This window comes from Amphibalanus amphitrite, unplaced genomic scaffold (genome assembly GCF_019059575.1).
Source record: "Amphibalanus amphitrite isolate SeventyFive unplaced genomic scaffold, NRLGWU_Aamphi_draft 001353F_arrow, whole genome shotgun sequence".
Taxonomy (NCBI): Eukaryota; Metazoa; Arthropoda; class Thecostraca; order Balanomorpha; family Balanidae; genus Amphibalanus; species Amphibalanus amphitrite.
The window spans coordinates 2,291-146,469 of NW_024882846.1; the positions used below are offsets into that span (position 1 = coordinate 2,291).

General features: G+C 53.4%; 2 protein-coding genes across 4 annotated transcripts; one reads left to right on the top strand and one right to left on the bottom strand.

Moving 5' to 3' along the window:
• The first annotated feature begins 8,030 nt into the window (after positions 1-8,030).
• Positions 8,031-13,232, top strand: LOC122372376 (glia maturation factor beta-like). Of its 2 annotated transcripts, none has more exons than XM_043349499.1 (5): positions 8,031-8,080; positions 8,467-8,679; positions 8,961-9,057; positions 9,439-9,624; positions 10,041-13,232. In XM_043349499.1, exons 2-5 carry the CDS (start codon positions 8,677-8,679, stop codon positions 10,178-10,180), a joined length of 426 nt encoding a protein of 141 aa, XP_043205434.1. In that variant the 5' UTR covers positions 8,031-8,080; positions 8,467-8,676; the 3' UTR covers positions 10,181-13,232. The 2 variants fall into 2 exon arrangements, with proteins under 2 accessions (XP_043205434.1, XP_043205432.1); XM_043349497.1 differs by lacking the exon at positions 8,031-8,080 and adding an exon at positions 8,094-8,114.
• Positions 13,233-25,156: 11,924 nt separating this feature from the next.
• On the bottom strand, positions 25,157-98,168 carry LOC122372373 (Krueppel-like factor 8). 2 transcript variants are annotated; one of them, XM_043349495.1, is made up of 6 exons: positions 97,894-98,168; positions 61,090-61,335; positions 55,158-55,311; positions 35,740-35,908; positions 27,700-27,911; positions 25,157-26,467 (listed from the first exon to the last, which is right to left on the bottom strand). In XM_043349495.1, exons 2-6 carry the CDS (start codon positions 61,114-61,116, stop codon positions 26,292-26,294), a joined length of 738 nt encoding a protein of 245 aa, XP_043205430.1. In that variant the 5' UTR covers positions 61,117-61,335; positions 97,894-98,168; the 3' UTR covers positions 25,157-26,291. The 2 variants fall into 2 exon arrangements, with proteins under 2 accessions (XP_043205430.1, XP_043205429.1); XM_043349494.1 differs by lacking the exon at positions 97,894-98,168 and adding an exon at positions 74,021-74,354.
• Between the last annotated feature and the right edge of the window lie 46,011 nt (positions 98,169-144,179).

Sequence of the window (144,179 nt, forward strand, 5' to 3'; positions counted from 1 at the left end):
GTACCCATTTTCGGGAACGCATTTTCGTTCCCATGTTTGGGAACGATAAACCCAAATATGGGAACGCCATGTAGGCATTATTTAAAACAAGAAAAAGAACCGTTAAATGACGTCCAAAAAATATAAAACGATCGTGAACCGCCTGATATTTGTCTCAATATTGTTGGGAAAGAGTTTGATATTGTAAGGCCCATCGTAGTTTCAAATCGTTCCCCTATTTCTAAAGCAGTCCATCATCCGGGCCGCGAGCCCAAATTTGGGAACGCTCTCGTACACTGGCGCTGCAAGCGTTCCTTATTATGGGAACGGCGTACCCAAAATTGGGAACGATTTCACCGACGCCTTTCAGGGGCTCTTTTCATTAACAAGCATCACGTCCAACGCCGCAAATTATTGTTAACGCAACAATCATCAGATGACCTTTCCGGCAAGACCGTCGCATGTTTCGCCCGGTCTTCTGCGCTTTTATTCCCGTCGATCTCGCAGCGGGCACGCCCCCCTCTGCAGGATACGTAATTCACAACGCTCAGCGATGTTCAACAAGGTCTTCCATACCTATATCCACCGTCCGCGCCGAGGGTGGAGACATGTCAAGCATCTGTCTGTTTATCACCGATAGTTGACGAGCACAAGGAAGTATCCAAAAATGGGAACGCTGAATATGTTACACCCTCAAAACACCTAGTCCCAATGAAAATCTAGTTTTTTCCTTTCTTGATGAGTGTAAGTGGCAAAAGGCCTGGTAGGATGGGCACGAGGAATGATCGAAATCAGCATAAAAACTATAAATAAGCCACACAGAGCGACCTATATAAGAGAAATTCCCCCAAAACGATCACGCTTAGAAACACGGAAGACAAAAACCACGCTCATGACGCTCCTTATAAAACAACTCTAAACAGCTAGCATCCAAAAAAAATATATCTTTCTGGGATGATAAAATACAGCTGAATAATTTTAAACCACTGAAACTGAGTTTACAACAGTAGTTCGGTAAAATCACTGACGTTCCATGCGGTCGTGCGCCCCGACACCAAATGTCACCAATATTACCCCCGGACTGTCCGCGTGTTCGCTTGCATATGTCAGCATCTGGTGTCGCTAGTATGAAACTTCATAACCAGGCGAAAATTATTATACTTGACCTCAAAATGTAAAAAACGCTTCATTTTCCTTAAAATTGCAAGTTAAATGTAGTATAACCCATGTTTTCACCATTCCGTCATTTCAAAAAATCATTAAAAATATCATTCGACGGTCAATTTCCTTGTGCAACGGTCAGATTAAAGATAATTTTATAGAGACTTAGTAGATACTTAAATTAGCGTGCACTTTTTTGAGACGTGATGCACTAATGAGTTTTAGTGGGCGAACGGCCGAAAAATTACCTTCCGTTCCCATAAATGGGAACGCCCGTTCCCATATTTGGGAACTCCGTTCCCAAAAATGGGAACGTTCCTATATTTGGGTACTCATGACCATAGTTCCACCTACTGATGTGCTTTATATAAAAAGTGCTTAATTTTTGCACACATGGACACCTAACTTTTGGCGCAAATCACACAGAAATTTCAGCGCAAAATCGTTTGCGCCGAATTTCGGCGCAAGAGGGTCACACGGGCGTCCGGCGTAGTGTACGGATGTTTCCCAGTCTGGCTTACTACTGACATGAAACTGGCATAAGTAAGCCATTACAAGGCATTAGTAAGCAATAATGCCAAAAATGAGCATTCTATTGCTTTACAAATTCCGATTCAAAGATGGATCATGGAAGGACCCTCACCGTAACCGGACAAATCTTCGTATGGAAATTCTTCGTCGCGCAATTCCTCGTCCGCATTTCTTCGTCCGCAAATCTTCGTCGGCGCATTTATTCGTGTCGCATAACTTCGTCTCGCATTTCTTCGTAAGCGCAAATATTCGTAGCGCATTTTTTCGTATCCGCATTTCTTCGTACGCGCATTTCTTCGTCAAGCATTTTTTCGTCCACGCATTTCTTCGTCTACGCAAATCTTCGTCCGCATTTCTTCGTCCACGCAAATCTTCGTCTGCGCATATCTTCGTCCGCAAATCTTCGTCCCCGCAAATCTTCGTCCGCAAATCTTCGTCCGCATTTTTTCGTCCACGCATTTCTTCGTCTACGCAAATCTTCGTCCGCATTTCTTCGTCCAGCAAATCTTCGTCCCGGCAAATCTTCGTCCGCAAATCTTCGTCCGCCAAACTTCGTCCGCAAATCTTCGTCCGCAAATCTTCGTCCGCATTTTTCGTCCATGCATTTCTTCGTCCACGCAAATCTTCGTCCGCAAATCTTTGTCTGCGCATATTTTCGTCCGCAAACCTTTGTCTCCGCTATCTTCGTCTCCGCAAACATTCGTCCACAAATGTGGTTCAATAAAACCATGAAGAAATATCAGACCATCAAGTGATTGACGAATTTAATGCATGGAATGGATGATCGAAACTTTTGAAGTCAGGTAGATGAGGTCTGTCCGGTGAAGCTATTGTATTTGGGAGCCGAGAATTGAAACATTCCATATCATTTGTGTCCCGGACATTCTTTTTTCGCGGTCGATGAATGACAATACAATCTCTTGTACCCTCGCCGGCATAGGCGGCGGAACGGGGAGGGCACCGGGGCACCGTTCCCCTCTTTAATTTTGGCCTTTTAACAGTAGCCCTATGGGCGTTGCATGGAAAGAATGGGACTAAAAGTCGGCAGTGCCGTGCCCCCCCCCCTAATTGAATGTGTTCCGCCGCTACTGCTCGCCGGACCTATTTGTTTTCTACATATACGCCGGCCGAGGGGGCGGGTACGACCCCCCCCCATCGCCGTTTCGCCACTGGTGGAGCTAGCGCGTCGCGGAAAAAAACGAGCGTGTGCGCCGTTACGAGACGCAGAGGTTAATATCCGATTTTAAGGCCTTCTAGGTCAGGGGTCGGCTTACAGCCCGCGGGCCGGATCCGGCCAGGAGGGTGACGGTTGGATCCGGCCCGCGACCATCTGACGTCCGGCCCGCGCAAGTTTTGTCTAGAAGTAGAATTAGACAAAAACACCCGCAAATGGTGTTTATAAACTCATGAAGTGTGCGAAGGAAGAACTATTGTGCCAAAGCACATTTAAGTCACTTTTATATCGGAGTCGATTTCTGAAGGAACCGCGGGCCGGAACACGATGTAAGTTGATGATACCAGCCGCGGGCCGGACGTCAGATGGTCGCGGGCCGGATCCAACCGTCACGTCACCCTCCTGGCCGGATCCGGCCCGCGGGCCGTAAGCCGACCCCTGACCTAGAAGGCCTTAAAATCGGGTATTAACCCGCGCGGGGCTGGGGTCTCCAGCCGAACGCGCGGGGCTGCACACTGGTCGGAAACGCCCTCACGAGAGGCCACGGGCGATTCCGGAGTTTCGGATTTTTTTTTATGTAGATCGATTTGAAATTGATCAAATTATTATAATTAGGCCAAAAAAACTAATCCGGGTGACCAAAAATAACTGTAATCAGCCCCCGAAGATGGGGTATCCCAGAACTCGGAAACTGACGCGGAGCAAGAGGTTTCTTGAGCCGGATATTCAGAGTCTTATTGCTGATAGACACCAAATTGAAATCCCACATATTATGCATCAAAATGTTTGTTATGAAGTTTCCGACTGGTCAGTGCAAATTTTTTGGTATACTTTTTCCCCAACTACGATCTACTGTAGCTTTTTTATGAGGGCTCTCTTAGAGTGATTCTGGAATATAACTGCAAAGTTTAGGTAAGGAAACAACAGGTAGTCCCATCTAGTCCCACTCTGATTTTTTGTGAGATGAAGCAGGATTTAAATTTACACCAGGGTAACATAAAAGCTAACTGCGCATATTTGCGCAAAATTTGCAGGAGCCGCTATTCCTACCCAACTACCGCCCGCCCCGCCCCAGTTTCGGCTCGGCCGCCGCGCCCGGCTTACGCTGACCTGTGTGGCCTGCGGCCCTGCACGCATCCATGCGTAGTTGACTGGTCATTAAAAACAGACGCGCTTGAGTTTATGAATTTTGTGGAAAGCGCATACAATATGGTTTTATTATTGCATTTATGTATGTATTGACATCAAAAGCCTTCTACGTATTGCGTGGCGATTACGGCTTGCATTTAGAGAACCTTGCTATTAGTAACCATCACTCGGCTGAAGAAAGTGGAAATTGAGACCTTCGTGAATATAAGACGCTGCGAATATAGGACACCTGTCACTGGCGTCAGGTTACCTTGGGCCGTCTTTTTACATTAGATCACAATTCCGGTATTTAGCCCTGGCCGGACCGATTGGTTTTCTTTATTGACCGGGGAGGGTTGATACAACTCCCTCGCCGTTTCGCCTCTAATTGAGCTAGAGCCTCGCGGAAAAAACGAGCTTGTGTGCCGTTATAAGACGCAGCAAGTACTACCCGATTTAAGGTCTTAGGTCAGCCAGTGACCTCTTAGGTCAGGTAAGTGCCACAAGGCACGGGCTCGGTTTTTGGTTAATTACTTTGCCAAAAATGGTCGCACTGCCGCGATTTTGGCATCATCGTGCTTGTCTAGCTCAGGAGCGTCGAATGCTATACTTGGTGTTCGGGTGAAGTCAACTTAAGGCGTTAACCTCGGGTCAAGGTCAGGTCGGAGCCCCTCAGGTCACGAAAATGGTTGAAGGAGGACATATCGCATATCACTCGATTCGGCAGGTCTTCTCGAGTCCAATGGTGGCTTTCCCGACTCTCTAGCTCCATCTGATCAGGAGTTATTGACGAAAAACTTGTATGGCCTTACTGACGTCATAAATGACGTCACGCAAAGTCAACAATGCTAAATTGAAGCACCGGACCTTGCAAGGAGTGCATGAAACCATTCCCGGTGCCCGAATAGCAGCTTCCAATTTCCCTTGTTCACTTAAAGTGGTGCTAAATCCTGTATTATACTCAATTATGACGTCATAACTTAACAGATTCACGTCATATATTTAGTGCTTGACATCCAAATGATAGCTTACATATGACAGAGAAGGTATGCAAAGTTTTATGAAGTTTGCTTCACTAGTTGTGGAATAACAAGCAAAAAACTTTTGCGGAAAGGCCGCTGGCCTCTCGCTGGAGCGTTTCCGACCAGTGTGGGCTGGGGGGGGGTAAATTTTACCCCCCCTGTTATCTCCCGAACTAATGGTCCGATTTGGAAAATTCAAACGCCAATCGAAAGCTCTCATCACGAACTACTAAAAACATGTACTTAATTTTAAGTTTGAGGTCAAGGTCAAGGTCAGGTCAAGGGTACAAATTGCAAGTTCCTACAGTATCGGCCTTGCACCGTAGTTGCCGAAGAATGGAGTCATGGACTGAGACTGATCACCCAAAACGTGTTCTTAGGCTACCAAGACAATATTCGTTGCATACAATATCATTCAGAGGTCAAGGTCAAGGTCAGGTCAGGTCAGGTCAGGTCACCAAAAAACAAAATATAGAAAAGGGCATGTGCGACACTTGTTTTATGGGTCGTTTTACTCATAGAATTCAATAGGCACACTCAATAAGTGATATGGGCCACCTCTGGATGAATTTCAGGTCGAGGTCAGGTCAAGGTCAGGTCAAGTGAGGTCAAATTTTGAAGTTGGTTGTTAAGGCCTAAAAAGGTGTCTATCTGATGCAGTTTTTCACGGCGAATCGAATGGTGCTATTTTTGTTTCCGTACGAGATCTAGAACTTCCAAAAAAGTCATTTTTCAAAAAAATTGTGTGTCGTGACGTCATAAAATTTTGAATAACTCCCACATTTTTGAACCGATTCTTCTAAAATTTGGTATGTAGGTGCACATAGACCACTTCTCTGACATATATTCCGGTTTTTTCGTTAGACTCAAAATTTTGGATTTTATAATGATTTTCCCAAAAAGGTCAGTTTTTTGAAAAAATTTAGGCCAAAATCCAAAATTTTCAAAAACCGAGATAGCCATTTGATAGACAAAGTAGAATTACGTATAACCTTTTTTGTTACGTCTTGATTCCTTTAAAAATGAAGATGTTAGCGGCGTTTGAACTTTTGCCGTTTTTGAGGCGAAAATGGCGAACATGACGTCACTAAAACGTCAATTTCTCAAAAATTTTCCGACGGATTTCGCTCAAATTTTCAGGGAAGGTGTCAAATTGATGTAAGAAAAGGTACTGAAAGCCGCCGTTTTTGAGATATCGCAAAAATTCGCGAGGGGGGGTAAAATTTACCCCCCCCCCCAGCCCCGCGCGGGTTAATCTCTGCGTCTCGTAACGGCGCACACGCTCGTTTTTTTCCGCGACGCGCTAGCTCCACCAGTGGCGAAACGGCGATGGGGGGGGAAGGGGGGGGGGTCGTGCCCGCCCCCCCCCTCGGCCGGCGTATATGTAGAAAACAAATAGGTCCGGCGAGCAGTAGCGGCGGAACACATTCAATTAGGGGGGGGGGGGCTTGGCACTGCCGACTTTTAGTCCCATTCTTTCCATGCAACGCCCATAGGGCTACTGTTAAAAGGCCAAATTAAAGAGGGGAACGGTGCCCCGGTGCCCTCCCCGTTCCGCCGCCTATGCCGGCGAGGGTACAAGAGATTGTATTGTCATTCATCGACCGCGAAAAAAGAATGTCCGGGGCCCTGTTCGCTCGCTGTTTTTATATCAGCGTGCTGTCGGTTTTCACCATATAAGGAAGTTATTGCTGGCGCGGCTTGGCCTTTCATTGGTCTAACGAATAGACCACTTGAATTCGACCAATGAGGAGCCAAGAAGTAGCAGCATGGTCGCAGCCGGCTGATAGATAAACGGGGTGCGAACAGAGCTCTGGACACAAATGATATGGAATGTTTCAATTCTCGGCTCCCAAATACAATAGCTTCACCTGACAGACCTCATCTACCTGACTTCAAAAGTTTCGATCATCCATTCCATGCATTAAATTCGTCAATCACTTGATGGTCTGATATTTCTTCATGGTTTTATTGAACCACATTTGTGGACGAATGTTTGCGGAGACGAAGATAGCGGAGACAAAGGTTTGCGGACGAAAATATGCGCAGACAAAGATTTGCGGACGAAGATTTGCGTGGACGAAGAAATGCGTGGACGAAAAATGCGGACGAAGATTTGCGGACGAAGATTTGCGGACGAAGTTTTGCGGACGAAGATTTGCCGGGACGAAGATTTGCGTGGACGAAGAAATGCGGACGAAGATTTGCGTAGACGAAGAAATGCGTGGACGAAAAAATGTGGACGAAGATTTGCGGACGAAGATTTGCGGGGACGAAGATTTGCGGACGAAGATATGCGCAGACGAAGATTTGCGTGGACGAAGAAATGCGGACGAAGATTTGCGTAGACGAAGAAATGCGTGGACGAAAAAATGCTTGACGAAGAAATGCGCGTACGAAGAAATGCGGATACGAAAAAATGCGCTACGAATATTTGCGCTTACGAAGAAATGCGAGACGAAGTTATGCGACACGAATAAATGCGCCGACGAAGATTTGCGGACGAAGAAATGCGGACGAAGAATTGCGCGACGAAGAAATGCCATACGAAGATTTGTCCTGGAATCACCCTCACCAATTTTTCAACAGGTATAGAAGTAGATGAAAAAAGTATTTCTCGTATAGTATGTTCTCTCAGCCAGGCCTCTTCGGAAATGCGGACCAAGATGTAGACAAAAGTAACAAAATTACAACCAAGCACACACCCCACACACCACACTACAATCTGAAATGAAAGTAAACAAAACGCGGGAATTTAACAAATGTAGCATAACACTGCGCAGCTGTTACAAATGTAGCAGTATGGATTTTGGATAAATATGACACAGCATATTACTTTTAGGAAATAAATGCAACAAATTTACATTATTTACAGTTTTGTGATATTATCGTAATAAATTGATTAGTTTTTTGTAACTAATAATTAATGTAAATCACAAAATTTAGACATTTTATGAAGATTTATTTTATATGACGCAATTCATTAAATATTATTATCGTTTTCCTTTTTTAGAATAGATCCCCGCGTGATCCCCGCATACCACCTAGCTCATCGCTTTGGCTCACATTTAGCTCACGGGTCTTTGTGTGTTTTGGGTTGGGCTTTGGGATATTATGCTGTCTATTTTTTGCGTTTTTGTTACTTATTTTGCCATTGCGGTTCTATTGATTGGTTTTGACTGCCGGAACCTGGACAGCTGCTGTTTTGCTGTTGCGGTTTATATAGCCTTGGCCTGAGCCCTGAACCCTGAAAAAGCTGTTTCTTGTTTCTAAAGATGCTTTTTACTTGGTTTTGAGGTACCTACACCTTTCTAACTCAAATATCCAAATATTCAAGCTCAAATATTTACATACACTGTGCAAATGTCTACTTTGACTCACATCAGCTAATTGTCATCAAAATGTGTACTACTAACTACACTTTTCTAATTGAATGTGAATTACTTATTTATGTGCTTTTCTCTTTTCCAGCTCAGCTCAATGGTACTTTAGTCAACGTCTTAAAGTCAAAGTTATTGAATCAAATTTAACTGTGGGCCTTGCTAAAGGTCATTAAAAATTGAGTGTTGAGATTCTGAGGCTTAGTGAAGAGTGTTGCTGTTGTACCTAGCTAGTACACGCACTCGTCCATGCTCATAGTCCATATATCTTGATCAATTCATACTACGATTGTTCAAAGAAATGGTGAGTAGGTACTTTTCTGTTTTAAGCGAAGAAGTTTACCTGTCAGTTGTTACTTGTGTATTCACTATTCCCAGGTGTTTGTGTGCTTGTTTCATGTTCCAAACTTTTTTTTAGCAACATAGCAAGTATCATAGCTTTTCAAATCCTGAGACTGTGATTTATAACCAAGAACATTAAATCTCATAACCATGTAGGCCTCAGATCTCAGCCCTTAGGGCTCAGGTGGACCAGAAAAGGCAATTTTCACATGACACTTATTTACTTGAGAAATAATGTTTCAGGCTCAGAATGTGCAAATCTGTGAAATATCAAATGAAGCCAAAGAGAGCATCAGGAAATTCCGGTTTAGAAAGGAAACCACCAATGCCGCATTGATTTGTAAGTAAAACATCTGACTTCATATCTTTTTGTGCATGCTTGCTTTTTATAGCCACCAAACTGCCTTACTCACACCAGCTAGCCATCTTTATCATTCAGTAATGTCGGCCAGGTAGTTCTATAGATACAACTGTATAACTGTATCCTGTCAGCCAAACTGGTCAAGTGTTATAACACTGTGGACTGCAACCACAGTATGTGTGAACTGTGAACATCTTCATGGCAACCCACACATCATATTCATTCTGTACCATTCCACAGTGAAGGTGGACAGCAAGAGCCACACAGTGTTTGTATCCACATTCCACCCCACTCCACACTGTGAAGGTGGACAGCGAGAGCCACACTGTGTTTGTATCCACATTCCACTTCATTTCACAGTGAAGGTGGACAGCGAGAGCCACACCGTGTTTGTGGACGAGGAGCTGGACGACCTCGCCGGGCTGGAAGAGCTGCGGGCTGAGCTGCCCGAGCACCAGCCGCGCTTCGTCATCTACTCGTGTCGCCTGGAGCATACGGACGGACGAGTCAGCTATCCCATGATCTTCATATTCTCAACGCCAAAAGGTGTGTAGGGGTGAGCGGTGAGCGGGCGGAGAGCGCGATTAAGGTAGGGTAGGGGGGGGGGGGGCTCCAGAGAAATCAGTTGTGGGGATGCAATACGGGGCAGGTTGGCGACCACAGTTACCAGGCCATGAGTGGATTAGAAAGGCGAATGGGTAAGGAGAATGCGTCAGCGGTGAATCATGTAGCAACTGAGTCACGGACATTCGTAGCTGGGTGTGACCAAAGAGCATTATGACTAACCAATGTGCCTGCTCATTCAAAGCATTTATACGTGAGCACGTCCCAGGTACCATGCATGTTTTCGTAAATCGATGAAGAAATGTTCATTGCCATACGCAATACGCAACCGCAATATGCATTTCTCGTCATGCGTCGTCATTTTACGTCATTTTAACGACATCTGTGTGTGTTCGCAGACGCCAAGCCGCAGCTCCAGATGATGTACGCGGGCAGTAAGCTCTCGCTGGTCAAGGAGGCCGACCTGACCAAAGTCTACGAAGTTCGTGAACTGGAGGAGCTCACAGACGACTGGATCGTGGAGAAGCTCCAAAAATGAGCTGTCACCGCCGCCGCCGCTGCTGCCACCTACCGGTCGGTCGGCGACAACTGAGGGCGGGGTGGAGTGCGGGCATTCGTCGCTGGCGCCGGGGTGGCCGGAAGGAGATTAAACAGATCAAAAGCAGGAAAATTCGGTGCCATCACCTGTGCGGGTTGGTGGGCAGGAATTTCCGTAATGTAATGTAAACACGCTATCCCTGGTTGGTAACGTCCTGTGCGATTCATGGGTCATTTACCACATTAGATCACAATATTTTATTTTGTCGCAATTTGTTTGTGACATAGATTCATGTAGTGCCTTTTCAAGCTCTCTCCCTATAAATGCACAATGCATATGTTTATGGGGAAATTTTTATTCGCTCTAGGTTTTTGTTTTGTTTTATGGTACGTATTACGTAACATTTAAAGAAAAATTGTAGTTAGTTAACACGAATCACATTTAAATTCCTTCACAAATTGCGCTGAATTATTTGCGATAGTAGCCTTACATATTCCATTTGGTAGGGTCACGGACGAATGTCATTCACGCTGATCTGACTAGGCAGGAAAAAGTATACGTCTTTTTATGACCAATTTTATTCCCTATTCAAAGCTGTGCTCGTCTACTTAGCCCGACATCCCTTGTAAGACGCTATCCAAGATAGCGGTACATACCTGTAAAAGACTGATCTAACAAGTTGGAGCGTTACATACTAACGTATCGTTACTGATAACCATTTTTCTCGCAAACTCTCCGTCGAGGACCAGGCGTGACACTTTCCAACCATTTGACCATATCTTCCGACACTTTACACAAGTTTGTCTGTGGTTTTCTGGAGTTAATGCATTATGACCTAAATCATATGTTCATTGTCAGATCGCATGTAGGTATGTAAATTCCCACATGTTTCCTGCACTGTGAGTCCGTTCTTTCTTTCCGTTTGCGCTGTGTTGGAGCTCTGTGGCTTTGTCGTAGCTCTATCCTTCCTGGATATGAACCAAATAAGACCGTATGACACTCATATAATCGGAAAGACATTAGACATTCCTTGTTTTATCGTTCTGACTAACAACTTTGCATCTTATGTTTTGTTCAAATACTGATCAAATGATTTTGATTGTGTTGAGCTACATTACGTGGGCTCCTTTTTATGCTGCAGTGTCCGCACCGGTCCTGCCTCATCAGCCTTCTTGCCATACATAGATTAGCTTTACTTTGTTGCCTTACGTTTCCGATTTTTTATCAACATCTTGCAACCAATTAATAGACACACTGTTGCTCAATTTTATCCAAACCTATTGATATCTTGTGAATAGTAAGCGAATGGCTTTTTCTTTATATGTCTTTGGGTGGATCTTATTGTTTCCTTATGTCTCTACTCTTGGTAACTGTGGCTATGTTACCATTATCAATCGGCAAGTCAATGTCCCCCGATTCGTACGAAAGCACATTTTAGCTACAGGTAATGCCAGGAATGCACCACGATCTATTTTGATATACGTTGTGCCAAGAAAGCTTCCATTCATCGTGCATTTATCGAATAATGTATCTTACAAATTGTGGGTTGTGGAACGTTGAAGGATGTAAAAAAAGTACTTGTCTCACAAACATCATTTATGCCTTGGTCATGCTTTTTTCACAAATGCTGCGTGGGTGTTTGGTCGTACACGGATGTTTTAATCGCTATGCATATGATTGTGTCGCATTGGGTTTGAATTTGTTGAAATTTTGTATATTCTGGTGGCAATTGCACCAGAAAAGGTCTCCCCCGCGAGTATTCTGTGGACTTTTCTATGAACTCTTGGGCAAAATGTTAACATCTGCTTAAATATTGATAGTAAAAAGTATATACAACATGCCATGTGATTCAAACGCGCTGCCGGCACCGTTGGTTTTCGCACGCAAACACAATGCTCTACTACTCGCGCGGTACGAATGCACCTAAGCAGTGGCACCGTATCCGTCTGTACCCTTTGTATCGGTCTCTATCTGTACCGAGGTCCAGCGTCTGTGCTTCACCGGGCGGGCTGGAGGGTCGTACATTCGGGGGCAGATTGATGTTCCACCACTCCCTACCTATCGGGCTCCCATGGCTCAGCACTGGCTGCTGCCAGTGGCAGCACTGGCAGCACTGGCACTGGCAGGCAGCATGGGTGGAGCCTTTCCGAGGAAGTTGGTGGGGCAAAAAGTCGTCAAACTTTCAATGTCAGATTCAACTTGAATAAAATGTCTAACTAAAACTATTCCTATCATTCCGGAGATAATCTTTGAATTAAACAGACATTCAAAAGTTCGTCAATGCGATAAAATGATTGATTTGTAAAGCAACAAAGTCCTACAAATGGGCTGAAGTTGGTTGGGCAAAGTGCTTATTGGTGGGGCAAAATGGCAAGTTTGTGGGGCAGCTGCCCCACCAACTGTATAGGAAGCTCCACCCCTGCCAGGCAGTGCTAAGCAGTACTGAGGGCAGGCAACACTGGCTGCTGCCAGTGCTGAGCCATGGGAGCCCGATGGGTAGGGAGTGGTGGAACATCAATCTGCCCCCGAGTGTACCACTCGGTCTGTCCTTGTAACCGGCATGTCAGACTCCGTGTGTGCGCGTGCCGGCCGCCTGTGCCTTCTGTTTAGCCTCGCGTATGCTGGCGTGTTTGTGTGCGTGTTTGTCTACGCACGCGGGGGTGGGGGGCGTGTGCCGTGAGGGGTTTGAATTGTAGCGAGGCGCGCGTGATCTGTATTATGCAAGGTCATGTTTTTGCTATTCAGTAGCTGAGTGCCAGGCGGCGCTGCCGCGTTAGAGACCCGCAGTCTGTTTGGATTAGTTAGTTCGGTTAATTAATATATGCGTTGCGTAGGAGTAGACTAAACACAGGTTCCGAGGCTCGTGGTCGTGGTGAGTTGCCGGTTTTTGTCCACGATACCCGCAAGGTTAACATGTGTACCAATACCATGACCTGTGGACCAAAGATTTGTGATTCATTTTAGTCAACGCTGAATTGGATATTTCATATATACTCGTGCTTTTTGGTCATGTTGTTTTTGTGCACAAATACATACGATCAAATGCAGCGAATTGACGACTTTTGTGTGACTGGTCTGTAACTGTGCGACATTACCGAATACTGGTTAAGTTCCGCTACATACGAGTATTGTATGAGAATTGGCGTCATATGCTTCAGTCTAGTCGTACGTGAGACCGTTGAGCAGCTCAGACCTGACACTTGAATAAGAAAATCTGCGGATTTCCCCAATAACTATTAAACACCGGAATTAACCAGCGAATGGTTTGATATGTATCCTTCGAGCCTGACTTTCCGTGCCGTGGAGTGAGTTAGTCATATTTAATCGCGGCGTTGCACGTAGTCATCGATGCACCTTGCAGAGGACATAATGTATGGTCTTATGCAGGCGGCGCGAAGGTGAATTTAGCAGAAATTACGTCACCCTACCTTGACACCATTGAAAGCAGCCGCAATGTATGCCGTATGCGACGCATGTAATGTATGTATGCGGGCAACCTCAGTTCCCTGATGTGTTGACCGTGCATTTGTGTTACAATCGGCATGGAGAAGGCGTCTGCATTATTTACACTGCATACAACTCAGCGAGGAAGGTCATGAGTCACTGTGTGCTGCTGTATTCCGACTCGGCAAACCGTGGGTTGGTGGTCAATATTGATGTCAACTGGTAACCCGAATGTCGTGTCCTTTGCGAATCGCCTAATCGCTCAGGTATAGGAGATGGCACCGCCGCTCTGCCGCTGTTCGAATTATGCTGCATTTCCCCTTCCTTGCCTCGTTCTGTCTGCCTATCGGGTGTCGATCGCATTGGTCTGGCTCCTGCGACTACCAACTTGTCCAACCGGCCAACCGACTACTGCATATCGTCCGGCATCTTGTCTATGTCGTCCTGACCGACGGTCCATGTCGTCCAACTGTCCAAGTCAAACAGTCCGACAGTTCACCTGTTCGATCGTCGGACGGACTGACAGTTCATCCATCCGACAGCCTGACAGTTAATTTTTTTTTGACGATCCGGCAGAAATGCGTTCTATCCATCCGACCGTCCGGCCGGAATACGTTCTATCCATTTGACCGTCCGGTAGAAATACGTTCTATCCATCTGACTATCCGACAGAAATACGTTTTATCCATCCGCCGTTCCGGCAGTCCGACGTTCTATCCAATCGACTTTGGTTCCGTGTGGACTCTGGAGTTCCGGCACCGTGGTCACCCGGCTGGGTCACGGCCGCTGTTACAAGTCGCCTGCAATGAGCGTGGTCGTTCCAGTGACGTCATTTATACCCTAATGCCAGCCTCACCTGAAACCTCACCTGAGAGGGTCGTGCACTCTGTGACGTCACTACTGTCACCATGACGTCATCACGGAGTATACGGGACTGGGAATACCGACTAACCCGGCTACCCCAGGCCCAGAGAGCGAGAGAACATTCTACTCTAGGTGTTGAAGGAGAGTCGATTGGTCTGGGAGTTTTGTCCGGCCACGCGCCTCGGTGAATCTAACAGCGTGACGCGTCCGCGACCCGTTACTGTGCTGTGGAGCGTGACTGTCCTCCTCTCACCTTAGTCACGTGATGACACCCACGGGCTGACGCTGTTAGGCGTGCTAACGTGCTGACTGCTGATGTGTGCTGACGTGCTGGCGTGCTGATGTGTGGGCACTGGGCAAGCTGACAGACTTGTGTGCTGACGTGAAGTACTGACCTGCCGCTGATGTCGTCTGACGTGCTGATGTGTGGGCGTACTGATGTGTGCTGACATGCTGACGTAAAGGGTTGACGTGCTGACGTGGGCTGACGTGCTGATGTGTGGGCATGCTGGCATTGGCATACTGGAATACTGACATGTGAACGTACTGACATTAAATATAACTGACGTGCTGATGTATGGGCGTGCTGACGTGGAGTGATGACATGCTGATGTGTGGTGTACTGACGTGCTCATGTGTGCCGACGTGTGGGCGTGGTGTTTGGATGCCGTGTCTGTATGGTGTTCAGGAACGCGGCCCCAGCCTCTATGGTCATGGCGCGCCCAGATTATCCCCTAGCTCGAACGGGGCTCACGACTCAGCGCAGCGTGTGACCAGGGCTCTCTGGGTCAGTCGCGTGCGTGAAAGCTCGCCAGATTTTCGCGTCTCTGGGCGTGACACTTTCTTTTGCAGCCTGGGCTTTGTCTGGCCGGAGGAGCCTTCGTGATCAGCTGTGAAAAGAATGATATTGAATAATGGCCATGTCTGAGGGATTATGTACCTAATTCGGGATTTTCTGTGTGTTCTGAGGATTTGCCAGTTTCCTCGCTGCTCATTTGGGTAGCCACTAGCCGCACAAATATTTCCACGCATCCAACGTTTGGGAAGAATGTTAAACGTAGTACGTTCCTATACACCACGGAAGGTAAGCCCACGCCAAGGCTCTGGTGAGTGCAGAACACATCAAAGTGAAGTGAGACTTTTTATGCCGCTCCAACTTGGCTCCCGTGCTGCGAAGCGGCAAGTATCATTTTGACAGGTCTCAAAAATGATGACGGAAGTATTTCGTATCTTTTTGAGTTGAGCAAAATGTGTGGTCGTAAGACTTGATCGACAGAAATAGACACAACACAGAACTACTTCACATTATGCCATAAATTAATCTCGTGAGGCACATATTTAGCCCTATGATGTTGATGAAAGAAAATTTAAATAGGAGCGAGAGTTGCATACAGATGGCGAATTCGCATACGACAGGTACTCAAGTATTCCTTTGTAATGTTTATTTCATGGGATGGTGGGAAATAGGTACGCTTAGGGGTCGATGTATTGGTTTGACCTACAAGCTGCAAACCAAAGCTCATAGTGCAGTTACTCTTGAAAGGTTCATGACCTAATGTTGAAGACGAAGACAGCACATGTCAGTTCAGAATGTCGTCTAACCTTTTCAACTGTCATTTCTTCTCGCCATTCCTGTCCATTCGTCCCGTTTGAACCCCGCAGGACCGGTCACCTGCACCAAATGTGGTAAGTTTGTCTGAACATCGGTTACCATTTGTGGTATATTCTACCGCACAGAACGTCGAGCTCGCCCAGCTGCCTCACCGCAGTCAACTACAGAGCTTATTTGCCAAGCTACGCGGAACCGCTTCCGTGGACGGAATTCCCAGCCGGTGTAGGAAGGACGAGTGGGAAGTGAGATACGGTGACCGGTGACCGACAGACCAGGGTCACCGCTGCCGCCGGCTGGTCGCTGCACGGCGCTGCAGGCTGGGTCTGACCGCTCAGAGAGATCGGTAGCTACATAAGCAGCGCGTCGGCCGACGGCGGCCAGTTGTATCCGCGGCCCCACGACGTCCGGCTGTGTCTGCCGCGCTCGGCCCGTCCGCGTTTCCCGTCCGCTTTCGCTCTCTATCCGGGTCTTGAAGGTCGCCGACCGCCTGTGCCACTCTCTCTGCGCAGCGCGCGGCTCGACTCGGTCAGTTTTCCGGCGACATGTCTCAAGTGCGCTTCTCTCTGCTGGCGGCAGCTCTGTGCGGGCTGGTGGCCGGCCAGCGCTCTGCTCACGTGGCACCCACTTTGGAGGAGCGTGCCGCGCTGCGCCGCGGTCCCTGTGAGGTCGGCTGGACGCTCTCTGAGGAGCGATGCTTCCGTCTGTCTCCAGTAGCCGCCGCCTGGGACGAAGCACGTCAGCTGTGCTCCCAGCAGCGGCCGTCAGCTCGGCTCGCCTACGCCGTCACTCCGTCCGACCAACTGCTCGTGCAGGCGCTCTGGAGGGAGGCGGTGCGTACGCAGCCGGCCGTGCGCCGTCAGGAGGCCGCCCTCTGGATCGACCCGGCCGCCGGCCTGGAGCGCACCAGTGCCGCCCTGAGGGACGGCTACGGCGCTCTGGGGTCCAGCCAGGTGGCCGTTCCGGTGCCAGAGGCGGTCTCTGACGAGTCGGCGGTGATCGTGGACGCCGGAGGCGAGTCGGCGGTCCCGCCGGAGCCGCTGTGTCCCTCGCTGACGGCCGATGTGACGGCCGCTCGCGAGACGGGACACACCTGCGACCAGAAGCTGCTCTACGTCTGCGAACTGGATACCGTCGACCTGAACATGATGGATGTGTGAGCGACTGAACCTGCGGAAGATGTGAGACGACGCGGGAACCCTGATAGCGGAAGGCAAGGGCATCCATAACTTATTCCAGGGAAGAGATGAATCCTTGTTGAGCCACCGCGGGAACAACAGTGCGCTTGTGGGCACGGTTGGAGATTGAGGTCTCGTTGGAAGCGTGTTTTACTATGTGTAAAGGTGTTTCCACTATTGTAATTGTATTGCGATGAGGTAGTTGGTTGCTTGAGTGATGGTCGCACATTGATGAAGAGCTTTATTTAACTGGGCGAGTCTCGTTGATTGTGAAGCATTCGATGACTGGTTATGCTTGATATTGTTGCCTTACAAAACAATAAATAATGTGTCTCTTGGATGTGTTTTATGACGATTAGTTGCCTTACATGTGTGACGTTTGTGCTTGCTCACATATCGTTACGAGCGAGCGAAGTCTTGCGTACAACCGCGGATCCACTGCCATTTTCAAAGGGAGGGACCAAAACCAGCTACTTTTGGACCTTCCATAATGTTTTCAAGGATGTAGCGATTACTCCCCCCTCCCCCCCCCCTCAAAGAAACGCCCCGGTGTTAGTTGAATCCGTGCCAAGCCAATGCAGTGGTTCGACGTTAATACATCGAGGCTCGCGACGGCGAGGCGTTGTCGCCTGGATGTCTGGAGTGAAGTATGAGACAAATCAATAATAACTACAGACAACCGTCGTCTCAACCATCTGACTCTTCCTTCTTGCAAAAACTTTCACCTTCCATACATTCCAGAGTCAAGGAAGAAGTGATGCAAAAAGGAACCGGAACTAGCTATGCAATCTCATTCGCTCATTAGGATGACAAGATCCGTAGGATATCCGGTTTCTAATTATTCGACCGGACGATTGAAGATCATGCTCGCAGTAACAACCAATGTCTTTTGGAAACATAAAATATCATAGGTATGTATCTGAAGCTAACATTGCGTGACCTCGTGTCTCGTGATCTCATGTGAGATGCGGAGTTTTGGTAGTAGCAGGTTTGTAATTGTTTGGATCTCTGCATCAGCAGGCAGGTCAGTCTCCTTGCGCATGACATTCACGTTTATCGCAATCAGACGCTCGTGTACCATAGGCGTCGCCAGAGATTTTCGGTTGGGGGACAAAACCAACTTGTGTGTTAAAACTTGCCTTTCCCCAGTCTTTGCTCCCTCGTTTTAGGGGAGAGTGGGGCAAAGCGGCCACCCTAACGCTTCTCACGATGCCAACGCTTGATTTTTAAACTTGGAAAGATTCTTTCTATACCAATGTGATCCCTATTAAGTTGCCTTTTATTTCAACTGCGTTTTATTTCTAAAGGCGTTCACATATGAAAGATATTGACAAAGCTTTAAACCTATGCATATTGGCCACTTTGCCCCATACCCTGGGGCAAAGCGGCCACCGGCGTCTTCTCAAGTCCCGATATGAGAAACAAAATAGTCGCCTCGTGTACGACTAGGGTATTTGATGGTGACAAGGTTAAGCGAGAATGGATGTTTACTTTATCATCTTCCACCTGTAGGTAAACAAAGAAAGGATTTTCATGAAAATAAATATTTAATTGCATTATTTGGTAACTCATGCAACTGAAAAGTGGCCAAGATGAATGCATGACGACACATTTGAATATAAATAATGTTTCTTATCCAGATGGAAGCAACTTATGGCCAATTGGGGGGTGGCCACTTTGCCCCGGCCACTTTGCCCCGCGCATACCGTCCGAGACAAAAATATTCCAGCTTAGCTATTAGTGGGGTAAAAAACATTAAAATTGGTAGAATACATGTACGATAACCATGCAATGCATGGACAAGCACGCTTATAAAAATTCCAAACGGTTATGGAATAACATAACATTTAAAAATTGTAAACATAGTTGGTAACCTGGCAAAAAATGCTTTTCCGTGTTTCACAGAAGAATGGTGATGGGCCTGAAACCCCAGTCTGGCTCATTCGAACGACCGTGAAGAGAAGTATAATTGGAAACCATAAATTGGAACTGACGCCAGCTATGAAGGGCTAAAACGATGGGTGGCCGCTTTGCCCCGGGTGGCCGCTTTGCCCCACTCTCCCCTACATATCATTCGACGCGCAATGGTGCGAGGAATCCGATGGTGACAAAAGTTTCCTTCTAGCTATGACATGTAATTTTTTTACAGAAAAATTCGAAATTTTGAAATTTCATGACAAAAACGACTGGTAGAATTATAGTGGCTGCGATTGCCGACGCACTGCAGGAGTGCAGAGGGCCCCTGTGCAGACGCTCGACCTTCATGATCATTACCCAGAAAAGGGTGAAAAACGCTCCATTTAATCGGATCACCCTGCTAAAACCTCCATTCACGCATGCATGCAGATGTTTTACGTGAAATGCATAGGACTTATCCCAGCCGCCGATCGTAGCTAAGTTGGGCATTCGGCGGAGAGTGAATGCCTGAAGTGTGAATCGGAAGTAATTCATCTTTGCTCCAGTGAGAGGAAGTGTTTTGTTCACTCGAGTGTGAACAAAAGTTTTTCGTTTTTCGTGTGAAGGGAAGCGCTGCAAACGCGAACAAAAACTGTTAAACGGAACCAAAAGTTACGCACGGCATAGCGGCAAGGGATCCCTTAGAAATAGGTTTGGGACTTCCAGGTCATTTCAGGCCACTGGGTCAGTGCTGACTCTCAGAAGCATGCTTAGGATCCCGGAGATCGGCGTTGGTCACCTCAAATATTAACGTGTACGTGGTGCTTTAGGGCTTTCCGAGCCCAAGGTGGGGCCCTCAGAAGCCAGTGTGGGCGGCGGGCGCTAAGAGACTATAGGCCCAGGGTGAGCCTGGAGCCCTCGGATTACAGTGTGAACCCTCGGGGTCTGTGTCGAATCCCTAAGGACCCTGCGTGGGGACATAATAAACATTTGTTGCGGGCCTCAGAGGGACACGTGAGCTGTGACCCCTCAGATGCCGGCTTGGGGTTAGCAAAGTCTGTCGCCTCAAAAGTTTGGCTGAACGATCAGAAGCCAGTTAAGGTTCTCAGAAATGTTCGAAGGCTCAAAGATCCCTATATGGGCCCTCAGCGAACATGGACACCAGTGGGACTTTTAGAGGCCGGTTTGGGCCCTCTGAAAGTTTCTTTAGGGCTCAGTGGAGCTCCTTAGGAGCTTTTGTTTAAAGCAAGCTCATGAGCCCTGCAACACTTGTACGGTACTTGAGCCTGTCGCAGACATTTGACGAGAGTTGAGAAAGGCCCCGAAGATTTCGTTTCACGCTTTGAACGAAAATTGTGTCAGCACTCCAAAACTTACTTATATGAAAATCAGCTGTAAAATGTAATAAAGAACGAACTAGGAACATGGAATGAGTCACAGCATTGACATTTCCGAGTCTGGACTCGGAGTCTTGAAAATTTTGGCGACTGCGAGTCAGACTCTGGTTTGAACTGCACGCTCCAACCGAGTCTGACCTCACAGGCATTCTCAGAAAGGTACCCCCATTTTCCCGACTCCAAAATCTCATCGGATCTGTATCGATCTCAGGGGGTGCCCGGTCCGAGGTTTGGGGGGGGGGCAAGCTGCCCCGCTTGCCCCCCCCCCCGTGGCGACGCTAATGTCGTGTACCCATGCATCATGCATACGATATTCCTTTCGAATACGATATTACGTGTCCCGGTGTATTTGCGAGGAAAATGTGAGCATGGTTAGAGCCAAGCGCTTACCTACTTTTTGCATGTTTGTGATTGACTGGCATTGAAAGACTCAGAAATGATGTTGTGTTGTCATATGCATTGTTATATCCCAAAACATTGATATAACTAATTCAGGTTCCGAGTATCTCTCTCAAATGATCTCCGGCGTATTTTGTTGAGTTTTGTTCTTTGAGTCTCTTTGAGATCATTTCAGCACCGTGAACATACCTACAAGGCACCCTTCTAACCGGTCGCTAGCGGTGTGCCAAATTTGAACGCAATCGGCCCAGCCGTTCCTGAGATCTGGAAGCGGCATTCTGCACGTGCGCACGTGCAAACGGGGTCCAAACTGACTTTTGCACGGCACCCTACTAACCAGTCCCCAACCGTGTACCAAATTTGAGCGCAATCGGCCCAGCCGTTCTCGAGATCTGGAAACGCCCCCTGCACGTGCGCACGTGCAGTAGCACCCTAACCGTAACACATGGGAATGCATTGCCTGGTGGCTGCCTACCTGTATGCCAAGTTTCAGCGAAATCGCCCTAGTAATTACCGAGTTACTGAAATGGGAACAAATTTGGCACCTCTTATTGTTGTATTTTGCACGTGCACTGGGGGTCACTCACATAGATCAATTAAGAGTATCCGACCTTTGGTAGAAGGGATGCAGCTACCCTATAAAATTTACCGTAAGTCAATCGTTCAAGCCGCGGCTGAGATATGCGCCTCTCAAAATCACTGCTATTGCAAAACTGCTTGAACACCCTTGACTTTTCACGTGGCACGTGCCACGACGGTCACTGAGATGTATCAAAAGTAGTCAATTACGGGGTAGAAGGGATGGGGCTACCCAGCAAAAAAGACCGCAGGCCAATCGGTCCAGCGGTTGCTGAGATATAAGCCTCTCAAAAGCGTTACAGGCCGGGCCGGGCCGGGCCGGGCCGGGCCGGGCCGCTCATCCTGAGATTTTTCCGTTAGGTATATTGAAATGACTTCGCTTCGCTCGCTGCGCTCGCTCGCTCGTAATAAAAGAAGAGAAGGGGCAGCTATTTGAAGTAACTATGTATTAGACTAGATTTCTGGCTGTAGCGCCGCTTCGGCTGAGCCCGTTTCCTGGGGTTTGGTGTGCCCATTGGGACAAGCTCCTCCATCCAGCCATTCAAACGGTCACCTCAATAGGGTATGCTCCTGAAGCTTCCCTTTTCCGCGGCCGCTTGGGTAGGGTGACTGTCAGCCCAGAACAGGAAAACATGATCAGAGATTGGGATGGGCTGGTCCTGAGGAATCGTGGGAGGGATAAGGTAGTCACACATAGGTATCTCGGCATTCATAGCTGGGCCGTATATTTACCTAATTCAAGGGTAAGCATTCCTGTAGATGTCCATTCCTGTAGATGTCCCTTAACATTCCAGGTGGTGGGGAGGGGGGGGGCGTTTTTTGCCCCCTTTAGTTTTTTCTCGATATATCTCCAGAACTGCTGCGTCGATCGTCACCAAACTTCTTTACCTTCCCGTGAATAGCTTTTACACATTGTAACCAAAAACTTTCCAAAGGCTCTGATAGGCTGGCCGCTAATGACGTCGGAGTGACGTATTTTCTGCCATGTTTGACAAAAAAGGTTTCGCGGGATGAGCTGGCAGACCTACAGCTTTAGAGATATAGAAAAATATTATAGGCTCAAAAGGTGTAGGTAGAATTAACAGGGCTATACAACTTTTATCTCGGATTTTTTTTATTTTGACCCCAAAAATCAAAATATAGGTATATTTTTGAACATAATAGCCGAAAAATCCAAAAAGTTTTTTGAGTTCCGAAAAACGGAATATAAGTGATAGTCCCTACCGCCTTCTAGATCCACATACCAAATTTTAGATCGATAACTTTTTTGGCCAAGTTATAGCAAAAAAAACTGTTCAAAATTGATGACGTCCAATTTTCAAACTCAATTTTTAGCAATTCTAGACCACGTAGCGCAAAACAAAGACACCATTACATAGACTCGCCGTGACGAGCTGCATCGAAGCAATACCCATTTTATGCAAAACTATCAACTTTGAAATTTGACCGGGCGCCCAAACCACAAAATTCATCATTGAAATTTGACCTTTTTTTACCTGACCTTGACCTATGGTCTTACAACCTACACCATTGAGTTGGAAATGAAAAATTGGCCATCAACATGCATCGCACAACGCTAGTAAAGTTGGGTTCATGTGCTGACACTTGGTGAACTGACCTGTGACCTGACCTGGTATTATCAGTGACCTCTATAATAGCAACATATGTACTAGGCAACTGAAGCCCTATTGCTGATTTTCGACAAAATGCGTTTTACAGTTTACTCGATGTTATAGCGCATTCCCTAGAAGACCTGTGAACGCGGTGCAACATTTTATCTTTGACCTGACCTCAGACCTGTTACGTCATCGGTGACCCTGAGGTAAATGAAATTGGAATTCCTTCGACTTATTTGACAGGGTTATCGAACGCCGTTTGAATTTTACGAATCCGTCCAGTAGTTTCGGAGGTACGGGGCAAGATTACTTTACTACTCGTACGGGGGGGGGGGGGCAAAAAATGCCCCCCCCCCCCCCTTCACCGCGCGGAAAGTGGCCGGGAGTCCCACCGCCTGCCGGGTTACCTTATCTTTATTCGTGATGAGAAGTCGTTTATTCGCGAATGCCTCATCAGTTTTCAATTGTGGTTTTTATGACCACGTTTCCATGGCTGATCCGGATCAGTGAAAATGGATTAGCTAATCCAGTATAGTTAGACACTTTATGAAAATTAAAATAAGGGATTAACTGTTTGTATAAACTTAATCCACTTTGAATTAATTCCTGTAAAGAAGAATTAAAAAGATATACACGATTTAAATTTGCTGATCCGGATCAGTGATGCCCATGGAAACGGGGTCTATATCTGCTATTTGTTATTTCTTGTGAACTTCACCGCATAACCAATCGCAAAGAAAAGCAGCTCGCTGCGCGCAGTTGGCAGGAGGGAGAAACCCGCTGGTGGCGCTTTCTGGTGGCCGTATGAAAAAACTAATGGTGATAGTGCCTAGATGTCGCTGCTGCAGCAATGTTCTGCCGTTTTACGGCTCTGAGCTGGTTCGTGGGCCGGCGCTCACCCGCAGCCTGCTTACCGTAGTCCAATTCATACATCTTCAATATGTGCATTGGGTCTGAGCTGAATAGCACAGCTATAAAATATGTAGGTAATGCTTCCTCTGCCTCGTCTCGATAAAATAAATCATTTATGATTACTGAATTCAATTCAGACATGACATGATTATTCAGCTCCAATTCCTTCGTTTGCCTACACTTGATAATCAACATCCTCCAAACACCATTGCTGGCCTTGAAGAGACCTGACCCTGTAGACTTTGACTCTGGGAACTTGGGAAACTCACACTGAATCCGTGAAGCGTTCATAAACCGCAACCATCTGCCCTCATTGATGACCCATCGGTTTAGCAACACGGCTGCTTCTGAATCAATGGTGGCCTGCAATAATTGCAATAATTCACTGCATAACGGAGTCATGTTCTCTGCCGACCATCACCCGTTCGCGGTGGTCAGAGCGCTAGCTCGTGGTTACGTCATCGTCTTCATGTCCGTGACGGGTGCTGCCCACTCGGCGGGGCGCGCGTGGGTGATAAATCCGTGAGCCGAGGGATGGTGCGACGGCGGGCGTCTGGCGCAGATCGCCCCGTAATGGCTCAACGGCACGGAGCAGGGCGATACATAGACACCTACAGTAATGGGCAGTCACGCAGCAGTGAAGGCCGAGTGTTATGTTGAGTTATGCCTAACTCGTGCATCATTTGCCCTTTAGTGGCAATGGGACTTGCGAGCCTAATTCACAAAATGTAGGTGCTTATGTTGATGTGTCACTCTTGTCCCAGAAACCTACAGCTTGGTTACGTTTCTATTTTCGGTGTCGTTTTCGTTTATTCTCCAAGCCTTTCGTGTGTCTCAGAAATGGGAGCCTATGCAGTGTTTCAATTGGTGATGTCTTCTGTGTGCTACCTAAGAATGGAACAATGGTTCCATTAGCTTCCCATGTTTCTTCCCATGACTAAAGGCTCATTGTGATGTGTCATATTATGCACTATACCTTTTCTCAAAATGTGTGCGGAGCTAAGAGCTTGACTCGTTTCCACTGGATTATACGAGTATCTTCTGTGTCCCTGGGCAGATGAGATATTTTCTTATCCAAACACTCTTGTTTGATACAATATATAGTTTATATATTTTGCACTATACAATATGGAATGTACAGAGTAGGCCCTCGAACAAGGCACAGTCATCTACGCATACAAAAATATAACAATTATGACTTGGCACGGGATTGGTCTCGAGTTGTTCAGGGAATAAGCCATCTTCAGGTACCGCTAAGGCGTCACTCCTGTCTGGGGCGGGCGCGGACTGACGAGAGACTCCACTGGGACACACACGCTCTCTCCATCCCCCTCTCCCTCTCTCTCTCTCTCTCTCTCTCTCTCTCTCTTCACTCTCACTCTCTGTCCCTCTCTCTCCCATCTCGCTCTTTCCGCGGACAGTCACAGACAGGGGTGATAAGGCACGCGCAGGCGGCACTGGTGGCCACTGCAGCTCGAAAGACAGCAGGCTTTTCACGGGACGCAGCCCGTAGGCCCGGCGAGGGGCCGGATTTCGGGTCCGGAGGCCCCGTGCCACTCTTAACAGCGGTCTGACGCTAAAAGGTCGACTTAGGACTGGTCGAAGGCGTTCGAATTGACAAGATGTAGAAGCGCGATACAAGATGGAGACAGGTCGATCCCAGAACACTGTCATTCATAAGGCCGGCTGATTTTAAAGTGATATCCAACTACACAGAGTAGATTCCGAATCTGGCTGGCTAGGCTGTGGACTGCGCCACCTATCGAGGGCTTAGAAACCGTCTCCAGCTAGCACTCCTTTTTCGGGGGGAATTCATCTTGAGACCATCGTGTTCACAACCCTGTAAGAATGCTTTAAGCACCTGACGAGCACCGGTAGGCACACATGTATAAATTAGTAATGTACATCATATTTCCTACTTTGTGTGCGTGCGCCCATGCCTCGATGGGCGGAGACCGGTGGTGTCACAGTATGAACTCGGGCCTTTCGCGGCCGGACAAGGCGTGGGGACCGCGCCCGAACCCGCTCCCAATCAGCACGGTATCTTTGTACCATTTGCAAAATCAAATGACGTCACCCACTCATTCGCGAGCACGTGACCCGCGGCGCGGGGGCGTCCGATCACCGGTCACAGGGCGTCCATGCGCTCGGTGGCGCCATTCGGCGGCGGGCGGCAACACTAGAGTTTCGTTTGTCCTTGCCCAGCTGTCACTAGCGTCACACATGCCTCCGCGCGTGCAGGGACAGGTGGTCACTGCGCGAGAACGAGCGGTTGCACTGCGTACACCGGAACGGCTTCTGGCCAGTGTGCTTCCGATAGTGTCGTGTCAGCTCGTCGGAGCGCGCAAACTTCCAGTTGCAGCCCTCCCACGTGCATTCGTACGGCTTTTCACCTGGAAACGGACAAAACAGAACGTCAGCGGGCTCGAACACAGCGTCAGAGTACACAGCTGCTTCTGCCGGCGCGGAGCTCACCACCCAGCAGCCAATCATAATAAAACCCATGCTCGGCCGGTTTGCACTGCACCGAGCAATTGCCCTGGGTAAAACAATCGCGCGCGGCGCGGGACAATGCAGGCACCGCTCATAAAAGCTGTTAGTCCGACCGGCGCATCGTGACGGTCCCAAGTCATTCGGGGGCGTATCGTCGACGATCCGAGCGTCTCGGCATCACACGGACCAGTTTACGAGTCGGCCGGCCGGCTTCCGAGAACGCCATGGACGAGAGCGAAATCGGCTCCATTACGCGGTGCCTCCCACAATTGGCACGGCCAATAAAATCGCCAGTGCCGCAGCGGTCTAATTGCGGCCGATGCGTGCAATGGCGGCGTTTTAGCGGCCGGCTGCAGTGCGATCAGTTACAGCTGATTGGCGGCCGTCCAGCAATGGCAGCCGAATTAGCGCAGCTCCATAAAGCAGACGGTCCGCTGATTTAATTTGGTCACGGCTTTTCCCGGCCAAAGGTCAGGTCAGCTTGCAACATAGCTCGGCATCGTATGTGAGCTGCTTGGCGCACCGGCTTACACAGATGATCCTGAGCCCGTGCTTACGATATAAACACATCCTTGGACCATAGCTCACGTTGAACTTCGCTCAGAGTTATCTAGGTCGTTACTCGAATTCATGAAGTCACGACTTCTTTCACAACATTTTCTATGAATGCGAGATGAGACTTGGGTAAACTACGAGCGGTTTAGCCAAGCGCAACGGTTTACTGAATCGCTCCGCTCGCCATACAGTAGAGCCATTCGTAACAACAATGCCACCCATTTTACGGTTTAAACACCTCATTTGCAAGTGTCATATTTGACACTCGAAAATAACTAGCTCCGAGCCGTTGGCAACCTTTCCCACCGTTTGTTCCTGCTCAACAGACTCAACTCGCTACAGTGCCGTAATAAAGCGTGACTGCCCCCAACTCACGAGTAACGCCCCCGCTTCCACGCCCTCTCTCCCTCTCACCCCTTCCTCCCTCTCTTCCACTCTGCCTTCACTCCCTGCCTCCCTTTTACCCTCCTCCCTTCTACACTTTCCCTCCATTTCATACCCCATTCCTTCCCTCCCTCCCTCTCTCTATCTTTCATCCCCTCCACACCATTCCACACCTTCCCTTCATCGTCCTTACCTGTGTGGGTGCGCTTGTGCGCCTTGAGGTGCGAGCTCTTGGTGTAGACCTTTCCACAGCCGGTGTAGTCGCAGCGGTGCGACTTTTTCCGGCGCGCCTCGGCGGCTGCCTTGCTGGAGGGCTGCTGGCCGTCTGAGGCGGGTAGGTTGGAGAAGACGCTGTGGTGCACGTCCGCAGACCCGGAGAGGGACACTGAAGAGGGCAGCCGGGCGCTGAGGGAAACAGAGAGGGCTGCGGTCAGATTTGGTGAAGATACAGGGAAGAGAGTGGCAGGTATAACGCGAGCATAACCAGTCAACACTGGGATGAAAGAGATCACAATCTTCTGACAGACGGACTGAGAGCGAAAGGCTGAGACTGAACAGAAATCAGCTACATTTTCAGACAGACACGAGCTTGGGTGTTGTTACAGGGAGGGAAAGGTCAGTGTAGCAATACACAATCAAAGGATCATTGATAGACGGTCGATACAGGAATTAAAGTGAACATCAGTGACAATTCGACCCGTTATTGATTCGCTGACGACGATATGTATAATACATATTGAAAGCGCTCCGACCCATTCGATCTCCTTGTGGAGTAAGTCCTAGTATTTCATCAATTTAATTCCATCTCCACATCATGTCATTACGTTAATCCAAGAATAATATCCACAATCGCATTTTAACACGCATCACAACCGCCGTAATTTGGTGTTTCTCTTCCCCTTTATGCTGTCAGTCGGTGACAGGCAAATGGCCGATTGTTTCGGCCACTCGCGGCTCAGAAGCTACGGGCGTGACGCGCCGGCGGCATAAGTGACGCGGCGGTGGCGTAAGTGGCGCAGCGGCGCTAATGACGGACGCGGCGCGGGCGCCCGGTCGCTAACGAAGAGGCGGTATATTCGGCGGCGGTCGGTGCGACCCGTCCCGAACAATACCGGCTCGCAGCGGTGACTGGTGCGATCGGTCACCCCCATAGCGCTGCTACTGGTGGATTATCCGCGCAAATTGGCAGACTGGACCCGTCTGACGAGCTGTCACAAGGTCGTCCCGAGTCGCGCCGACGCGAAACCCAGCCCCGACTGACGACTGACCAGTGACCAGCGATGAGTGCGCTCAACATCGCACCCGTTCTTACTCATATAATTTCTATGCTACATTCGATAGGTACTTGGGTATGATGGTCTCTCAGTCATACATTCGTGTTTTAAAAATACTCATTTTGTGTCTCATGTTTAAATTTGTCAAACAAACAATGTAGGTATGTAGTCGTAGTGACATGAAGATAGCCTCACCCAATTTGCCAAGAGTCCAAAGCTGGTTGGGCGAGCGATCCCGGCGGCGCGGTTGCATGTCTCTATCGCGCTCTGCAATGCCCGTCACGAGTGTTGTACTGATCTGGGAACGGGATTAATTGCCGCCAGCTCGTGTGCCGTACGAGTGTTAGGCCTGCTTGGTATTCCACCCAAGCCCGCGGCTGTGCGGAGGCCACCGCGGCAATAGGAAACACTAAAACTCAAACGTGATCGCCGCGGAAGGCCGCGGATTTGAGAATTCGCGTCGTTAGTGGAGAGTTTAGGTCATCAGCGGTGATAGATATCATCAAACCGGGGCCATCCGGGCAGGGGCGGGGCCGCCGAATCGATCATTCACTTAGAATTAGTTATCTCATATTGACCTGCATGTTGGGTATTGCAGTGAAAGCGAAGGACGTCTATCAAGGACGGGTTCTGAATTGGCATTTTATGCTTCACCGGTCCATATCGTACTCGAGAGGTTTTTCCGGTATGCGGTGCTAGAGTGAAAAGCGCCGGTGTATTGGCGAGCTGTGTTTGGCTGATTGCAAATAATCCGTACGGTGTACTAAAATATAATTAGGCACGCCTTTCCTTTCGCCCTTTTCTGCAGTCGATTCGAACATGGTTAAGTTCCGGTGATTAAGTTTGCATCGTGATTTGAAGTCATCAGAGTTGACATGTATTTAAACAAATTAACACACTGACCTTAACTCAAAGTGCCTGGGAAGGCAATTTCAATGCTCAGGTGCGGACCACACCTACGATTTCTCTCTAAAACGTGACCCTGCACGCCCACGCCCCAGCTCATTTATTATCAGTTACGGGGAAGGAAGCCAGCCTGATTAAACAAACATTATTCGGAATATTGGTCAGTCACGCCGCCCTTTGCTGGCTTCTAATTCAAAACCCAGATAGGCCTCATCAATCCTCTATGCAACGGACACTAATGACGAGGTAGATGCGCCCAACAGACGTTAGAACTCACGCGGCCGATAGTCTCCCGCCCGGCGATCGTGTCCGCACGTGAGAGCCGACGGGCCGCTCCGCCCTGAGGAGACGCACAGCGCGGCCGGCCGGCGCCGGTCGCCGGTCGCCAGGGCGGGGCCTCCCATTCCGTGGGCGTTTCGCCACGGCGAGCGCATAACGGGCCAGGGAGGAGCGGCGGGCCGTGCAGCCGAGTGGGCCGGCGCGCGGCCGACGACCGATTCTGTGCGGCCGACCCTTTTTCGGCGGAGTCCGCCTTTGTTGGCGCGGTTCGCCGAGCGAGACGGCGTCGGCTCGGCCGTGCCCGTGAAATGGCCGGCCGGGTCGGCGGGCCAGCGGAACGTCCCCGCGGCGTGGCCGGCACGGCGGCGCGTGCAGCGGCTCCGGCCACGCGCGCCGGCCGGCCGACCGCCGCCGGCGGCAGAGGCCGGCCGGTCGGCGGGGCGGTGGCCGTGCGCCCTTACAGGGCAGCAGGGTCCGCAGCGGACCCGCCGGCCGTGTGAGGCAACCGGCCGCCGGTGGCGCCGTGCAGTGCGTGCTGACCGCGAAGGTTTACGACCTCACCACGCCACCGGCGGGCGGCGGTCCGGTTCCGCCGCGGCCGCCGGCCCACCGGACAGGTCCTCGGATTTGCCGGAGAGGCGGCGTGCTGACGTAAAGATCCGCCGAGCGGCCGCCGCGGGCCAAGGCTGCCGGGCGGAGAGGGCCGCCGCGCCGCCGCCGGCTCGGCCCTGAGCGCAGAACCGTGGATCGCGGACCGGCCGACCAAGAGCGGGCCAACTATCGGGGTCACCCACCGGCTCCAGAGGTGTGGCAAGTCCACGGGGTGGTGTCAGCGCGCGCGCGCCGCGGTAAAAAGATCGCGCTTCGGCTGCTTTCGCAACGCTCATAAAGAACTAACTCCATTACACGCATGCAATAATTGAGGCGGCGAATTTTCCCGGGCGTGATCGGGCCGGCCCATCTTGGCTCCGTTTTCCCGGCCCCATTAGTGCTGCAGCGGCAAACCGTTCAGTTTCCCAACCTCTCATCCCGGCCGCTACCGTCGCCACCCTTCCTGTTCATCCCTCGGCAAGATCTCTCGCATACAAACGACGCCCTGGCCCGCTCCCTCTCCGACACTATTCTCCTCTCCTCTTCTCTCTCCCGGTCGGAGCTAACGAGGTTTTTACGGCGCATCGGCAGCGGCGCGTCGGGCGGGGCTTTGCCGGCGATGACGGGCACAAATGCGACAAAAACGGCTCCTGTTCAGTGCCGCCACCACCGGTTCGTGTTCGGTTCTCCGCAGGTGCGACTGCCTGGACGCAGACCGAACGAGTCATGTGAAGGGACCCAGTAACATCGGCAGCTTGAAACCGAGGACAGTAGTGCTTTCAACTAAAAACACTAAATATATCCTCCCGGAGACTGCAACGCGCTCAATGATAGCAACACGAGTGACTGCATTAGCACACAAGTAGCTAGCACTAGAGATTCCATCGCTGTTTTAGACAATAAAGACTGCATCGCTGCATGGGCTGCTAGCACCGGATTCCATTGGGCAACTGCAACGCCTACAGGGTGGAAAGTAATTACGCGAACATGTATTTTCTTACAATTTCGCCCGTCAGTGGAGATTTTGTATGAGCGCGGGCTGTTATGGAACATGACTGGTCGTGTTTGTTGTCGCCTCATCTAACAAAAGTGACCTTACTTTGAAAAATGACTTGGAAGGTCTACAACACCTCTCGGCTTCGAATGGTTCTGACGCCATACGCTGCTCAAGACCAAAATGGGCAAAGAGCTCAATTTGAAGTTGCCAGGGAAAGCGTTTGTGATTATTTTGGCTGGATTGGTGCGGAAGGGACTCGGAACGGTCTCGGCACCAGCATTACTCAATTACACCTTTGGTTGAAGCATAATAAAACTTAAGAGGACTTAAAAAGCAAAGCCGTTGGCGGCAGTAAAACCTCGGCGAATTCAGGCGCCGAATGGGTGGTCACCATTTCCGCAACCAAACGACAACAGTCGACCCGAAAACAGGCGAAATGGTTTACTTTGGCCGGGTACCCGATCTAAGATATCACGATTCATGCATAAATCCGTGAAAATTCGAAAATCAAGCCGTACAAACAATCGAGATGGCCAAAATTCATGAATTAACAGCAGGATTGTCAATTTAAGTTTTCTAAAGACCGCCAAACCTAAACAGAGGAGGACAGGCAGCTGGCTTTGTGGTTGGGTGAGACATCTTCGAAGCTATTTCATCCGTCAAACCTGCAGAACAACGCGTTGGGGGCTGCTGATGCGTCCGACGTCCCGCCCGTCCCAACCTTCAAACATCCGGCAAAGGAACACACATCAGCGTGTTATGAGTGCCCGGATGGTGTCAGAATTGCATGTAGTGACCAACAAGGCCACCAAAAATAAAGTATACAACTAGTGGAACATCCTTCCAGACGAGTCTCTTTATCTAATCCATCAATGCACCAAAAGGGGCAAAATGATTGAGCGCACTTTTGTGCCCGACGCAAAGAAACTCTTCTTCATGATTGATAAAGTCCTTCCTCTCACGGCCAAAAAGACGCAAGACTGGTGCTTTGAGAACCCGTTCTTCTTCTGGGCATATAATGGTCAATCTGGGAATAGCCCAGGCCTCAATTTGATCAAAAATATCCAGGCGACTCTTCAGGAGAGCGTCTAAGAGCTGCTAGTAGCCACCAACATCGATTGCCTCACCAGACAGCTCCAGGAGGCGTGGACTAAGCTTTGGCCAACAGTGCTTGACATGCTCATGTCAATTATGCCTGAACGCCTTTGTCAGTGTATCGCACATAAATAGGAATATATGAAAAGATGAAATTTTCATGTTACCGCCGCTTTTTCCATTGCTATAAGACGAAAAAGTATGTTCGCGTAATTACTTTCCACCCTGTAACACGACAGTATCCAGGTAACCGCAACGCCGACACAGTAACCAGTAGCTGAAGTGCTTATGAGTGATGAACTTAGTGGTAACTCGGGCGCCATGCCCCTCCGTGGCCACCGTGACGCCTTTAAGTGGACCGTAACGTCACTACAAACGTAACGGCGTGACGCAGCGGGCAGACCACAGAGAGACATCAGTGCCAGACCCGCGGACATTAGCGGTGTAATCCGCGCTTACACCAAAACCGTTCGGATAATCCACCCGGCCCGGCCGAGGCTCGAGTGTCCTGTCGCCTGTCGGCGGGGTCGATCTAGCAACATATCTTGGTCGAGCTGTACTGATGCCCGTGCCGAGCTCTGCCGTCGGCAGCGTGCCTCTGTCGGCCTGCCGGACCTGAGCGGCAGCTCGGGCCGCCGTATCAGATCAGAGTCCGACCGCTAGCGCCGCCGTGTGTTAGCCGTCAGTTTATAGCGGGTGGCGGTGGCGGAGGTCGCCGGGCCCGGCCCATGGCGCGACGCGGCTCCGTAATCCTGACGGAGGGCGGCCGTGGCGGCTCGCCCCGCCCGGCACCCTCGCCGAGCGGCCGGCTACTGTGAATCGGTCCCTCGGCGCTGCCCGGCGCGGCGCCACCGGGCGTGGGTCGGCCGGCCGATCTCCGAGCAGATACCGCCGCCCGCCGCCGCCACAAAAGGCTAACGCCCGCCGCCGATAGCATTCATCCGGTCAGCGAGCTGTGTGCTGACGATTTGTCAGCAAAGAACTGAGGGCGGCGCCCCGGCGGGACGCTCTGTCATGGAGAAGATCGTTCTCCACGCCCGACCGAGTCACCAACGGGTGAATCCGTCACCTCACCACGCCATCACTCTACACCGCCATCCAGCCTGCTAATTAATATCACCCCCGCCGCTCAGATCGACCCAGATAACGGCCGCTATTTTACGATACAACTCATAGGTAAGGTCACGTTGACGTCTCAATTTGCGACATGTCTCGGCGGCGGCCGCTCGTCGAGGCCGTCGGTGACGTGCAGACTGGACCCGTAGCCGGCGGCGTCATCACCAGCGTCGTTGTCGACAGGTTTACTCTCTGGTGGCTGGTTTATCGCCGCCGAGCGCTGCTCCGATGCCGTAACGACCTCATAACGTGGATGTGTGTCGCTGGTCGCGCCGATAGGACGGCCCAGGTGCCGCGCCCGTCACTGGACCGATGGTGACCGACAGTGGGGACGGGTCAATCACGGCGACTGCGGTCAACGGCGAGGACGGGGCGCAGGAGGTCAGGTCAGGTCAGACGAAAAGAACTCCCGCTCTAGGAGAGGCGTGCGAGGATGTTCGGCACCGGGATTCTTTCTTTGCAGTTCCAGACCCAAGCTCAAGGAAGAGACAGGAGGAGGATCCCCTGCCTACAAGTCACCCCTTTGGATTGGCGGAGCAATTGCCATCGTGTGTCATTTCGGAAGCGGTCGGTGTCGTATAGGTATCGTTTTATCTCTCACGCGGCGTTAGCTGCCAACCTCCAGCGGTTCAGAGTCTGAATCGTGTGCAGGACATATTGATATGGTACACACATGACGTGAGAGGTCGGCAGAAACGCTAACCGATTTAGCTCCGATCGACTGCCGGTTTCCTTCCCTAGACGCCGTTTCCCAGAAGAAACCTCTGCGTCAAGGTAGCGCGCTGACATATCACTACCTATGTTGAGTCTAACAATGTCATATGGATTAGCTGACGTCATTGATTTTTGTAAGGTTTAATCGTGATCGCTTCAGCTTGTTTTCAGCCTTCACGTCAGATACTCGTCGAGTTTCACGAGCCTGTAAATGTCTGTGTTTTGAAAGAACAAACTGATTGAGCTGGTACTGCCGAAACGGGGAGCAGCGTTCCCGTCGAAGGAATTTCTCGAGAACCAAACGCTAGCGGCATTGTGTACTATCATGTTTAACATGTCGGGGCTGTCTGACCTCGGCGCCGCAGTGTCTACACCCAGTTTCTCTGGCTCCTCTCAGCAGGGGGCGGAGCATATCATCGACAGCACATCCAGTGATCCCGGAGAAACCCAGACGAGGGTCAGGGCGGCGCCGGCCCTCCGAACCCGCTCTACAAGATAAACAAAACCATAAATGAGATGAATCCGTCGCAGCGCCCGGTGGCGCCGGGCTCCCACATCCGTAGATCAACTGCAATTATGAGCTGTCTTGTTGCTGGTCCGACGCAGGGGCTCGTACGGAGCTGGACGTGCTGTAACGCATACGAACGAGTCCCATCCACCCCTCCACGCGCCGCCGCCGCTGGTCTGCTGCTGGGCCGGGCAGGCTGCCGGCCGCCCTTCAGTCGACTATAAATCCGGCAGAGTGTTGTGTAAAAGGGTGTGAACCCAAACCGATAAATCTGGACTAATCGCCGGCCACAGCGCCGACGGTTCGGCCGCATCCCGCCCAGATTACAAGCCTCTGACGCGGGCGGAGGCGGCGCGGCGGCGGCCCGCGCGAGCCGACCACCTACCCCGCCGGCCGACCACGACCCGGCCGGGATTAATTTCTCGAAATGGAGCGGAATTAATATGCTGAAATAGCCGACGCCTCTCTGCTGTAGGCGAGGTCGTGCAGCGCACATGCGCGCGCGCCGCGGGCTGATATTTCATACAACTCACTCGAATATCCCGCAGATTGAACTCAACCCAAGAGCTCTAATCGGATCGTCCGCGGATGGGTAAGAATTTACACCATGATGGATTCAGAACGGCCGGCTTCCCAGCGGAAATACCTTCTCCGTTCGCCGAGGCTGGTTTCATCTACTATGCATAGTCCCGCATCTGTAGCGCCCCCGGCGCGGCGGTCGCATTACGAGACCAGACCAGTCTCAGTACTCACTGGTTGTAGCCCTGGATTTTCTCCAGCGCTAGCAGCGTCGGGAAGCAGGAGTGGAAGTCGAACGGCGAGCTGTACCGGCCCGGCAGCAGGTCCGACGGGGGCGACCTCGGCGAGGGCGAGTCAGACGGGGACGTCGAGCCCGACTTGTCGTTATCGCTGATGGGTGACTCTGCCGGAGAGAGAGAGAGAACAGAGGTCAGGTCAGGCTGGGTCACGGGGCAGGTCAGGTCGTTCCAAGGGGCAGACAGACGCGGTTTTGCATGGGTCATCACATCACTCTAGGCACGTCCAACACTGTAATGTTTTGTTTAACAATGCTAAGTTCCATCAAGGCGGTTCACTAGTGTCAGGTCAGTTGAGGTCATGCCACAGAGCCCCGCCCAGTAGGTCAGTCAGCGGGTGCAGACTGCAGATTCTCCCGATACACACACGCCCGCGGCTCCCGTAGGCGGTCCCGTAACGATCGATTACGCTACTCAGCGCACTGCATTACACTACATCGCATTACGCTACATTACGCTACATGATACTACACTATCGGAGCGCTGGCTGCCGGCGCTGCCGCTGCTGACGCGCTGCCCCACCGACCAGCACAAATCATTAATTTCGCCTAATGTGTTTTAAATCACGGGGTTGGCTGCCATGAGGCTGGTCGCTGGCGCACAGAGCCGACATAATTGAACAACGCTGACGCAATGCAATGCTATCGAGAACAGAACGAGTCCATTAGGCGTCAGAGACCCGGCTGCGTTCACGATTTTTGCTCTTTTAAGAACCATTCACCCATACGGCTCACGGTTTCGGCACAAAGCCATTACAAACCCCACGAACAAGCACCGCAGTTCATAATCCGGTATATACTGTTTAGAATAAACCTTCGGAAAGTCCAATTCTAACGGTTCTTTATGAGTCGGTTAAGGTTTCTCACGAGTCCAACTGCAATAACCCATCATTAGTGGTGCGAGGCCCGTTCGTAGAATACTGAAAGAGGTGCCGACAGGGCGAGCCGCACTCCTCGCGGGCACGCGAAATGTAGCAGGCGGGGTCGCCGGGCCAGGAGAGGCACACACAGACATAGCACAGCAGCACGGCACATAACACATCACGACAAAACATTAAAATTAACGGGCGCAACGATTCAGACCGCCGCTGTGACACAGGGTGTGATAGGCTTGACACAGGTTGTGGCTGTGACACAGGTGTCAGTCCGTCAAAGACACGGGCCCCGCGTTGTCTCCCCCTCGCGCCGCCGTGGGTGCTATCAATGCCATCCGCAATTAGCAGCGACTGCGGCAACGGACGGATGCCGCCGTCCGAGTCACGCAGGTCGTTCATTACACGGGGTGCGCGCTGGTCAAAGTTACAGCGCCATTTACGGAGTGTGATCCAACCGCAGTGCGCGCCGCACAAATCAACCCGCGTCCGCCGACCGCTGCCGCGCCGCGCACAGCACTGGAGACCTGTGATTATTTCACGAAACCGTTGTGAAATTGATAACCGCATGATACGTGCCGTTCCACGCATCTGCATCGTTTCAGTGTGCAATCTCTGCGCACACAAAGCGCTCTCTGTCTTGGCTGTTGGTTCTGACGGCTGCGGATCGCTGCCGGTCGCCGCGGGCCGCTGCTCCTCGCGGGTCGACCGGGCTCCGTTGGGTAACCAGGCTGATCCGTGACGGGGCGTCCCGCCCCGGCCCGGCCGCCGCGGGACCGGGTAAACGGGCGCCGCCTTCCCCGGCGGCCACCGAGGAAACTGTGCGCCGATCAGAGCCGATATGGAAGACGAGTCCGCCGAGGGGCTTCGTTCCCACGGCCGTGCTCCGTATCGGGCCGGGGTCAGCCGCGCCGGCCCGCCGCGCCGCCGCCGGCGTAATGGCTACCCTGAGGAGCGTCGGTGAACCTCAAAACCAGACAGCCGCAGCGCACAGTTGGGCAATGTCCGGTAAGGGCAGGCCCCACTGCTGGGACACGTGTGGGAGGAGACGCATAGGTTACGCACGAGCGAGGATGTGCGCGGGTTGAAATGTGAAAGTGCGCGTTAAACGACCATCTTCTCCAAGGATGAGTGGGTGCAAGAGTCGTAAAGCACGCTGACCGTCCTCTCGCGGCGCGTGGAGGGCCTCAGTGGATAGATATCGACTCTGCTAACACTTAAACTCCGCTGAAACCATTCAAGCCTTGTCACCGGGGCCGTCCAATGGCTTCAGTAAATACGAGAAACGGCGTGCAGCCACGCTCTGAAGGCTGCAAGACCACTCAGCCGTCCGACCTCACAGGAGAGCCACACCCAGCGCGGCAGCGAGTTACGGCGATCGAAATTGAGGCCGTCCTTCCTGGTGATTAAATACAAATCATTAGGGGAGCCAAGAGGCTAATTGTGCGGTCCATTAGACGGCGATGGATGTGACTGCGGCGAGTTGTGCAGCGCCGGCCGACCAGAGCCGGCAGATAGCCAGCCACGGAGACCGCACCCCCGCACAGACTTCGAGACAGGCCCGCGCAACTCTGCGACCGCCGGCTCATCGTCCCTAATTACAACAGCGGCGTCTTCAAAACACCCAATCGGAACAACACAAACCGAACAACACATTCGGAGAACGTGGCCATTGTGAGCTAATTATACCATTGAATGCTAATGCTATTATTTTGATAACAGATCCCGGAGGTTTTCGACCGGGCTTATTAATGAGACCACTTAATGGTGAGTCGGCGCGGCTGCCAATTGGCTCGTTATATTCTCCCATTATGAGCTATCCAAATAGCGCATCCGTGACCACCACGTTAATCACGCCATTAGGTGGCTACCGCTAGTCATTGCCGGACCCGGCGGGACGCACCGACGCTCTCAGGGAGGTGCGGCGCTGTGGCGCGGGTCAGTGCGGGGAGGGGAGGAGATGCGCCCCTCACTGCGGCCGGTGGTGACCTGGTCAGGGGCGGCTCCGCTCCGTTCGGGCCGGCCGGGTCAGCGCCGGGGGCCGCCGGGTGACGGCCAACCAGCCGTGGGAACGCCGTCCGAACGGCCCGGTCACCAGGTCAATGCGGCCCCGCCCAGCCGCTCCCCGAGCATCCCTGGCGCGCCGACATGCCGGCGACGGGCCGCCCGGGCGCCGGCGGCTCCGCGGGCGGGGGCGAATCACACGCGCACGACCGTGATCTATGGGCGCCGATCCGGGTGGAGTGTCGGCCGCCCCGCCCGGCCTGTCGCCGCCGCCCGGTGCCGGATCGGCCGGCGGCGTCCCGGCGGCTCCCACGGCCGATCCGGCTATAAAGCCGGGCGCCCCGCCGCCGCCAGCGTCACGCTGCACCAACAGAGACGGCGTTAGGCCGGCCGATCAGATAGCGCTGGCCGCCGATGGCTTAGTAAAGTAAGCTGCTCGGCGGTGGCAGCCGCTGACGAGCGCCGCACGGTGGCAGACGGCAGAGGTCAGCCGCGCGGCGCGCGTGCACCGAGTGGGCGCGGCTCACGGCTGGGAACCGGCCCGACCCGGCCCAGCCCACCGGCACACACTGATATCTGATCCGGCCGGTGCCGTATCTGAACTCGTTAACCTGTTAGTCGGGCCGATACGAGCGCAACGTGACAGAAATAAACGTGCACGGCCGCATATTTTCCCATAGCCGGACTGTTTCCGATGGGCGCCACTATTTGCACCCGAGGACGCGGCTGTGTCACAGTTTACCGTCCCAATGTCCGTCATCATAGCTGGAGTGCTGGAAGGTCGCGGGTGGGGCATATTGTCGCCGCTCTCGCCAACCGCGTGAGGTCCCAGTGACGTGACCTGCACGCACTAGGAAGGTGCGGCCGTCACCACCGCGACCCCAGAGGGTCACGCGCTGCGCCAGAAAGCCGCGTGGGCAGCGCCATTGCGAAATGACCTGAGAACGGCCCAGTGACGAACAAAAGGCGCGCGGACCTTTTTACGAGTCAATGAAATTATCTTTACAGTCGGGCATATAAGCAATTAGGATGGCAATGGTTGTCGCTGAGCCGTAACGAAGTCGTCCTCGGCGGCAGCGATTGCGGTGCCTGCGGTGCAGCGGTGCCGTCACCAGCACGCAATGGCCGTCGCGCCTGGAGACCAAGCAGTTTGCACCGGTTTCTATGGCACCCCCCGCGGCGGTCGACGGCCGCGCGGCGCGCTTCACAGCCGTGTTTCCGTCGATTAGGCCAGCTCAAGTGGTGACTACGAGCGGCCGCGCCCGCGATCATTCCCAGTTACCGGCCAAGTGCCCGATGTGAGCTGCATCTAATCAGGGCTGGCCGCGCGGGGAGCATGCGGCCGACCGCCTATCGGTCCGGCCGGCCCACCGGCCCCGGCAGACGCCCACACGACCCACTCCCCGGCCTGCCAGAGTCGCGCAACGCCGCACGCCGCGCATTAGCGGCCAATTTCTCAGGCGACAAAAACAAATCAGGTGTCGAAACGGTCACGGCGAATCTGTGCTGTCGCAACAGCTTGCGCAGAATCGAACCGGGCGCCGTGTCGACGAGCGGCGGCTCCCGCAGCTCGAGCAGCACGAGATCTGCGCCAGCAGCTGCAAAAACGGCGACGTTCGTGACACGCGCGCCGCCGGCTGGACGTTTTAATCAGTGGCGGCGCCCGGCGATGAGAGCCGACAGATCCGTCCGATCAGCTGGATCAGTGATCGACTTCGGTCGGACGGTAGCTGCTGGAGAGTTTGGACCAGCCTTCACGCAGCGGGAGAGCGGCGGGCACCGCGCAGTCAGCACAAGGACGCGCCGGACCCGGTGACAACCTCTGTCCTCCCGCTGTCCACGTGATGGTGACGGTGCGGTTTGGACGGCCGTGGGACGTCGAACGTGCCACGCCCATCGAGACCGAGTGGACGAACGAAACCTCGACGGAATAAGAAAATACCTACTGCTTTGAAGGTACTACCTCCACATTCAGGCTTCGGCCGTATGACTGATTTTGCTGGTTTCCTGTAGCATCCTCTTGCGTCATGCGAATCATTGCCATCAAACTAGGTGGAGCAGCAGAGATCAAAACTCAAGCAGCTCCGCCGGCCGTGACATTCACTATTTCTCCGGAAGAGCCGGGTGCTCCAGCGAAGGTCCCCTCTTCACCAAACAGGGACACAGGGTGGGGCGGCCACGGCGCCGCCGGCGGCTCTTCCACGAGTTCTGTCTGCGGTACTGAAGTGCCGGTCTGGAGTGATTAAGGGAGACCCCGCCCTACTGCGGAGCGAAGACCCCGCCCCTGTCGGCAATCAGACGGACCGGTAGGCAGTCCGGGCCAGACTTGTAAGCGATTCAACTCTGATTGAATCGATTCTCATGAATCGCTTGAAAATGCCGACTCACTGTGATTGAGTCAGTTGAATCACCTCTTGTCACCATATGAATCCTGATTGAATCGGTCACACATGGCAACTGCAAGTGATTGAATCGGCAACTCATCGATTCAAGTTGATTGAATTAACAAAATGATTCAATCACCATGTGCTTGAAATTGAAGCTATGACCATATTTAGTACTACATTATGTAGAAATATATGTGGTATTTGCATCATAGTCACACACAATGCACTGCAAATTTTTTAGGTATTTTGTCAGTATTATAAATGCGCACAGCTATCATAATTGAAAAAAACAAAATTTTGTTTTAAGTTTTTAATCAAACTGTAAACACCAAATTATACATAAATGTCAACGCATGAAGATGAAAAATGCATGTAAAGTTTCTTTTCATTGCCCTAAAATGAGTATAGTAATCAAGTTAACAGTAGCAGTAAGCAGGCGCACATTGCTCAACAGTCAACACACATGTTTTAGATATCATGTTAATCTTTATATTTTCAATACCCTGTTTCATCAGGACATTTGTGAGCAAGCAAAACATATTGATGAATACACAATTCATGTTCACATTATAATTTGGTAACCTTAGTTACTGATTTGATTTTGGGCTAAGGGTCATAAATTGCTTGATCTAATCCATGGTCTTCTCACTCACTTTACATTTCCCAGCAGAATCAGCGTTTACCTATCAACGTAAATATTGGAATACCTTGGCTTATGAGCATTGATAGATCTGTCACATATTGCCGTGGTGGCTCCCAATTACATAAAAGTAAAGATACAATGGCAAAAAGTAGATACATACCCTACTAGGTATTAAAAAACAACCACCTTCCCATCACCTCCACCATCACCCAAAAACTATTGTTTTCATAGCTCAACAAACAATCTTTATCTGTTTGGTGTTCTTCAGCTTCCAGTTTTGAGGACCGCTAACAGTTTTGCATTCGATGCTAAATTCGGATTAGAGATTTGCTAGACTGCTCGCAATATTTGCCACATGGAAACCACGCAAAATACGCTTTTATGTCGCAGCCGCGTCAATATACGCTGCAACTACCTAGTGCTGGGCTAATGTTCTGTGCAATTTTGCATGTTTCCTTTTGCAAGCGCCAAGCTAATAAATGAATTTTTATAAGTCCTCTGGTAGCTTCATTTGTAACATAACTTGTGTTTTCTGTACTTAAATTATCATCTTTACACCGTATTTATATAAATAGCTACAACTTTGTTAAGTTCAGTATAGATTTAGTACTTTTCTATGTTTTTTTGGTATTGTCCTAGTGTATTTGGTTGGTATCTGTTTGGTATCAGTTTTCAAAAATGTTTTAAATTGATATCACATATGTATATATTTTATATAACATCTTGATTGAATCGCGTTGAGTTAAATCATGAGTTGAGTCATTCCCTGAATCACTGATAATGGGGTGAGTCGTGATTGAGTTGAATCACAAGGTCCATGAGTCGTGATTGAATCGCTTGGAAAATCAAACTGTTTGACTGAGTTATGATTGAATCGGTCATTTCATCAAGTGAGTCGTGATTGAATTGATTTATTTTTTTTTGAATCGTTTACAAGTCTGGCCGGGCCGTAGCTCGTTAGGAACGGTATTCGGTGATGACAGTGGCTCGGCCGCTATCAGACGACATCTCATCTGAGCCGCATTGCTCGGAGTGAATCAGCAGGCGGCGAGTGCCTCTGCGGGGGTCGGCCGGCCGCCACCCGGCAGATGGTCTTCCTGTTCCGGAGATCGCCACCGCAGACTTTACCGACTAACGGCACAGTTACCGTGAGAAAAGACGCCCATCTGAGGCGCGAGTCACGCTGGATCTGCCCACCGCGATGGCCGTTGATAGCACGGCTCAGCCATAAATTGGCAATGTATCATTCTGAAGCTAAACGTGTAGATTATGTGAAGTCAATGACAGTCATCCAGCGGAGCAGCAAGTCCACCGCGTGTGATGCATGATAGTTGCACTTTGTTCTGCTTTATCAACGTCATCATCACTGGACCAAACCTGTGGGAGCAGAGATAGCCTCTTTGTTTTGGTGAGACAAACTAACACGATGACGAATGCCGCCGCTGATAATTCCGAATTACAAAATGATCGTGGAACCTCAAAACCGCCGACCGGGTCGGTAACGGTCCGCTCCGGTCTGGTCCGGTGCATTCACCTCCTTGGAGGGCAGATGAGCGGCCCACCCTGATCTGCCAGTGTGGCTGCGGACGGCGCCGTGACAGACCAATCTGTGTCCGTCCGGAGCCGGGCCGGCCAGATCCGGGAGCAGACGGTGATAGGTCGGCGGAGGGTCGACGAAGGGATGGCGGAGGGTTGATGAAGGGATGGTGGAGGGCTGATGAAGGGTCGGCGAAGGACTGGGGATGATCAGATAGCGGCAGGTGGGCGCCGCAGGAGCTTCAGATGGCCGACTACTGTCTCCTTCCCATACAACGTCCGCTTTGCCTCCAGCGCGATGTAGGTATTTGTGATCGCATCTTCAGGAGTCTTTTTAGTTCTTCGACTCTTCTTCGACTTCGACAAGAGTCAAGACTGTCTTCGGTGGAGAGGTGGGCACATAACGCGACGGAGCAGAACGGCGATCAAAAGCGGCACTCCGGCTACCGGTGATCGGCTGAATACCAACCTGTTTCTCTTTCATCCCCAGCGACCTCCTTGACCTACCCTGACCTGTCTGATCCGTCCCGACCCCTCTGACCCGTCGCGGCCCACTGACCGGCCCACCGCACCCCACTCCAGCCCACTCCGGCCAGCGCCAACACGTAACGCACGTGATCGGACGTTAAACGATCTGCTCGGCTTCGCTTTCACCGTCGACGGACGACGTTGTACAGGTGGCTACGGTCGCCGCCATCGCTCGACGTCGCTCTATACCAACGACGAGTAAGCCACGTCGCACCCGACCCAGGTCGGCAGTGGACGGCACGTCGACTTGTTTTTCTCCAGGGCGACCTCGCATTCACCTCCTGAAGAAGAGAGTGTCTCAACGTCCACTCACTGCCTTCCGACGACATTCCGTCTGTCAGCGGTCTAGTGACATCGCCCCGTGTCGCGCTGTCCCTATCCCGATGTCATCAACTCCAGTGTTTACTTCCGAGGCACCTAACGATGTGGTGACTCTCTGCTCATTTGCGGCCGGCCTCAGCCCATCAGCGTGTTACGGCTTTGATCAGGCGGCTCCATAGCCGCTTCCCCGCGGCGGCAGTAAGTACGTGACCGAAATCGGCGACCAGAGGAGCCACGCCGCCGCCGTGGGCGTCCGCGGAATCGGGAGCGCCGCTACCGGTCCGGCCCGGCGCCGGCGGGAGGCGGCCGGGACCCGCTACCGGCTGATTTACTCAGAGCAGACGAGCGAGCCGCCAGCCGCGCCTAATTGCACCGTACGTAATGATATCGAGCGAACCGCACCGACTGCAGCCAATAACGAATAGGCGTAATTAGAGCGGCTGGCCACTGGGACACGCCCAGGGCCACCGGTCGGCGCCTTGCGGAAGGCTCGGAGTGGTCCGGCAGGTCGGGGAGACGGTGGACAGTCGCAGGGGAGAGGCGGCGCCACGCCCTGTGGACAGTGGATAGTGTAGTGCGGCAGGCTGAAAGTGGTCTGGTCGGGTGGGGAAACATTGGGCAGTTAGATGGGAGGGGTGCGGTGACGGCACGGTCTAAAGAGAGTGGACAGTGTGGTAGGACTGGTGGCTCATGGCTCTATGCTGATGGTGGGTCCGTGGCTTGACCTCCGACGACAGTAGAAATCCGTGGTCAACAATCTCTACTCTGAGTCTCTGGTGAGTACCATAACAGTAACTAAAGCGGTGATAGAGACGGAGAGTCGACATCACTGTCACCCTCCGACTGTCATGGAACCACGAGTGTCACGACTGTCAGACTGACGGCTCACGGAGTGCCTGGAGCGCCGGTGGTACCGGTGGTTACCCTGATCTCCACCCTGCTCTCCACCCTGTCCGGTTGTCGGCAGCGGCGGCAGCAGGCTGCACCAACAACAGAGTCAGAATCGGCAGCACAAGAAGGAGAGAATAGAGGGCGGAGCGACAACGCGCCAGTGAAAAACGGCCACCAAGATTAAGCTGTGCTTTGGACAGTCTGAATGGGAATGAATTAATTTTTATGCAAGTAACTCCCGGTCACGGATGTAGTGATGCCAGAGGCAAAGGCACTGCTGCCTTATCCATATATCTATAATGAGTGCTATTAGCATAGGCGAAAGACAATGAACATATCAACGCAGGGGCAGGGCTGCAGCGCCGGACAAATGAGCCTGGACGTACCAGCAGGGAGTGTCGTGCAAAAGAAGGGTAGGCGCACGCTTCAATGACTTGATTAAGTGTCGTCGTGGCTGTCCCCAACATTTTCAATACATCTAATGACGTCAGCATAACACTCGGTCTCTGACTAAGCTGCAGCATCAGCTAATGCAAAGTGAGCACGTACCATTCGCATTTGAAACAAGGCATGATAGAACGGTAACAATGTATAAAAATGACATGCTGCTATTTTCGTATTTAAAAGCTTTAAACGATCCAATATATCGCTCGAAATTCTTAAGCAATGATCATATTTCAAACAATATCCCTATCAATCTTGCTCATATATCATCTCATGTGGTGATGCTGCGACAATAAATATGATTACAAAACATTACTTGGAATACATGCCACCATGCCTCACGTTCCTCTCCAATCCACCTCCATTCTTCAAGAGACTGTTGGGTGCTCACGAAGTTATTACGTTAGTGTTCTACTGCCGTCCGTGAACACGAGGCCCCATCAGTGGGCCAATCAGGGCCGCCGCTGCCGTCGGGGCTACCTCCCGGAGAAACCGTGACCAAGCGGCCCTCCCACACCGGAGGCGCTCGCCGACATTTAGATGGCGTTCGATAGCCCGCCGGTGCGCCGCTCCCCGGCGCACAGTGATGGCGCGATTGCGGCGTTTTTGCCGCGGCGGCGACTAACACTGACGGCAGCGCAGATAGACCAGCCACCGTCTGTGTCAGTGCGGCGCCGCCCCGCTGCGGGCCTGGCGGGATACATCAGGGTAGCGGCCTGTGACCTGTCTTCTTTGCATCGCCTCCCATCGCACGTCTAGAACAGAGGCTGATCCCAGGGGAGTGTCTTGTGATCTGTTTTTTTTTTCATCCCACTTTTCATCGCAGGTTTCAGGCAGGGGCGACTTCAAAAAAGTTCCTAGTGGCCTGTCCTTTTTACAACATTTCGCTCGTCTTAAGAGGTTACCTCAGGGGAGTGTTCTGTGACCTGTCTTTTTTACATCACGCACACACCGAGCGCTGTGGGCCACCGTCGCAGAGTTTGCACAAGGCGACCGCAGTACGAGGATGAAACAGGATCCATTCATTACAACTAACAACCGCGGCTGGCAGTGTAGGTGACTCCGGTTTCTAGGCGATGGGAGCGGCGTGCGCGCGTGGCTCGGCTCGCCCCGAGGGTCCGCCACGCGTCGTCACGAGCGTTGATACACGGCCGTGAGTGTACACATCCGCCCTGCGGCCGGCCTGGCTCGACCGTACCGTGACTAACGGCCGCACGGATCCGGTCCGGTCCGGGTCACGGAACACGGGCCACGGAACGCGAGCCATGGGACACGGGACACAGACTAGAGGCAGCCGGGGTGTCACCGTCATCAGCTGGGTCGTTTGTAGGTGAGCGGGCGCACACACAGAACGGCGGCTCTTTGCTGACGCGGTCAGCAGAGAGTGAACAAGACCGTGGCTCCGTGACGGTGTATGCGTGACGCTGCTGGTGTAAAGCCGAAGATAATTAGCGTTATCAGGGCACTCATTATAAAACCGAATTGGTTCTCCAAAGTATGTTTTAATGGTGCAAATAAGGGATGTTTTATTGTCTGGTAGATAATTACATGTCACTACTCTATTGAGCTGTTTGCTTGGATCACCTGCGAAGGCCGTAAAAAGAATAATACGAGCGATACCTCTGCACAGACCAATGCCAGATCGCCGCGAGGATTCCATCAATAGCAATGACTGCCTCGCAATTGCCAAATTGCAAAATTTACACCTGGCTATACGCGTTACTTTAGACAAGCCAATTTTCCATCTGTGACTTTACAGATCTGTAAAGTCACCGATACAATACGAGCCGCGGCGGCGGCCACTACTGAGCGTGGCGAGTCGGTGGGCGCGCTGCCGTAATGGCCCGCTCTCGACGGGTGTTTACTATTGGAGCGGCATCGATAGCTCCTCTCTGGACCAACGTTACAGCCGAGCCGGCCCGACCGCGAGGGCGTACCCCCTCCCCGCAAAGACCACACATAAACATAAAAACCACGTAAAACAGGCCATGAAAATCGGGACCCAAGCGTGCCCAGCATTTAAGTGTAGCGCACCGGGTTTCCACACGAGCTAGAGTGCCAGTTAAGATGGCACCGTTATAAATCATTGTTATGGATGCTGGGCTAAATGAAGGGCACAAACGGTGCTCCCAGCCCAGAGTCTAATCGCCGGATCGGGGCTTTACCGGCGCCGCTTTTACCAAGCTATCGATCAGCGTCAGTGTGGAAGTCCGTCCAGATTTAAATTCATATTTAGTTTATTTCCAGTCCAGTTCATATTCGGTGTTTCGTCCGGACCGGTGCCGGGCGGGCTGAGCCCCGCACACCGCTCGGCGATTTTCCGTGCGGCAGAGCGCCTGATTAGGCCAATCCCAGAGCCACGGCGGAGGCCGTGGGCCGGCGGCTCAGTGCAGCGGCCGGCAGACGGTCACCGGGCCGGCCGTCGGCAGCTAATCACTACCCCTGGCCGGCGGCGGCAGCGCGGCACGGCAGTTTGAACCGGCGGGCCGGCACAGCGCAGCTATTTCAGCAATGCGCACGGTAATCACGGATCGGCGCTGGAGTGATGCAACAAGTGGGTCATCCGACCCTATCGGGGGCGGTGCGTGTCTTCTGCGGCTTGTTCGCGGCGCCATTCCACTGATTTATTTCATTTCTGGTCACCGAGCGCGTCCAACGCAGCGCGATATACCCACTAACGACCGGAAGGAGGGCTCCATAGCGCCCCACTTCGCACTGCGCTCCGCTCACGAGTGCTGGACACTCACGACCCGAGCTTTCACGGTTTCTCTGTGTGTATGTGACCATCCACCCTCGGAATACAAAAGAGCGCCAGCTTTTTAACGAAGTGAATTTCGGTGAACGTTGCCTGGGAGCGCCGACCCTGCGGATAAAAACACAGTGAAAGTGCTCGGACCATTCCAACCGTGGACACACGTTGTGTGCCTTGACTGAGTAGGATGCCGCGAACGAGCACTCGCCCGGTCGGCACGTCACTGAGCGTCATCAAACGTCATTGGACGTCATCAAACGTCATCGGACGCCATCGGAGGTCCTCAAACGTCATCAAAATCTGCTTAGAAACTTATGAAAAACTTGTCTCTAGAGATGACATCACAAACTATCACAAAACATCAATGATTCGACGATGCGGGGGCGACACAGCAGATTACGTGGCGGTTATATCGCAAGGCGCATCAACCACCGTTCCCTTATCTATGCTTTATCATAAGTACCTATTCGTCCAATCATCGACTTATGGATTTGGCTGGTAGTCGGTGGACTATGATTTCAGCTGAGCCGATTTCCAGTACTAGGGGTGATTGTTTGGGAGCGGCGTGGAGTCAGTCCGATCAGCCAGTTCTCAAACCCTGCCGATAATCGGCTGTGCTGGCGCCGCACAGACGGAGATGCCGATCGGACGATCGAACGATAGAGACCATCGGACAAGTGGGAGATTGAGCGATAACCAGGCAGAGCAGCGAAGAGAGTGTCCCAGCGCAGTGATAGATCACAACCGTCCACTGGTGACTGACGCACCTGGTTTACCCACCGCCGCCTTTGCTACTGTCTCCCCAGCCACCCTGACTGCCACCGCAGCGGCCTCGGCAGCTGCAGCTGGTTTAAATATATTTATTGTTATCGCTCTTTGTCGTGTGTCGTTCTCAGTCGGGCGTGTAATGGAGAAAACCACCTGGGCTGTTGTGGGCGGCAGCTACCGGGAGAGAACTGCGCCGTAACTGGCTTCAAACAGAGCTCAAAAAAGCTAAAAAAGAGCTCGAAAGGAACAACCACCTCAGCGCAACTGTGTTGTATCGCGCAACGAACGTGAAATAAGTAACCACATATAACATTGTGGTTCCAACTGCGCTTTATATCCGCTTTATATCCAGTTTTATTCCGCTTTATATCCAGTCGTCCGTAAGTCCTTTTCCAGTCTTGTCTCTAGTCCTCAGCGCCAGTGGAGCCCTGGCTCGGCTCGGCCCGATTATGTAGGTCCGATTCGGCTCAGCTCGGCGGCTCGCGTTGCGCGGCCGCATACATCACCGCTCGGTCGCCATGAAGCACCAGTGCAAATGGTGCGCCGACGCCCGGTACCGCCGCACTCCCGGCTCCCACTGATTTATACTCCGCCCAACGAGCCGCCCTCTCAATTACAATTAGTCGAACGGCCTGCGGGACTCTGCGTGCGACCCGAGCGGCCGCTGATCTCACGTCACTCTGGGCTGTACATCAGTGGCGTCGGTGATAATTAGGATTGATAATGTATTGCCCGGTGGTTGGGTCATAACTCTGCGCCATGGACGCAGCGCACCGGTTTGAGTGACGTCTCATGGACGACGGCGCAACGCGGGCGCGCCCCAGAGAGGCAGGCGACCGGGCACGTCACACGCGTGTGTGGAGAGAGACTCGGGCGGCCGGCAGCTCCCATCATCTAGGTTCCCCATCCGATGACGGTTGCCTTTCCACTGATGGATGCCGTGGTGACTGTTGAGAATCGTCACCGACGCGAGCCAAGACAAATCGGTGCCGGTCGCGCCGGCTGCGCGCTTCCTCGTCCGTTTCCGTCCCCAGCGGTACATGGGCCGGTAACGACGCCTGTGCGTGTGTAATGTATTCACAGCAGCGCGGCAGAAGGCTTGTTTCACCCACGCTGGCCTCGTTTCTACATGACAGCCCGCCAGCCGGTGGCGGCCGTCCAGTGATGGCTTAATAACACACGGTGCCTACTGGACTGCACTCGCTCGCTACGGTTGAAGTCGCTGGTGGTACACTGCTGTGCGGAGTTGCAGTCACTCCAGTGTTAGCCGACGACCGTGCGTTGCAGTCTCTCACGAGAATTTCCAAACAGGTGACGCGCGAGCGACCGCGGAGGCGGGTTTCCGGGATTACTGCTTCGGCGTGCACAGGTCTAAAACTGTGACACCTAAATGTGGCAGGATCGTGCTAAGATCTGCTTCAAGAGGAGATTGTTTTACAGCGAAAGTTCATCACTCAGGATCATAACTGCAGCCTGCAGCCGAGAATCACGACAAAGACGGAGGCAACATTGTGAAGGTTACCACAAAACAATATTGTGATTCTTATCTTGAGAAAACCCCAGCAAAGAAAACGCTTCTAAATCTGCAAAGACGGCTGATTTTCGTGGTGGGAAAGTGAGCATGTGACCTTCCTTGGTATTTTCAATCGGATTCCTTACAACAAAAAACAACAATTCTCAGAACACCACCTGAAACTGCCTGCCCCACGGTGGCTCGTGTCGCGGTTTGAGCACAACAGAAGCCATAAACGTTCACTAACGGGCCGACGGACGCTCACGATCTGAGACAGACTGACGAGCGGCGCGCGCGGCGCTGCCGACTGACACCTCAGTTGTCTGCGAGCTGTCGGAGGCCGTGATCGCCACTTCACGCCTCGGCTTGGCACAATGCGCGCCGCTCAAAATAATGATGTAGCCATCGGAGCGAGATCGATCGCATTCGGGAGAACAATGCGGCTGCGGCGCGGCGTGCGCCGACCGCTGACAACAGATAACCGCCCTAATGCTGCCGGCTTTCTTTGGACGTCAGCGCTCTGGCCGGGTGCGCCGGGGCGGGGCGCGGTTCCGCTCGGCAAAAACTGCGCCGTGCTCCTCAGTATCTGCCGACTCGTCGAGCGCTAATCAGCAGCGGGCTGCTGAGTTCACGGCGGCTCCCGCTGCTGCCGACAGATTCAGAGTGCTTCATGGTAGCGGAGCGAGTAGCTGCTGAAAGATGACATGAATCTCTGATGTCTGATCTCTGACTGCTGGCCGTCAGAGCCGCTCCCATGTATAGAATATATACCATGGAACGCGATCTAGCTAATAGCTACTCCTTCTGTCCGGCGAGGGTCAATAAAGTTCGTCTGCGAGCGCAGCAGCGTGGCAGCCGTCGATCTGGGCACCCTGACGGCGCACTGAGAGTCATCGTGCCGACTCATGAGGCAGTCGGCTCCTGTGTCGGCGGCGGCGGCGGCGCGGCGGGCGGCGTCACGTCTCCGAGCCAACCTGGCCATTAGGGCGGCGTGACCGGTCAATTAACACCGACCACCGCCGTCATCGCCCGGCCCCCGCCCGTGGCCTAGCCGGGGACAGAGCCAGTCCGGTCCGCGGCCGCGCCCAGCGCCAGCAAACCCCACCAACCGTCCACTGCACCGCTAGCCGGCCGCACCGAATCAGCAGACTAGCGTGAAGAGGAGCCGCGCGGAGATGGCCGACCGAGGCGCGGCGATGACGGTGCGGGGTGCGGCTCTCCTTGACACCAACACAGCAGCCTGCCGGTCGGAGTCATTTGCATTTGCGCTAACGAGCCATTTAGACGTCCCGGCCCCGCGGCCAGCTACATCCGGGAGCGTCCTGTGCAGGTCGCGCGCGCCGCGGGTGCGTCTCTGCACGACGGCGGGTGTGTCTCGACGGCGGCAGTCGAGGGGAACGGCTCTCCCCTTCTTCAAGCTGACAGGCGGCGCCGCAGTCAGCAGAATACTGAACAGCTCGCCGGCTGCGGCGACCGGAGGGCGGCGGCGCGGCCGGCGGCTTCTCGAGCCGGCTTTCCCAGCCTCCTCGGCGGCCACACCCGACGCCGCGGCCGTCCCGACCGCGGCCAATTAACCGCGCCGCCGCGGCTCCACCCGGCATGAGTCGATGACCTGTTCCTTTCCTCTCATCCAGGCGGGGCGGGGAGCGGGCGAGGGACCGGCCGAGGGCGGGCGGACCGAGACGCTCGGGCGGGACTCCGAGCGGCCGCCGCTGCCGCTCGCTCTCTCTTCGGCCGCCAATCTGCGGGGTGGATCTTCGCCCGGCGGCTGACAGACGGTCGCGGTGGCCGGGCGAAAGTCGGACGCAGCAGCCGCCGCTGACCGAACCAGGGCCAGGGCGGGGCCCGGCCGGACCGGCCCAAATCGATGACATTTATCTGACGCTACTGTCTAGCTTGGAGCCTCCCTGCAGTCTGTTTTGGTCTGTACTGAATTGTTCCATACGGTTTCTTAGGTGTGGTTTCATTTCTATGTAAGCTATGCTCGCCTGTCTCTGTCTCTGTTTTCTTTCCCTGTGCTGAGACCACTCCTGTTCCTCCGCCTCTCCTCGATCCTTCCTCGGCGATCGATCCGCGGTGTGGGCGGCGCGGCGACAGCACACCATCACAGGGCGGGTCGCCGCCGCCAGCACCGATCATATCTGACCGACGAGGTCCGGCCAGAGAGCCGCCGAGGGGCGGCACAGGAAGGAGACTGCTGCCACCGGGCGATGACGAATAGCACCCAGACGGGGACCAACATTCGGAGCGTGGCTGGCATGCCACCACCCGGACGGCATCAATAAATAATCACGGCCGCCGGGAAGGGGAGGGGACGGCAGTGGCGGCGGGGGCGCGCTCATCTGCACTGCAATGCGTCTTCATCAGAGGTCGACCGGGCAGACTGGGTGGCCGCCGCGGCCTCCGGTGTCCACAGGGAGACAGCGACAGACAGGGGAGAGACAGAGACATGCAGCGGTACTACCGCCTCCGAGACATCGACCGACAGAACAGGCCGGGAAAGACCGACAGCGGACGGCAGAGACCGAGCATGGACCGACAGCGGCGACAACCGACAACGATTAACGTCCCGGGCGACGGAGCACCTCACAAACAGTTCCACCCGCTCGGCGGCACGACCTCCGACCGACAGCGGGCCATGCATCTCACAGGGGTGCGGCCGGCACGCAGCGTCCGACACGCTCGCCGAGACCGCGCCCTAAATCAGATCTATCTTCGGCCGACGTGCACACTGAGTTACACGGCCAATCCGCAGTGAGACAAGTGCGATTACATGCGGCGCCATAGATGTTCGTTGCCGGAGCGTCTAATAAAGTCCGGCATCGCTGTCGCCGCCGGACACCTTCTGTATTATGGCACCGATTGATGACGTTATCGGCCGCATACGTCATCTTCATTGCCGGCTGCCGATGGCGGTGCCGATACGATGACGGCAGCGCGGCCCGAGCCCGGTGACGGACGCCCGCCTGAAGGCTCATTAGCGGTCGGTGGGGACGTGATCGACCGGTGCAGGAGGAAAGGACTGGCAGGCCGGATATTGACAGGGGAACGCCACCACAACAGGCACTGTCAGTACAGACGGTAGAAGCTTTAGCCGCAACAGCAGCAGCCTCAGCGACAGCAGCAGCAGCGGCAGCCGCCGCGCCGGCCGTGGCGACGTCAGCGGGAACATTAAAAACCACTCTCCTACCCTGGCCGCCGCCCGCCGCGGGAGGTCAACTAAGACACCGACACAGCCCGATAAAAAGACGCATTAGCAATGCTAACTAAAGCACATGACCAGCGCCGATGAAGTCGCGCCGGCCGCCGGTAACCCTGACCTTGTGCGGCTCGGCGCCGCGCCGCGCCCAAAGCGCCTCGCCCGACGATGGCGGAAAGCGAGGAGCGCCGCCTCGGAAAACATGCGTAATCACACGAAGCGAGGGTAATTTAATTCCTCCTCGCCACCCGCCCGGGCCCTGACGTCGGCGCAGCCAAGGTCAGCGGAAAACTCGTCGGCGGCGGCGCGGCGGCGGTGGAGGGTGAGGGCGGGTACAGGGCGCGGCGTCCGGTCGGAGGGCCGACTACTGAAGGCGGACGGCCGATACAACACTTCCAACCGGACGGGATAGCCAGTAGTCGGCGGCGGCGGCCGTCGATGGGGCGACAAGCGCGCCATTGACCGCACGACTCGATCGGCGTCCCGCTGAGGAGCACCGCCGGCGGTGCGCTGCCACCCGGCCACCATTGAGTTACAGCGGCCAGCTCCGGCGGCGAGTTACGAGCCTCGCGCGCCGCCAGGGCCGACCGAGTGGGTCGACACGACGCCCGCCGGCGGCGGCGCTATGGCCGAGACACGGCACTGCCGTCAGCTCGGCGGCACTCCCGGGCCGCCGGCGGCGCCGTCCTGCCGACCGCGCCCTGCCGCCCCCGCCCCCGCCCCCGCCCCCGCCGCCGCCCGGCGATGGTCGCTTACCACGCTCCGACACGCGTGCCCCGTATAAAAGTAATTACAATTACGATCGATGTCTGCCTGGGGAGCGATAAATTTGGCCGCCAAGGCTGCCATTACTGGTTGTGTTTTGGCACGATTCTTGTGTAATGAGACTGCACAGTGGGTCGGCCGCCGAGGGAGGGTGTGGGAACCCCGGGCCGGCCCGCTACAGGTCAGGGGTCACCAGTTAGAGACCCGGCTGAGCTCGCAGCCCGGCGCCGGCGGGCAGAGCGGCCCGGGCCACACTCCCCGAACCGCCCATCGTACTGGGACGTGCAGGTCGGGTCAGCAAGCAGTGATCTGGCCAGGTCACCTCTAGGAAATACCTGGAGGTGTTAGAGTGGCTCGCCAGTATGCAATACTGCAGATACCAACATAATTCAGAGAGACCCGGGGTACGACAGGACCAGTTGCGTGTGCCCCCCCCCCCCCGCAGCGTGTCGCCCGCACCCCATCGGCCTCCCCGCCCCTACCCGTGCGATTGTGATGGCGGAACAGGCGGCGGCAACCAGGTCAATGTCGCCCCACCCTATCTGCGCTCCATCTGCACCATTGACACTGGCAACGGCACACGACCGGGCCGCCGCACTGTCCGTATCGCCCCGAACGCATTCCGAAACCGCCGGCGGCTAGCACGCCCGCCGCCCGCTTCCCACAGCCGTCGCCCCGCCCGCCGGGACCGCCCCGCCCAGGACCGTGCCGCGCAGTCCCCGCGCTGTTCTCACCTGTCTTGATGACGGTGAGCTCGCTGGAGGTGAAGTGGGGGATGTTCAGCACGACGTCCGGCCGGGTGGCCTCCTTGAGTCGCGCGTGGCCGGCAGCCGTCAACTTGTTGATGCTGAGGTCCACCGGCTCCATCTGCTCTGGGGCGCAGTCGGCCTGCCGGGCAACGTCACAGACGTCAGTTATGGCAGTTGTTACATCAGACAGCACAACTGTGTAGCACAGGAGGCAGCTAGTGAATTTCATGTGCAAAGCAGTGGTAAACGAGACGACAAGCATGCGGAACGAGGACGACAGGATAAATAATAAAATCTAGCTTTCAAAACAACAACACAAAAATAACATCTTACACATCTATCACAAAATGTAAGTCACAAACATTAACAGATGGCACGTCAGCCAGAGGGCAGACATCACACATCAGACACAGCCTGGACGTCACAGTAGACGTCACACAGCCGTCGGTGGGCGGATATCGCACGTCACAAGCCGCCAATCACTGTGTAATTAATGCACGGTGGCCGGATACCGGTGGGTCCGCCGCACATCTGTCGGCTCTGACTCGCCACCGCGGCGAGGGAAGAGAGATTCAGAGAGCCGTGTGTTTTACATGGTCTGAACACCGGTACAGGTGTTAGAGAAGTGGTTCAGTTTTTTTGTGGGTCGTTTTTTAGGTAGGTGGTCTGAGATGAATTACCGATCAGGTCCGGTGTTGTTTAACTATCTCGTTTGTTTTTGGTCAGACGGTTGGTGGAGTTTCTATCTGGTGGTTAGGAGACTCCACTATCACGAGTGGGGTGGATATCGGTCGATGATATATCACGATATCACTGGGTGTCCGGTTTCTCACCAAGGAACATCGCTTCACCTCACTGATTCCTCCACCACCTCGGCGCACCGCAGAGCACAGCACAGCGTGCCAGACCAGCTGCCGAGCGGGCCAACCCCACCGGGTGGCTGCCGATGTCTCATAACTCACAGCCTGGCGTACCGTCGGCAGGGCAGCGCTCCCGGAGCTGTGGCAGCTCCCGGCCCGGGCTGTAGCAGCTCGGCAGCCGACCGGCGCCGCCCGACCTCCACAGGAGGGGTCCGCGCCGCAGGAAAAACCGAGCCGGCGATAGATCCGACCGCGCGCCGAACACGCCCAGAATATCGCCACGAAACATCAGCGCATTCACGAAACTGATATGTTTTTATTGCCACAAATAAGTTCCGTTCAAACAACACCATTTCAAGAAACGTTCTTTGCGAAACATTTCCAAGGAAGATCTCAACAGAACCCCACGCGAAATCTCTGCACAACGCGATAAGATCTGAAGCCTCTCAGTCGCTTCGAGTGCTTGTCGCTAAAACTGCGTCGAGTGGCCGCTGGGCCGGCCCTGGCCCTCTCTGCCAGAAAGTCCCGCCCGCCGACCATCGCTAAGCTCCGCAACCCAAAACAGCCGCGGGATGCCGACACTGAGGGGAAATTTAATCAGAGGAAGCGACCCGCTTATAGCTCGATTGATGATGTCTAATGGAACTCTATATTGCAGGCTGTTTGAAACCATGAACATCGAATAAACGAGTGCCTACAGCGGGCAGGGCGTGGCCCGGCAACCTGTTTCGGTTCTGTACTCCAGTTCCAACGTCTACGCCCCGCTATGATAACGCACCACCCGAGCAATGTCGTGAGAGTTTCAAGCCTCAGTACCCACTATAGCGGCGTTCAACCGCAGACCACCGCGCCTGAAGTTGTTTAATTGGCCCAAACTGGTACCATGGGCCATTCTGGGCCATAGTGTGTTCGCAATGACCCGGTCGGGGGCGGATGTGGCCCCAAACTGGCCGCCGAAACGGCCGGGCGCCGCGCTGTCACCCGGGGCCGCGCGGTCGGGAAAGCCCGTGCCACGCTCGGCGCCGCTGCACGGAGCTAGACCGGCCCGGCGAGGGTCGGCACGGTAGGCCAGCAATGCCACCCACCCGGGCCGCGGGGCGGCACAGCGCAGTTCTGAGGGCCGGCCGGAGCTGCCGCAGGGAGCCCCCGCCCCCGCCGCGGGGCACGTGTCACCGCCAGCCCGCTGCACCTGAGCAAATGACTGTATTTGGGACGATCTCCAGCTGAGCAGCAGTCACGGCGCCCGACCGCCGCTCCCAGCGCGCGGCCAAGGAAAACCCGCGTAAAACGAGCGCCGGCTCGGGTGGTGGCCGTAGAGGCCGTTGGGCGGTGCGGTTATGTCAGCTCGGCGCGATAACAGCCCGGCTCGATGGCGCCTGATGTGGGATAACCACAGAGCTGAGGTGTTGCTGATGACACGCTGCGGCCGGCAGCGGCAGTGCCACCCGCCGGCCCACCGGCCAACGGTTTAGGACCGGAGGGAGAAGGGTTGAGATCCGCCGCGCGGTCCGCAGAGTCGTGACCGGAGATGGTGCGGCCGGCGGCATTCTCCGTACCAAGACGGATGGGGATTCGCCGTATCGGGGCGTCATCTGGGTGCTCTCCGCGCGCGGAGTAGCGGCGGAGACAGGGCGGAGTCCGGGAGCGGGTTGGTTCGTCCTGACCCCATCCGTAGACCACCGGGGTGGCCGGAGAGCGACCTGCCGGGTCGGAGCGCAGTAAACCCACTAAACGCGCCCGTCCTACGAGCGAGACGCCCCGACCGCTCGGTCACAAAATCGATACTAAACGCCAATGAGACGCAAACAGAGAATTTAGGGCCGCTTAAAATCAGGCTAACAAGCAGTAAAGCCCGCCGAGGGACCACATGCATTGTTACGAGCTCGTCTCTCTGATGTGTTTGCGCCCAACCACAGCTGGTACGATTAGTGATGTACCAATAACGATGCCGATTTAATGCATGATAGTGAACTAGGATGATAAACAGGTATTTATCAGGTCGTCACGCCCGGGAGTAAAATGTAAAATAACCTTCTGCCGGTTTCTCCCATCAAAGAAGGCGCCGGCCGCTGCTTTGCCGCTGCCATGAGTGGTTCGAGCTCAGCACTTGAGTCCGGCACGACGCTGGACAACCCAACATTAGTGTGTCGTGTACAGTGAGCATCATAAATTCAATCGGCCCCCACCGGAGACATCGTTAAATGTGCTACCGTCATTACAGTAATTATAATTGCTGTGTAATGCCGACGAGATTCTAAATGATCGGATCGGCTGGATGTTCTCATGTAATTGAGGCTTCATGCTCGGGCATTGTTCACGAGTCGGTACGAGACATTTCTCAGAGTGTGCCGACTCTAATTGGCGCTGCACTGCGCGTGAAAGCCTCTACCAGAGGTGACATAATGGCACGCTTCATCATCATTCGGCTGTGATAGTGGGTAGTTTTTCGAGCGGCGTACGACACCCGTTGAATGATGGTCAAACTATTACACCCGGCCATTGTCCGTCTCGGGAGCGGCGCCGCCTTACCGCCGCCTCCTCGACCACACAGACGAATTGGATTTAATTATATCTAATGGTTTACGACTGATGCGACCTCTGGTAACGAGCCAAGTGATAGAGGTCTTTTTTCAATCGTACAGCGCTGCAGATGGCCCCTATGACGGCGGCACAGTCGTCTCCGCTGCAATGGCTTCGAGCCGGCTGTGGGGGCCGATTTGTGGCAAGGACACGCAACGCGGATGGGATATGCTAATGGCCATTGGATGCCGAGTTTTATTATGCCAAGTAACGGGGTCGGCCCCGGAGGTCGGCCACTTGCCGACGGTAGGTCCGGCGACAGCCACCCGACTGACCGACCGACCGGCCAGCCGGCCAGCCTTGAAAATGTGCGCTTTGCGATGCGCCGGCGACGAGCCTTTTAACCTGGAATCGGTTAGTTATGGCGTTATAACACCGCGGTAAGCAGTTCGTAAACATGCCACCGGCGTCAGTTGAAGAAACATTACCGCCGCGGCATTTGCATGAACGTTTTGACGGCCGTCCGCTCGATGGCGAGAGGAGAAACTCATGGTACAGACAGGCCGCAGGGAAATCAGCAACAGATGAGCTCACAAACGAAAGTTTAATTGGTCCGGCCCATTAAAAATATCCACGCTACGGCGAAAAATGATCGAACGTTGACCAGCTTGTTTCGGTTAATGATGGTAATGGAAAATACGCCGTAAAAGAATGACTACGCATGCACCATCCATTTCAAACTGACAGACGTGGGTCCTTTTCTCAAACTGTCTAGGCAAACTACTGTGACTAACGGGGACGAACGCATCATAAAATCATGTGACATCGATCAATCACACCTATTCTGTCATTTATCAGCGGCGTCGAAAATGAGCACAAAACACCGGCATTGCTAGGAATTACGGTAATCCAGGCCCGGAGAAAGTAGGGGAGACGGCCACCTAAAACGCTATGCGCAGCGCCCTGGAAAATGACCGCTGGCATCATATGGGTGGGTGGGAGCCGGCGGTGTCCCATCCGGCCCGGTGAGCAGCCGGCGGCGGTAGTAGCGACACTGGGGTGGGGCGCCCCGCGCTCACCTTTTCCCAAGAAACGCATCTGGAGCGGAAATCGCCGCGTCATGGGTGTCCCAACTGGCGACCGGCGGCTCGCTCACCAGGCGACTCCATTCTAATTCCGATTCTACTCCAAATCCCACTGAAATTCCACTGGGATTCCGAGTCCGTCTGTGTTCCTAACAAAGCGCAGGTTGTCGCTGCGCCGTACGCGGTTCAACGTTCCTTGCGTTCCCCAGGTGGGAGCGACGGGCCACGCCCTAATCAGCTCGCTCCATCGAAGATCAGAAACTGGTTCTTCGCGGGCGGGCCCGCCCATTTACGCGCATTTTCAGTTAAAAATACGAAATCTAGTCGGGAGTTTTAGTGGTCGGTGTAGCTAGCGTGCGCAGCTGAGCTGGTGACTGGCCGGGGTCGTGATTACTCAGAAGTACCGACGCTATCGGGACGGTGGCGCTATGGGCGGCGGGACGATGACGAAGCGGTGACGGGTACGGGTGGTGACCGGCGGCACGGACTTCAGCTCCACTTGGCAACTGGAGCGGCGGCGGCGCGGACGGGGGCGGGGCGGCGCGGCCGGCACCGCCCTACGAACCTGATCCGCGACCAGTCGCGGCGCATACCATAGCCGAGGGACCCACTGCGCCCGGCGTCCCGAGGCGACCACTTTGTTCGGCGTCCTCCCTCGGCCGTTCCGCCCCACCCCGTCCAAACCGGCCCGGGTCGAGCGGCGCGCCGCCGCACCAAAACGCGAACAATGGTGCGACAGATAGAAATATCGCGCCGCGCCGCACCCCACGCGACCGCCGCCACACGGGCGCTGCCTACAGATCAAGGATACGATAGCGGCCGCCAGATTTATAGTCCAACGTTCCTGCACGATTATTGAACGGATAAAAAACGGATGGCCCTGCCGTTCGATATGTTTTGCCCTGTGGGTGCAATTCAAAAGCGTCCAGCCACGCTCAGAGGCAGATTGTGTGTTCCGCATGGAAACGAACCACGATGCACCCAGCGGCGATTTGCCAGTGATACGCTCTCACTTAAACCTCGTGGCGACCTTTTGAAACGAGCCCGTATGTCGTCAAGCGCTCAAACCATTGACAAATTAAACAGAGACAGTTTTGTCAGTAAACATTTTACAGACTACGAATCAATCACACTGATCATTTGTCTGATCTGTGAGTCATGCCACACATGTTGTAGGTCATCGAAGCGTGCATGGTAACAATACGCCGGTGCATCCCCCTTTGCAGCTATTTTACCGCCATTAACTCGCTCAGTGTGTTGCATTCTTCAGTTCATTGTGCACCGGCCAAATTTGGACTCATGCTGCCGCAGCTTCCAATTTTATCGCATGCTCATTCAAATATTGCGTGTGCAGGAATATATTCTTCTATTAGTACAACGAATCTCCTTGCGTTTTTGTCACTAAGCTGGCTAGAGTTAACATTAGCTCTCCGCCGAGGGCGTTTGACCCACCTCTTTGGACGTCATTTCTGCGTGCATCGATGCAGGCTTCAGCTGACCGCCGCAGTACGGCGCTGTGGAAAACAACGCGGCCGGAATGGTGACCGTGGGCCGGAACCGGTGACCAGCGGTGACCTCGGTTACCTCGGTGACCTCTGGTGACCTCGGGTGACCTCAGGGGGCGAGGTGGCTCGGGGCGGCTAGTGCAGCCCGGCGGCGGCTGCCACCGTCACCATTGAACAGGAAAGCAGGCGAGACCTGGAACAAAAATACAGACCCGGTCAGTCACACCCAGTCACTCACGGACACAGACACGGATATAGGTACACGGGTCACGGTCACGGTCACGAATTGTCACGAACGAACCGCTCATTGTCACGAAGAGACGGCCAGTCACGAAGAGACGGCCAGTGGTCAGTTTAACACTGACCTTTGTAACTGAGGTCAGTGGTCAGTTCGGCGGGATTTACAGTCCATGGGTGCCTCGTGACCGTATGAAAGGACCGGTCACGGGTCGCGGGTCGTTGGTCACGGTCAGTTCACGGGCGTCGCCGACCAGTCACGGATCACTGACTTGTCCGGGCGGCCAGGCTCGTGGCAAGCGCGAGCCTGGAGTAACGGCCTGACACACCTGATGCATGGCTCAATTAATCGCGGCCAGTGGACGGATGACGGCGGCTGGCGACGGGCCGACGTACGTCACACGGCGGACGAGGGAAGACTTGTGGGTGGAGTGAGGGACCGATAAGGAAAATAGGTGGGCGAGGGAATGGGAAAGGTCTGGGACTATATCAATAAATCAATATGGTTGTCAACTGTGTGTTTTAGCTCAGGCGCCGGCGGTGGATAGCGACACTTCACCGCTGTTTCTGACGCCGTCAACTGCAGCCTATGAGCTCCGTCACCGGCCGGCGGTGGTGGGGTCGGAACATCAACGGGCCCATCTCCCCTCCTCCCTCCCGCCCGCTTCGCCAACCGCACAGCCTTGTGCCAGTTTCGCGGCGCGCGCGCAGGATTCGCCGCCGACCGGCGATGTTCGGGGCGGCGCTGGTCGGCGCGTTTTTACGGGGCCAGTCGGGACGTGAGGCGATTTGTGTGCGTTTGTGTGTGTGTCTGCCTGTGAGTGTGTGTGTGCAGTGGCGAGGTTTGGCCCGCCCCTCCGGCCCGGCCCGGCTGGGCTGGGATCGGCTGGAAGGGCACGGCACTCGACAAATGGTGGCCCTGACAGCGACAAACGGGCCTGGACCTTGAGCCAGCCATATCTCGAGGTCAAACAGTGCAACGGACAGATTTTACGGTCGGAATCACTAGTTTTTCCGGCATCATCTCTCACTCTCTCAACATTCACTTTTTTCTCTTTACAAATGCTGATTGCATAGTCAGTTGAGAAACAACCGTTACTCCCAACACAGAGCCATTAGTCTGATATGCCCGGACAAAAATTGGAGTCGGCGATTCCACGCGTCGGTAACACGAAACAGTGGTGCCGCGGCACACTGAGGCAATCATCCTCGCTACCTGGGACGGGTTCTCCAGAGTTGTCACTGCGTCACCGACTCACCGTCACGGCATCACAATCCCCATCACTATCACTGATAACGGCCCGGTCCCCGTCACCGGCCGGCAATATGACTGCGTTTTACCTCCCGCTGCTGACTGGCCCACGTTTTAGCCAGACCTGCAGGCCCCACTACGTTGTCCCGGGAAAGGGCGGTCTGTGCGACTGACACAGTGGCCCGGAAGGTGACACGGCCCCACCCGACCCCCTCCCGACCCCTCCCGGCCCCCTCTGACCCCGCCCGATTCCGCCGCCCCCCGGCGCACTGCCACGCACCGGGAGCCGCCCTCTGACGCCACAGCCCCGGGCACGCCCCGGCTACGGCCGGCACGCCCCGGGTGCACCCCCTCCCCTCCCCCTACCCCGGGGCACGCCCTCTGCACCCCCGGGCACGCCCCGGCCACGTCCCGCGCCGTGCACGAAACGACCGGCCAATGTAAACTCGCGCCGAGAGAGAGGCAAACCAACGCGAGTTCCCAGCGACACACGACTTGACGGTGGGCACAGCTAAGTGGCACGCCAACAACGCTTTCGTAAGGTTTGCTCAGTCCATTTGATAATGACTGGGCGCTAACTGGGAGCCAGTTTCACCCGCTTATTTCGTCGTCAGTAATGGCATGGACCGCCGGCGCACTGCACGGCTTTGGTCACCGGTTGGAGGCAGTCACTGGCGCCATGGCTCCTCCTGCCTCATGTTTTAATGTGCGTGCACTGATTGATCGCCCTCAGGACTCAGTCAGCTAGACCTGGCGCCACCGTTGCTGCCGGCAGTGGTCCAGCGCCGCTCACTGGAAAATGTTACCGGGACAGGACGTGAGCGTACCGATCCCGAGTCGCGTAGGGAATTGACGAATGATGGTCAACGTCACACATTTAGCGTGCATTTTCGTCTTTTGCACAAACGCTTACATAAGTCCGAAGATAAAGAGTGGTTACATGAAGGCTTTATGACATTGAAGTTCTAACTAGCCCCTCCCGTTTGACCGTCAGCCGCGCCCGTACGGAGACTGGCTGTGACGGCCGCGGTGACCGATTCGCGAGCCGCACTGGCGTGGCGTGCTTTCGCCGACTCTCTGCGACCATTAGATGCGCCGCGCCGCGACATCAAAGGCGCTCGGCGCCGGCGCAAATAAGCAATTCGTCATGCATCCGGTTATGCCCAATAACCGCCGCGCCATTGTCTTGGAGTCGCTCAAACGAGGCGAGCCGCTAGTCGTGACCGCCACTGGACCTGTATCGACCCACGCGAGGGGCTCGAATCTCCAACAGCGCGTACGGACACCGAAATCCCACCAAAGTATCCCCCAAACACGGGCTGAGCAGCGCCCGGCAGGTGCGGCGGCCGCAGTATCGTATCTCACCGGCCCGTAACGCAACACGGCGGATAGATCAGCGAGCCAGCGACTTATCCCGGGACATCCCGGCTGGCGGCGCCTACCATGTGGTTGCACAGGCGGCGCCACAGCTTAGTGCGACATTTATGGCGCTGCTTAGCGCGTTGCAAATCAGCACGGATTCAATCTGTGCCAGCTTTGATATGTATCGGGCGCGTCGAGCGAGGTGTAAGCGGTCGGCGAGAGGCGCATCGGTTCTTAACGGTCCCCGGTGGTCCGCCAGTTGGTCCCAGGTGGTCCCCGGTGGTCTCTTGGGGTTAGACGAGCCGAGCTAAGACCATAGGTCGTGCATTACCTGACACCATATCCATAAGGCAGCGCGCGAACCGGTCATATGTATGAAGTGCCGGCCACGTCTGCGGATGGGTGCGGCGCGAGAGACCGTGACACACATTCACAGCCGAGAGGAGCGGACATCCGCCCGGAGGGCGTAGAGGGGGGCCGGCCTCGCCCCCCCCCCCCCGGACGGGAGAGGGAGAGGGAGAGGCAGCTCTGTCGGGAGCGGATGATCAGCAGACCTCGGTCTGAGTGGAGACAGACGGTAGAGCTGATAGAAAACAGACGGCCAGGCGGGAACTCTGAAGGTTGCACTGCGGTTCTGCACCCTGGCCAGATACGCTGGCTCCACCCTCTTCATACACTACTCGGGGGTCGTGTGGGACCACAGACGGCCGCCCCCGCCCCCGCTGCGGCCGCCCTCCGTACACAATCTCACACGGCCCGCCCGTACCGTGTTTACCGCCTGCGGCGTGGGACGTAGGCACGCCGCGGCTACGCCCGTCCGTCCGGCGGGCCGAGAAGGACGGCGCTGGGCTGAGGCACCACCCCGGGTGGGTTAAAACCGATGACGGATCACCCACTCCAGGCCCCTCTGGCTCTGCCACTTTGGTCGGTTTGTGGGGACCCTCCGCGGCGGCCCTGCTGTCAGCAGCCGACTCCCACGGCCGCTGCTGTTCCCCACCCCGCTCCCACCCACGGTCCTTTGTTAATCAGGCGTGCGCCGACCGAGGGTGACGGGGTACAGAGCGCCCGCGGCACCCCACCGCCCCCGCCCGACCGCCGCCGCTGACCTACAAACTTATCGACATGACAACAGAGCGTGGTCGGTGCGGCCGCCCGAGCGACCGACCGACCGAGCGAGCGGGCGCCGCCGCCAGGCAGTCGGGCAAATATTTGCGCAGGGCGGTCCGTGGGCCCCGGCCGGTCGGCCGGGCGCCGCCCTCGCTATCCGAATCAGTCCGCGCGACTGCAGCTGTGAGCTCATTGCTGGTCGGCCAGGCCGCTGACGAAACCCGTGATAGACAGACGCAGTTGAAGCGGGTAATTAAAATCAAATCAGGCTCAATCTACGCCACGGCGCGGTACAATGGTCCTTTTAAACACGCCGTCGGCGCGGCACAGCGGAGGAAAATGACGGTCACTTCGGCGACAGCTGCATTGGTAAGGAAGTGGCCGTAGTGTGACCGCTGTGAGACCGCACGGACCAATAGACACCGCAGTGGTGCTCGGGCCAATCGACCCAACCGACCCGTACCGCCTCAAAAACGGTCACCGAACAGCGGTGTTCGATCGTGTCTGGAGACGGCACGGCCTGCCGCCACCGGCGCCACGAGCGCAGCCGACGAGCCGTTTTTCGCCGCCTGCTGCAAAAAGGCCAGCGCGGCAGATGGCGCGGGAAACGCGGCTCGGCGCGACCCCGCCAGCTGGCTGAAGTGACCACACTCGGACTGTCGTGACCCGACTCCCGCCCTCCGCTCTCCCTCCCTCTCCTCTCTCCCTCCTCCCCAGTCGCGGCGTCCTCTTCCCGCAGACCGGTGCGGCCGCGTATCGTCTTCCGCCCGGGGCGGTCCCAACGGGCCGCAGCCGGGCGCGGGGCGTCATCTGACGCGGGTCCGCACACGCCGGGCCGAATTCCAACCAGCCGGGCATTCGTCAACAGGACCAGCGGCCGGCGGAGAGCAGTCGGGAGGGACCGCGCTGGGAGGGTTCTGTCCTGCGACCGTGCGCAGCTCTGCGGCCCGCCCCTCCCTGACCGAGCAGCACCTGCCCCTCCCCTCCCCTGACGCGGCGCTGGCCGCCGCCCCGCGCGCGCAGGAAGGGTTGGCATAATACAATGAAGAATGCGAGGGAGGGACCATCTGTCCTTGTTCCCCTTCCCGAAAGGGCGCTTCTCCACGCCCCTGCCGACGCCCCGAGCGGTGCGGCGCGGCGGCCGCGTCCGGCCGGCGTTTTTGCACGTTCCAGCGGGGCCGCTGGGTTCTGAGTTCTGACCGATGTGGGTCAAACAGTGACACTGGCGCCGTGCGTGTGCCATTGTGTCCTGGGGCGGTGTGGGGTGGATTGCACCGCCCTGGGTCACGGAGGCGCCGCCACGACCCGGCGCCGACACGGCAGTCGAGTCACAATGCCACGCCGCGCAGCCTTGTCCTTGATATCGCACGCGAAACAGCCACCGGGCTGCCACCGTCCGCCACCCGTCGCCCGTCGCCCGTCGCTCCGGCGTTTATCAATCGTGTTTCACAACGGCTGCAAATCGAAACACAAAAATGACAAGTTTGCACAACTCCACGTGCAAATCTGATCCGGAGAGCGACGACCACCGGCGCCGGCGGTGACGGTAGCGGAGCGGGCTCGCATCGTCGACTGTGCGCACACCGAAACGCTGCCAGCCCTCTGAAATCGGCGCCGGTGACTGGCCGAAAACAAAGCCGTCCATGGGACTGCCGACACGCTGCAGGGCTGACGGGCGCCCGTCATCAGCGACGCCGGCGTCATCGGCTGAACGTCAGTGTGTCCGGTACGCGCTATGTCAGCGGCGTGCGGACGCGTGGCCGTCGGCAATCACTCAGAGCTAATTGAGCCGTCGTGACGGAGCAAATTCGAAAATCGTCAAACCCTACACGCCCCAATTTGGCCATTCTTCGCGGCGTCTCCTGCTGGTAGCCGGCGGCTATGGCTGTCAGATGCCCTCGGGCGTCGCAACGAGGCGGTACGGTCGGCCAGCCAGGCAGGCGTGGCCACGGCACTGAAACATCCTTTGCCGGCGGGCAGAGGGCAGACGGTGACTCAGTCGAGAGTCGAGACCCAGACTTCCCAGAGCAGTAAAGTCACCACTGAGGTCTGGGGGAACTGCGAGTGTGCGACCGCTTTGTTTTGCACGGCGCAGGCTTGGAAAACGGGGCCCTCGGGTGTGTGGAATATTCCGAGCAGCGGTGCGTGGTGCACCGCCCGCCGCAGGCTTCCTTCCCGTGTCTCATCCTCTGCTCCTCCTCTCCCTCCCTCTCTCCCCCCCCCCCGCTGCTGACGTCACGAGGCACGCGCGGACGGTCAGTCTGTCCGCCACGCCTGGCGCTGATAAGGATACCGCGCCGGTCCATCTCGGGCGGGTGGTTCGCCGCGGGCACGAGCCTCTACCCCGCCGTCGGTACATCGGCGTGACATGTGTACTGACAGCTGATCTGGTGACCGACCGCCGCCCCCGCCCCGCCCCCGCCCACGCCCGTGCCGAGCGGCGGCCGGCACGGTGCATCGGCGCGACCTTTGCCCTCGCCCCTCTCGTGCGCCGCCGTCGCCCGGCCGTCTCTGTTCGCCGCAGACGCGCATCGCCCGTCCGCCGTCCGCCCCCGCCCGCGGGTTCCTGGAAGACCACTCCCGGCGGGGAGATGGCACCGCCTGCCACCGAGTCGGGAACCCTCCCAACCCCCCCCCCCTCCTCCCGCCCCCTTTCCCCGGATGGTCACCGTTTCCGGCGCGCGGGGAGGGGTCACATCACGACAGGATGGGCGGCCAGCGAGTGGCCTCAGAACTGGTTTGAACCGATATCGCGCAGGCAGGCAGAGACGCTCAAGTCCGCCAACTGGTTTGGATTCATGTGGCGTAAAGTCACGGCGTTTGGACAGCCTCGGCCAGGATTGCCTCAGACACATTGCGCATCACAGTGCATTGGAAGCGATCCACGCTGAGGGATGACAGGCTCTGATTACAACACCGTGCATGGAAAATGTCATTGGCGTGCAGTAACGGGAGAAAAACTCAATTAGGCCTTGGGAGTATACAAACTTCGTCCCAGTTTCCTTACAGAATACCACAGTGCTATTCGCTTTTCAAAAGTGTGGCCCAGGGACTATGACGTGATAATTTTCGTAGAAATAAATGACCTTTCTAATCGTAAATATTGTTGAATGAATGGCGAACGAAGTAGCGACACGAATCCCCAGTCGGTGGCATTGAAGGTTTAAAACTGCACACATTTAGCTACTTTAACAATGGATGTAGAAATAATTGTAGCAAAAGTCGGCAAACAAGGTCGCATGGCTAACCCGCCATGCCAAAAGTAAGTAATTAGGAGCACGAAAATATAAGCTACCAAATGGCATAGTACCTTATAAGGGAGGTAAAAATGTTGACTTAATTCCGTCCTGCACATTGTCCTGTCATTTATTTTCCACAACGGTAAGCGATACCCGTTACCGGGCACGAAGCTCGTAAATTTCGGGACAACAGCGGTGCATTGCCGAATAAAAGGCATAAAACCGCACTTGATATAGGCGACAAATCACTGGTGAAACATGAATCTAATCTACATCGTGAGTGTATTTATGCTTCATACGGTAACATATGGCCCAGCCCACAGGACACACTTCCTTGCCTCGCAAAATGACTAGAAAACCATCCCGCACACCGCATGTCTGATTTATCACTTATAGCCGGTCTTTCTCTTTGTCATTGGCTAGTTCCCGCTGCTAGTAAATGGTAAAAACTGACTGTATCATCGATCAAAATGCGTCCAATTTTCACTTAATTGCCACATACATTAAGTCTGTACGGGGAACCGTCCGTTTGGGGACAGTGGTCGGTGAGTGATCTGCCGTATTTGTCACCATCGAGACAGCCACGTCGGCGGCGGCGACGGAGGGGGCGGAAGCAGGGGCGGCCTAAAATTGACGACAGGGAACGGACAGAGTTTTCTGGCCGCACCTGCCAAATGCCTTGAGAGTTGAGACCGAGGATACGTAGGATCGACTGAGCTCAATGGACACACATGAGGGGGACGATGGAGACACGCCTTGTGGGTGGTGTCAAACTTTCTTGCACGGGGCGGGGGTCCACAGTGCCCTGACGCCATCCAAACGATGACACCACCGTCCCACACAGGCGGCCCGTCTAAAACAGGCGCGGGGCGCGCCGCGGGTTCCCAGGCTAAACAGCTTCCATTTAACGTTATCTGGGAACGGAACAAATGACATCCGGCACTTGGTCACAGGAGCTGGCGGCAGCAGGCCGCCCTGGGACTGCCTCTGGGACGATAGGGCCGCGGGTAGGGGTGTGTCAGCCGGCGGGCGGGCCTCGCCGAGCCGCTTCCAGGAAGTGGGCTCATTGGCCACTCCTGGCCGGCGCACAGAGTCGACCTCTGAATAAAATAGCGATTAAGGCGCGATGGGCCATCTGTTACAGAGGCGTGGTCGGCGGGCCGTGCCGCGACGTGCATATGAATGCGGCCGCCGCGTGTCGGTGACTGGCGCCGCGCGAGGCGACTCGATGGCCCCTCCTCAGACGACGTGCCCCGGGGGGAGAGAGTCGCCGCGCCCGTCTGTCTCTCAGCGATGGCGGACCGAACACGCCCTGGCAGAGCCGAGTCCTCGAGTGAAGAGGCGTGCGGTGAGGGCGGCGGGGTGCCGCAGAGACGGATGGTGCAAATGACAGGGAGGGGCCGGCGACGGGCGGTCGCGACGGTCGATCACACCCCGTGAGAGGTGAAAAGGTCTCTGCGGGGCGTGTTGAGCGCTGTCAGAAACAACTCAGCGTCAATCCCTTCTGGTGGTGAACGTTTTGCCTCCGGAACTTCTTGCACTATTGAAGTCTTGAACTCTCGAATTAATTTCAATCCAACATAGATTAGTGATGACGCGGGGTTGGGCCCTGACGGCAGCCCCTGTCCGTGCATTTTCGTATCCGTAAGTGTGTGCGTTTTCTTGTGTAGGTATTTCTTGTGTTATCTTCAACCAGCTCGGACTCGGAGTGTAATCGCCACGCCGATTGTGGATTGCTCTTGATCGTCAATACATACATACATAGTACATACATACATACATACATACGGTTGGTGTGAGAGTCCAGCTCACCATGTCAGCTCACCACGGGCACTGCCATCAGCTCAGATTAGTTCATAATGAGCCGACAGCCAGCCCGTTACAAATCATCGCATTGTGAAACGGCCAGCCGGTGAGCAGAGCCGGTCAAACTCAGCGTGAGAGATGCAGAACAAGGCAGCTTAATAACGAGCAGCTCTCAGCGCATTGACAACTCAGACGGCGCGGATTATCGGCGCTAAGGGCCGGTCGATACATCACGAGGGCTCTCAGAAGTCCAGCGATGGGCCAGAAGGCTCGTCCGACAGCTGTCTAGCTGGTCCACTCGCGGAGAGACGCGGCCGGACGAGCTGTCGAGACGCTGCCTCAATTTATCATCGCGCCACATTAGCACACAATTACAGCACGATCAGCATTCATAATCACGCAGTGAAAACATAATTGAGCCAAATAAGGCAAAAGCCGGCCGGTGCGGCCATCGGCTGGTCTGGCAGCGTCTCCACCGCACAGATGTGCCTCCCTCCCTTCGCCCCCCCCCCCCCACCCCCAGACGGCCTCGTGCCCCGCTTTGCTACGACCGCAGCCGAGGTCAGGTGGGGTGGGCGGAGCCTCTGAATCCCCGGCCCATGATTGGTGGATCGGAGCAGCGGGGCCGCCGGCAGTCAGCTAACTTTTCAGGGAGCCGGAGGCCGTTCCATGTAGAGCGTTCCAGGAGCAGCCTCGGCCTTATCACGCCCTGCTGCCTTCATTACATGTGTCCGTACTGATTATTGATAATTTATCACTTTCTGGGCGGCGGGAGGCGGGTGCGTGTATGTATGTGCCGCTTTGGTGCCGCTCCCGGCGGCTTCGCTAACAAAGCACCGGCTTTATCGGCATCAGCTGGCCGCGAAATCGTTTCAGCGGCCGCGAAGTGGGCGGGTTCTCCGGTGTCGACTGGTCGGCAACTGTTTAGCTGAGGGGTGGAAGCAGCCCGTCGGCCACCAAACGGCCGCTGCCGCACCTGCCCTGCATGGGAACGACGAGCCGGGAGGCGCGAAAGGAGCTCACAGCTCGGAGATCCGATAGAGCTGGATTCCCGGCGCCTGCCATTATCAAGAGCCATAGGCGGCCAGCCACTGGGCGGACAGGCTGCTCACCGACAAAATACGAGCCGAGCAGTGCGCCCCGACAGAAACGCATCCCACGCTGAATGAATGACTAATTGTTCACTGACGTCAACCGCGCGGTACTCTAATTACAGGTTTGGGCCGGTGGTAAATCCTCGCAAAGCATTTCTATACCAACAGTGCGGTCGTATATGCATGGCCTTGGGCTACATGTGTTTTACTGGTAGCATTTTATTTATAATGGCCGTAAAATTGTGCACGCAGATAACGGGTTTGCATGCCCATGGAAAATACCAGCCGTGCTTGAGAAAATGGTCGACTGGTGTGCTCCAAAAACATGGAAACACGTCGCAATAATGAAGTGTTTGAGGCTGCGATAATGGGCGAAACACACAGTGACAACATTCAACTCCCGGTTATTTAAAGCCGAACATTCCTGTCCAAGTTAAAGCAACAGCCAGGAATGAGCCCATAGTGAACGTGCAAGAGAAATACCGCCGACTTTTAGTGTCTAATGAAATTACAATGCGTACTAAAGTGACGATAACCATGAGTTATTGAGAACATGGAATGAACAGACTGGACTGCGCTGCGAGGTTTTAAAACCACCGCAACTGCGGACTTATTACCAACCTGTTAACAGCCGTGCAATTTGATAGCGCACACAACCGATATTTTAATTGACTTATGCAAAATAAAATCAAGGCGAGTATGCATGCAACTCTCCTCTATAAAGCAAACTGCCATGAAATACCATCGCCAATACAATTTGATTGTTCATAAACACGGGTCAATGACCAGGTTTGTGTCACGTGGAGACGTTGCCTGGATACGCTAGTTTTCCTTGATGCCAAACAAGTCCCTGGAGCCATGTAGCGATCATTTATTCGATGAATTGCTCCACATTAACCTGTGCACGCTAGTGAATGAGGACAGCAATAAATCACCTGAAAACGGCGGCCGACGATCAAAGTTGTTCTTTTACCGGGGACGGTGGCCGACTTTTGGAAGACCGACCTCGGCACATTAGCTGATTGAACATACAGTTGACACTGTCTATGGGTGCATGATCAAAGCAAGGCGTTCAACAACATATTGCTCATCTGGTTCCTCAGTGCGATGTCATGGAATAAAATAGGCGCTTTATGCTGTCCGGTGCATCGCATTTACCTAAGCTTGGCAAATTTGTATGTCATATAAAAGGGCACATGTTTAAATCAAGAACCAAAAATATATTAAACGGGATGGCAGAAATAAGGGGATATTTACCTTGCTTTTAATTTAGAACTTCGAGGCTAAATTATTTGAATTGTGACATATTTTCTTGTTAGCCTAAGCCAGCTGTTTATTTTATGTTGTTTTTGTTTATGTTGGGACATCAAACTAAACGGAACGTAGTTAGTAATGCGTTAAAACAGCATTCACCAGACCCCCTTTTAAAACAAACGTTTTCCTTTGCCACAAATGTGCTGTTCAAGTTTGTACTAACAACTAGCCCGAACATCCCGTGACATGACGAGTGCTTGACGACACCGCAGTGGACACTAATTACCAGTAGTGAAGACGGCTTTTCACGACACGGTCGCCACACAATCATGAATAGGGAAGGACGACCAATTACCACGAACGCAACCAGCGCGGTATTGGAAAACCCGTGCAGCACAACCACAGAGGGCCCGGCCGGGTTTGAGTTGAACTCATGAGTCATGATACGGCGCCAGCCACAATAGATTGGCGAGGAAAACAACATCGTCAGGCGTGGCAAGGGCGGACGGCGGGGCAGCAGCACCTTCCGCTGACTGACCAGGAGGCAAACATCCTCACTGACTCCTCCCCCCCCCCTGGACGGACGGGCGGACACCCCCTCAGGGCTCTGTGGGGAGCGTCTGGCCCATCCGGCCGGTCACAGCTGCTCGTCGAGAGGGGATAAAGGGGTCGGGAGGGGCCGGGAGGGGCCGGGAGGGCCAGCGGGCGTCCGGACGGCGGAGGGGGGCCGTCTGGTCTGGTCGGGAGGGGTCAGAGGGGGTCCGCCCCCGCGCGGGGCCGCCGCGGGCGCTGTCAGGCCACACTTGAATCGCTGCCCAGCAACAAGCCTGCTCCGCCAGCCAACCGACGGGGAAACATAAATAAACAAGCTCCGGCGGCGGCGCGGTGGCGCGGCCCGGCCCGGCCCGGGGGCCGGTCAGCTCAGGTGCTCTCTGGAGACGGATGGGCCGCCGCCAGCCACCGTGTTTATCGGAACCCGATGAGGCCCGCTGCCCTTCTCGGGTCACCACACAAGGCACAGACGCCCCGAGACGGAGGTATGTGCTGTTTGTGAGGTCAGCGACGGAAAGGCCTCTTCTGTTGTATGACGATTTGACAGCACCGTCGGGATAATACAAAGGGGTGGTTCCGTCGGGCGCAGGTGGGTAAATATGGGATTTAGGATGAACGAGGTCCGTTAGTTTTCAAAATGGCGCTATAAAAGTGTTTGCGGCAAACGACTGGGAAGTTGTTTTCAGAGTTTTATGGAATGCTTTTAGTGTGCGTGATAAGCCAAGGATAAACATGCTGCAACGTCCTTGGGTAAAATTTTCATTTTTCATTTTTTGGAACGAAATGACGGATCGTTACGTTCCCTGTCAGCATAATTCAGCAATTACAACGAAGTCATTAAATCAAGGTATCACATTTCCTCGCACGCCACCCGGGCCACATAAATCGTCACAGATCGCAGCGATTTGGTCGCTACTGACGGGTACACGTGTCCGCACCCCGTCACGCACGCAGCCCGCGCAGCGGCGCACTCACCTCAACGCGTCTCTCCAATGTAGTCGGTAGGGACTCCGTGGTCTGTCTCAGCGTCTCAGGTGACCAAACCTCTCAGAGACACACACCAGAGCCAGACAAAGCGTCACTGACCGTCCGCGACCGGCAGACCGACTGAGCACTACTCGCCAATTCACCAAAACCGGGCGGCAGCGAGCGCTTTCTGATGCAAATTCGCTCAGCACCGCCCCTCCGACCGCTCCGACGAAGAGCTGCGAACGGACTGGCGGTGGCGCAGACGCCGGGCGCGGGCGGGCCGCCGCTCCGCCCAGAGCTCTGCACGGCCGCAAACCCGCCCGGCGTTAGAGATGTGCCCGGCGGAGGGCGGGGCGGGACGGACCGTGTCCGCTGGCAGCCGACGATTTCTGAGTGCTGATAGGGGAGATTGAGGATGTTCGAGCAATGGAAATTGCGTTGGGAAAATAGGGAATGGTTTTTAGGTCGGCTAATGTAGTTATAACAAAATGACGAAGAAACAGTTAAAAAAGATAACTTTATCGAACCAACCAATGACTTTTTATTTTAAACATGTGGCACATTCCGTTCCCAAGGTATGCGATATACAAAGGATTTTACAGCACGTTGCATCAGACAGCCTTGGAAGGTCGAGTAGTCACAGCAATCGCTGCATCACCCACACCGGACGACAGATACGGATGATGCATGCAATTATCAGTCCCGACAACATATCGGTGAAATACCATACCGCGATAGCTAAGCATCAGGATCTCGTCACAAAGACAGTCGGCGCCGCACCTGTATCTGAGCCACTTCGGTTGAGGCCTACCGTACATCTGAATCCACTACAAATTACTGACCGACGGCGGAGCAGGTTTTGGCAGCTCCGTCTGCACTGATGACACGCCATGGGGCCTATCAGCGGCGGCGTGCAGTGCCTACAATCGGAGCACGCGGCCGAGAGGGTCGGCCGGCCGGCCGCTGCCCACCGCCGCCGGGGGCCCTACACCAGGGCACTTCATTAGGCCCAACAAGCCCATCAGAGCGCCGGCGGCTGGCGCTGTATCGGCACCTCATCACCAGCGATCCGGCACCGGCAAGTGGCAATAACGGCATCTGATAACCGGCGACCGGCCGTAATCAGGTCTGTGCAGTCGTCCGGCGGCTGCGCAGACCCGCAGTTGCAGAGGGTAATGTAATTTACCGGGGCGCCAATAAGGGACGCGGCGCCGGTCATCCGCGCCCGTGTCGGTATGTCCAGGAAGGCCGTGATACTTCACCGTCAGTTAGAACATCTCGAGGCGCGGGCTAGAGCGATGCGCGCTCACTATCACTGTACCCAGAGGCAGACCGTTCGCCTTAAAAGGACTCCAGCAGCTGCACTATTTCACGCTATACTCATAGCATGATACGATAGCCTACCGTGATAATAAAGGTGCTCATTAAATTTGTGCCACGGCCGCCGGCGCCCGTATTAGAGTGTGGGCGGAACGCCGTGCGCCGTGCCGATGGAAGCGGAAAGATCGAGCTGGAGATATACCACCCAGGGTGATATCTACTCCCATACTGAGAGCTCTGATAGAGTGGCATCATATCGGCCGGCATCGCTCCCGTGAGCTGCCACGCCCGACTTGAGGCAGACCGCCGCGAGGGGAGGGTGGGCCCATACAGACGGTGCTTCCCGGCTGAGCTTATTTAGTTACTTTATTCAGCGGAACTGGCTCATTTCACACTAATTAATGTTGCTATTCACGAGCATCATTTCGTGGAATGTTTCAGTGGAGTTAGCGAAGAGCTTGACGGGAGGCGTCCCGCCACAGTTTGACCAGCGGAGCTTCATCCACCGGGCAGCATGATTGTAACATTTTGTGTTTCGTTATACCGCCCAGTATCGTGCGACGCCGTACCGGCCTGTGCCGTGCCGTGCCGTGCCCTCCATGCGCCGTGCCGCGATGGGCTGTGCCGTGACGCCTCGAGGAAAACAGACGCTCACTAGCCGGGCGTGTCGGCTCACGGCTGGACAATGCCGCCGCCGCCGGGCCCACACCCCGGCGGGCCCCCGCCCTGGTTTTCCTGATGGCCCGACGAGCACAAAAAGCGGCTACTTTTAGCGATGCGCACGTTAAGCCTTATGAGTGGCGTCGCGTTCGAAGTCCGGCAGTAAAAGATGGCGTGGCTGGCCCGCACCGTCTCCGGGCGCTTTGTTCAGACTGCAGTCAGCCGGCAGCCCGGGTGAGCATTTTCCTGGCGGCGACACGACCAACACAGACGTCCTGGCGCTGCGACAACAATCGATCCAACACCAAAAATCCAGCCGCCCTTTTTGCGCGAGACAATTCGACGCAGGCGCGCTAATTTCGTTGGCGCCGACCGTCTCCATTCATGAGTCACTTCGCTACACGGTGTCGGGGCTACCGGTCGACATAAGTCGGTCAGTCGGGGCTTTGGAAGACCCGCTGCCTACAGGACTTGAGCCTCCCTCCACTCTCCGGTGTGGGCAAGGGGTACCGTCGGGTGGTGCTGATGCCAGCCAGCCGGCGTTGCTAGGGTGTGGTACACGGGGAAGGAAGCCGACAATGCGGAGATGCGGTACATGACGTGACTGTCCTTCACCATGTGATTTCCCACTGTCCAGCGGGCGGGCTGCGGAAGTTTCCTTAAATCCAATTATAGTTTGAGCCATGAGCGTACCGCGTGGGTGTCTGCCCGGAGTAGGTCGGTTACCTGGTGCCATGTTTTATGTTTACGCAGGGCTGTCTCATCCCTATCTCCGTAACGTGTCGTGTGCGACCAATGACGTCACGGCATTGCGGCGTTCTGATTGGGCGGCAGCTTTGAATCGCCCGACTGGTGGTCCCCGACCCGCTCGACAAGCGCACGTGCGCCGACTAGACATTTGTAAAGGCATACGGCAGAAAAAGTGAGGTAATGCAGAGCTCTGAATATACTTGAATAGAGTCTAAGCCGTTAGTAATACGTAAAAACGTCAGATATGTTTCTTGTTCGTCTTGATTTGAGCTTTTATGTGATATAACTTTTACCTTAGTGTCGAGGTTGGCAGCTATGTGGGAGAGCCCTAAAGTTGGGTCATTTTCCATAGGATTGCATTACAGCCGTCCGACCCTTCGTACCAGTGACGTCACGGAAATCGCTGCTTCGGCCTAATGAGCATACCTTCTAGGGCCTTGATGTTTACGTTAGTAGGCATATTGAATGTTTTGATCATGTTTACCACACGGATGAAAAAGAATTGCCTTTCGAAGTTGACCTTAAAGGTCGGTACGTAAGTGCTGCCGTCTTTAGATCTGAAGCCGTGAGAGGGATTGTCCGATAGTCGCGGTGAGTTCTGAGACTACATATGAGGCGATCGTATGAATTTAAGTGATTTGTATGTGGTGCAATGCATACATTATACTTGCATGCACATCACATTTTACGTGACGTGTGCAATATGAATTAAAACAGCTGGTAAATGACCTTTAAATCCGTTGATATTTTCAGATTTACACATAAGCATGATCTCAGCGCGCACACGAACGATCATATATTTCACGATGTTTCATGTAACTCATAATTTTAAATGTTGAATTTCATATCAAAATACTGTGTACACAATTTTACGAGATGTCGAGAGCTAATCCTCATGAGAATGCTCCCTTTGAAAAAAAGAAAATATTTCAGGGTTTTGGGTGTTGCAAGGCCACCATATACATTTCGTCACGAACACGTATGACGTTCCCCGCGCTCGATAAACACCAACTGAACTTTGTACTTGCACGTGACTTGGCCAGCAAATGTCCCCATCACCACACTAACCCATTCCCATTTACCATCACACACAAACAAGCAATTCAATATTTTCCAGCAACGGTCCTCATCTCTGATGAATTATCAATTTACTGTGCAAAAACGGTCATAAGTGGGAGCTCCATCAGCGGTGCGGTGAAAAACGTCGACCAGGGCCGTCTCCTATATCGCGCTTATACGCTGTGCTTCGCTCACGGACGGGTGGCTCTGCCCTCCTCTGATGGATGGGGCGTTCTGACTCGCTTCTGTACCGACCTCGGCGAGTAGCGGTACGGCGCACAGAACCCCGGGAGTCTGACGGTGGAACTGTGAAATATGTTACATGTAGGCAAGGCAGTAGATGAGCACAACACACACCGCTTCTGCTCTTTTCAGAAGAAACGCAGTGCCCATATGTGTGTCCATGTGTCCATATGCTTCCATATGCATTGATGTATGGGTGAAGTGAGCTAGGAAGATACCAGACCACGCCCATTGGCAGCAGGTGCGACCCAGGAGGTAAGTACAGCACTGTATCACGCCCCTGCTCTCAGCGCGGCCAACACAGGTGTGATAGGAGTGGTCTAACCACACCCCTGGACCTCTCCACATAGCCGATACCATCTCGCGTCACGCCGATGGTCCCTACCCTAACACACGACCACCACCCGGCCGGGGCGGGCCGATCGTAGGCGGTTCAAAGCCGATCATGTGCCGTATCTGCCTGCTCAGCGCGGCCCGGGGACGTACCGCCACGGTGGGCGCGGTCACGCCGCTGGCAGAGACACTCACTCAGGATCACACTTCTGCGTGTCGCGGTTCGACCGGCGATCGCTGCCGAGCGGACAGCGATGGTTGGCGTGGCCCCACGCGCGTCCACTTTCCGTGATACATGGCCGCGTTCGGGACGGCCGCGGCGGCGGCGGGGCGGTCTCCGCCGCGGGGTCGTCTCTCGCAGTGGGACATGCTTTATGGCTTAGATAACGAGTTTAACACGATGGACTGTTATGCTCCAAAACGGCGACGGAAACAGGCCTGTCCGACCGGTGTTGGACAGTGTCGGACCAGAACCGGCGCCACTAGATGAGATCCTGGAGTCGGTGGGGGCGGGTTTGTACACATTTCTGCTCGTTTAGTCACCCACGAAATGCGGAAGTGATGTGGTAAAACGGGAAAGTCACAGTTATTATTAAAACTAATGACAATAAATGGTAAATCATTCAGTCATACAATCCATAAATGACGTCATGAAGAATATGGGCGATTCCACGGTTTACTGTTGAAACAAGTCAATTTTCTTTTTACCGTCATCGCCCCTGAATAATGTTCCATACACATTGTTTCATTTTGTTCGTTCAGTGCGCATGTCACGAAGAAAAGTTTAAAATTGTAATGAATTTTAATATCATCATTGGTTTTATACCACTGCATAGCAACACAAAAATGATAAAAACTTGTAAGAATTATGAAATAATGGGAGATGACTTGCAGTATAATGGAAATCGGTGCTGATTCAACCAAAGCGAAAGCCAAGTAGGCTATGATTTATGACACTTGTAGCGGGTAGCAGCCAGAGTTCAGGAAGCGTTTCGGCTACACGCCTTGCATACGGCCTTACACCGAATAACAGTCGGCTTCTCCTAGTTAATTTGGCTCATGGTTGTTTAATATTCTTCACGCCCTGCCAAGATTATGTTTTGTCACGGAATTAATCTCGGTAGTGAGTTAGTGGTACGCTTTATCTGTGCCGCCACCCAGCGTAAATCAATGAATGGTACAGAGTGCTCCCCGTCAACAGCCCGTTTTCCATTGCCCGGTAGCTGCTGGATTAAATTGTTCGCCAGCAGCATAATATGAAAATCCATCAGAACCGACCAAAGTCGTTAATCACGAGCGCGACAACCGTGCGCAATGCCTCATTCCGAGCTGCCGGCCACGCCGGAAACGCAACCGCGTGCTGGATTTCTGCGGTATGAGACGGACGGTCCGTCTCCCCTCCCCCTCCCCCACACCCCATCCAAGCAGCAGCGGTGACGGCTTCAGTAGTCGACCCACTCATAACCCTCCGAAGGCAACAGAAGGCAGCCGGGCATATCGGCCAGCCGCGCCGCGGAAAACCCGACTTTCCATTCCGCGGTGCCACATAGCGCGTCGACTCTCTGGCGTTGTATGCGCGAGCCCGATTGAAACCCTTCTATACTAAAGCCGCTCAGGCGTGCATGGCTGGGTCGGCCAGGTCACAGTGGCAGACGGAGTCGGTGAGAAGCGGGGTGATTGGCCAGTTCAGATGGGTGTCGTGGCACGATAACATAGGATCTCAGACTCTCGCTATACCGACATCAGGTATTCAACGTAGAGCCCGCTCCAGGCTTTGCCCCCAGGATGCCTCACGGGCTATCAGCCCCGTCTAATTTTGGTCAGGTGTTCTTCCTTTGCGGTGAGTCCGTTAACGGTTGAAGCTGCTTACGCTCGGGTTTGATTGCGCGCTCCTGTCAGCCGGTTGAAAGGACAATCGATCTCGTCTTGATGGTTCCAATGATATCCCCTTTTCAACGCCTTCAAAGAAAAGATACGACTTCGACCACCGGATGGCCTATGGCTCATCTTATAACCGTGAGCCACACACTCATCTTTTCCATGCACCTCTGGCTGAAGGTCTCCCCATGGTTCTACCTGCATGCTTTGGGCGGGGCCCGTCTCTGCACCCTCCGGCGCTCCCCGCCGACCCAGTCTACCGAGCCGACTTGTCAGCAGGTACACACGTCTCTCCAACACGTCATTACCCGCCATCTATTTCTATTTGACGCCAACAACAGCCTCGGATGGAGGTAATTTATCAGCAGCACGCCGGCACGCCGGATTTTGCCAAGGTTGGCTGATTAACAATTATGTAAACTACTCGGTCAGCCGGTGGTAAATGATGTTCTGGAAACAAGAGATATGCTTATGATGGTCGATCTCGCCAAGGTTGAGCGATTAGCAATCATGTAAAAAGTGGTCTGCTTCGGGGAAGTGTTACGGCCGCTAAACAAGCTTATCCCACGGAACTGTATGCAATGCCAAATGGCAGGAATTTAGCCGTCAGTTCTGAGCCGCAAGGACGTACAAAATCATATCCAACAATACTGGGAGCCTTACTTTAGCTGGTTCCAGATCGCTACACAAACGAGTAATGCAGCCCTTGCGGATGAAACTGGGTTGGATCGATATGCTGTAAATGGTGCCTTGAATCACAGTAAACCACTGTAAAATATTGAAGTGTAGCGTAGCGAAATATACAAGGCACTGGGCGCCGCTTAACGATCGCACGGCACTATCAGCCATTTTCGGTGCGGGTGTGCATTCTATTATACATAAACTACAACCTAATTGAATAGTCGATCATCGATCTGACCTGCACTAAGTGATCATCATGTTTCCTGCAGAAAGGCCGGGCATTAATTAGCGACTGAAATGAGCCGTTGGGCTCAGCACGGCGCCTGGAGCCGACTCTCTGTTTCGTATCGGACTGAGATCGCAGAGGGCGGAGCTGATCGCCACGGCCGGGGGCTGCCAGCCGATACAGATCGGCCGCCGTCCTATACCACCACGGCGATCGGAACGTGCTCAGGCGGTCCTCAGAGGGCCGTGCTGGCGTGGCCTGGAGAACGGCGGGCCACGGCCACGGAGCACGGCGAGGCTGGGGTCAGGGTGGGGCTGGTGTCCGACGGGGCCGGGTCAGCTCAGCGACTCCTGCCGAGGACGAGTGGGCCCACCGCAGCGTCCTTCATTTAAATGACCTACTCCGTCGGCACTCCCAGTCCCAGTACCACTTCGCCGAAACATCGCCACTCCCTCTCCCTCTGCCAAAGTCCCACTCCCTTTCTTCCACTCTCTCTCCCCCCCTCTCTCTCTCTCTCTCTCTCTTTCTCTCCCGCTCGCGCTCTCACTCCCACTCCAGCAACCCCATCACCCGGTCTGTCTATGCCGCGGAGACCAGTACGGTGTTCGCCGGCACAGTATTCAGCGCGGAGCAGGCGGCAGTGTTCGGCCGGCGGAGCAAGGCAAGTCTAACAGGTGAGATCTGTGAATAAAAAAAAATCTTACAATTATCTTTATAATATGCCACTGTTCATGGGTCTGCTGGTTTCTTTGCTTTTTTCTTCTTCGCGTCATTTCTATTATTGCAACAATGTCCAATCGTTGCCGTTGTAGGCCTCTACAGTTCAAAGTTCTCCTCGGCTCGGTCCATCTCCTCCTGTCTCCTCCCGTCTCCGTTCCTCTCTGTCTCCGTGTCTCCGCGTCTCTGTCTCCTCTGCTCTCCAAACCCAGCGGATGTCGTCCGATACGGGGCAGAGGGCGGCGCCCGACCGCGCCGGGATGCGGTCGGCTGCACACGAGATAGCGGCACAGACGCGACCGGCAGACGCCAGAAGCGGATGAGCGGGCCGCGGCCTGCGTGACCCTGGTGGTGCGTCGCGTCCGTCCCGATTCGCCCATCCCGTCGCGTCCTGACTCGTCCCGTTTCGTTTCGCCAAGGCTCGTGGCGGCCCGTCCTCGTCCCAGTCGGCTTGGCCCGTCGGCTCGGCACAGTCTGCCGACAGCTGAGCAAACTAACCGTGTGTGCCGCCTGGTGGGTGGGGTGGGGGGCGGGGTGGTCCGCGCCGTCACCTGACCCGGCGGCTGTGATGTCATCAGCACACGCCAGGGGCGGGTCGCCGATCATGGCCGACATGGCAGCTGCTGGCACCGTCGGCGGCGGCGCGGTCCCGCCCACCGCCCATCAAGGTGACCCCTTTCCGGCCCCTCCTGGCCCGCTGAAATCCCTCGGCCCCTCCAGAGCCCCTCCTGGTCCGCTGAGATCCTTCGGTTCCTCCAGAGCCACTCCTGGTCCTCTCCTGGCCTGCTGATATCCCTCCAAGACTCCTCGTGACCCCTCGACCCCTCTCAGCTCCTTCACAGTACCTCCATGAGCCCCTCCTAACCCATCGAGACCCCCTGGCTCCTCTAGGATCTTCTCCTGACCTATCGACCCCTCCCAGTCCCCCATGACCCCTCCTGACGTGCAGGGACCCCTTCAGTCCCCTCCCAGTCCCTCGCGGCCGCTCTGACCGCCGCGCCGATCCGGTCCTGTATCTAGAACCGCGTACCGTTCTCCAGACAGGACGGGCCGGGGCGCTGCACGCCCTCCACCGGACACGGTCCGGTCGGCTGACCCGCCTATGGTGATGAGGTCGTGTCATTGGTGCCGCTCAGCCACGGTCTCCGACATCCCTGAATGCTGAGTGACGCCCGAACCGGACAGGGCCGCCGTCTGGAACCGCCCTTCGGAGCGATCGACCGATACAGCGGGATAGTCTCCAGCCGCTGCGGAGGAGACGCTTATGGTTTTTATTCGATTCCGTACGATAGAAATGGTGTAGTTAAGTACGTGATGAAATGGCTATAATGATTATCCGGTTTGCAGATCGCAGCTGTGTGCAAAATGAGACTATCGTAAGAAGAATTGGTAAAAGTTGCACCAATTAGCGATAACAAGCGTTAGGAATGAGGCTTGTTAGCACACCTAGTTAGCACGCGAAGAGAAAAATTAACGGATGGAATCTGACTGGTCATCAGCGATAGACTCGTCTCCTGCTAAACTGCATTTCTCTTATCCAAAACCTAGTGTATTTTTTATGGTGTCTGTGACACCGTTCGCACCACTATATCTACCAGTTTCAGCGTATCATTACCGCCTGTAGGCGCGGTCATTCGTTGTGTTGGTGCTGGCAGGTCACAAATCACCTTCACGGCCACGCCCCCCAGCCGAGCGTCGCCAGTGGGCAGGGCGGGGCTGGAGGGAGGGGTCACGTGGCACGTGCCCCCCCCCGTGACGGGTCATCACTGGGACGAGGTCCCCCCCCCCCCCGCCGTCGTCAGGAACACGCCTGGGGCCGGCGCCAGCGCCGTGGGCGGGGGCGGGGGCGCGGGCTGCCGGTGACGGACTGCAGCCGGCCCGCACTGATGACGCCGCCGGTCGATGACGGCGCGCGGTCGTCATCGGCGGCGCCCCGCCCCGAGCGGCGTGATTTACCGTCGAAGACGACGATAAATCGCGCTCGATCGGCGCGGCGCCGGCGGCGACTGAGCGGGGACGCGGCCGCCCACCGGGCGGGGGTGACCGCGGACCCAGATACAGACCGGAAGGCGCCCGCACAAGATGAACCTCGCGACGACACGCAAAGCCAGCCGCCCCCAGCCTGGGTGGCCCGATCCGATATACGTTACACAATACTTCGCTCGTTTATACATTCAGTGATCGCGAATTTATCGGCCCAAGTATCTGATCTCAGATAAACGACGGATGAATGCGGATAATGGCCGTTTATCGCACTTTATGAGAGCTAAACATGCACAATAGCATGGCAGTATTGGAAATTGATGACCAAGAAGAGGATCTTTAGTATAACCTACGATGGGCAATGCTAATCCAAAGTATACAATGCAGCCCTGAAGTACCCCAAGGGGCGCGAGGTTCACTGCGTGCTGCATTTATGCCTTACAAAACAGTGTCGGCGGCGCGGCCGTCTGTCGGCGGACAGGTGTGTTTCGATACCATCGGGTCATGTCGTCAGCGGTCACTGAGGCTCCGCCCGTTCACGTGCCAAGTGCCAAGTGGCACACACTGTGGCGCGACATCGCCCAACCCACCCGGGGATTCTGCCGTCCTCTGGTGTGAGATATGAATCGCACTGTAGCGACACCCACAAGCGGTGAGGAGGGATGCCACCTGTATGCACAGGTGATTTTTTAGAGTTGTTGATAAAACGGATATGGTTTGACACTTGTGTAGGTGGCACATGAGGCCAGGATCGCACAGAACCTCAGCTGCGCCCTACCGCTACACCAGTGAGACCACGGGACTCCCTCTGCATGAGGATGCGATGCCGAGTCTCACAACTCACTCCCGAGACTATAGTTGCCTTCATCAGCTGCTGAGTGCTGACTACACCTTGCCAGCCATAGGTCGACACCGAGACAGCTGGTGCGCCGTGAGCCGTGGGTTGGCGCCTAGACAGCTTGTAAGCCGTGGGCCGAACCCCAGGACCATCAGGACGAGGCACGACAAGGCCACAGTTGACCGAGGGTGTATCGGTGTCATCCTCGGGTGGAGCTCACTGGCGCCGCCCCGCCGGCTCGCCTGACGACATCGCATTCCTGATGGGCTCGGAAACGGGCCGGGCCGTCACCGCGGCGGCGGCACGCCGGCCACTCCCGCGCCGCGCCGTTCCTGTGGCTCTGCCCTCCGCTCAGCGATGTCGCGCCACTCCCTGCTAGGTGACGAGGTCGAGAGGTAACTCCCCTATGTCGACACTCCCTGCTAGCTCAGCGGCAGGCGGCCCAGGATTTGCTCCACTGGGACGCGCTACAGTGCGCTGTTGGACCTCATTTGTGTGACATTACAGATGGCATGTTGTGTGACAGAGTAAAGATACCAAGTTACGCTCTCTTATATTGTATAAATTTTTGGAAACGCGCATGCCTGAACTCCTAAATAGTCTGTTGCCTGCATGATACGATATACGTCATCCAGCAGCAACCGAAATTCTTAAGTTTATTTAAACATTAACTTCGGCATTTCTTCAGTCGCTAAATATTTATACGTGCATAAAATATTTGCAGACCAGACGCATAGAACGGTCCGAAATGGAGGATAGCCTCAGAGCATAGAGATAGTCAGTGCGAGACGGGGTCCTGCGTGGGGCAGCGGGTCTCAGAGTGCGAAGGCCCCAGTTCGAAAACAGGGCCCCAGAGAGGAACGTGTCTTGGGTTGGGGAGGGGTCCAGCTTGAGAACAGGGCCTCTGAAAGGGAGGGGCCCAGGTCGAGGTCTCGGATTTCGGAGCGGGCGGGCCGGGCGGCGGGCGGAGCGGTGCCGATGACACGACTGACATCCCACCGTCCCCTCGGCTGGCTGGTGTCGACAGCGGCGCTATCACCCTGCCGCCGAGACGCCCACGACCCGTCCGGCCCAGTTGGCGCTGCCGTATATATTTGCATCGTATATACGGTCCGCGGCGAGCATTGACACGTCAGCCGTCCCGCCTGGCTGCCGAGAGCCGACCCGGCGCGGCCCGAACCGGACTGGCGATCGCTGGATCGCCCGAGCTGCGCTCCTGGATATGGGTGCCCGGATAGCCGCGCCGGCCGCGCCGCAGCCGTCACATTACGTGCACTATCGTCGACAGGCGGCAAATCTGACGCGCGTCACGAACATTTCAACAGCGCCGCGCGGCCGAGGCGGCGGCGGGCGGCATTAACGACGCGGCGACCGGCCGGATTTCGGCGAACCGGCTGCGATCTATGCTGATGGGCCGTGCGGCGTGCTCGCGGAGGCGGCGGCCGACGCTCCACACCTCAGCTCCGCCCTCGTGCCGACCGGCCGGGCGGCGGCGGGAGCGGCGCAGTGTGTGGGCGACGCGGGCGTGCCGACCAAATTCCGCGGACACGTAAGCCACCGCCCGAGCGGCGATCTGCGACTCCGCCCAGCCTCCACCGGCTCCGCCGCCTAGCTGCGCAGCTGCACCGAGTAAATACGCCCGGTCTCGGGTCTATGCCGGTCTGGGACGGCACGGGATTTCCAGCGGCGCAGCGCGGCCACCCGTCACCCCGCGCTCACTGGCTCTGTTTACGGGCGCCGCCACGACCCAAAAGTGCCGTGTCGCGACGCTGTTTGGAGCGCGCCGGTTATGAACGGCCGTGCCGCTTCTGCCGCCGCTTGCCGCGCCGCTTGCGCCGTCGCTAGGTGGCAGGAGGCGGCACCGACTTCGGTCGGCGACGGCAATCTACCAGCCCAAAAATATAGGGTTCTCCCCACTATACGAACACTTTCTCGGCGCTATCCACCCCCGGCCATCATTCGACATCCCCAGCGCCGGCGCTCCGCCCATAGCCGCCGGCGGGGGCGAGGCGCATCCTCGTCAGATCTGGGTCGCACGCGCAGTCGGCGCCGCGCCGCGCCGCTGCCCTCTGATTCACGGCGCGAGAGGGCCGGACACGCCCGGGCGGCCGGCGCGCGCCCGAGCGCCGAGGCACACCGCAGCGCCGCCGTCCCGGCTCCGCCCGCTGTCGTTACCGGCGACGTTTCGAAATGCCGCGCGTCATCTATTACCATAATGGTTCCAATAATTATCCGCCGCGGTGGTCCTGAGTAGGAAACAAATTTGTAAACGCGGCCACTATGCATCAGAAGACGATCAGGGCGGTGCGGGCGGCCGCGGCCGCCGCTGAGCCTATACACCCGCGGGCCGACGCCCTTGTCCTGGCTGGAGGACAGGTGCGGCACAGGACGAGGTACAAAGAGGTCCATTAGACCCCGTAGAAGGTGGAAAACTCGGATAAAAGTTTCGAGAATTGACGCTGACTAGTGACTAGGCCGAGCCTTCACTGTTTAGGCTTGGGGATCGAGTAGCAAGTTGAATTCACCTTTCAGGCAGACGTCGCTGATGTATGATGTCTGAGTAAAGTGTCTGTTGGTATAGCCTTCCAGTTCCTGAAATCGTTCCTCGTCCCACGGTGTCTTTCGTTACCGATCTCTGAGCCAGGACCGGCCGACTGGCCCGGCAGACTACCCGAGGTGCGGCCGGCTGCTACCGGCTGCTCCCCGCCCCCACCCCCGCCCGGGCTGCACCGCCGCCGCCCCAGGCCAGATCCGGGAGCCGCTGAGCCGGTGCTGTTTGTTTTCGCTAGTAAAGCGCACTCGCCATGACACGGGCATCACGCTCGTACGATGTGAGGTCTCGGCAGGCGTGGCGGTCAACCGGACCCGCCTCGGGCGCCCCCGGAGAGACACGACCTCCACCGGCGGACGGTCGGAGCCGGATCACTGGTCCGCGCCGATACTGACCGACCCCGGGGCCCGCTGTGACCGCGGACGGTGCGCCGACCCTCCCCGATCCGCTCCGCTGGACAGGTATTGCCTCAGACGGGCGGTGTAGTCACTGTCGCGGGCCGGAGCTCACCGCGGTGCTGCAGCGGCGCGCAGCACGGGCGATGTCCATCGCCTGTCCATTAAGTTGCAGAAGTCCACCCGGGCTGAAATCGGCTCCGTGGGGACGCGGCTCTGCGCTGCACGAGCGGCGCCCGGTGGGCGGGGGCGGCGGCCGCCGCGGGCGGCAGATGTCCGCTGCAGCGGCACGACCGGCGACCGCTGAGCGGGCCGCTGAGGGCGGAGGAGCCGCCGCCGGCCCGCGGCAGATGCCGCCGAACCGCGCGCCGGAAGTCTCCGCCCTGCGCGGCGCCGCGCCCTCGCCGCCGCCGGGGTCGGTGCGCCGTAATGGTCACCGCGCCGTAATAGCGGAGGGCAAAAACGGCGCCCCGCCCCGCTTTCTGGCGCGCTGGGCCGGATCGGAGCGTCTTTGGGCCGGCGGCACCGTCCTCCCCACCGGCGGCCCGAGACGCCGCCACCGCCACAATGGACAATGACGGCGGCGGAGGTGCGGGCGGAGCTCGGGGTGCGGCGGCGGCGGCGGGGGCGGCGCGCGGCGCGGCTTTTTGCGAGGCGGCGCCCGCCGACGCCCTCACAACGACAGATGACGCGCCGGGAGGACTGTGCGCCACCCTGAGGTGACGCCCTCTGATGACGCCCTGAGGTGACGCCCTGAGGTGCCGCTCCTCCCTCCGAACGCGCTGCGGAGGGCGGCACCTCGGAGCTGAGGATGTTTGAGCCACCCGCCCCAGTAGCTTACAGGCACCGTACGTCACGGTTGTGCGTCAACCCGTCCCTTTGATCTTGAACGTAAGGAGGAGTGACCAAGAATGTCACTAGCGCCACCAAGCGTTCTCCATCCTCTACGGGCCACACGGATTGTAGCCGGGGCCACTCATTCCACCGCCGCCACATGCACCGATTTCACTTTCCCGAGTGCTGACGGGAAGATGGGCACACTGACACACACGGTGCCTCGGTGGTGATAAGGGTAATGAAGAGCAATGAGAGCGGTGGCAGCGGCGCGGCGCGGGCGGGCACGCCAGCGGGGCGCCCGGCGCGGGCGGCGGCCGTGCCGGGACCATCTCTCGCCCCAAGACCGTCGGCGGTCGCCGGACGGCTGCAGTATAAACACCCAGAGCTTGTTTGTCGCCGCGTTACGAGCGAGCGTCACGTAGTTAAAGGGTGATATACAGCGGTCACGGCCGGTGGCGTGATGAGAGTCGCGATCGGCGAGCCGCCGACGGAGCGGCGATGGAGCGTGCCTCGCCGACGCGTCGGCATCTGATCAGAACGACGCTAGAGACCCGTCGTCGTGCTCGCGGCGTGGTGTATGACGACGCTTGGATCTGCCCCGATGTGATGAGGCAATTTCTGCAGGTGGGGAGTGGTAACCTACTGAGTCCACAGTGACCAGACCGGCTCTCGGTCGCTGAGGGCCGTGTTTGCGGTGGGGAGGTCCCATGGGTCGGGCGCGGTCGGGGAGGAGATGGAGAGGCGCTGTGGCCGGCCGGACAGCCGACCGGACCATCGAGGTCACCGCGTGCCGGTGACCCGAGGTCAGCTGCTGAAGACGACACCTATTAGCCCGCCGCCGCCGCCGACAACTTTCACTGGACGCCGGGCGGCGGGCGGCGGGCGGCGGAGGGGCGGTTCAGTGGCGGTTACACAACAACCAGGACCGGCCGCGCGGCGCGGGTCATCGCAAGGCCGCGCCGGGTCCGAGCGGCGCGCGGCGACTCCTCTCCCGGCCTGGAGCGGTGCCACACCCGCGCGCGCCGCGCCGACCCGCCGGACTTTCTATAGCAGCGCCGGCGCCGAGAGTGGCGAAAGTGACGCGGGTGTGCGCCGGGCTCCGCGACCACCCCGGGCCGTGCCATCCTCTGGCCAGGGGTGGCGACATCCGAGTGACCACGGCGCGGCGCGGTGCCACCGCGACCGCTCCCCGCCCCGCCCGGCGCACCTGTCCCCAGCCGAGGCGGTGGTGGCGACATCGCACGTGCCGCTGCACCGCGGCGTCGCGCGTCGCCGGCTCCTGGGAGGCGGCGCTCGTGACCTGATGAATGGCCCGCTCCCTCCCCTCGGGCGGGGGCGGGGGCGCGAATCATGAGCCGTGACCGCCGCCGGCCGCTCGTGTCGAGGATGGGCCGGCCTCGGCCGTGAGACGGGTCGTGATGGCGCCCCTCCCCGGTCCGGCCCGTGACGGAAGCGTCACACGGCCGCCGCCGTGACGAATCGTGACGCTGGGTCCGTGACGCGCGGCGACCGTGACCACCGGTCGGGGAAAAAAACGCCCTCACCTTGGTTGGCCGCGCATTGATTATTGTTTGCTGGCCTGCAGTGGCGCAGGCACGATGGGGGGTAGCGGGGAGGGGGCGAAAGCCGCAGCTCATGGCTCGAAATAAACAAATTATCGCGGTCGAGCGACTCAGCGGCAAAACCCAGGTCTGACTGTCCCGGCTGACTTCTAACCACCAGTAGGTTACCGGCTTTACCGCTCTGCCGCTCGCGGCACCGCAGTGAGGGATCCTCTCTGGCCATGCACGGCACACCAATGGCAGAGACGGCTGCTGCGTGGCGGCGCCGGCGGCGCCGGTGGCAGCAGCAGGTCAGCAGTTGGGCGGTGGACAGGTCGGTTTGCGGGTCGCGGCCGCGACCATCTGTCCCACAGACCGGTGTCGGCGGCAGCACGGCAGCTAACGGTAGGGCCGGGCTCTCCGAGTGCGGTCGGGTCGGCGTGTTTCGATAACCGCTACCCGCCGGACGGCTCGGCACGGCATCTTTGCCGGCCGTGGGAGGCGGTATAGCGGTGATCGTCGGATTAACTGCACTCGGGAGAAGCGTCAAAATATCGTGGTCAGAGGTTGAAAGCTGAGATGAGCACTGGGGTGCTGCAGGGTGGATCAAAAGACACAAAAGAAGCCAGCAATGTCGTCAGATGGCAGCAACGACTGACCCAGTAAACGGCCGTTATTTATTGACACAGCCAGGTCGACGCTTGTGAAATCGGCGTCACACAGACTTTGTCGGCAGACACACAGACACGCACACAGCGGCGCGTCGGACAAATTCAGATGGATCGGCCGCTGATCCAATTGGGCGGCAGCGCAGTGCGATACCGGTGACCTCACACGATTTCTGGATGGATGAGACGCTTCTCTCAGCGGGTACCCGTCTCCGAGCCGTCTCGGACGCAATCTCCAGGTGATCTCCGGGCGATCTCCAGCCGTCAGCCGGCTCACGGACCGGAAACAGGCTCCTACCGGTCCGGACGGGAGCGCCGCATCTCGCGGACAGTCGGGCGTGACTTACCCCACAGTGAGCCGGTCTGCGGATCTCCAAACCCGGTTCCCGAATCGGCACCGATCTGGAATCGGCCGATATCGGGAGTGGTCGTCCCGGATCTGGCAGCGGAGACACTGGCAGCGAGACAGCGCGCCGCATATCAGCCCGCGGATCGGCGCCGGTTCGTGGAAAGCCCGCCTGCGCTCCCGGCGGCAGAGGAGACACCCGGTGTCCTCGACTCGGGGAGAGAGGGTGGGGGTGCAGGTGAGCTCAGGGAGGGGCAGAGAAACTGCTCTCTGTCGTCTGCAGATGCTCAAGTGGTTCGCCACAGTGGTTCGTGGCGTGCCGCGCTGGCTCATCGTGGCTAGGCCGTAGGCATTCGGCCACTTATCATGTAGAGCTAGACGTCACGTTCTACATCGCCCTTTATCGTGCTTTTATTCCCCAGAGCTACGCATCTCACTATGGCTCATTATAACTCTCTGTGGATCTCTGTCACCGCAGCTTATACCATACTGCGCCTCACCGCATGGATCGTCTCGACCATATTGCGGCAACCACCCTGGTCCCTTGTCTCACTTCACCATCTCTCGCCCCTACTCCCCTACTCTACGCCCCTACTCTCGCTCGACCATCGTCCATGCAGGTCCCTGCTCTCTCTGGTTCGGTCACCTTTTTTTCAGCCTCTGCGGTGGACGGTCGCTGCCATCCCTCCCCTCTCCCGCACCGGTGCAGCCGGCAGGAGGTGGCGATTTTTGGACAGACGCCGTGCTCGGATGTCTCACCGCGTGACCGGAGTATCAGCGCCACAACGACACGACAGCTGGGGAGGCCGGGGTATACGAGAGATACGGCTGGGAGTCGGCAGTAACGCGCGACACATGGGAGAGACGGTAGAGAAGGGAAGATACGAGCGAGCGGCGAGGGAGAAAGGGACGAAGACCAAGGAAGATAAGGAGAAGATGCTACAGGCAAAATGATACGGTCAATCTCTTTTCGAGACCTCAGCTTAGCGGGGTCATAACTTTTATAATTAAGCCAGCATCTTTAGGCCCAGTCTCGGTGCCAATTAGAGGTCTCTCGCCGCCTTTGGAGTAAACTGAACTGCTCACCACGCTTCACACTGGCCGCAATTGAACGTATTGGTATAGCACACCCGACAGAGGCCAACGCCCATGGGGATTCAGGATCGGCTTCTGACAATTGCAGGTCAAAGTTCGGACTCATTGCTGCAGGAAGCATACCGAAATCATACACACTAGATATGGCGGCATGCAGGAGTCAAGGTCCGCCCTTATCCAGATGTTTCCAGATGGACGGGAGGTCAGTGCAGCCAGTCTCAAACCAGGCTGTCGCTGCGCGGTCATGACTCGGGAGCCCCACCGGCCTGTCGGCAAGTGTATACGGTCCATGGGACCACCCGTGGTGGCCTCTTGTCGTTGGGGCCCCACCTGTTGTGGTCCACTGCACCGTTGGTCTCTGCAACTGCTTTACTATAGTCCGTTGGACCATCGGAGCATTTATCCACCATGCACCAGCTCGCTGGTTCATTGCTGGTTTCTCGATCTGCTGTGTCGGTTCACTTTAATTCATCGGTCCGTCATCTCTCATTGCTGCATCAGTCCACCGATTCATAAGTTTATCGGTGCACGTGTCCACGACTCCATAGGTCCATCGGTTCGCCAGTTTTCACACCGTTTCACAGGCTGGCTAACCAGTCATCTGACCCAGCCCACCGGCCACATTCATAGCCTCAGACGTCCAGATGGCTAACGGCTGTCAGAGGTGAAACGGGAGGAGTCCCTTGACCCCACCGGTAGAGACGGGAACACAGCACAGTGGCTGAACGACTGCCAGAAGCACGAAGATGACGGGACATCACTCACACGATACCCAATCACACTCGACACGCCACGTCAACACGGGCTGGTGATCAGAATTTGAGCAGCAACGGTGGCTTCCCGTGGTCATAAACTGCTGTACTCTGTGGCGAGCAACATTGTTTTTATGACCACTTCAAACATCGTGAGAATCGCCTAACGAGCGGGGCAATCCAGACTTGGAGTTCGCTCAGTCAACGTCCGTCATTTCGCAACAACAACAAAAAAAACACTCGCCGCGTTTCGTTTGTTTCATGTCAATCCGTTACGGCGGCGTTCGGTCGGGGCTGGGTGGTGCCAGGGCGTGTAATAAGCTGCTTTACCGAGCTGGTGACGTGTCTATGAAGGTCCGGCTGTCGGCGGAGCTATATTGCATGAGTCAGCGTGGGGACGTCGCCAGTCGCCGTGCCGTTGCGAGGTGTGTGAATGAGCTCTCGGCGCTTCGACGCGCTTATCTGGTTGCTAGCTGGCTGAGTTTGACGGGCACACATGCTGCCGGCTCGGTGGTGTGGTCATCACCCCACCCGGCAGCGGATGGGGGGGGGGGGGCACGTGGTTTTCTGGTGCCCAGTTGCTGAGGGGGTGTGGTGGACAAGCCCACCGGCCCGCAGTCGGTTGTATCGTCTCCGGTTGCGGTGCTGGCTGACAATCTGACCAGTCAGGTTGTTTGTTGGATGGTCTGTAGCGGCAGGACACAGTCGATATGCCTCCAAAACATGCACAGACAGGGAAGGGGTCGCTCGGTGCACTCGGCAGGGCGGCGGTCGCTCGGTGCTCTCCCGTCTCCGGGGCAGCGATAACCGCGGGTCTGCCGCTCGCCTTCTGCCGCGTCTGACGAAACCGGGCGGCAGGGTGCACTGGGACACGTGCACTGCGCACACCGCCCTGTGCACCGCCCTGTGCACCGCCCTGCACAGTGCTCACCGCCGGCTGTGACCGACACTGACCGCAGGAAGGAGTCCACCGGACGTCTCTGGGCCAGTCACTGCGTAAACTGCCCCCGCCCGAGGTCCAACGGTCACCGAACATCTCACAACCACGAACAGAGACGGAAGGGAACGGGTTCTTTGTCTGCGGTGAAGGGACAATGATTTGGGTTGGTTGTTCATGCATTATGAAATGCTTTTTCACGCGTAAATTATACGACATAAAGTCATATATATCCTTTTGAAACATAATAGAACCGTCAAATTTGCTTAACATTTGAAATCACGGCGCAAGTTTTTGATTTCTCTTACGCATTATAAAATGTTGTGTTTATCAAAATAGACCCTCTTCTGCTGCATGCATATTTTTTATGCGATGTCCCTTCTGTAAATAACGATGCATTACATGTTTTCCGAGTGTCGGCAGTGTCGTGTCGGCACTGCCATAAAAGACGTTTATTCAGCTGATTTCTGAATCGCATGGTGCACAAAGCGTCACCGTACACTTACTGGCGAGAAATCCGCTTGGCTGCGTGCCGTCACACCCGTCGATTTCAGACCATCTTATCGATATTAATCACGCGATTATGCTCAATCTATCATCAGAATCGCAGCCTTATTCACAGCTCGGCAGACATGAGTGCACCATTACTCAGGCCGTGTAGAGCCGGGCCGCTCAAATTGAAAACACCAGCTGCAGCGAGCTGCGCCCCACTCTTTGGAAGGCGTAAACGTCGCTCAGGAGTTGTCCGATTATTTAGTGGCGATCGCCGCGGCGGACCGGCAATGAGCTGGTGCCCGTATACGCCGAGCCATTGTGGCCGGATCACTCAGCCATCGACGGGGCATCAATTATCCGTCGGATCGACCGTTACCCGGACGGTAAATTCATCGCCCGACTCATTGGAACATTACATAATTGCAATTTATCGATATTGCAACACCTCACGGTTTGGTTCTCAGAGCTGGGCCGTAGTTGGACGATGGAGGTCCTGGGTGGGGCGAGAGCCACTCCTCAGACCCGGATTGGTTTTTATGACGTCATCAGTGACCGGGAGACCGCCGCCGGTCACAAAATCGGCACAGCGCGTGACCCGCCTCTGACCGATGGGACGGTGATGAGTAACGCCATTCGTCATCAGCACGCCACTGAGTGCCGCGGCGCTGAGCGGCGATATCGGTGCATTGGCGACACTTGTGACGCACATGACGAGAGGTGACGCATCGTCACACCACGCCCGAAGGCCGGGGTTGCGCGCGGTGCGACGCAGTTTGGAGACGGGACTGCAGAGCGGGGGTGGTGGGGGTGGGGACCGCCTCTACCGCTCTAAGTGCAGCACTCACTATCGCTGAGAGCCGCTCAGGGTCCGAGCCGTGTTGACAAACTGCGATGTTGACGGCTGCGGCCGAGTCACGAGGTCCAACGACGGAGTTGGGCCCCGCCCGTCGACCGCCGACGGACGGCGCGGGCGGCGCGCTTTACCGACACCGTAATCAGTGTGACTGCGCTATCAAATCGCGTCTATAATTGAGACGAATGTGGGCGGCGGCATGGCGTGGTGGCTGAACTAAACGCCGGGTTTCGCTGAGTCTCAAACGCCGCCTGAGAGTCGAGTTGGACCTCAGAACTCGCTGGAGCGACACAGAGTACCGTCCGAGACTGGACCAAGACGGGACTGTTGAGAGTTCCATTTCCAGACCGAACTGAGGTCCAAGACCAGACTGTAGTGAGTCCGAGGTCGGCACAGGACCACTCGGTGACTAAGAAGCCGGAATAGCGTCATAAGTCGACTGTGGCGGTCCCGATGGGCGAAAAGTAATGTCTCGTCACGGTGTTGTGATGCTAAGGAAAGGGGAGACGTGCCGCATCGCTACCCTGGGTTCACAACTTATAAACAACGGCGTGAGAGGAGACAATCGAGTCAGATGTCACACCCGTGACCTCTCGTACCGTGTCACACAGTGCGACACTGCTCTCTGACACACTGACACCAGGTCACGACCCGACACGACACGGGAGACGCATTATCAGTGTCACGCTCCGCGGGAAAAAGCCACCGATAAGCGACCCTCTTAGTGAGCTGCAGGCAACATGACCCTAATGGGCACACCCCGATCGCTTATGCAGCTACTTGGGATTCTCGGAACGGTACTTGAGGTGCTGATAGTTTTTTGCTCGGTTAGTGATGTTGGCTATCAAACGCTTTTACAATGATACAGTATGCACAATGTCTGTTATGGTTTTTCACCATCATTGCTCTGATACCGTTAAAAATGCAAATGAGTTTAACTCAACAACCTACCCAGTACCCAGTTCCCGCTTTACCTATCAACCAGACAAGCTTCCCTGACTATCCACTATTCACCAAATTCTCCTGAAGCACCATCAAAGGCGCTGGCTGACCTCGCCCCTCCCGATGACCTCAGCCTGTGCCTGTCCGGTCCGGTGCGTAGGCGGCTGGGACGCCCTCGCGTCTCCGTCTCCGTCTCGGTCCCAGCCGCCCAATACCCGTTTTCATGCAAATCCGCCGGCGCGGGAGCGGTCGCAGCCTACACAATCCCGGCCCCGGCCGGATGTTCAGAGGGGAGTGGCCGTGCCGAGGCCGGTCACGCGCCGTGCTGTGCCGTAGTCGCCGCACGCCCCACGCCCCCGGCCGTACCGGACCGGACACCGGGGCACGGCGGCACGTCGCCGCACGCCGCCGTACCGCGCCGCCACGCGGCGATGGCTCGGAGCGGACGGTCAAACAAGGAAGCGCCGAGACGGCAGACGATAACATTGTCGTCCGAACAGTAGCCGGGTAGTCGGTGCTATTGTTATGGTGTGGCAGAGACCGGTCAGAGAGACGTGTCAGCCTGCATTGGTGCTACAACGGCGGATTCAGGCTCTCAAGGATATATAGATGGACGGACGAACGAACGGACGGAGTAACAAACGAACAGACGAACACACGAACGGTCGCGGCAACTCACAAACGGACGTGCCCGAGCGAGCCTTGTGACCGACCGCCGCCCGAGCACGTCCGCGCCGGCCGTGCAGGGCGGCCGCACGCGCCGGTCTGCACCGCTGCCCCCGCCCCCGGCCCCGACCCCGCCCCCGCCGGGAGGGCTGCGCAAGGTCAGCCTGGGGTGACGCCCGGGGCCAGGGCGAGTACGATATCAGCACCGGAATGTCGGACCAGTGCGAGGAATGTTGGCTTCGCAGCCAGCGGCACATCGTACATACATACATACTACCGAGCGGAGAGAACGCTTAGGCACCCGGGAGAGTAACGCAGTAACGGTGAGTTACGTGACTTGATACTGCTCACCACATCAGCGCCGTCACGGGATGTGTCATGTGACGGTCGCTCACGAGATCAGCGTCCTGTCTCGTGATGTCCACGACGCGCCCATTCGGCGTGACATCTTCATCTGGACGCTACCCGGACCTGGCACAAGGCTCTCGTGCTGCGGCGGTCGCGATCGTGCTCAACCGTCGGCCATTCGCAGCGTCGTAGCGTCGTACAACGGCGATGCTGGTCGCACCGGTCGTACATCGCCTTACCAGCCGTGCTGCCGTGCTGGCCGTACCACCAGCGTCGTAGGGACCTCCGCAGACGCCCTCAGGCGAGGTGACGGCTGACAGACTACGCTGAGCTCATCCTCAGCCAAATTACCAGGCCGTGTTTGGTTCGGGCACCGCTCCCTCGTTCAATAAATAACACGACAGCCTGCAGTGCGGTGCTCCGCCACCGCGCGGGTCCGTGGGCTCTCATAAGACGGTGCTCATAGGAGCTACTGGGCTTCGTCACGGAACAAATGTCGCGGAGATGACTACAACGTCATCTCAGCAACCCACAACTTAGCTCGCCGCGAGGGAGCCTGTCGAATGCGCTCACACGGCTCGTAACTCGCATCTGCAGTAAAGCAGGATAAGTGCGCGCGCACACAAACACACACGCACACACAGTACTCACGGGCCGCGCCCGAGCAGTCTATCTCATCAGCGATGGCGTCACTAGCAATCTACCGCCGATACTGCGCAGGGAGGGGGCGTGGGTGGGGGAGGGGAGGGGGTGCGCAGGGCTTACCTGGTGGCTGCGGTAGCTCCCTGCAGGTTTGGTAGGCTCGGGAGGCTCTTGACAGGTCTTGGCCTCTCCGTACGGCACCAGACAGGTTTGGGCGGCTGTGGGCGGTTTTGGGCGGCTCCGAGCGGCTCCGGGCGGCGGTCAGCGATCCGGGGCGGCTGCGTGCGATCCGGAGCGTCCGTGGGCGGCGGCGGCGGCGGCGCGGGGCAGGGCTCACGTCGTGGCCAGGCTGGGCCGAGTGTCGGCGACCGCCGCCCGGCCGGAGCCCATCCCGGCACGGCTGGTACCGATAGTCGCCGGGCGGAGCCGCTCAGTACCGCCCGCCCCGCGAACATGGACAACAATCGGGAGGGTAATGCTAAGGTCCGTGGAGGAAAACTAATCTAAATGGTGCTGGTTAGTAAGAATGAAGTAGGAATGAAGACCGGATAGGGTTATTTTTAGACGGGTGCGAATGATTTAGTAATGCAGGTTCCCGTTCAGGTTTCGGTAAGCTGTGATTACTGCGCCCGTAATGACAAAGATCATGCAAACATAGAAACACAGCCAGCCGCGAAATGAAAATTAATGAGGCCTAGTGACAGATGTTTGCATGATTAAGGGGATTTTGTGCACGACTGCAGAAGTGACGACACTGAATTACACATAAAATATGGGAAACCGGCACTTATCTTGTCCGAAATTACTATCTGAATATCCTGCTGAAACAAATGGGTAAATTGGGAAATATGCGGTCTCAATTGCAGTGGAAAAATGTTTGCTTGCAAATTTATTTCTTGGACTGTGTTTTTTTTTCTTCTTTTATGTAGCCTTGCTCTGAAGTTGAGGTTACAAAGCATCATGCAGAAGTAGTTGACTTGTTACGTAGGTAAACATCGCGGATAGTGTGTTGCATGTCAAAGAAAAAGCTAGCAAGCAAATATTTATAAGCCTGTCTGACTCGTAGGTATTGCTCGTCGCTGGTTCATGGTTGATGTCTTTCGAATGTCCAACTCACTCGCCTATTTATCTAGCAATGTTTGTTTATTTACGTTTTCGCTTAGTTGTTCAGAAAATTATTTTATCGTTCGTAATGTCAACATACCTGCGAATGTCAAGTGAAATTTAGATGTTGCCGAAGCGTCATTATTCTTTTCCTCAGGCTAATAGATCTATAAAAAGTAATTGTTTTTAAAACGGGCTTCGCTGAGGAAAACTAAATATTATAACCAAACTAGAGGGACAGCATTACGCGCAGCGTAATAAATCAGGTTTCAATAAAATCGGCCCAGTAGCGGCCGAGTTATTGCCAGAATAAATTTGGCGTCTCCTCCTGGCCGCGGCGGTGCTCTGTTCCGGTATTCATTGCCAAAGGTCAGTGACCTTCCGGCTCTGATTTCCCTCAGTTTTGAAAGCGAAGAAACTGAGCCTAAGGCGCGTGCCGTCTGCTCGGCGCCGGCCGCGGCCCAAAATGCCACAAAGATGCGTCCGCCACGTGCAAACCGCCGAGCGCACCCCCTCGAAAAGTTGATACGACAAACAGATGCACGCGTCCGACTTCAGTCGAAAATTTCACCCCCGTAGCCCGCACCGTTCCGGAGCAATAGCCCGTCAAGCGTGACGGACGCGTCACATACATACATACATACGGACATTTTGATTTTTATATATGTAAACTAGGTGTCCAGCATTACGCGCAGCGTAATAAATCAATTTTCATTAAAATCGGCCAAGTAGCGGCCGAGTTATTGCCAGAATAAATTTGGTGACTCCTCTTGGCCGGCGGTGCTCTGTTCCGGTATTCATTGCCAAAGGTCAGTGACCTCCGACTCTGTTTTCCCTCATTTTCGCAGCGAACAATCTGAGCCTAAGGCACGTGCTCACTGCTCGGCGCCGGCCGCGGGCCAAAATGCTGCAAAGATGCGCCCGCCACGTGCACACCGCTGCACGCACCCCCTCCAAAATTTAATACAACAAACAGATGCACGCGTCCGACTTAAGTCCAATATTTCACCCCCGTAGCCCGCACCGTTCCGGAGCAATAGCCCGCCAAGCGTGACTGACGCGTTACATACATACATACATACGTACAGACATTTTGATTTTTATATATGTAAATTACGCGCAGCGTAATAAATCAATTTTCATTAAAATCGGCCCAGTAGCGGCCGAGTTATTGCCAGAATAAATTTGGCGTCTCCTTCTGGCCGGCGGTGCTCTGTTCCGGTATTCATTGCCAAAGGTCAGTGACCTTCCGGCTCTGATCTTGCCCAGTTTCGCCAGCGAAGAAACTGAGCCTAAGGCGCGTGCCGTCTGCTCGGCGCCGGCCGCGGCCCAAAATCCCGCAAAGATGCGCCCGCCACGTGCACACCGCTGCACGCACCCCCTCCAAAATTTAATACGACAAACAGATGCACGCGTCCGACTTATGTCCAAAATTCCACCCCCGCAGCCCGCACCGTTCCGGAGCAATAGCCCACCAAGCGTGACTGACGCGTTACATACATACATACGGACATTTTGATTTTTATATATGTAATAACTAGAGGGACAGCATTACGCGCAGCGTAAAGAGGGACAGCATTACGCGCAGCGTAAAAGTCAATTTTCAATAAAATCGGCCCAGCAGCGGTCGAGTTATTGCCAGAATAAGTTTGGCGTCTCCTCCTGGCCGGCGGTGCTCTGTTCCGGTATTCATTGCCAAAGGTCAGTGACCTTCCGGCTCTGATTTCGCTCAGTTTTGCAAGCGAAGAAACTGAGCCTAAGGCGCGTGCTCTCTGATCGGCGCCGGCCGCGGCCCAAAATCCCGCAAAGATGCGCCCGCCGCGTGCAAACCGCCGAGCGCACCCCCTCGAAAAGTTGATACGACAAACAGATGCACGCGTCCGACTTCAGTCGAAAATTTCACCCCCGTAGCCCGCAACGTTCCGGAGCAATAGCCCGGCAAGCGTGACTGACGCGTTTCATACATACAGACATTTTGATTTTTATATATGTAAATATTTCGGCTTTATTGATCAGCCTTGTTCACTGGTTTGAAGTTGAAGTACATGTTTCTCAAAAACATGACCTAAAAAATTCAAATATTCATATCGTGCCATCAGTGATGACGATCTTCTAGCTTACGAAAAACCGAATGAATCGTGGTGAAACACATTTCAAGGCACACTATAAGTTCAGGCAAACGCACACATGTTCCTATCTCAACGCAATGTCCCAAATAGGGCTGAGTGACCTTTCCGACCCCCTGTTCATTGACGAATTGTGCACCTTACGATAAATTGACGAATTGTGAATTGTGAGGCACTGGAGATTAACACGCGCACTGCAGGGGGGGTTGTTTTCAACCCCCCCCCCCCTGTGGTTTTTCGCAAATCGCGAGAAAACGGCGGCGCGTAGCGCCGCCAAATTTTGCATACCTGTTTTCCCAACTTTTGCACACCTTGAGTAAAAATTTTGACCCCAGGTGACCTATGGTCAGGTCACCAGGTCAGGTCAAGTGACCCTACCTCGAAACGTAAATTTCGAAGTTTGCAATCCCACCAAGCCCACAGTTGTTGAGATATGATCTTGAAACCCACAGGAAATAGTAAAGTCATCACGAACTACAACTTGTATATCTCGGAATTTTTATATCGATGACCTAAGGTCAGGTCATTTTTGCGACCGGCCCATTATAAGTCAATGGGAGAAATTTCAACTTACTCTGAATGCCATCCTATGACTTCAATACGCTCAGGATCATAGTATTACAGGTCCCTGTTGGTGATTTCACCGAAACATATCACTTATGACCTTTGGAAGGTGATCTCCAGGTCATCTTAGGTCACCTGAGGTCACCAGCGGTTTTTCTTCAATAACTTGAGATTGAATAGAGATAGAGACTCCGTTCGACGTTTATCGTGTTTTGCTCGTCAATGCGGATCGAATGATATGCAACATGACCTATTTCGGTCAGGTCATGACCTTGACCTGAGGTCAATTTTTCAACTTGACCTTTCGAGGTCATATCATATATCATTCGATGCGCCTTGACGAGCTAAGAACGATGGCGTTCGAATCGATCCTCTGTCTTGTGTGCAAGACAAGTTATTCAAGAAAAACTACCGCGAAATTCCTGTTGTGAAAATCGTAACATTTTGTCTTCGGTGACCTCTGGTGACCTCGTTTTTGACCTGACCCAAAAATGATCTTAGTATTTCTTGTAGATCTCATCTCAACCTATCCAACGCCGTTTACCGCTTGTCGCTACGTTGCGCCGTTTTCGAGATCTCAGGGGGGGGTTGTTTTCAACCCCCCCCCCCCTGCAGTTCGTGTTCGGCTCAGACCCGCTGCAGTGCGCGTGTTAAGGTTCACAATTCGTCAATGAACAGGGGGGTCGGAAAGGTCACCATCAGCCCTAATTTGGGACATTGCGTTGAGATAGGAACATGTGTGCGTTTCATAGGAACACGATTCATTTGTTCGGTTTTTCGTAAGCTAGAAGATCGTCATCACTGACGGCACGATTTGAATATTTGAATTTTTTAGGTCATGTTTTTGAGAAACATGTACTTCAAACCAGTGAACAAGGCTGATCAATAAAGCCGAAATATTTGGTTATATTATTTAGTTTTCCTCAGCGAAGCCCGTTTTAAAAACAACCAACTTTTTATAGAAGTAAAATTTAATAAATCTATAAAACCAACTATAGAACACTCCAGTAAACTGACAAATCCTCAGCCCCACCCTGCTTCCTCTAACCTTGCCATCTCACCCAGAACGCTCTCAGAGCCTGGGATTGAGTTGTTTGGGTCGGCCACTGTCGTGCCGTCTCCGATCGGCCAGTCACGGTGTGTTTTATTTCTATGACACGCCGTTTTGTCCCCATATGACAGGCGGGCGGCCGCCGGACGGCCGAGGCCTGACGGGTGCGCCGGCGTCGTTCCTTCTTCCCAGGCCCGGCGATTGACGGCTCTGTTCAACAAGCAGACAGCGGCCGAATCTGGCGCTCATGCTGACGAGGCCACGATAAAGGTGGGTCGCGGCCGCCACCAGGTAATCTGAACGCAATTTATGACTGCGGACATGCGACTGTTTCACATGTCAGGTCGCAGGCTTGTTTGAACGTGGTTAGGGTGGGGTCAATGCAAGTAGTTTGATAGTGTGGTTAATGCCGTAAGGGCTACACAAGGTATAGAGTCCAATTTAGTCTGGGTACACTCTGCACGGCCATTCGATAAAGCTGACTACCATAAAAAGCAAAAAAAAAAGATTGAAATGAAAGCACGCCTTACTATTGTGGTTGTCGGTAATTTCTTCATAGCATTGTAAAACGAAGCATGGTGTAATAGACATTAGTTTTCATAGTTTTTTTCGCTTCGCGCCTTGTGCGTCATATTTTTCTATGATCTTTCTAAGTATTGCCACATTTTCACACCCTCATTTCCTGAAGAATTCCATCCCCGCGTGCTCAGACGGGGTCGTATTTCGTCTGATCTCCGGTCCATTTACACACACTAGCCTCGGGTCCATTTTTTATCGGCCGTCTCGGATGGACACGGCCGTCTCTGCGTTCGCTCAGACCGCGCTAACACGGCCCACATTCGCCATGGGCGCTCTCGTACAGGCCGCTAAATGAGTAATTTACAGGTTAGGAAACACGGCCGGGCTGCGTCTGTCAGACAGGGTCTAATAACGTCTGAAGATGGGTGTGGATATCCCCAGCTCTCTCTCTCTCTCTTCTCTCTCTCTCTCTCTCTCTCTCTCTCTCTCTCTCTCTCTCTCTCTCTCTCTCTCTCTCTCTCTCTCTCTCTCTCTCTCTCTCTCTCTCTCTCTCTCTCTCTCTCTCTCTCTCTCTCTCTCTCTCTCTCTCTCTCTCTCGCTCTCTAGACAGGTCCAATTCTGGGAGTGGTCGGCGCCAATCCTGAAATTGGCCACACGGCCGACACCATCGATGCTGTCTCATCGGCAATTAAAGTGCTGGTGCTAATGTGGCGCGTAAACGCCCTATCCCGCGACCTGGTGGGGGGGCTATTTTTTGCCCCCCCTCCAGACTTTTCGATATATCTCCAGAACCGCTGCGCCGATCGTCACCAAACTTTCAGTACCCTCCCGGACATCAATTTTACACATTGTGACCAAAAATTTTTCCAAAAGCTATGATAGGTTGGCCGGAAATGACGTCAGAGTGACGTCATGTTCTGCCGTTTTCGACCCAAAAAAGGGTTTCGCGGGAAGAGCTGTCAGGCCTATAGCGTTGCAAATACAGAAAAATGTTTGGGACATAAAAGCTGTAGAATTGACAGGGCTACAAAACTGTTATCTCGGATTTTTGAATTTTTTTTTTATTTTGACCCCCAAAAATCAAAAAATAGATTTTTGGGATATAATAGTAAAAAATCCAAAACGTTTTTTGAAATTCGCAAAAACCGGAATATATGTGATAGTCCTTACCGCCTTCCATCCACATACCAAATTTTAGATTGATACCTCTTTTTTTTGGCGAAGTTATAGCGAAAAAACTGTTCAAAATTGATGACGTCAAATTTTCAAACTCAATTTTTAGCAATTCTAGACCTCGTAGTGCAGAACAAAGACCACCATTAGACTCCCCGTGACGAGCTGCATCGAATCGATACCCATTTTATGCAAAAATATCAACTTTGAAATTTGACCTTTTTTGACCTGACCTTGACCTGACCTCCACCAGAAAGTGACCTAAACCGTACCTGATGGTCTTATAACCAACACCATTGGGTTGGAAATGAAAAACTGGCCATAAAACATGCATCGCACAACCTTAGTAAAGTTGGGTTCATGTGGTGACCCTTGGTGACCTTTGGTGACCTGACCTGTGACCTGACCTGGTATGACCAGTGACCTCTAATAGCAGCATATGTACTAGACAACTGACGTCTTATCGCTAATTTTCGACGAAATGCGTTTTACTCGGTGTTATAGCGCTTTCCCTAGAAGCCCCGTGAACGGTGAAACATTTTATCTTTGACCTGACCTGTGACGTCATCGGTGACCCCTAGGTCAATAAAATTTGATTCCCTTGACAAATTTGACAGGGCTATCGAACGCCGTTTGAATTTTGCGGATCCGTCCAGTAGTTTCGGAGATACGAGGGGGGGGGGGCAAAAAATAGCCCCCCCCCCACCAGGTCGCGTTATAAACAGACCCCACCAGGGCGCGGGCTATGGCGCCACCGCCACGCGTCGCACACCTCACATGGGAGAGTATTAGCTGATCTTGGCCTCCGGTAGATTGGTGATTGGTGTCGGGCCAGAGGTAAAGGTGCCAGCCATTGGCTGTGGTTTGAGGGCTATCTGACTAAAGTGTTTGTATCTAGACGTATGAAAAAGTAGATCAGACTAGGGTCAATAAGCTGTATCTCTAGACCAGAGTTAGTGTGCTTGTTTTGAGAATGAATGGTCCTGCGTCATTCTGCCCTAGCCTTATCAATCACCCGGCCAATATGTAAATAAGGCCCAAAAAAAGAGAACCCTTTTCTTCACTTAAGTCTTGCTTAAATAGTTACCGAAACCGTCTGGCGTTGCGATTGGGTAAAGTGGAACGGTGTGAGCTCTTGACTTCTGACTTGAAATTACAGCATTGCTGAAAGTTAAAGCGCTGTCTGATCAATAGAAATATTCTGAGACAGATCCTGAGACTACCAAGTTTTTTTATTCATTGTTCAACTTTATGCATCAATACCTATAAATATTCAATGTCTGACACAGGTAGTCACATGTACTTTGCGCTTATCATTGGCTGAATGTGTATAACTTACCAGGTATGAGGTAACAAGTGCTGACCCGACTGGCGTAATTTCATCATCTTAGCTACAGCAATCGGCACTCCCGTCTTTCCACGGATGTTCACCTAAGAATAGGTACATTTGCAAAAATGTATGCCACATAATCTTAGCATTGACGCGCTGGAGACGCACCCGCATTCCGTATTTGACAGCACATCACATCGTAACAATGGAACAGCTGAAATAAAGCTACGAAAAAATCATATACTATTTCCATCATCATCTGTCTATTCTTGTTGAGTTTTCTGATTAAAACCAGTGTCAAAGCACAACTCAAACTATAAGATGTAGTGCCCTTGTTATGATATTGAGAAGCAGCAAGTGGTATTCTTGAAAAAGCGCTAGTGTCACTTTTTACAGTAATACGTGGTCGATCCTGCTGCTAATGTGAATATTTCTTCATCATGATTCATTGATAGGTACCTACTGGGGCCTTTAATTAAATTTAGACCACAAGCAAAGTGTTTTGATTTCGAAACCTTTGTTCTAGCATTTTCCATAGCACTAATAACACAACACTCTTTCACTCATTGCATAATCCTAAAACATCTCAGCCCCCTCCATCCTCAGCTCCAACGAACACAGTCCAATCCAAACTCACAACAAATCGCAGCGGCTGTTAGTACCACCACAACTCGGCGCGCCACTATCGAGCCGAGCCAGGGCGTGGCCAGCCGTTTCTCTTCTGCCCCAAGCAGAAGATGACAGGGCCAGTCGAGGATTACTCAAGACACGCCCGCACGGCCGGCGCCGCACGGCTGGACAAAGGCGCGGACCGCACCGCAGCGCCAGCGAGCCGTTTTTGCGACCGCGGAGGGGCCGTGACCGCTGTTCTTACCAGAGGGAGGGGCGGGGTCGCAGAGGTGCAGGGTGGGTGGAGAGGGTGGAAGGGGAGGTGCATGGTGGATCTGAAAGGGAAGGGTAGTGGTAGAAGGAGGGTAAGGGGAGCAAGAAAGATCATAAGGTGGACAGAAAAGGTAAGGATGGACGGATATTTGGAGAGGGATCCGCGGCGTGAAAAGTGGGTTGCAGGATACCGGGAACACGTTGCCGAGTAGATGAAAAGACATTGGAACCTGGGACATTTTAAGGAGTCATGCACGCAGCAGGGGTGCATTTTTCAGCGTGGAGAGAAGAAAGAGAGGTATAGATCAAGAAGGTTCAGAAAGGACAAGGAGGCGCGGTTCAGGTGGGCCGAATATACAACAGTCTTATCCGGGTGCGGCACATTTCGGATTCCGCGCGGTAGGGAGGCTGGGCTCCACTGTGCTCCGCTGGGCTCTGCTGCGGCTCCGCTGCGGCTCCGTTGGAATCTGATGGCTGGCTGCTGGTCGGGTGTGGCGCGCGGTGTATTGAGGAGAGACGCGATGTGGCATGCCTTAGAGTGGTGTGAAGCGGTTTGGTGTGCTGAGGTGAGACGTGGTGATGTGTGGCATGGTATGTTATGTGTTGTGCTATGAGGTTTTGTATAGTGTGGCTTGGTATGGCATGGTTTTATATCTGGTATGACGTGCTAGGTAGGTATGGTTTGGAATGGTATAACGTGCAGCGCTGCCCCAGATTGAACGTTGGACGCGGTGTGGCGATGCCACCGCCCAGCCCCAGACTCCCTGCCTGCCGTGCCGTCCAGGCGAGCCGGCGGCGTCTGCGCCGACCCCGTCTCCGTCACATCCTCCTCCCGTGCATCACGTGACGTTACGTCAGCCGCGGCCAGACGGCGCGGCGCTTTGTGACGCGTGACGAAACTGACCCCGCCCCCGCCGGCTGTGTACTTTGTACACTGCAGACGGACCGAGACTGGCGGGTCTGTGTCGGCCCTGGGAGAGCGGCACAGGGCGGGTCCTGGCACCGGGTACTGGGAAATTGTGACAAAGAAAGGCCCCCGCAGCGGCACAGCCACGGCAGAAGGAGGTGGCAGTGAGGTCAGAGACGCACGGATGGAGTGTGTGGATTTGGTGGAAAGAGAGAAATGTAACTGAAGGAATGCGTCGATGATGCGTCCTTATTTTTTCATGAGAATCATTGTGACTTATCAATAACACGGGTTGTATTCTTCAAAACATTGTCTTGCATACCACCATTTTTTAACAACCCACAATTATACCAATTAAACATATAGCTGGGACTTTCCGCCCCGACATTCTCCGGCTCGCCGCGGCGACCTCTCCCATGCAGCGAGCTCCCATCTCCGGATTGTCTCTGCACGACTCGGGAGACAAACATCTCGGCCGCGATGTCTCACCGGTTCGCCGGGGCCCGTCAGCTCACCCCTGCCGGCCGGCTCCGGAGAATTAAAACATAAACAGGCCCTCTGACGTCAATGCAGCTCGTATCGTGATGCACCAGGGCATTTAACATATTACAGCGGGGCTGAACATTTTTACATGGCATTGTGCACACATGGTCCGCTATGACAAATTGGACGGCTGGTTGTAGGAAGATTCGGAAGGATCCCTGCTGTGTATTCTAAAGTCAGTCGTAGATGAGGTTTATTGTCGAAAAAAGTACTGGCCTATAATGAGACCTCTGTCTTTATCTATTGATGTTCTTCTTTGATACCTTGCACATGATTTTTGCCATTTACTTTCATCTAGGGTGATACGTCATATCGGCAATGTATTACTCCTGTAGGGTCGAAATACAAAAGTATAGGCGGGTGGGTCAAAAACTGAAAAGTATAGGGGAAGAGGTGATGCCACACAAAATCAGTGTGCATAATGTGATCACTGATCAGCAACCCTTTCTCATGTCTACCAGCATCTGGTCAACATGACACAGCTCACACCATTGTCTCAGTGAGCCATCGGGTGATGAACGAGGAAACGAAGCACCTAAGACAGTGTCTCCACCGAACACTCCTGAACAATCCTCCACGACACGGCATTCAGCGGATATAACATATGGCTCTTGCACCAGCTGGATCGTACCCCATATATTACTAGCTTGGTGCTGATCCCTTGGACAAATCATCACCCTCTTCTATAGGGGACATTCCGGGTGTGCACGGTTAACGGGTGTCCGGTCGGCGACAGAACGCTGACCTTTGACCTCTGGTGACGGGGGAGGGGGAGGGGAGAGCGCGCCCGTTGCATTGCCAATGGGTGGTGCCATTCCTCCACTCAGTCGCAGCTCGCTGCAGCTCGTTCCATAGTTCCGGGTAGCTGCAGGGAGCGCGCTGAGAGCTGGTCAGCGACTCAGCGCGGAGAGCGAATGAAAAATTAACGGATGTGGGGATGAGAAGGAGAAGAGGGGGAAGGTGAATGAGGTGAGATGAGAGGAGAAGTCAAGAGAGGACGTGAGGGAAAAATAATGGAAAACCAGACGTCTATGGAGAAACATAAAATAAGTAACTATGATATGAAGGAAAAAAGAAATTTTAACTGAAAAAAAAAAAATAAGAAAGAAACACTGAATTTCGAGGAGGCAAGATCATTCCAAAATGGAAGAAATGGGGAAAATAAAATACTGATCCAAAGAAAAAACTGCAAAAATATGCAGCGTGAATGAAGAAACTGGGCGAATTATAGCAGTGGACAGGGGCCCGGGTCAGTGCTGGGGATGAATTGTGGCCCGCTCGGCCGGTCCGGGCGGGGTGTGATCCCGGACCTGGGTCGGTCACCTCCGGGCCCGTCGGCGTGGTCCCGACCGGATCCTGGTGGATACCGGCAGGCACCGCGCCGCCGCCGGCGCCGCCGCAGTCGTTTATGACATGTCACGATCTCGTTGGCTGCATCGGCCACACAGGGATACATCCAGCCGCTCCTCTAGCTGGGGAGGCGGAGCACTGGAATATTGGAAGGGATGCGCTTCGTACGCGTGGAGAACACACACCTGTGGTAGTAATTCCTTGATAGGGGATTTCATTGATATTATTTTTTTTTTCTTTTTTAAAGAACTACACCGCCACCCAGTAGTAGGTGACCAGGAGTGCCCCCGCCCTCAACCCAGCGACTCACAGAACCGTACGTTAACACCAGATAAAATAAAGAGAAAAAGTCGCGGCACTCCCAGCTAAGAGACTGAAGTGAACAAAAAAAAAGCAAAAGGAGGCTGGAGGGATTGTTAACCCGGCAGGCGGTGGGCCTACCAGCCACCTTCCGCGAGGTGGGGGGGGGGGGGCACTTTTTTGCCCCCCCCGTATCTCCGAAACTACTGGACGGATCCGGAAAATTCTAACGGCGTTCGATAGCCCTGTCAAATTTGTCGAAGGAAACCAAATTTCATTGACCTCGGGGTCACCGATGACGTCACAGGTCAGGTCAAAGATAAAATGTTTCACCGTTCACGGGGCTTCTAGGGAAAGCGCTATAACACCGAGTAAAACGCATTTTGTCGAAAATCAGCGATAAGGCGTCAGTTGTCTAGTACATATGTTGCTATTAGAGGTCACTGGTCATACCAGGTCAGGTCACAGGTCAGGTCACCAAAGGTCACCAAGGGTCACCACGTGAGCCCAACTTTACTAAGGTTATGCGATGCATGTTTTATGGCCAGTTTTTCATTTCCAACTCAATGGTGTTGGTTATAAGACCATCAGGTACGGTTTAGGTCAATTTCTGGTGGAGGTCAGGTCAAGGTCAGGTCAAAAAGGTCAAATTTTAAAATTGATATTTTTGAATAAAATGGGTATCGATTCGATGCAGCTCGTCACGGGGAGTCTAATGGTGGTCTTTGTTTTGCGCTACGAGGTCTAGAATTGCTAAAAATTGAGTTTGAAAATTTGACGTCATCAAAATTTTGAACAGTTTTTTCGCTATAACTTGGCCAAAAAAAGAGGTATCGATCTCAAATTTGGTATGTAGATAGAAAGCGGTAGGGGCTATCACATATATTCCGGTTTTTTCAAAATTCAAAAAACTTTTTGGATTTTTCGGCTATTATATTCAAAAAATCTATTTTTTGATTTTTGGGGGTCAAAATAAAAAAAAATCGAAAAACCGAAATAGCAGTTTTGTAGCCCTTTTGATTTCACATCTTTTATGTCCGAAACATTTTTCTGTATCTCTAAAGCTGTATGCCTGACAGCTCTTCCCGCGAAACCTTTTTTTGGGTCGAAAATGGCAAAAATGACGTCACTCTTACGTCATTAGCGGCCAACCTATCAAGCCTTTGGAAAAAAAATTGGTCACCATGTGCGCTAGCTGCTCCCGGGAGGGTACTGAAACTTTGGTGACGATCGGCGCAGCGATTCTCGAGATATATCGAAAAAACTAAAGGGGGGGGCAAAAATGCCCCCCACCGCCTGGAAGGTTAATGCTACATAAGAGAAGGCGAAAGTAGTCACTGCTGAATTCAACAGATGACTGCCCCCATCTACGCCCAAGAAAGAACTCATCCATACCATTGCATACATTCATGTTTTACATTCATTATGATATTATCCTTTATGTTATATGCATAAGGGAGAAATGTTTTCATTCCATACTCGTTTTTTGGTTTAATGGTCATTTTACACACCCTACTTTGATATTCAAAGCTCTTGCATGTTACACAGGTTTCGCTCGTGTAGTGTTTACATAATTTCCATAACAGCCTGAGCACCTGAGCAGCTTTAGTCTCTTGACATTACAGTTACAAACCTGCTTTGTGATTCCTCCAACACACCCAGCCAGCTCGTGTTCTCTCTGTCTGTGCTGACATGTTTGGCGGAAGGCAAGGCCTTTGTGCTGTTCAACGAATACACCCGACACGGCGCGCTGTTCATAAACCGTCGGTCAGGCGCCCGCGACGGGACGAGGAAGAGCAGATTCAGGAAAAACTCCGAGTATACAGTTCCGTGATCTGCGCCGCACGAAACACACGGCCCGCGTCACTGGTGGTATTTACGAGACAATGGTCAGATCCGGACAGATGGGACAGGCTAAACCCGGTTATAGATAGGAGGCAATTTAGGTTACCGCTCTCTTAAGTTATTAGTTAATGGTTCACTGTCAAATATTCCCAAAAACCCTTCTCGGTTTGCAAATGCCAACGCCCGATTTTCAGACGACAACATTTTATACTGGAGTGAATAGACTGTTATGCAAAAGAAACAATTACTTATAAGTCAAAACAATTTGAAAATTAAAGAAAGAACAGGGAGGTGAGAGGACAGTGTGAGATTCATTTCTTCATTAGAAGTCCACCCATTCGTCTGCCTCGCCGTTTGCAAGTCCGCCTTTTCTGTCCGTCTGTCTGTCCGTCTGTCCACCTGCATATCCAGCTCGTCATTTTGCCCTTGTCGTGTACCATAGGGCTCATATCAGAGCGGTCAAACTGCTTTGAAAACAGCCACTGCTTCTGGAGGTCTATCGTTTCAGGTCATCAGGTAGGGCTGAGAGCGGTGACAGGGGCGGCGCCACCCGTGCAGGTGACACCCCGCCAAAGGGAGTGGTGGGCTGGGCTGGCCCCGCATCAATATTGCACAACAAGGAGCGTTGTGATGGCGGCTGAAGAGACTGATACATCAACGGATTCAGGTGAGTTTGTTTTGCTATGTATGTATCGCTTACGTTTTCATGTTTTGTGACACTTCATTTATTGCACGAGGCATACGAATGGATAAAGTCGATCCGCTAAATGACTTTGCAAAGCCCAGTTGCTAATTGGTGGCTGTCGATCGTATGTTTGATGTATGCGAGTCATTTCGCAAAAAAAAAATAGGCAGTCTTCTCAACTCAAGAATACCTGCCCATCCAAACCGACATCTCCAGCCGGACGTCCTACGCCCGGTCTGACGTCTCCGTCCGTCACCAGGACAGGTCCGCAGCTCCGGGAGGACATCGGAGCCGATCTCTGCCCGGTGACGTGGGTGACGTCGGTGACGGCGGACCGGCTCCCGGCCGCGACTGACCCCCTCTGGCGGCGGCCCCGGCCGCCCACTGGAGGCCGCCCGCCGCCGCCGCCCGCCGACCACCGACCCTCCCCCACGCTAATCCGGGCGGTTTGTGAGAAAAACCGGTTTGGTGTGCGGCATCGGCTCTGCGGTCGGAGGACACGCCCGCTGGCTGGCAGACGTGCCGGCCGACCGGTCCTGACGGACGAGGACCCCCCACCCCCGACCCCCTTCCCAGGCCGACTGCCCGCCCCCTCCTTCCTCGGGCTGCAGAGCTCTGCAGGCCCCGGTGCTTTACTGGGATCCTGGTGGTAACTTTATTGGATACTTGGTTTCTCAAACACGTCTTTCAAAACACACAACTTCATGCTTTTTAATTTTTATAAGGCTTTTTGCATAAAAATGGATCTTTTCTGCAGGAGCATTACCAATTATGATGTCGGCTTTTCCTGAAAAGCCTGCGCATGCTCATTGCTCAGGATGCAAAAATAATTTGCGGCAGTACCGAAAACATGTACTATCCTTATGCCCACTAAATTTATATCAATATCACTTCAAAAGCTTCTTTGGACTTGCTTCCCAAACTTCGCTTATATAGCCAACTGACCTCTGCCCTCTTGGTGATTTAGTCGGGAACTTGGTGCCCTCCCGGCCCTGTGACCTGCCGCTCAGTCACTCACCAACACAATCTGACACTTTTTTGGTGCCGCGGCCCTGTATACAGACACAAATTTGTGGTGGCCACAGGTCGAGATGCTTACGTGCATAACTAGTGCAGTGTACAGTGTTACAACATCGAATCAAATCTCAGACACAAAACACAGTGGACAAGGAGTCGCCTCACCACTCAGAGACAGGAACCTGTAGAGTAGAATCGTTCGAGACAGACTCATAAATGGGATGGATATTGTCGAAATATGTTGTAAGAGGGATAAGGAAAATACAAGATGAAGCAGTGATGGACTGTAGGTAATATGCATTGCACACACCAAGAAATGAAACGGCAAGTACCATCACGATGACCTAAGGTCAAAATAGACGTCCATAATTTCTGCGCGCAATAGAAAATGGCGGCGATGTCGGCGTCGGCGCCGGTCCGTGCAGTGGGCCGCTCCCCTCGCCGGAGGCAGTGCTGCTCGTCCCCGCCTGCCGGCCGGCCGATCGCGGTCAAGGCTGGCCCCGCCGCCGCAGACGGTCGCCCGTGTGGACATTTACAAGTGGAGGGAGCTCACCGCTGCGCCGCGCACGTCCGAAGGGCGCTGCGCTCCGCCGGAGGACAGAAATGTACCGGGCCCGGTTATTCAGCATTTCTTGCAGATGGTTGGGTAGATTAAGGAGTGGGCGTGCGCCCTTTGAAGGATGTGTCGTGTCCTCCGAGAAGAGTATGTTCGCGATTTTATGGTCGCGTATGAAGCGAGGAACGTTCGGAATCCTCGCAGTGATCCGAGACCAGTGTGTGCAGCTATGCGGGATGACGTGAGCGAGTAGAGCCGGGATTTTAAATCTTTCGGATACATTTGTATTCTATCGATCACGATGCGAGTAGGGACATATCATGTGGCGGCCTAGGCGTGTCCAAATCGTGCCAAATACACGTATGTACCTTTTCCAAATGAGACCGGGGAAACAAAACAAGACATTTTCGTAACATTCTCAAATCTCTATTTCAAATTCCAAGACGTATTATCAACACAACAAGGACGATGAAAATAGTCAAGCCAAAGAATCGCTCTAAAATCAACCAAATGACATTTGATTGACATACAGCACTTCCATATGACGGCAAAAAAAAAAAAATAGTCCGATGCCTGCAATCGAACCTTTTTGGACAATACAACCTGCCGAGCCTATTTCTTTATTCATTGACCGAAGCTGAATGGCTATGATCTTTGCCTTTTGTTTAAAAAAGTATCCTTGAAGAGATGATCCACACTGCTCAGTCACGTCATAGATGGTAGACCAAACTCATTCCTAACTCACTCCGATTTACCGATAGCCGTCTGTTGCAACTCATGCCGCAATACATCAGGACAAAGCCTATGCGTCGTGCGCTGCAGTACGTAACGCATTGCAAAATGAAACAGAGCATTGCACTTTGCATTGTATGCTTTATTGAGTACATTGCAAACATGAGGTATGCCCATGAGGGGGACGTTTCAACATGTGCTATTGTGAGTGAAACGAGGCTCCGGCTGCATTTCAAACAATTGAACGCGCACAGGTTAACAAAATTTGATGTTGGTGGCGCTAGTGAAATCTGATGGACAGCTTTCACACAATTGTATTTTACATTGCCCTAAGATACCTGCGTTGCCCAGAGTCCGAAGGAGGACGCCCCAAAGTTACGCCGAGCCACGGGTGGTGCTCCAGAGTCCTGTCGGGCACACAACCAGTGCTCCAGAGCTCTGTCAAACACACTGCCAGTGCTCCGGAGCACTGTCGAGCACACGGTTGGTGCTATGGCCCATTGACCGGCACCAATCACAGCCGCTGTGGGAGCGTGTAGGTCTGAATTGTGACCGCAAATGGCTGCGCCCAGCCCACCGAAGCCTTTTACTGTCGTTCTTCCGCGCCCAGACTGCCACCCGAACTGCTCGTAGCAGGACGTGAAGAGAGATTGCACGGCACTCAGGGCGTTCAGCTGACAAAGCTACTTAGGTATGAGTGAGTGCTGCGGTGTTTAGCTAATAGCACTATGCAACAAAAAATGAAACATTTTCTGTTCCTGGAAAGCGACCGAATTTTTCTTATTCATTGGGTCCTATTATAACCGAAATGGGCATTAGTTTTGATCTGAAAATGCTTTTCCGGTTTTCAGAGACGATTTTCGATTTTTGGCCCCGAAATTCGGTTTTTGGCCCACCGTGTCCGATGTAATTGAGTAATCGACTCGCGGTAACTTTCATCGCCTTTCCTATGCCACAAGCTTTCGAATGATATCTGGTTTTGCATATTTGCGTGCAAAAATAACGTCATAAATCTATGTTAACCCGCGCCCAGATGGGGTCTGCCGAGCAACGCGGTCTGATGGGGGGGGGGCATTTTGGCCCCCCCCCTCAGATCTCGAGAACCACGCAACATAGCGACAAGCGGTAAACGGTGTTGGATAGCCCCAACGGGGAACTACCTTGTGACCCAATTTCATTGACCTCGGTCAAACCGATGACGTCACAGGTCAGGTCAAAGGTCGAATTTTCACCGTTTACAGGCATTTCAAGAAATGCGTTGTAAAATCGTGTAAAATGCATTTCATTGAAAATCATCGATGGGGAAATGTTCTTCAAACACAAATTTTTCTATTTGAGGTCACTGATACCAGGTCAGGTCACAGAGGTCAGGTCACTGGGGGGTCACAATATGAAAGTGTCGTGTGATACATGTTTTATGGTCCATTTTACATGACAAATGCGATTATGTGGGTCAGACAGACTTAAGGGCCAGCTTAGGTCACGTTTTGGTCAAGTTCAGGTCAAGGTCAGGTCAAGGTCAGGTCAAATTAGGTCAAATTTCAAAGTTGATATGTTTGCATAAAATGGGTATCGATTCGATGCAGCTCGTCACGGGGAGTTCAATGGTGGTCTCCGTTTTGCGCTACGAGGTCTAGATTCGCTAAAAATTGAGTTCAAAAATTTGACGTCATCAATTTTTAACAGTTTTTTTCGCTATAACTTGGCCAAAAAAAGAGGTATTGATCTAAAATTTGGTATGTATATCGAAGAGCGCAGGGACTATCACATATATTCCGTTAATTTCGAAATTCGAAAATTTTTTGGAAATTTTTTGAGTTTTTCTAAAAAAATCAATTTTTTTATTTTGGGGGGTCAAAATCCAAAAATTTCGAAAATCCGAGATAGCAGTTTTGTAGCGCCGTCTTTTCTCTACACAACCACATAAAGAACTTTAAAATTGCTTGTTAACTGTAGAATTGGTGAGCGTTTCAAGATGTCATGTTTTTTGCTCATTTTTACTCGAACATGACCTCAGTTTGACCTCAATAACTCCTGACCTGAGGTGACCTGTGACTTGAAATTTTGTGTGAAGGTGTCAAATTGATGTCCGGTAAGGTACCCAAAATTTGGCGGCGCTGCGCGCCGCCGTTTTCCTCGCTATTTAAGAAAAACCACAGGGGGGGCCAAAATGGCCCCCCCCATCAGGGCGCGGGTTAAAGTAAGAAAATGTTGAAATTTTGTAAAAATTTGACATTTTTTTTCGATTTCATTTCAAAATAGAGGAAAAACTAAAGGCCCCATCCAAATTCTGAGCCCAGTTCCTTGAAGAGCATTCAATTTCCGTTCGGAAGGTACCTTTTTAGTGCATTTTATCGGATTCCTGTGGCGTCCAGATTGAGTTAACCTAAACACATATCCTAAGTCATATCACATAGCATTAACCTGATAACGTATGTTAACGCCATAGGATCAACGAGGGGTCAACTGAGGTCATTTTGTTGACCCCTTGTGACCTCGGGTCACATGCAGGAACTTACTTTTGAACAGTCCTGTCGCTCAGAATCTTGATCTGTTGGGGGCCCGTTTTTCAAGTGACTCAATCTGGACGCCACAGTAAACCGATAAAATGCACTAAAATAGTACCTTCCGAACGGAAATTGAATGCTCTTCAAGAATCTGGGCTCAGAATTCGGATAGGGCCTTTAGTTTTTTCTCTATTTTGAAATGAAATCGAAAAAAAATGTCAAATTTTTACGAAATTTCAATATTTTCTTACTATAACATAGATTCATGACGTTATTTTTACACGCAAATATGCAAAACCGGATATCATTCGAAAGCTTGTGGCATAGGAAGGGCGATGAAAGTTACCGCGAGTCGATTACTCAATTACACCGGACACAGTGGGCCAAAAACCGAATTTCGGGGCCAAAAATCGAAAATCGTCTCTGAAAACCGGAAAAGCATTTTCAGATCAAAACAAATGCCCATTTCGGTTATAATGGGACCCAATGAGTCCAAAAAAATCGGTCGTTACTCAGGAACAAAATGACTGTTGCATAGTGTAGTATATGTCCGGGAAAATGTGTAATGTCGTCACTGGCGGTCGCAGCCGCTAGCAAAAGGGGGGGGGGGCCAAACTCACACTCGCGGGACATAATATTACTCCGTCACCGGAGGGGGGGGGGGGGGGTGATCGGCTAATGTTTTACGTCCACGAGGTGCCGTGCAGTTGGCACTACTTATGCTTCATCCATCTCATTCTTGCGTGGAATCTTTAAGCTAAATTTAAGGCAAAATCACCAGTTCCATTTCCCGTCCCACGGTGTTTCCACCGGTTGGGCCAGTGCACCATGGCGACGGATCGGTGTAGCATATACTGGAAGGTTGGGCACGCGGATTCATGACCTTACCACTATAAAACAATTCGGAAAAGTACAGATACCTACCTCTTGCTTTGAACAAGCATGTGAAACCCAGAGAGCATTTTCAGACTATGACATTTACCCATATAGTTGTGTGGCGGCGGGAGAGAGTAGGTACACCGACTGACCGACCTCTGGAGACCAAAGGTTCCTGGCTTTCAAAATTGGCCGCGCGCAACTCCTGCGGGCTTCGAAACGGCTCTATTGGGGCTCACTCAACCTGCCTAGTCCTCATGCTAAAAAGACTGGCCCTGAGCCCTGAGGACTTCATCAGTCTCTGCCAGCCCCAGGAACCACAACGGCTCATGGGGTCCCGACGTCGAACTATGAGGGAATCTACGCGGGACCATCAGGACGTGAAGTGATCTCGATCAGGACCAACGTACCTAAGGCTGTGCAGGTCGCAGGAACCCTCTGATCTTCAGAAGCCCACCCATGTATGTTTTCACTTAGAGGCCAGTTTAGGGCCCTCAGAGACCAGTACAGGGCCTGCAAACTGCAAAGGCCAGTAGTTTGAGACCATCAGAGACCGTGTTGGGCTCTCAGAAGCTAATGTGGGTCCTTACTCATTACAGGCCAACATGGGGCCCTCAGAGGTCAGCGTGGGGCTCTAAAAGACCGGCATGAGCCGTCGTTGGACCCCAGAGGCCAGCAGGCCCCAAGATGGGCCCTCCTCAGAGGCCAATGCAGGCCCTTAGAGGCCGGCATCGGGTCTTTAGCAACCAGTGCGGGGCCCTCATTGGCACCTAAAGGTTCGTCTTGGGACTCCAGAGACAGAAATAAGGCCACCAGAGACCGGTGTGAGACGCTCAGACGCCGGTTGGGGCCCCTGAGGCCGGTTAGGGGCCCTCATAAGCCAGATGTGGGGCTTCAGAGGTCAATGTGGGCTCTTAGCGGCCAACGTGGGCGCTTGACCGCCACTGAAGTTCTCTCAGAGGTCAGTGTAGGACGCTCAAAGACCGGTGTGGGAGCTATATTAATAGCTGGGAGTGGGTTTTTTGAGCCTCGTGACGATCGAATAAGGGCCAGGGCCCCACACACCTATGGTGGCCCATCGGTTGTTTGAAGGGGGAGGGCAAATGAAATGATGGCCCCCTTTATTGGCCTTTGGGGGGGGCATGGCCCTGATGCCCCCCCCCCCCCGCGACCGCCACTGTGTACACAATACACAGGCCTCTGAGATTGCATACTAGTTAATGCAAACTCTATGCAGGCTCCGGAGGTCCCAACTCCCACGCTAATCCTTAAGAAACCAAGCCGGCATACGGCGTCACCACCGGGCTTCTGAGGTGCACAGCACAAACCCATGAGGTCTTACTTTAGTGTCGTAGAGCCACGCTCATTTGGCAGGGCCCACCCGCCACTGCCGAAGAGGGTCTCATGCCAGCCATTGTTGGGCCTAGAGAGCCTCAATTAAACCCACGCTGATATTCCATATAAGATCCGGCCATACTCGTGAACCGGTGCCAGCGACGCTGACCGCCAAATTGACAGAATGCGAAACTGAGCCCACTCATGAGTGAAATTTACGCCCTTCGATGGCGCAAGAAAGAAAATGAAACATACAAAAAGCTTTCTAGGACTTTTGTTCGATCTGAAAGGTGGGGCCAAAAGATAGTATGGCCCCACCTTTCAGCACCAAAGGGGGGGCCATGGCCCCCGTGGCCCCCCCCCCTGGGACCGCCTATGAATGTCGTCGCGTTTGGCGAGTCTGCACTGATATACTAAAAATCTTTTTCGGCGATTTTGTGTTTTCAATTATTTAGGACTTCTTTTGGCACCTGATTTTTGATGCTGTCGCTTCATGGTTCCATAACGTAAGGCCAGCTGTACTAAATGTTTAGACATCTGCTCAACTGCAGTTTCTGCGGACTCACTTTTGTTCTCCGTTTGCAATCATTGACTGCAGCAGTAGTAAAACGACGTCCTTCACATGCTCGATTAATTTTCCGAGCTATAAATAGTAGCATGTTGTAGCGCAACGAGCCACGATCTCTAGTTTTCCTAGCGGTTTCTGTCACCTTTCATTGGTTGAAGTCGTTTTTGATTGATCGATTGACGGAATTGTCTCGCAAAGCGTGACTTCTGCTACCGATTCGCATAGCCAGAGTATTTTCCTCCCGTGCCGGAGTGTTGCTAAGGAATGTAACGTGATCTGTTTCCGCTTGACGTCATCAAGTGTCAGTGACGTCACCTTCTGTTGTTTTGTTATTGATTGATTTTGCGAATCTCCAGAGCTACAGATATCGTACCTGATATCGTACGATATCGTTTACCTGATACGTACGATATCGTATACCTGATATCGTATAGATATCGTACCTGAAATAATGCAAACTTTTTTAGGATTTAATTTGACATTGACAGGTCCGAGTCACGACACGTTAGATCGCAATACACCTTTCTTTTACCAGTGTCAGCTGCGTCATTGGACTCTGTCGCCCTGAGGGCACTGTGGCCGGTTTTCCCTGGATTGCAGCGAGCTCCTCACACCCGTTCGGCGGCCCAGCAGTAGCGGGTCGGATAATGCGACTCCTGATTACCGGATTAAGGCCCGGCCCGGCAGCCAATTAGAGAGGCATTAAGGCCGTTCGGAGACGATGTCCCCATGTTCGATGGGGCTCTTACGGCTCTGCACGGCACCTCCGGGGGCGGAGCTGGAGGAAGGTGGTCACCCAGGGTCGCTGCTGAGTGAAACGGGTCCTCCAAGGTCACTGCTGAGAGTGATTTGTCCTCAGAGTTGGTATGAGTGGTGCCACACCTCTGGTGTCGATTCCGAATGAGCCTGGTTTCAATGCTGATGTTTCAAGCTGCTCTCAAATTCTGATGTTTCTAGCTAGGACTTTCCTTGTTTATGAAATACTGGTATAATTATATAATGTATCATATGATTCATATGCTGTTTGACATCAAACTAAGAGGCTTGTACGACCCACGCACGGTTATCGGTCCCAGGTGAAGCCACTTTCTTGGCTTATGCACCTTATTTGCCAGTAGTTTTTAGGACCCTTTTCAACTCCCTGCTTAATTATTCACCAGTGGAATACAGAAACACAAAAGATCGGTCGTGATTAATAATGCTTCCTTATCTTGGAATACGAATCCAGATTCTGCTAACTACTAAAACCGTCCAATGCTTCATTAGTGTCATTCAGCAATACTCTAGGGTACCTATTGTATCATTTAATTTCATTTTCTGATGTTTCCTTGCATCACCATAGTTCAGCAGCTGATGATCGGATTATTCTAAGGAGCTCTCGAAGTCGACTCCCGCCACACATCTCGAACCTTCATTTTGCACTCGAATGAGGCCAGCTATCATGTAGCACGAGACAAAACACCCAAACCGCAAGTACTTCATGCTTCTTCAGCAATCTATGTGGCTGGAATTCTCATCTCGTAACAACTAAGGAGGGCTGTTACTTTCAGTGTAAGCCGCGAAAGGTCATCTTGTACACCAGGCAACGGCAGTCGTATTTCTGCGTGATCACCGCTGGCACGAGTAACGACCTGCACCTTATGCCTTACAATAACCATGACATGAAGCAATGGTAACATAACATATCGACGGACATGCATATAAGGCTGAATAAAGGAGACCAATATAGTATTGTGTTTGGCGCTAAGTGGGTCTAACCGGACATCACATTGGCATTTTATGCGACTCGGCTCGGCGGCCAGGATATGTGACTGACGTATAGCACCGTCTATCGACCCGGCACCACTCGCCCTCCCGCGCAGGGGGCCGGGCCCAGAAACGCCCAACTTTCTTCACAATTTAGTTTCCCACCGTTGTCGTCGTCGATTGTTTATGTAAATGGAGGCGGCGGTCGGATCAGCCCTATCTAACCTCGGCGGAACCACCGCGCCCTCCGTGTGCCGGCCGAGCTGCTGGACCAGTCGTGCCCCCGTGACCTCCGATATCAGCGGACGGCCTCGGCGACCGCCGGGCCGGCCGTCCTTCAGACCCCCCTGTCGGCTGACCCCCCCCCCCCCGACCGAACCCCCGCTGGTCTGTCGCGGGTCGGAAACATCCGCCACTGCACCTCCCGATGTGCCCGACTCGCGATTGTCGCAGCCAAGGCGGTCCGGTCTGGATCACGGGCTCATCCGAGCAAAAACCGCCCAGACACCGCCAAAGCTCGACCCGCAGTCGCTCCCGCACAGTATAGTCCCACGGCGCGGTGTACCGCCGTATTTGGGCATAACGCACGGACCCTGGTAGCATACCGCAGAAAAGTGCGTTCCTGGTTTGCTTCAGGTTGACCCGCTTATTGATGAAGAGTAAAACGAGTTAATTAATCAACTCCCCTGCATGATTTTTTTTTGCAGGATGGCACGGTATAAATGGTACGGTTCAAATGCCAGTGCCGCCAAAAATATCTTTAAAATACCGAGCTCTGCTTTTGTGAATGAATGTTTATTTGGTTACATAGAACATTTATCATACGCAGCCACAATCTGGACAAATAAAAGGCAGCTTGACAGAGGGCCGTTGCATCTACAGAATGATCTACTAACGGTACATAATTGGTGAAAGAATGATCTCACTGCATCTAAACGCTTGTCAACTTGTGGTTTCAGTCGAGTTTCTTATTTTCAAATCGACGGTCAGTAATCAAAGTTTGACCATGTATGCTGGGACTGGTTCAAAGCTGGATTCAGATGGCTCTGATGGGTTGGATAGCTGCTGCTCTGAGGTCAGAGGTCAGTAAGGGTCAAAATGGCGGGTCATGCACAAGAGATGGAATAATTCAGTGACCACGCTGAACTCCATGACCGTGTCCTGTCCTGATTCGCATGGTTGTTGTTAAATAGGCTATGTGTAGAAAAAAAATATGTGTACAAAATGTTCTATGTGTGGAAGATGCATTTGTCAGATATGCCTATTTCAAAAACATAGAACTGCAGCCTAGTCTATATACATATGATGTCTTACTTTAATGAATCAAAGTAGAAAAGAGGTATCAAAACAACGTGCTAGTAAGCATCTGCATTTCGAAAAGTTTTGTCATGCGTCCCCGTCGCATTTTGTGCTTACCGCGTTCATGGAAATTTGCAATACCTACTTTGCATCTCATGCAAACCTTTACCTCAGAGCAGAACTAAAAACCAAAACGGCGCTCTGTTCGCGAAACAATGAATAGGCATATATTTGCGCGAATAGGCATATATTTGCGCGAGCAGATAAATCCTTTACTCCGAAAATTTCGTTTGACGCCACGTTCCATGCCGCTCAGTTCCGGGTGTGTCTGAGAACCCGGTATCAATCCATAGTGTTTCCGCGGCGTGGCGTGCTATCGGCGACCCTCTGGCGGCGCGGCCTGCAGGGACGTCGGTCCAGGAAGCCGGGACTGTCCTTGGCGGCGGGTGGCCTGTGGTTGGGTCACGCCCGCCTGTGGTCAGATCGACGGCTCTGCGCGGCAGAGGAGAGGCGGAACCCGGCTCACGAGACCGTCAGATTAGCACCGCACTCTTACAGGTGAATTACGTAGGCCAGGCAATACCCAATGATCATATTTGTAGACGACTTCAAAAATGATCACGGTAGAGTAGGTATGTGCAACGTGCATGCTGCACAGTTACCTCACGGCACAAGTTTTTATAATTTTCACGAAGTGTGTAGGCACTGTGCACTAGTGCAGCTTGTATTATATCGTTAGTGAGTCCTATTTTCCTGATAGAGCCTACCGTGAGAGATCCTTAGAGGAGTTCCTAGGTGTGATCGTGTAGCAACAGCGTGCTGAATCGAATTTAATTGGATAAACCAGAACCATGGGAAAATGACTATACACAGCATAAGCCATATTGTCGTGACAAATTTATTGAATGAAATGTAACGGTTTTTGTTCTAAGAAACGCAAAGGAGCTACTGTGTAGAGCCGCTTCAGTCAGCCACGAGCATTCAGGCAGACTGCAGAGTGCTGTTTTATTTAGATGCTAGCTCTTCCTAATCAACACAAAAACAAGGCATACATTTGTTCGTGTCAGTTCAACCACTCGGCCACTTCCCTCAGAGCTCAGAGCATCAGACCCAACCTCTGATAATTTCCATTATTCCATGTGCTTTTCAGTATTGCCCTTTGCGACTGCTAACGGTGACAATTGTGCGCAGCAGCTGAGCTCGATCTTATGACGCACTGTATAATATCCGCGTTCTAGGACGATATCCACCTGTCAAGAGACCCGTTTTACTGCGACAGAAGGACGGATCGCGGTGGCTGCGCATCCCAAGATGATTTTAGTCATGCTTGGCAGAACTGGGCAATGCTCGAGTTGGATGCCGCAGGCGATTAACAGTTATTCTTTTTGATGAAGATAACTTTGATTGCAACGGACAAGTGCTCCCTCATGAGCTGAAGCCTATCTACATATCTTAGTGTTTAGTATAGGTATTTATTTCAATTGCCTCCGCGGCGCAACTTTTTTGGTCGTTCACTAGCAATTTTGCCATAACGTCTTTTGAAGATGCTGTAAAAGATACAAGTTGTTTAGATGCTGTCCATAATATTCATCTTTGTTCTCTTCGTATAAATGTTAAATTAGTCTCATTTTACTTTGGTATCAAGAAAAGTCATTTGGCTGTCATTTCGAAAAGGAAAAATACACAGAAATGCCATTAAAACCAATCTATTGTAATAATAATGCTCACTTTTTAATGAAGCTACTCAATCCTCAAAAGAGTTAAATATTTAAAGCAGGCGGTAGACTCAAAAAGACGCATCACTCAGTCATCAAAGTTCTCCGTCTGTCAATCTCAGTAAAGAAGCCATATTGCTGCGCAGTAGCTTATTAGCGCACATATATCGTCAATGTCCCGAGCATATAAGTATGTACATTCGTAGTCATCATTCGTGAGCGATGGCAGTCACTAGCTGCTTGAAACGTGACGGCCACTTTTGCTCCTTGCGCGGTTTGTCAAATCTATCGCCTTTAAACAGTAGGCCTAACTCGAAATCACGGATGTGGCGCTGGAAATGCGCTCTATAATATCTAATTCACATTTTAGAAACATTAACAGGTAGCGGTACAGTCGTATTCGTGACCAGCGAAAGCATCATTATGGTTACATAGACAGTGTTTTATTCAGTCGTCATTTAGCCATTTCACACACAAACTAGCTTTATGGACCTGGCATCTGGTAGTGTAAGTTGCGGTGCACGCTTTGTGGCAATGTGATGTAGGGGAGAGTGGGGCAAAGCGGCCACCCTAACGCTTCTCACGATGCCAACGCTTGATTTTTAAACTTGGAAAGATGTTTTCTATACCAATGTGATCCCTATTAAGTTGCCTTTTATTTCAACTGCGTTTTATTTCCAAAGGCGTTCACATATGAAAGATATTGACAAAACTTTAAACCTATGCATATTGGCCACTTTGCCCCATACCCATGGGCAAAGCGGCCACCGGCGTCTTCTCAAGTCCCGATATGAGAAACAAAATAGTTGTCTTGTGTACGACTACGGTATTTGATGGTGACAAGGTTAAGCGAGGATGGATGTTTACTTTATCATCTTCCACCCGTAGGTAAACAAAGAAAGGATTTTCATGAAAATAAACATTGAATTGCATTATTTGGTAACTCATGCAACTGAAAACTGGCCAAGATAATTGCATGACGACACATTTGAATATAAATTATGTTTTTTATCCAGATGGAAGCAACTTATGGCCAATTGGGGGGTGGCCACTTTGCCCCGGCCACTTTGCCCCGCGCATACCGTCCGAGACAAAAATATTCCAGCTTAGCTATTAGTGGGGTAAAAAACATTAAAATTGGTAAAATACATGTACGATAACCATGCAATGCATGGACAAGAACGCTTATAAAAATTCCAAACGGTTATGGAATAACATAACATTTAAAAGTTGTAAACATAGTTGGTAACCTGGCAAGAAATGCTTTTCCGTGTTTCACAGAACAATGGTGATGGGCCTGAAACCCCGGTCTGGCTCATTCGAACGACCGTGAAGAGAAGTATAATTGGAAACCATAAATTGGAACTGACGCCAGTCATGAGGGCTAAAACGATGGGTGGCCGCTTTGCCCCGGGTGGCCGCTTTGCCCCACTCTCCCCTATGCTATTGCGCTACAAATTGACAGACAAATGGCCGGGTACTGCCGATTAGGCACCGACAGTGGCTTGCATTTCAACAAATTATGTGAAACATTCATGCAAACACTCTTGTTACTTATAGCAAACCTTGCATTGCATTGAATATAGCACATGGCAATCAAATGCATTTGTTTATTAAATCATACCGTTCACATATTTAGGGGATGATTAGAAAAAAACTTAATGTCAACAAAACCAGCGTTGACATTAAACTCATCGCCAGAACCTGTAGAACAGCCTCATCGACCCGTACACGTTAACCATATCCTACAAATCACACTTACATAATGTGTTAACTGTTGGGTGTATGTATGGTGTGCACATTTCCTTTTTTATTCCAATACAACTCTCTCTCTCTCTCTCTCTCTCTCTCTCTCTCTCTCTCTCTCTCTCTCTCTCTCTCTCTCTCTCTCTCTCTCTCTCTCTCTCTCTCTCTCTCTCTCTCTCTCTCTCTCTCTCTCTCTCTCTCTTCTCTCTCTCTCTCTCTCTCTCTTCTCTCTCTTCTCTCTCTCCCTCTCTCTCTCTCTCTCTCTCTCGCTCGCTAGCACGGTAATCCTCCTTTTCTCCGCCAACTCTCTCCTCGGGCGCTCTTCCCTCTCTCCTCGGGCGTGTCCTCCCACCCACTTCCATCGTGCGCGCACCAGAGCTGGTCCTCCGCCCCTAATCGCGCCTAATTGAAACTCGTTCCTCTTCGATCGGTACCCCAGGCCTCCTCAATCCTCCCACTCCCCCTAGCACGGACCACCTATCTGTGTACTGTGTGTACTGCTATGTGATTGTCAGTTATGTAAATAAATTTGAAAAAAAGTAGAAAAAAAGCACGGACCACCTAATGTGACCTTATGTGATCCGTGCCCCTAGCGAGGCTCCAGCCCCGATCGCGCGACGGCGGACGGCGGAGCGTTGCAGCGGTGTCGTTTTTGCCCGGCCGGCGCGGCGCCGAAACACGTGACGTACCGGGTGACCTTGGTCCGCCATGGACCCGCCCCGAGTGCCGGGCCGGACCCATCTGCCGCCGGCGGGTCAAGACGGTCCGGGTCGGTCCGAGCGGACAGGGAGCCAGCCGTCCAAGGCCCCGCCGGCCACCGCGCGGGGCCGGGGGTGGGGTGGGGGTGGGAGGGGCCGCCGGTGGCACGGGGATGGGAAGGGAGGAGGGAGAGAGATTCGAGGACGAAAGAGACGGGCGGAAAGCGAGGTGGAGAGAAGACGGCGCCGCGAACAGGGATGTTGAGAGGAGGGGATTGGAGGTAGAACGGTGGAGAGAGAAAACCGGATATATAAAACGGCGAGGCAGCACTGGCAAGGCTGGACGGAGAAGATGGAGAGAGAGAGAGAGAGAGAGAGAGAGAGAGAGAGAGAGAGAGAGAGAGAGAGAGAGAGAGAGAGAGAGAGAGAGAGAGAGAGAGAGAGAGAGAGAGAGAGAGAGAGAGAGAGAGAGAGAGAGAGAGAGAGAGAGAGATAGAGAGAGAGAGAGAGTGAGAGAGAACAGTTGGGACAAAAATACAAAAAAAAACATTAATTTTGTCACCCACTATATGAAAACCACATGATGTTGCCTATCGTGATATCGCTCCCAGGAGCCTTCGATGCAGCATAGAATATAACACCAACGAGATGAAGTTTATCAAGCCCATGCGTCATCGTTCAGGTATTCAATTTTCATGCGTTTGTGATTGAAGGAAACATTTGAAATAAATGAAAGCTCTTGAGGCACAAAAAAAAAAGAAGAAAAATCCTTGCATAGCTGACCAATCGGCAATCATGATGGATGTCCACAAACTTCGTGCGCAGTCCACCTCTTTCAATTTGAAGGCTGGTTTTACAAGGTGACTGCTCGGCTAGGTTGTGCACAAGAGAACCAACATGCCGCTGAACCAATGCATAGGCGAGGTTTCAAGTGGACGGTAAACTGCAGTGGACGCACTGCTGGCAAACAGCGGCTGACCAGTGATCAGTGACCAGTGACCACTGACCAGTGACCAGCTGTGGCGGGCGGACGGCGGCCCCGGTCTCTGACGACACCCCGTGTCCGGCCGACCGGCCGGTCGCGACGGCGCACCCCGCCCGCGTCGGCCGCATGACCGATGACACTGTGCCGTGACCGATGCACCGGGCGCGGCCCGTTACCGACCGTCGATGCAAATTGGCGTGTCTGATTTACACACGGCGAGCGCCGCGCCTCGGCGGCTTACATCATCCCGGACGGCGGCTGTGACAGGGAGCCTGATAGGACCCTGAAAGGAAACCCGGCAGGGACTCTGGCGAAGTTCATGACGGAAACTGTGACAGGCATCCGGATGAAGACACTGAAAGTGGGCGCGATCGTGAACCCTTGCGGAGGACCTAGCAGGAACTCTTCCAGGGACGCTGAGGGGAAGTGATAATGTCCCTGCAATTGCACCTGAACGATTGTCGTTGTATGTCGAAAACTTTTACATTGAGTGTGGCGTGTGGATCGAAGTCGGCTTTATCATACTTGCAATTTCTAGCCTGTGATCCCCCGGGATTTCTAAGAAATGATGATAAGTTCATAGGATTTATGCAGTGCTATGTGTAAGCCAAGCCACGTGATTTTAAGTTAAGCTCTGACGTCTTCTTCCACATCTTCATCAGTGTCTGAGCGACTGGAGAGCGGTGGCGGCCGGCGGTGTCGGCGCTTTCTGTGCGCGATCAGATAGCGGCGACCTGTCAGCTCCCAAACAGAGATGGAGCTAGTAATTACTGCCCCGACTCTGGTATAATTGTGCCCCGGCCGCTGCCCATCCATCTACCAAAACAAAAGAAACAAATACACCAGCGAAATCTGCCGGTTTCCTTTCGGACGCCGGCGGCCTTGGATATGAACGATTCCGCGGGCGCGTTCAGTTATTCTGTCAAGGCCGGAGAAGGAAAACACAAGTGATTACCATAGATCGCCGTTCCGTTTCGTGCAGCTATACCTCCCTCGCCCGGCACCTGTCGGCTAAACCTCTGTTTCCCCGCTGACCTCAGGGCGCTGACGGTCCGTACGATGATATAGCTGACGGCCCGTATGACGGTCCGTAAGACTCCGCCCTCAGCGCCGGCTGCTGTCGGTCACACGGCCGCGGTGTGGTCGGGGCGGAGGCGACCGGCCACTTTCTAACATTAATCCTCGAGCCGCCGCCCGTCGGATCAGGCCGCTGAAATCTGGAGGCCGCTGTAAAGCCGACATCCGCGTGGGCAGAGCCGCAGTCTTCTCCTGCAGGCGGGAGACGCCCTGCAGGAAAGGGAGGGGTTCCGGGGCGCCACACGGGGCGCTGCAAGGGCGCCGGCGAGGCGTTGCATGACGAGGGCGCGGGGAGGCGTGTCGGATAGTGCGCCGCGCAGGGCGTTCGTTGGACGATCTTTAGTCTATACTGACCTCACTGCGATTTACTCTCGTGCAGTTACCGGCTCGACTAGAAGAGCTCCGACGCCCATCGCGCCCGTGACCCCATGTGGGCGTCGGCACCAGGAGTGGTCCGATCCGACCCGGCCCTGGTTCTCAGAGAAGCTGATCGTACAGCATGCCAGTCAAGGCTCCGTGATATTGCAGCTCGCGCTCAGAGAGCTCACGCGAGCGAGGGAGGGGCAGACACCGGCGCGGCGCCCGTGCCAGGCCCCGTAGTCCGCCCTTCGCATGCGAGCGATCGAAGAGAGACGGGGAACGCTCCGGGAACTTTTTAGTTGCACATTTCTTGATAGCAAACATTCGTGTTTGTGGTATCTCAATATACTACGGCACGTGATGCTAGCGATCGGTCGGCGTTTCGGCTCGTTCGCTTGAAGTCAGCCGAGGCCATTCGAGCTGCGGTCTATTGCAAGCCAATAAGATAGGGGCAACCGGCAATTGGCACTGCAACCGCTTGCATTCAGAACTTCAATGCGAACGCTTATTTGCAAGTGGCATCGGGTGCAGGCATTGTCGTCCGACCGGCGGGGGGGGGGGGGCGGCCTCTGCACCTTTGCCGACGGACACCGACAATGATAGAAACTAATTTCGCTGACAAATCTTTTGTCACGCCTCATCTCGGGGTCCTTTGAAGCTCCATTCACCCACCGTTATACTTGTTTGTTGGGTATTTGCCACAGTAACCTCTGTCATGTCCGTTTGATGAAATTCTGGGTAGCTGGTCTAGGAGCTTATATATTCTTACAAAGTGGGAAGACGAGATGATACGTTTTGTTTTGTTCAGAATTCCGAAGCATGAGACAGCGTCTCCTTTGGATTGTATCATCATTTTCTTTAATTCTAGATAACCTAATGTTATGCTGTGACCTTGTTCACCGTACACAAAGAACAATCAAGTGCATATAAGATCTCCAAAACCGCTCCATATTTATGTACAAACGATATGGTAAACAAGTCGGGACCTTTCTGGCCTTCCCCACAATTCTGGTGAAGCTGGGGCTGCCCTTTATTTGAAGACTTGTAGCCAGAATCACTGCACATCACGTTACGTCTTTGATTGTCCTTTTCCACTGTTCATTATAAGCCAGTCATGCAATGTTATTAGCTCTAAGTGTCATTTGCCTATTATTATAACTTTTATTGTTTATCTTACGTAAAGAAATGTTTTCCTTGCATGTCAAGTAACTCTTACCCACCTTAACCCTCGCGGGCCCGGGGGGAGGGCGTTTTTCGCCCCCCCCCCCTGGCGAATATTTGCGATAGCTCCCGAACGCTTAGGGATAGGAAAGCGAAACTTTCAGTACCTTTTCTCCCATCAATTTGACATCTTCTGAAGTAAAAAATTTGGACCTAGCCCCCTTGATGACGTCACAAGGAACATTTTTCTAGACCCCTGCACGGCAAACTTCGGCGTCACAGACGCAAACTTCAAATAGCTGCTAAAAATAGAGTTTTAGAGATAAAGACAAATTACGAGCACGGTTGTGTAGCGTTTGACCTAGAGAAAAATAGAAAAATAGTTTTGGTGACCTGAGGTCAGAGGTCAGGTCAACGACCCCGGAATGTGGTTTTAGTTTTTCGCAAATAACTTCGACAAAAATGGTCCTAGAGCTACGGCAGTGGTACCATCGCATTCGCATTGTCAAGCCGCGTCGAATGATATATATTTTGTTCGGAAAAGGTCAAATTTTATGTTGACCTCATGTGACCTCGAATGACCTCTGGTTGACCTTGACACATGAAAGGTCGTTTATGATGGATTTGTATCCGCTGATCACGAATCTGGCATCTATTTTCCTCTAAGCCTTCATTTAGAGCTTCCGGATGACAAAATTCTCTTATTTGCTATTACTAGCTTGAATTAGTGAAATAGCCTCTAGCAGGGATACTGTTCTGTGACTTTGACCTTTGAGCAGCCTTGTATTGTAAGATGAACCACAAATAGGGAACTGATAAGCCTCAAAACATTTCAAAACATCTTGGAAGTTAGCACGCAAGATGTGCGAAAAAGTGCCAAGTTTGAGGTCAATTTTGAGCGTGATCTTGACCTTGACCTTTGATTTTGAGCACAGTTTCGGAATCCTCAGATTCTCTTCTTTCGTTTGACACCTAATTTTGCCGGTTTGATGCAGCCTGCCGTCCTCTAGAAAGCTTACTTTGAGATCACTACACAAGTGCCGGTTTTTGCCTTTGACCTTGACCTCTGACCTTGAAAATTGACCTGAGGTCAAAAATTTTAGGTGCTTTAGAATCGTCTTGTAAGGACCTTTCGTTTGGTATCGCTTTTGTTTCCGTAGCTCTCTTATTTACGGAGTTAGACAGGGGGGCGAAAAACGCCCCCCCCGGGCTGCGGTGGTTGGGATTACCCCCCGGGCCCGGCCGGGTTAACCTTGCGCTTATAACTTCATTTTTTCAAGTGATGTCGAAATAGCAAAATGGTCTGAAATATGCGTACTAAAATTTTCATTAAAACCACATCAACAGCTTTTTCATTTTCCTGAAGTGGATGGTCATGGTCGTCAGTGATCCCTAATAATAAAAAATGTCCTAATGATGGTGCTAACACGATTATGAAGGATGTTGAGCTTAGAAACAACATTTCAAGTCTTTATGGATCGTCTCGAAAATAAATTCATATCCCATTGCTCGTCTTCGTCCGTCCAACTGTCACCTCTGTGCAGAGAATGTCTCTTTAGAGGCACATCAGCGACTGTCACTGGCACCTCAGGTGGTCTCTCGACGGCCCCTAGAGCCCCGATGACACCATCGCCAGAAGAACCCCTTTAGAATACGAACCAGCCGCGTGGGCGGCACCTTCTGCCGCGTGAAGTCACCCTCAGTCTGCTAATTGATTTTATGAGTTGTACTCTGCAGACGTGTTTGGTACGATGACCGACGTCTGATCTAAGGTATAATTACGTTTGGTTCTGTAGTTCTTTTGTAAGTATCATTGCAGCAACCTCTACAGCGTAGATGCGTTAATAGGTCAGCGTTGGGGAGTGTCGGGAGGTGGGCGCGGCCAGAAGTGGGGGGGGGGGGGCAGGGAGGGGTGATGTACTGCCCGGGCCATCCCGCAGCGCCGCGGGGCAAGTGACGGGCAGCCCTGACACACTACGCGACACGCCTTGGACAGACTCCCCAGTCACTCTGCACCCCCCCCCCCCCTCCGTCTTGGACTAGTCTCCCCACCCCCACACCGCCTGGGACTAGCCTCACTCCCAGGCTAGCTGAGTTGGGCGACCGAGCCGACCTACCCCGAGCCCCAGCGCACAGAGTGACCGTCCTCTCCTCCCACACAGCTCACCACGACCGGTGTCACCGCCCGTCCCCACTGCAGGTGGCCGGGATTAGGCCGGCAACTCGTCTCACCGGTTGATTCATCATGCTGAGCCGCCGGCACCGGAGTGTGTACGTGTCGGCTCAGCCCTGCCGGCGAGTTTCCCACTCCAGATTCGCCCTGAAACGAGACGATCTGGGACGACTGGTCATGAGATCCCGCCGGTGTGGCCGAGGGCTGGATAAGCGTGAGTTGTAAAACAGGCCGCGTCCGCTGAGCTTATGTAACGCTGCGCAACGTGTAGCTCGCGGCGTTTTACCAAGATATTCCTATATTACGCAGAAAATTAAAATTGGATGGAACCATCCCCGCTACTATTCAACGCGTTGAAAGATTCTTTTAAAATGCAAAACACGTAGAGCTGTACATAATGCACGCCTCTTGACGTCATTGTTGCCACTCGGAACATGTCTAAAGCAGTGGTAGGGCGTAATGAAGAGCGCAATAAAACACCAATAAACCAGATACCAACGCCCACATTGATACCTCCTATGCACCTGGAACATTTGAAATGTCGAAACCCGCACCAGAATGCCACAAAATCCTCTGTATGTTAATTTAAACTACCACATTGGATTGTGTTTAGCTCTGTTCGGAGACTAATTCGTCCCTCTCGAGTGCCGACCGTGCGGCGTGCCCGCCTCTGGCGCCCTGTTGGACCAGTGATTAAGGTTAAGGGCAAGGCAGGGCCCGAGTCGCTTCGTAGCACACTTGCTCTCCGGCGGAGTGACTTGCAGCCGGTGGCGGCAGCCGCCTCGAAGGTCACGAAAGGTTAGGCGAAGATAGGATAGCCGATAGATAAAATGAATTTATCTTTTGAGAAAACGTAGATTGGATGAATTTGGTGTAAAAAAACTTTTTTCAATGGATGTAATACCAATACAGCCGAGAGATATACGGATTTTAGCTGCCAACTTTGTTCTGTTCGAGGAATCAGTAGTAAAAATATAAATGCGTCGAATTTGATATGTTATATGTGAATAAAGTGTGTTTCGTTCAGTGAAATTACGCTTCTCGAAAAGATACGATAGAGATAAACACCCTGTAAAAAAAGCTCCTTAAGTCCTTCTCAAGCACTTCAGAACAAACGCACTCTTTCCGATACCTCTCATTTTCCTTACACCACAGATAATTTCATTCAAAAATACGCAGCAAAAAGTAAATAGTCATGCTAATATCGCCGGAAGATGGTCCCGTGTCACTGACGGCCCGCCGTTTTTGGTGGTGGGAGCTCCGACTTTTGACAGAAGTGACTGATCGAACGCATAATACCGCCCCGACTATGCTAAACGTCGATCTGCACACGATTTGAATGTCATCTCATGGTCGGCAGCATCCATCATCGACGCTGATGTGGTGACATGGTTCGTCTAATTTAACGGCGCGAGTCTGTTTTAATTAAGCGATTTATGCTTGGAAGGGCACGTCATACCTATCGGCGGGTGCTTTGAATTATTCTATCAGAAGTTGTGAACGTCGAGTTATGAAACACCCTATCCTCGCTACATGCTCAAGGGCATGCTATTAATTTGATCCAATAAGTTCCGTAGGAGACGCTAATGATCCAACCGAATCTCTCAAAATATACCTACGCTGTTTTCATACACGCGTTATCGAGACTGACATTTACCTTATTCCGCCTCTTGTTAGCATTTCTGAGTCCAGTAGCCGGGCCTGTCAGCCTGTGTCCAGTGGCGCCAATCGGCACGACCTTCGCAGAAGTGGAAGAGCGGGTCTTCGTCCTTCCCCAGAGCTACAGACACGCGAGGATCCACCCTGTCCTCCGGCCGGCCGACCGGGCTGCCCACCGACTGGTTGCAGAAACGACCGTCAGGTGGCAGCAGCATCTGGGGCTCGATCGACGCAGGCTGGAGGATAATTAGCAACTGTTCAGGGCTGGACTGGTATGAAATAAGCTCATCGATGATCGTGTGGTTTGAGATGAAAGACCAAAATGATTAAAAGCCACAAGCCGGTATTTCGTTCAGTCTCAGACGGTGGACCGTTTGTTCGGAACCAAACTCTCTCGCAGTAAGGGCTAACAACCCACGCATCGTTAGCACTAATCCGTATTTTGACGAATCGACGATCATGGTTACGATCACGGTTCATCATATGCTCGATCACATTTCCCCGCTGACGACAATTTCCCTATCGTGAGTCACGATTTGCTCTTCAGCCTCGATAACAGTGCTCCTATACCTAGCGCGATCACGGGCGCAGCGAGCCTCAGCCTCATCCACAGCCATTAGCGACATTACCTCATAATAGCCAGCGGAGGCGAGCGGTAGGTGAACGTTTTTTAATGGTCTATTATTGGTGTCGGCTCACAGTCCTGGGTGGCGCCGGCTGTGAGCTCGTGGGCTCGTGGGAGACCGTGAGGAGGCGGACCAGTCCAGGGAAAATGGGGAAAACGATGAGGCAGAGACGGCGACTCGACTATTCGGGACTGAATGCGTGCGAAGCGGGTGGGAGCTATGGGAATCCGATGGCATGGATGAGGCTAATTAAAAAGATAAATGCGGAGTAATTAAGTTTTCGACACGGATTCTGAAAGGGAGTTTCATGAACTGTTGGTCGATGAGTTGGCGCTAAGTATGGGAACGTACGGAACCTACATCGAACATCTGTCTCGGAGGCCTTTGACGTATTGCCTTTACGTGTGATAGCATGGTCTTCGTCCCGATAATAACTCATCTTACTAACGTAGCCAGGAGCCTGCCACTAAATAGGGTTAAGTTCAATGGTTAACAGGCTTGAATAACATCTAAAACATTCATCACATTCACATCTGCCGTTTTTTGCCTGAATTGCATATCGATGCATAAAAAAAATCTGATTTTTAAGGACACGATGCATATTTTTCGCATTTCACTTGGGAAAAGTTGTCTGTAACGTTTGACTGGAGCTGTTAGATATTGAAGTGCAATAGAAATGATACCTTTTGAAGTCATCTTAGTTAGTAAATATCAAAATTAACGGTTGATTTGACAACTAAGAAATGCTTGAAGAAGTCATTTTAGTTAAATTTATCGGCATTTCTTAATTCAGAAACACATTTCATTATAGCCCGCTTACACTCCACCTGTCAGACCACCACCTCTCTCAATAAGCGTTACAACTTCCAGCCGGTACACAAGCCACGCCTGACGAATACAGACGAGGTCATTTGCCATTTTTCTGCCTTCTCATTCAAGGTCGGCCATCTTCGTTCATTATACACCTCTGCGCGCTTTACGTGCCATATCCTAAACATTTATGAACACGATAACCTCAGAGGTGATCACATATATCTCAGGGGCATGTGATCGCGGACACGGGTCGGGTGTGTGGATATAGCGTGTCCGGAGGTATAAATCTCCATCCGGGGGCGCGGGTGTTGGTTATGTGAGGCAGGCGGCGTGGTGACCTTCGTGGCCGGTCAGTGGGCCTCGTTACCGTTCCGCACCGCCCGAAGGCTAGCCCCGCAGATCCTGGATCCGGGCTACGGCAAACGGACCACTTCACGCTCTGATGTGGCGAAATTTTATGTAAAATTATATCCTGTCTAAACATCTAGGTGATATTTCTCGCACTTTTGATGTTTCGTGTATAATGAATCCCACAAATGAGCTATTGGACCACAATATTGCTAATTAAAGTGCCACACAGAGTTGTTTCACCCACAGGCTGTTAGCTCATCACATTCATGCGGTACATTATCCGGGATTCATAGATACTATCGCTGGTTTTCCGTCCGCTGCTCGGTGCCATATATCACATGTCACTGGGTCTGGGGAAAGGTGGTTGAGTCCGATCCGTTCCACACCCTAATTCATGCTTCCCGTTACCAGCTGCGCGTCGGTTTTCTTCAGCGCACATCCTGGGAATGTCGAGCCTCGCCGGGTTCGCTGAGTTCGCCGCTCGCACCGCGCACGCCGCTACATCCGTCTGTATGTACGCCACCGTGCACACGCTCACACTGCCAGCGAACATGGTGTGATTTATCCTACCCCTGCGGGATGACATACGGCGGTCATTATCTCATCCACATTACGGGGTTCTTATCACACGCACCCTCAGATAACGATACACAGCTCGTTCTCAGCGGCGCCTTACATGGGGAGTGACGCGACAGTGAATGGACGCCCACAGTTCACGCTATGTGCTGAATGATGCACAATAACTACACATTGCTCTTACGGTGCTCGGCGGATCTTCAGAGGTCCGGTTCGGTCATTGCTGGAAGCAGTCTGGCTTTTAAATTTTTAGATAAGCTATTTTAGTTTGGTATCGCCGGCGTAGCGTTTTCCTCACGAACCATGATTTTTCTTGGAGCGCAAGTCTTGTTTGCTCGTGATCCACAAGATATTCATGATGTTTGACCCACAACCAGCCAACCATCTCACCAGCTTTTGGTAATGACCAACACTGACCGCTGCTCCGATGGGAGCCCTCCAACGCCTCGGGACGTGCCGTGATGAACGCCCGACGTGCCGTGACGTACTGCCGTGGCCGCGGAACATCCATCACAGTCCGATGGCGGCATCTCCCCGCTGCGCTCCGCCGTCTGCCTGATGCATTTATGGCGCCTTTCGCGGCAATAATTACACCAGTTGTCTCCTAATTCGCGCAGGCTGGTCGGCCCGTAATGAAGCGCCTCCGGTCCGATAGAGCCGCTGGCCGGTCAGGAAGGCGGTAAATCAGCGTCCGCAGGCAGGATCGCGGGGATAACTCACTAACTCACTCGGGGAGTGGTGGTGCTCTGGGGGTAATTTTGACCCACTTCGTCATGAATGGGGATTGAAAATAGCTCTTGTTACCTGAGAATGGTTGCCAACTCCGCAACCGCTCTGAGTTTTGTCTAAACCACAGCTTGTCACGTCTTTCCCCCGTGGTCTCTCTTTTTGCCCCTCTCTGATCTCTCGCCCCACCCCCTTGACCCCTCCCTGACCTGACCCAATCCCCTGCGGTGCGCTGTCCTTTCCTGGCCAGGTCACTGGGCGCAGTTCTAGACAAACGACGAAGCGACTCGCCGGTCCATATTTCATTCCCCGGTCCGCTCAAGAATCGCAGCAGGGGCCATCCCCAGAATCGGCGGGTCGTTCGTGACCTTGGCCACAGCACCCCCGCAGGTCCACTGGCCCAGTTCGTCTGTTCCTCCGACACAGACCGGTTGCCGGCCGGTTTTTAATGATACATATAAACGGACTCGTGTCAGGTGTGATTTATCGGATCGTTAGATAGTGTGACGGCCGATGGGTGTTCCTGGAACATAAAAAATCGACGATTTTTCAGGTGGTGTTTTATTTCGATTTAGATGATTGATGAGTTAGTGTTCTCTCGCACATACTGTCACAATTGAATGACCATATTTGTATGCTGTGTTCTCGCTTTGAATATTATGTCGAGCATAATGAGTTAAATAGTATCATCACCGAGTGTGCTACTATATCAGCGGCATGTGCCATGCCTAATTGACGGACTAATAAGCACGTACCCTTGCATACCATTAGAACCGATATATGGCGCCCACCCAAAACAAACGATACCAATTATACAAATACGGGAATCGTCCGTCAGTGAGATGAATGACACCGCCATGTAGCGGCTGCTAAGTTCGGTGGCTACCGTCCCGCGACGAGCGCCGCCGGCTGGAACTGATGATCTCGTATTCCGTTCATCGTGTTCGATAACGGCTGAGTGTGGCTCACGATCGGCTGCGCACGTCATTAGTGGCCAATAGAGACCCGCTGACGTTAGCCGTGGTCAGTTAGAGGTGATCGGTTCCGTACACAGACACATAACTACGAGTGGATGTATGTGGGGAGCTCACGGCTTCGGACGGAAGGGTCGGAATGGAATGAAATTGTGAGGACGGTGACAGGTGGCCGTGAGTGTAGTTATTAATGGCTTCAGGTGATCGTTAATAAAGGAGACCGTGCAAGACGAAGGATATCTATTGGTGTGTAAACAGCTGATTGTGCCTACACTGTAAAAAAAAAAATTAGCACCTCAATGGTACTAATTCAGATGTCAAATCTGAGCACCTAAATGCGGCTTAAACCTAGCTCCGTAGCACCTAGTACCATATTTTTGAAGCTGCTAGTTTTAAGCATGGTGCTCAAAGGTAGCACGTGCTAGACTTAGCCCCTGCTAGGTTATAGCACCCAGCTTCTAGATTGGGTATTTAATTTAGCATCCGATGGGTGCTAGTACTTTAGCACCCTAGGGGTTCTCATGTCAAAACGGAGCACCCAAAAAAGTGCTAGCAGCTGCTTGGTTTAAGCACCCTAGGAGTGCTAAATCAGGTTATTGTGGTAAATAATACAAAACATCCAGTTCAAGAGGCCCATTAAAAGCAACGATGATTTACAATTCACCGAAGTATCAGAAACAACTTTCTTACATTCAGGCTAGTTACTAGATATACGAGTAAGCACGCATGTCTCATTTTATACAGCTGTAGAACATACAGAACACACTGCCACTCAAAGAACAGCTGCTGCTCAATTTGGGTAAATTGCTGCATTTCACTATATGCGCGCGCGCGTGTCTGTATGTGTGTGCGCGCGAGCACGTCTTTTCTGTACCACCGCTACCGTTTGATTTAGAACAAACATCAAGTGGGCACGTGCAACGATGTATTAGTCAACATTAACAACGAATGTACCCATGGGCGCTATGCCACCTTACGCCATCTCCCGTCAGCCATTTGCTGATAAAAGACGCCGTCTGAAAAAGCCCCGTCTCGATCTCACCTTTTTCCAACCATCATAGCAGAATGAAAATGAACACCGAACTTCTTTTAACGTGCACATCACGGCCACGCTATAGGCTCCTCCGCTATCACTCTGGCGAGCTTCCAGGTCAGTGCTCATGCTCATGAGATAGGTGGCCGACTGGCCATGTCTCCTGCCTCCTGGCCACCTGCTGCGCTCAGCGCTCGACCCCGGCGGTTTGCACAAAAAGCTTTGTTTTCTTCACTTCAATGTTACAGAACACTCACAGTTATAACATATTGACTTCAAACAAACGTTTTAAAAATATGTATGCCATAACCAAACCAACATATACCCAGAGTTCAGCGCAGTGCACCTGCATCCGCGTCCAAACTGACACAATGGCGGTCACAAAATGGCCGAATGCCGAATCCCGGAGAAAATTAGCACCTTAAGGGTCCGCTTTTTCCCGCGCAAACCCCCCTCAAGCTCATTTTAATCACCTAAGTACTAAATAACAGCACCACCAGCTGCAAGCGTGCTATAACCAGCGCCATAAAGATAAACAGATGCTAGCGCCAATCACCTTGTAAAACAAGAATCAAATTTAGCAGCACCATTACATGCTGGCGTCATCATGGTACTTCTTCGCGCACCAATCATGAAATTTGCAGCACAGGGTACTTGAAGTAAGCAACAAATGGGGAAGTTACTTAAATCTAGAACCCTTTTAGCACCAAATTAGCAGCATGGATGCTAATCTTTTTTTACAGTGTATGATTCGTTTTCAGTTATTTACACTTGGTAGGGAATGATCAGGCGCGGATCCAGGGGGGGGCGACGGGGGCGGCCGCCCCTCCCCCCGGCAAAGTGGCGCCCTTTCAGCTGTCCGGTGCCCGGCGCCGTCAGGCGCCGGGCACCGGACAACGCCATATACATATAAGACGCGCTTTAGCACTATCAATACCCACAACCCATGCAATGGCGCCCCACACAAAGCTCCGACGCAACAGTAGATGGTAGTGGATTGCATACGCAGTCGCTACCAAGGCAAGGCGCCCCTTTTATCGCATGGAGGCGCCCCTATAAACTTCATAGGCGCCCTCTTTCACATAAAGGCGCCCCTCTTACTCACCCCATTCCCTTAGGCAATGGCGCCCCCCTTGGGCGATGGCGCCCCCTTGAGGGATGGCGCCCCCTATAAGTTTGTCCGCACCACTTTTAGCGTGGTTACGCCCCTGATCTGCAAAGCATAACAGGCGCCCCGCCCCATTGAAGATCACAGGCGACTGGGCGCCCCATTGAAAAAAAACATGGCGCCCCTCAGGCGCGGATCCAGCAGGGGGCGGCGGGGGCGGCCACCGTTCGTAAAGGCGCCCATAGCCCGCGGCAGAGAGGGGGCCCCGAGCAGAAGAGCGGCGACACAGCAAAGGTTGAGGAGAAAAAGGGCGCCTCCACTCAGAAGTTGGGCTCACCAAGCACGAGAGCGACGCCCAATTGCCCGTTCCCAGCAGATGAGAGTCGCCCCAGCAGAAGAGCGGCGTCTTATTAAAAGAATAAAAAGATACCTTCTGTTCAAGAGGGGCGCCCCTGGCAGCGGAAGGGCACCCCCAGCAGGAGAAAGCACCCCTGAAGAGGAGCGACGCCCCAGCAAACGGAGAGAGGCGCCCCCATTCCGAGAAGAAGAGAGGCGCCCTGACAGCAGATGGGCGCCCCAGCAAAAAAGGAGCCCCATAAGAAGAAAATGGATGCCACTAAGAGAAGAGGGGTGCCCCCGGCAGCGGAGGGGGCCCAGAAGAGAAGGGTTTCCAACAGGAGAGGGGCGCCCGCACCAGAAGAGGGGCGTCCCAGCAGAAGAGAGGCGCCACAGCAAAAGTTGACCAGAAATAGGGAGTCTCCGGCAGAGTTTTGGCTCGCCAAACAGGATAGGGGCGCCCCATTGACAATATCCGGCAGAAGATAGTTACCCCGGCAGCAGATGGGCTCCCCAGCAGGCAGCAGTCGTCGGGTGCCCCCAGTAGAAGAGGGGCGCCTCATTACAAGAAGAAGAGGAGCATATTCTGCACAAGAGGGGCGCCCCTGACAGCGGAAGGGCAGCCCCAGCAGAGGGGCGGTGCCCCAGAAAAAGGAGAAGGGTGCCCCACTCCGAACAAAAGACGGACGCCCCAGTAAAAAAAAAAAAAACAAGAAAAAAGGGGGTGCCGCTGGCAGAAGAGATAAGTCCCCGCAGTGGAAGGGCGCCCCCAGAAGAGGTGTCTCCTAGCAAAAGAGAAGTGTCCCCTGCAGAACAGGGGCACCCCAGCAAAAGCTGGACAGAAATGGGGCTCCTCCAGCAGAATTTAAGGTCGCTCAACAGGAGAGGGTCGCCCCATTCACAGTAGAAAAGGGGACTCCCCAGCAGCAGAGGGGCGCCCTAACAGAACAGGTGCATTCCAAGTAGAAGTGTGACGCATCAGGAAGAAGAGGGGCGCTTCTAGCAGAAGATGGCCGTCCCAGATAAGTGGGTCGCCTACAGCAAATAGGTCGTTCTTAGAAGAAATGATGCGACTCAAGCAAAGTGGGCCTCCCCATGAGGCATTGGGCGATCCAAGCAGAGGTTGGGCGCCCTCAGGAGAAGTGAGGCAAACCAGCATAAGTGAGACGCTTCCAGAAAAAAGGAGAACTAGAAGGATGCACCAGCAAATGGAGGCCACCTTTTTGCTAATATTTTTTGCTAACGTAGCGGCGCCCATCTACGACTTTTAACCCGCGCCGTGCTGGTGGTCTGAGTTTCCCGTGTCGTGCTAGGGGGGGGGGGGGGAGGTCACGTCCCCTCGTCTAACTCGGCTCCTAGGTCGCGTAGAACTAGAGACACGCGGTAAGCGGTTTTCTAGGTTAGGTCAAATAAGGTCAGGTCACCAAAGGTCATCAAAGGTAAAATGTTGCCTATTTCAACAATTTTCGAAACGCCGGCACATAGCTCGGAAACCAATAGAGCTTTAGTGCCGCGGTAAAGCGCATTCAATAGCCCTTTCAAAGGTGCTTCTGTGAACTGCCCTCAGAATTGACCTCTGGTCAACGGTCTAGCCTCCAGAGGGCAAAAACTCTAAAAATAGCAGTTTTACGAACAATGTTTTCCTGCAATAGCTTTTGACTCAAGAGAGGCTCGACATTACGTTTGCCAGCATCGCGTTTCTGTCGTCGAGACGCGTCGAATGGACTATAGGATGACCTTGAAAGGTAGTTTTGACGATTTGACCTCAGGTCAAGGTCATGACCTCACCGGGAAATGTCATGTTGCATATCAGTCGATCTGTATCGTCGAGCTGAACACAACGGAGGTGTTTTTATCGTTCTAGCATATGTATCTATCAAAAGTTATTTTCAAAAAACTGTTCAGGACCTTTCATGACCTGGGATGACCTGTGGGACACAAGGAATGGTCACAGGTGCAATTTTCTTATTCAGTGTGTTGATTTTACATGTATCCTAATGCTTGCGATTGTCTAGAATGGCGCTCGTCCAAAAGCCTTTCAGTTGTCTCACATAAACTTAGGTATACCTACCCGGTATACCTAATGGAGATTGGAGAGGTCGCAAAACTGACTTGACCTTAGCCCACAAATATCAAAATTCCGAGATATACATTTCATGAATATTGTTGCTTTCATCAATCGCTGACAGTTTCAAAGCGACCGTTCTATCGGTATAGCAATGGTGAGCATTTTAACATTCCATGGGGTTAGGTCACTTGTCATGACCTGGTGACCTGCCGTTGCATGACCCGGGCCTGACACTTTCACAACATGTGCAAAAAAGGTGCATGATAATGTGTGCTGAAAACGGCGGCGCTGCGCACAGCTGTTTTTTTTTCAGATATTTGCGAAAAACCTGAGGGGGAGCATGACAACGTCCCACACCACGGCGCGGGTTCGACGACTCTCGATTTTGACGACGGTTTGGCGCCCCTTCGTATGAAGCGCCCCCAGATTGCCAGGTCGCCCCTATTTTGACTTGCCGCCCCCCCCCCTTCCGAAAAATCCTGGATCCGCCCCTGGGAATGATGCAGTTTGGTATCGAATGAATTTTGTTTTTGGTGCACTTCGAAACAAAGTTATGAATGAGAGAGGTGCTTACCTTAGTTTATTATTGTGTGATAAAGTCAAATGACCTTCAATAAAGTCAAATGACCTTCAATCATGTGAACAATCTGTAGTTCAGTTTAGCATAATCATCAACGGAAACCGTCATTTGGTACTGGTACTTGTGTCTAATTGACTTTTGGCACACGCTATATGCGTATAATGATGAACAACAACAATTTATAAGCTTTGTAATAAACCATTGGACATTTCGATCTGACCGTTGAGTTATCTGACCATGGTTAGAGGTCAGCATAGCTAAAGATGATTAATGACCAATTTCAGCCATCTTTTTGTGAATAAGTCTGCTAACTAGATAAGAGGGGCATCCAATTACCGCCAACATTTCTCTTTTTTTGCGCAAAATTAATGTAGTCTTGTCTCCGGAATAATCGGCCTTCAGTTTGGATTCGACCCTCAGAAGGCTGAATTTACGGCGCGTCGAACCGGTCGGGTCAGCCGGTGGTGTGTCCAGACTAGAGGCGTCACCACATTCAGAGATAACTAAAGACCCTGGAGATAAAAAAAAAAAACAGGGGCGTGCGACAGTCATTAGTTTTAATGCAATCATCATTTTCTACCTACTTATATTTTCATTTTGAAAAATGCTTGTTCCTAGTTCAGTAAAGC

Coding starts and splice junctions, on each gene's coding strand:
- LOC122372376 (XM_043349499.1), top strand. Junction 9,058..9,438: donor CACCAATGCCGCATTGATTT/GTAAGTAAAACA, acceptor TTCATTTCACAG/TGAAGGTGGACAGCGAGAGC. Junction 9,625..10,040: donor CATATTCTCAACGCCAAAAG/GTGTGTAGGGGT, acceptor GTGTGTTCGCAG/ACGCCAAGCCGCAGCTCCAG.
- LOC122372373 (XM_043349495.1), bottom strand. CDS start 61,116: ATGCACGCAGAAATGACGTCCAAAGAG. Junction 27,912..35,739: donor AAAATCCAGGGCTACAACCA/GTGAGTACTGAG, acceptor TGTTTCCCTCAG/CGCCCGGCTGCCCTCTTCAG. Junction 26,468..27,699: donor GCACAAGCGCACCCACACAG/GTAAGGACGATG, acceptor GTCCGTTTCCAG/GTGAAAAGCCGTACGAATGC.